Here is a 107,703-nt window from a genome sequence, read left to right on the forward strand (position 1 = left end):
ATTTTCAAATAACAATGCACCACTGGGCACTGAAAGCTTTTAATTCACAATCATCACCACTTAAATATACATTCCTTATTAATCTTAAAAGTGGTAATATAATTTTAATATAAAAATCCATAATTTTATTTTGCTGTTACCAAAAAATTTGGTTATCCACACAAGACCTTTGAAACTCAAATGCAATGTGTTTTTTTACCCCCTTTGCCCATTTAATGATAAAAAAAATCATTTTATATGGTCTCTTCAATCAACCCTGAAAAGCACACTCTAAATAATGTGGCCCTAGTGCTAAATTTGAGCTGCTGAGCTTGCACATGGTACACAGAGTACACCACTTCTGCTTGAGGGAAAGTGAAATAGTACAAGGGTTTTCGGAAATCATTCTATCTGATATATAGCAGAATGCATCAGGACAAAGCCATGATGTTCGGTTTTGCTTTATCTCTTACATGCCTCTTGTGTTGCCCACAAGAGATGATGAAAATCCAAACAGCAAAGAGTAGCATGAACATCTTCAATGGGCCTGTGAATTTTCTTTTGAGCAGCACATCAAAGATATGGCACTAAAAGAATATGCAGTATAGCCTGCAAGCACTTTATACAGTATACTAAATTATTTGGCTGATATGTTTTATCCAAGCAACTTACATTGGCACCACTTTATGCAGCTGGGTATTTCACTGGAGCAATTCAGGCGAAAGCACCTTGCTCACCTGGGATTTGAGCCCACAACCTTCAAGTTTAGAAATCCAGATGCCTGACTGCCGACCTGGAGTGTAAAGTGTAAATCCAGTTTGTAATGCTCCCTGGAATTTCTGAAATTTGCAAAACCACCCACCTTAACCTACAGTATGAAAACTCTAGCACCAGAATGATAAATGGCTCATTATTGTAGGAAATGAGCTGGGTGGGGATGCTGTGCAACCACTGTTACTGGGCACTCATCACCCCTCTTTACACATTAAGCGTGAGTTGAACATGGTGCCGCCCCCGTGTTAAGACAACACAGTGGTAGCTGGTCAAGATACCAAAACAGCGAGGAAAAAAAAACAAGGAAGGACTCAAATGACAGATATTAATGTTTGTATATTTTTCTATTAATCTTTATCATAAAAGAACACTTTTTTTATACAGCTGTGTAGGCTTACAATCGTACAGCATCTATAGCAATACATATACAGAAATGTATACAAATGTATACTTCACTATTTTCTAGTAGAGGGTCCCCCTTGTTCTTCTGAAGTGGTATCAACTATTTTCTTTTCACTCAGAGCAAAGCGACACCCAAAAGGTGAGGCCTGCCACAACAAACAGGGGTCCCCCCGCCCCATAACAAAAACAAAACATAAAACCTCAAATGTGTGATATCGTGCATGCATATCTCCCATGCTGAAAGCAATAGAACAAAAAAAAATCCCAGTTCTGAAATGAATGCTCTAAACTCCTGATCTCAAAAGAGCTGACAAGACACAAGTGCTGGTTGCCACTCATAGGATGAACAATCTCCCTGTCTCTGGTTTGAGCAGCAGCAAGAATGTGTCCCATCAGCATGTAAAATCAGATCCTTGTCCTGATTCATTTCCCAGACTTGTGCATTGCCTTTTTCCATTTGCCACAACCCTGGCTTTTCAACACTGGTTTGGATTACCCTACTTTCCTCTAAAAAACTGTCTATGATTTTTTTTAAATCTCAACATGTTGTCTGGAAGAAGCAGTGAAGCAAGTCTGAAATCGTCCCGCATGTATTCGTAGCAAATCAGCTCTCAAAGAAGGCAGAATGTGAAGATGTCAGATTTAGTCTAATGAGATTAAAGGAGTCTCATTAAGGCAGCCTGCTATTCTGATTTCAACCTAAGCATTTGATTCCATTTCCCTTCTGTGCACAGACATACAGTATTTATAATCACAGGCTATATTCAATGGGTCAGTTAGGACTTGACACAAACCACAATAATTAAAATAGGTGACTAGGCAGCCTGGACACTGCAAAACACAATTTGCCATGGCAAGAAGTCTAAGTAAAAATGAGACTAGAGACCACTCACAAGAAAGCTTACAAACAAAAGGAGACCTTTCCAGTTTCAAGCCTGTTTAACAATTAGTAGCTTGTTGCTCAAAGGAGCTCATTATTCAGTTGTTGTATTAATGAAGGCATAATATCTGCTTGAACAATATGGCTGGGGCTGCTTTATCCAGACTCCAAAAATGCGTTGCCTAAAGTTGTCTCTCCTGTTCTAGGTGCACTTCCACTTAGTTTCCACCTGTGTCCTCTGGTTCGTGACTGGCAATCTGAGTCCCTGGGTGCTGTCTATCAGACCTGGAGAATACTTAAGCTGTCAATCGGGGAAGCTCAACAGACTGTGCCCCTTTGTCAAAACACACTCACAAGTTCTCACACACCCCCACAAGATAATGTTTTTTCAGTAAATGCTGAGAAAGTTAGGAAAACCACAACAAAATGCTTTTTTTTCTGAAAGTTCTAATGATACTGGATTCTACTTCCTGGACCACATCAATTTATGGATTTAATTGATCCCCCCACTCCTCACGCAAGATTTTTAATCTTGATTTTATTACATGATATGTCATTGTGATAGTAAGATGTGTCTGAAGGGTGAACTGAGGGCAATTCACAAACTGACCAGCGTCCAAACCAGATTTAATCAAATCTTTAATTCACCAGGCAGAGGAACTTTGTATTACCCCAAACTGAGCTTGTAATTTTGCATTTGGCTAATAGATACGGGTCTGGATTTAATTTGTCCCCAGATACATGACATCAATGCAATTTGAACATAAAACCAGTTACGACCAAAAGAATTTACTGATCCAAGAATTCCATCCATGCTTTTCTTGAAGGACCCCAGGGGACCTGCTTCAGCAACATGGCTGGGAGGTTTGTTCAAGACCTCTACAACCCTTTGTGTAATGTACCTTTTATGCACATTGGGCTGGTTTTTATATGCAGCATATAAGGAACCCAGAAACATGTGCTGTGAAGTAAACGCCTTTTTTCCTTTCAAATTGTACATACACAACGAGGAACTGACAGAGCACACAAGTCACTGACACGTTTAAGGCATTTTTTATCTTGGTGAAGTCTGTGTGCCATGGCAGTTTCATCACTGTATAGATTTGCCTTTTTTTTACTCAACAGAGAACAGCAGGTCCAGAGGGCCTCTCTTAATGAGTGATGGCCTGCATGCAAGCAAGGCTATCCTTGTGGTTTCAGAAGAGTGGCTCTTCACCAGAAGGTTCATGATTCAGGCCCCGGCTCTGAAACAGACTTAGAGTGCAGAACCCCTCAGCGAACTACTCAGCCTCACTTTCCTGTGACCTGCTCTGCTCTTCGAGTGAGATGTAAAACCAATGTCCTATCGTTTGCTCTGATTAAAAAATGAAGTCAGCTAAAGGACAAACATTATCATCACACATTTCTGCACTACCTTTAGAGCAGTACACCACTGTACACTGTACACCATAGCTAATTGTGAGCCAGGAAACACAAGCGAACACTGGAAAACATTCCTTAACATCTGTGAGTCGGTCCCAATATTTAGAGGAAAATGGTTCGGGTTTTGAGATTTGGTGGAATCCAGCTTTAAGCTCTGAAACATTTTCAGAAAGAAAATGTGCTGAACCTCTTTAAATAGTTAAAGGGAACAGACGTTTGATACTGTTGTTTATGTTTAATTAAATCCAATTTTAGGTGGGTGTAAAATTCATGCAGCCAAGCAAAGGTTTTTAACACAGTGGTGTAATAGGAGGGGGGTTATTTTCTTCCTGCTTTCTTTAACAAATTCAATCTTTTAGATTCTACTGGCAGAGGAACTTACAAATAAGGACAGGCATTACAGTAGAAAGTCAGTTATTATAAATGGAACAAAAACACCCTGTCCCCAATTACATCTTGCCAGTGTCTGAGGGGACCTACAGCGGAGCTGCAGGTTTCAGACTCCTGCCGGCAATCAGTAATGCCAAAGTGAGAAGAATTACCTACGAAATCTACATGGTTTCTCGTTGAGAAAATAGATGCCCACTTTCAAAGGAAGACTGGCTTCTAATTTAAGCAGACAACACCATGGCAGTGTTCAGTATGTTGCAAGTCTGCCCTTAGAAAACAAGTGACAGTTTTTTTTAATTACTGCATTTTATTCTTGCATGTCACTACTATGCCCTTTTTTTAATTCTCCTGAAATTATTCTTTATAGATTTGACATTCCAGCAATTAAGCTTTTACCTAAAAAGGTTTAAATCCATTTCACTTTTATATCCTCTCTCGCACTGTATTTCATTACAGGGGCTGCCACGTGTGCCGACTGTGTGCCCTTTGACCTCTTCCAGCAGAATGATGATAGGCTCTGGATACGTTAAGGGAAGAGATGGCACATTACAAAGCCATTTCAACACACTGGCCCCTACCGACATGTGGCTCAGCAATCTGCGATTTTCCACCATCATCCTGTGTTCATTTGAAAGTGGGATTCAATATATTCACAAGACTGCACAGTCAAAATGCACATTATTGATCGTGCATTTCTGCTTTGCAATCATCTGTCTCTATTTAATGCACTTTTCCTGCTGTTACACAGCAGTTAATCTGCATATACTGTAGATGTTTTTATACAAATATATATGAGGATTATTGCTCTAAACGGGACCACAGGGGCTGGACATAAATAGAAGGTACAGTAGAAAAGACAACACAATATTCACAAATAGTTCACTTCCCAGGAATTTTCTTAATACAGACTCGGTTATGCAAGGTAAAATGAACTAAGCAGGTTCAATGTGGGTTCCCAGGTTTGCCTTTGCTAGTGGCTTTGTACAGTACATCCAACACCATCTGCTGGTGTTCAGTTCTAATACCTCATGCTTCCTGATCCCATGGGTCTTTGTGGGTTGCTTTCTGTTATTTCCCTTATCTCGTCAACATGTGATGTTTAGAGTGGGCACAACGCCCCCAACCAGCCCCACAATTCCCTCCCACTGTGAAGGCAAACATGGAAACACCTCTATGACTGAAGACCCTACATAGGTCTAGATTGGCCATTTTCCTCATTGCTTTGCAACGGCAATCAGTTCTAGCGGCTGTTCAAAAAAGCTTGAACTCGTGGGGAATTTAAAGAACTTCCCGTAGGCTTGGTTTTGTTTGTTTAACGTTAATGCCATAGGTACTCTCGAAAACATTTCAAAACTCTGAAAAAAACACCTTGTTGGCTACAGTTCGCGGAGGTGCCTCTAAATCACCTGGTTGCTTCACTCCAGTCACAGGTGTCAGGGAGGGTGGGGGAAGAGGCGAGACACTGGAGACGTTTGTGGAATGCGAGTCTGTAGAACATCCGTTTCCTTTTCCTTCTGTTTGCTGTAGGGCAGTCTGGAGCAAGGAGGCAGTTTATTTCTCTTTGTCGTGCGTGCCGTTCTTTCTCTCGTCCCCTGGGGACACTGTGGAGTCCGTTTTGGCTCCTCCTGTAGAAGCAAGTGCACAAACGTTTTATTTATTAGTAGTAACTGTGGTCAAAAGCAGCTTGAATAAGCCGTCCTGTGGTTTTGAGGACCAGTGATTGCACTCTCTGTGATAGGAATGACAGGAAGGGCAGATGATGAACGTGCACAAAAATCTTCTACACACCTGTGGTTCTCAGGTGCAACAACCACTACGAGACAAAATACCAGACTTGGGCGATGTAGGACGTTTATCCAATGCGTCATGATGGAAAAGACTAATGTCAGAAAAAGTCAGAAGAAACATGTCACAGTTGACCGTACTGAAAAACTGCAGTTGTAGAGAGACACTGTATGATAATATCTTCTGATACATTTGCCAGACCAGCATAACACTTGTAGTATAAAACAGACCCATATTTATCCTTCCAAATACAACACAGTTTAATCCAATAGGTCTGATATATATGAGAGATGACAAATGAGTTAGTAAGGTGCATTCTAACTGAGTAAGTAAGTACTTTTCATCCCGATTAAAGATCCCAAACCACGTCACTGCAGGGCCCCTAATGAACTGACAGCCTCTCGCAGGAATGCACTTGTGACTCCTGAGCTGTAAACATCTGCTCCGGCACAACAACAGCACCTAGATCGCAAGGTTCAACTCGGAGCCAAGCAGAAACAAGTTAAGACGCTGATTGTCCTGTTGTCCATATTTAACCCACCGTGATGAAAGAAACTGAATGCCTGGCTTGATGTTTACCCTTTTGCGAACAACATCTTGAAAATGCAGCGAGTTTATATTTTTTTGTCTTAAAACAACACATCTTAATTCAACATTTGTCACACAGGGGCTATAGAAATAACAGCTTTGGCTTTTCATTGTTTTAATTTAAGAGCAGAGGGTCAGAAATCCCTGGCTGCTTCTCTAATTCAGTATTTTAATACGGTGTTAAGAGCGTTACTGATCTGTTATTCTCACTATGGTATTACAGCCAAGATGGGACTTGCCACATCCTAACGGAGCCATGAAAAACCAAGGCAGGCAGCCCATGTGCTGCCAAGCTCTTTGCACTCTGTGCACATACAGTATGCCATTAATAACACCCTCAGAGGCATGTTTTACATTGACATCCCTGGTGCCATGTGCACACTGTGTCAGGACAGGCTGCACAGCTCTGTTAATGGCAGTTATCTGGAACTGACCAGACGTTCTTCATTTAGGTTGGATAAAGCGCTACAGTGCTCTGCATCAGCCGTTACCTTTAAGTAACAGGAGAGCAAAATGTCAGTTTCCTTGAAGAGCACAGCATTGTGTTTTGTGGCTTTACTCATTTTTTTATTTGTGGTTTATTATTGAAATGTTGTGGTTTATTATGGATGGAGAATAGAATTCTTTGCTACAAGCATTTTTTTAAAATTTTTTGCAAAGGATTTTGAGGAATTTGTCCAGGATCCATCAACACGTAGGACAAGTTTATTAAGGTTAGTAAGAACTAATTAATAGATATTGAAGGATTTTCTTTCCTTTCAGACTCCAGTCTTGTCTTGCCAGTAAGATGCCAGCTTTAGATGAAAACGATTCCCCTATTGATCAGTCCCTGACTACATAAAGAAATCAACACCTTCATAGAACATTAGGTGCAGTGGGGCAGATCAATCCTTAGGTGGCCTCAGAAACATCGGCAATGTTGGTAAGTGAGATGTTGTAATGAGGCAGGCATCGTCTGGAGGGAAAGTTCTGGGAAACAGAGAGAGTTTACCTGCTTCTGTCTGTTGTGATCCCATGGCGACGCTAGAAGTACTTCCTTCCTCCTCTGGAGACTTGCATGATGGGAGCTCCTCCCCCCCGCTGGCCTCTGATTGGCTGTGTATCACTGTATGAAAGCAATGGGAAAGGTTAACAAGGCCTGAGTGTGGATTTTATCCTGCTCTTCAACAGGACGTTTCCAACCTTTCTCCCCCCTCAGAAAGCAAGCCTCTTTCTTCCTGGTTTGGAGCTGATGATCCCAGAAACACAAGCTTGCCTTGTTCTAGCTGGCTTTTCAAACATCTGTTGCCATACCAAGCCAAGAGCAAAGATTTCAAACAAAGAACTGGAGAGATTCTTCTTGGCGTCTTCCCACTAAATGCGCAGTTTGCATTCCAGTGTGAAATCAGGCAGTCAGAAACAAGCCCGAGCTGTCCAGCTGGCCCTGTGCTCCCAGGATGCCCAGAGAAAAGGTCAGCCTTATGAAACTACTTTCTAAACATGCATGATTGAGTGCTGCCTCGGTGAATCTTCACCACGTTAACGATCCAACTCCCTCACTTCTACCGTTGAAATATGCCAATAAACGTTGATCCCTGTTTTTAAATATCACACGTGTCGAGACTGGAGTTTGCTGCTGCCATGCAGTAAATGCTTTCAACAAAACTCCATTCAGTATAGCTGGAAATGAGTCCTTCCTGTCCTGAGATTCTTTTTGATAATGCTGGACTCCATTGACATTGCCCAATTGTACAATTTAGCTAAGCTCTGTTCCTGTTGGCCACATTTCTCTCACATCTACTAGTTCTGAATGTCAAATTAATCCTTTAATTGAAGCGGAGCCTAGAAAAGACAATGCAGACTTAAGACAGAAAGCACTTCAGCATTCAGCAGCACCATCGCCAACTTTTAGCCTGATCTCATTCGATCTCAGAAGCTACGCAAAGGCTGGGCTTGTACAGTGCTGGGCTGGCAGACCTCCGTGGAAAATCAGGTTGCTTTTGAAACGGGTGTTGATGGACCAGGAGGTGGTCTCTTCCTTTCGCACAAGAATTTTAGCACTCCTATGTCAAGGCGGAATTCGTCTTTGTGCTTGCACAATCTCTCTCTTCACATCTGCAAGTTGTTATTATTATTGTTGTTGTAGGCCTGTATTAAGCCAAAATTTCTATACAGCCACTATCTGTAAATTGACCTAGTGCTCAATCAGTTCTCGATGGCAATGTTTTAGGAGCTTTCTGATCGTTCATAACCATCAATTTTAATTGTTTAATTTGCAAAAATAAGGTGAATTGAGGCACAGTATAGGCACAATTCTCTAAACCCATTAGTAAGAATGGATGCAAAGAAATTAAAACAGACCACTGCCATCATGAGAAATGCCAAGCCTTACTAGTCTCAGAACACTTTAAACACATTTAATTAAAGCAAAACTGTTAAAAGGATATTCAACAGAGCCACTACGTCTTTAGAATTAATGTAATGCATTTTAGTTAATAGCTGTTCTCTCCCCAGCAGCACTCTGACCCAGAAAGCTGGTCTGTCTCCCAGATGGAATGGCTACAATCAGTCAATACATCTTGGCATTTAGCTGGGGGCTATTCGTTTGCAAGGAATTTCTGTGAAGAAACAGGCTGTTGGCAACCAGAACCTGAACTTTAAACAACACAGCAGCTGAGTGGAAAACTGCATCAGCTGTCACCTTCAGAACCGGTGATCGTGCACAGGTCCTTAGGTGCCCAGGAGAAAAGATGGCACTTCTTCACCTAAAGGCTTGTGAATGTATGGAATAAGCTGACCCCAGCCACACTGTTGAACCCAATATTATAGGCTTAGTTTGAGAAGCATCTAGAGGAGGTCAGTTAGCTACTGACTACAAAAAGGCTTAATGGTCTAAATGACTTCCTGCTCACATTTTCACTCTGGCTTTTCACATTGTGCGACTGCTTTGGCGCCTTTTCTGAATCTCATCTAATCACTTTTCCTTTTGTTTTTTGCAAAGACACAGCCACGGGCTCCTCTCACCTTCCATCTGCCTGCGCAGTTTTTCGAAGCCCTCCGGGCTGATCTTGTCCTCTGCGTCCCAGCCCGCCTCGTCCTCGGGGAGCTCCGCGCTGCCCTGGCCGCAGTCCGGGCTGGGACGGTCCGACAGGCAGCTCTCGGAGGAACACTCGTCCCCTCCGCCCCCCTGCTGCTGCTGCTGCTGGCGGTATAGATGATGCTCCACCAGGAACTGCAGCTCTGGCCAGAGAGAGAGAGAGAGATGAGAGGAAGGCTAAGGCAGGCTGAGCAATTGCTTCCCACTCTCAAAGGAGCTGTCCGGTGCTGAACTGATAGTGTAACATCTAAATCCATTGCTTGTAATTGAATAGCCCAGGATTTCAGCTACCTAGGCTTCTCATGCTGCAGGCATGCTGTTTTTTTATTAGTCACTGACAACATCCAATGAGCTCCTGTGTGCTGCAACGTTTTCATGCCACTTAAGTCATGGACAAATGTGTCTCCTCTTTTTCTGCCTCCGAAGAAGCACCAGCTAGTTTTTCAAAACTATGTTTGTGTGCAACGGCTGTTCATTTCATTTCACTTTTCCACATCTGTATTGTCATTTTTGTAAGATTTGCACCTTTAAACATTAACAGCTTTATTTGCTGGAAGCCAGAAGGAAACGTTAGCTTTCTTGCAATAAAAGCTTTGAAAATAAGCAGCTGTGCTTGGCTTTTGCTACAGTTCAGTGATCAAGACGCAGAGTTTGATGGAAGAAAAAACTTTTTGTCTGTCTTGTGTTGGAGTTTTCAGACTTCACAGAGGTACGGAATATAGATAAAAGGATAAAATAAAGCTAGATTTTAAATCACCATCATTGCGAAAGGGATCACAATCTCTGTAATCCTTCAGACGTTACCTTGGCTGTTTTATTTGTAATCTGGAATTGCCCATTATACCATCGATATACAGTACCATCCCAAACAACTGGGCTGATCGGCAGTGCCCAGGGTGGGGGAACAAGACAGTGAATTTTCTCCAGAAGACCAGCCAATCTCCCCACTGCAAGAGTCAGACTCACAGGCAACACTGTCAGCCCACTGGGGTCGCCATTGCGAGCCAACTTAGGCCAAACCACTCCTGTCCATAAATCCATCCATTTTCTATCCGCCTTTCCCAATTCTGGATTGTGGGGGATCCCGGGAAGCAATGGGTACAGACCCCGACAGGATGCCAGACCATCACAGGGCACACACAAACACACAACAGGTCAGATTTTCCCCAAACCTTCCAGTATGTCTTTGGACTGTGGTAACCCACGCAAACATGAGAAGAACATACAAACTCCATGCAAATAGCACCTCAAGGGTGGAACTGAACCCAGGGCCCCAGGGTTGTAGTGCGACACCGTGCCATCCCCAGTCCATCCTCAACATTTGGAAATCCCATTCACAGTTGACTTGGCCTGTGCTCAGAGCACTGACACCTTGCCTGTACGTACAGTATGTAAGCTGGATGTGTCAGATACACTGAGAGCTGCTCAGAAGAAAAGTGCTTTTTTTTCTTTCTTCATAGAAACTAGAATAACTTCTAGACCCTTTATTGATATGTGCAGAAAAGCTGTAGCCTATGCAATCCTACTGGCTGTGAATGGACCAGAGTTAAGAGAAGCATGTGTCACGTCATGTGTCATGTGTCACAGGGACTCCAGAGGGGGGGGGGATCTCCTGCCGTTTCCATGGCGATGTCGTACCTTTCATGGTGGGGGTGCCGCGAGCGCCCTTCCGCCGCTGCCGGGGAGAGTTCATCAAGGCGGCCTGAAAGACAGGAAGTGGGTGAGACTCGCGAGACCTCCTCTGCACAGCAGTCTTTCCATGTACACATCGCCCTGACAAAGCCGGAGATTTCATTTCACAAGCGGGTCAGTGGCGTGATGGGTAGCGCTGCTGACTCTCAGCTCCTGGGTCCTGGGTTTGATTCTGGCTCTTTAGTACCTTCTGTGTGGAGCATGCATGTTCCCCCGTGTGGCCAGACGAGGATGCGCCAGTTGCTTAGGTTTCCTTCCGCCATCCAAAGACATGTCTTCTTGTCAAAAATGCTTTAACACTGCCCCCATATCAGTGTGTACTTGTACCCTGAGATAAAGTGGCACCTCACCCAGGGTGTGCCCTGCCTTGTGCCCACAGTCTGCAGGGTTGGGCTCCAGATCACTGTGACCCTGCACTGGGCTGACAGGCTACTGAATATGGAATGAATGCATAGCTGTTTAATTTTTAAATTAATATTTAATATAAGGTAACAAGTTTGGAAACTGTGGATGTAAGCCCACAATAGATCTTTGAGCACGTTTTTACTTTTTTGTCATGTCCAGAATTACCAGTTTTATTTCTCTTTCTGTTCAAAACAGCAAAATGCTTATTCAGACCTTGAACTGTCCGTTGTGGGAGACACACTTGGTTCTCCTCTGCAACACCTGCGGCAGCACAACTAGGATTCAGACCCTGATGAGATTTTTAAACAGCAGGCGAGGGCTGGGGTGGGGGTTGACTTCCTGAAAGGCAGCAAGGACACCGCTTACCTTGTAGAGCTGGTTGGGGATTCTGTCTTCATCGATTTCTGCAAGAGAGCACAGTGGAAGGTCATCGCGAGAACGCAGGCCAGCAGGAACCCTGCACGGAGAGCAGAGGGCTGATCCACACAGGCTCGGAGCGCTTGGCAGAAAAGCTGGGCATCTCCGCAGGCTCTCCTGGTGCTACAGACAGATGAGCGCATCTTCCGCGAGCAAAAACCGTTCAGATAGGTGTGAACAGGGATCGTATCTGGGGTGGAAAGGTGACCTTGCAGCAGCCCAGATGGTGACAGTATCCAACGAGCTGCTTTCGTCACAGGGTGGGGGGAGTGGGAGTGAGGAGGCGGGGGAGCGTAAAACCAGACAGCGACAAGAAAGGTTCCTGACGCCGGGAGCAGTTTATCTCCTTAAAGCCCGACGTGGCAGTGAGATCAGGTCCCTGTTTGCGCTCGCTCGTGTGCAAGCTCCTCCAGTTGCGGGCCTTTAAACTTTTCTAGGACACCACCTTGTTGCCAAGCAACCTAAACATCCCCTGACACCCAAGTGCTGTGTGGGTACGTGCGTCTGCGTGTGTGAGCGCGTCTGCTGCACGATTAACCCCTGCATCTGCACCAAGAGACAGCAGACGGAGAACTGAAGGGCACACAGGCTGATTGCTCATACACTGCAATTACACAGTTGCGCCAGTGTGAACTGTAAGGTGACCTACAGGCAGTCCAGCACTAACACTGAGAGGCGGAGAAAGGCACTGCTGTCGCGCACATAATGGAACTGCCGTGGATTTGGTAGCAAGCGCATCTGATTCAATTATGACAGTCTGGCATGGGAACAGTCAAAATGGGGCCAGATTTATCATTCTGCTGTTTCTTTCTTTGGTTCGGATTTCAGATGAAAGGAAATTATTTTTAGAAATCATACGTAACTTGTATCCTAAAAAGGAGTAAGAACGCAAATGATGGCTGCAGCTCCTTTGCAGAGATTATGAGCAAGATGAAGGAGTAAACAAGGAGCATTAACCCCTGAAGTGCCTGATTCGGGGACAACAGGTGTCATAATACTCTATCAATTAGCTCTTGTCCAGTCACAACACTACAGGAGATTCAAAATCAAAAAGACACAATGAGATGGATATAACAGTATAACTTTAATATAACAAATCTATAGCTCTTAACACACACCAGCCTGGGATGGGGTTCCAGGTCAATAAGACTTATATTCTTATTCTTAGTATTCTTAGTATTCTTAGTATTTCAGTATTCTTATATACTGAAATATGTACTGTATATGGATATGAGGATCCTTCAGGATGCAGGCTGCTACATATATGCAAGACATTATTATTATTAGTAGTAGTAGTAGTAGTAGTACATAATTCATATATTATTTATAGAATTATTATAATCTGACTGGGGAGAGTGACAATCAGAAAAACCTGCCTGGCTATCTTTAAAGCAAGCTCAGAGGCCCAGGAACTGAACAGTAATGCAGTAGTTTCAAGGTAGCTACTGTAAACACCTCCAGCTGTGATGCACTACAGTGACCTTGACAAAGCGTTAACTGCTGCCATTACTGCCCGTTAACAACAGGGGGAGGCGTTTCATCACTTCCAGCTCTGTCTATCCTCAGGTGAATAAGACATTATGGAAATGTGTCAAATACTGCTGTATTACATGGTTTGACCATCTAGTCTATTTTTGAGCTGCAAACAGAAAATGCACTTCAGTTCGGAGAATCGTGGTTATTGCTGCTGAATCCGAGTACCTGTATGTTTCGCTATACAGTATATATTTGAACTTGAAACTTGAACTTAAGAGGTACAGAAATACATGGCTGCAGAAAACAAAAGGAAAAGATCTGTATAATGCGGTTAGCACAATTTACATGGGAGACATCCTGCCTGCCGAGCTCAGAGTGTTTTTCTCCTTCTCCTTCTTCCTTAGGTGTTTTGTGTGTCGTGTGCTGGACGTACTGCAGACTGCTGGAGCTCTGAGGCGTGTGCTAAGACTACAGCAGTGACAGAGCCTCTCTGGGTCACCCTGGTGAGACCTCCACAACAACTGGCAACCCAGGCCGAGCACCCACGAGTCCCTGACCCCCCAGGTCAGAAGAGCTGCTGGGCACGGGAAGAGGGAGAGACCTTGCAGTTATTTCCAGACTCATTTGCATTTTTTCACCGATTAAGGTTGTTTCTAAGGTTCTGAAACTGGTCGTTTGTGATGCGTTTTTCTCACGGACAATTTTTGCTGAACAAGTAACAAAAAAACACAACCAAAACACGACACATTTAATATACCGATAACTAGCAAAAAAATCAAGTCTTTAACAATTAAAATTCTCACACGTACCATAGATTACAGGGTGAATTGACAACAATTACAGCAGTAGGCACCTGGCAGCCCTTCTTGATAAATTCTGTTTAACCACTGGATTAAACAATGGTACTGGAAGAGCCAAACATAAGTTTTTGGATATCACCCATGAACTGCTTGTTTCTAACAATCGGTGGTATTGACCACTGATTGTTAGAAACATTTGTGGGTTTGGCTCTAAATGCAGAGAGAAAAGCTCATTGCTTGTTCTACAGTCTCAGTTTCAGTGACTGAATTTGGCTTAATGTCTACTGTGGATCACTTGAGGAGAGAAAACGAGTAAATAAAGAAGTTAAACATGCAAAACAGCAAGCAAACATGATCTACAGTAGAAAAACAAAGTTGAGGAGAAATTTAAGCAAGGCAATCTCTACAGTGCCTGGCAGCACATTAAAACTATGGTCGTAGTCAATATCAATGAGGGCCACAAATTCATCCTGGTGGATGGAATTAGTAGACAGACCCTACCTGATGAGTAAAATATTTTTTTTACTCGTTTCAAAAAGTGTAATTTCTTTGCTCAACTCAGTGGTGCTCAACAGCTACCAGGGGAAACACCGCAAATGTCACCTTGTACTGAATTGTTTGCTCTATGGACAGAGACGGCGGCACACAGATGCTCACAGACCATGCATGGGGGATGAAGGAAGAGAGAAGAGAAAGGCTGCCCCCCCCCCAACACTGGGTCTTGCTGTGGCGCAGGAGTGACACTCCAGCGTTGGGTAAGAGCCACCTCTTCCATACTGGTGCTGGAATGATCTCAGCAGAAGCTGAGCAAGGCTGGGCCTGGTTATTACTGGGACAGGAGACCTCCAGAATAAACCAGGAGGCTGCTGCAAGTAGCAATGGTGGACCAGTGGGTGGCGCTCTGCCAGCTGGATCAGAATTTCCAAAACTGGGGGCGCTGTGCCCTTGCTGGGGCCGTCCTTTGGACCAGATGTTAAAATAGAGGCCCTGCCTATTTGGTCATTAAAGTTCCCATGGCTGGTCAAAAAAGTGGCAGCGCTGGACTGAGCGACCCGGCCATATGTTGACTCTGGGCTTGCACAGTCTAGATCACCTCAAGATCTTCTAAAGCACTTTTCCACCTGGTGGCTGCAGGCGCCTCGAGGCTTCTGAGGAGGAACCTGCACTTCAGTACTGCACAGAGTTAAGTAGTCTAGAGTTCGATATGTCCGAGCATTAGCTCCTAAGCTGTGTAGCGTGTTTGTGAATTAGGCCAGATCGTACAGCGGGGAGATGATTTTAGTCCAGAGGGAACATAAAGGAAAATTCTGGTGGGGTCTTGGGAATGGAAGCGGAGCCCCTGACATTTTATGAAACTAAAATCCCCTGACTTGGCGTTTTGCAGGGTACAAGATCCTTGCCTGCCATGGAGTGCTGTGTTAGTAATTTGCTATTGGCAAGTGGACCAGAGATTTGATTTAACTTGTGCTCTAAAGTGAAGCTAAGCAAAGCAGCAGTTTCTTGGCATGCATTGCACAAGTATAAATCTACTGCGTGTCACCACTCATGTGTACATTATCTCCGATCATGAGAGAAGACATTTTCAATTACCAGGAGCCTGGGAACAGACAGAGGTGCACACGTTCTTGCTGAAGCATGTTCACATGAGAGAGACGTACCTGGAGAGGACTGATCACTGGACACCACCAGAGTGGCGGGTGTGGGTCTTCTCCTTCTGATCTGGAGCGAGAAGGAGAGAGAAGGACAGAGCATCAGTGAGAGCGGATAGATGATAGAGAGCTACTGACCAGATGGACAGGAGAGCGAGACAGAGAAAAGAGGGGCTGAGATAATGAAAGATGGAGTGGAAGAGTGTCTAAGAGTCCTTCTGCAGATGCAAGAAACCTCACCAAGTGCAGTGGGCTCCTGCAAGCTGTACTCTCTTTGTTCTAACAGCAGAGCAGCCTGCAGCAAGGATTTAACTGCAACCAGGAAAGCAGATGTGACTCATTCATTAACTAGAGAACAGAATAAACAATCTATGCATCCTTTAACAGAAGGCTTCTTATGTCTGATAAGGACCCCGGGACTCTGAGCCTGTCAGAAGCATAGGAAACAGATTTCCAGGACATAGTAGGACTACACTTAATCTATCACAGGGGCAATTTAGAAATGCTAATTAACTTCACCGGCATGTCTTTGGGAAGTGGGAGGGAACAGAGGAACCAACAGTGCACTGCCAGTGTTATTTTAGGTAAAGTATTCCACATCCTTTGGATCTCAAAAGCATTGCAGATTTCCCAGGTTTTCCCAGTGTGTTCCTTGGTCTTGATCCAGGCCAAGTAAGGACCTTGAATGCCAGATCTGACCCCATTGCACCACCTACAGTGCACCAGTGGAATGACAGGCAGAGTCTGCTGTCTGGGTCAGTGCCACTGGGATTAAGCAACTTCTGTCACTTCAACAAGCTTGGTCTGCATAATGCACCAGCCTGAGTGACAACAGCAAGGCTAAAACTGCCAGAAAAAAATGTAGTAACACATGAACTTGACAAAAACCTCCAGGAGCAGGCATCCACATTTCACAAAAGAAAGCTCAGGTCGGACTCACATGAAAGACATATGGTACATTATTAACATGTCATGTAAGGAACACCTGTCAGGGTTATGCCGTCTTTTTCAGAGCACATCGCCGTTTTGAATTATGGGACTGCATTTAATGAGCTTTCACTGATGCTGGGAGGCAGACCTGTACATTCTTTCATTAAGTACATACAGATCTGAAAATATACTGTGCATGAGATAATGCATTACAAAGGAGTTTTAATAAAAACACATTCAGTGGTATATCTAGATCACAAAAGACTACTCTGGCAAATGTTTTGTTTTTGAACAGGGGGAAACTATGGCGAACTATACTGAAAGCTGAAAACAGGAGGGACTTATTTTACACAAGGATTCATGAGAGTATGGACATGGCCCAAGCACACGTGTACACACACACTCTCACACACACACCCATGCAAATTCATGCACACACAACTGTGCACACTCGTACACACATGCACACACATGCACTCGTGCACACTCTCATGTCTCCACACACTGGTACACACCTGCACACTTGTGTACATATGCACTCACACATTTGTACACACATGCACTCGTGCACACTCTCATGCCTCCACACACTGGTAGAAAAATGCACACGCCTGCACATTCGTGTACACACACTTGTACACACATGCACTCGTGCACACACTCTCATGCCTCCACACACCGGTGCACACATGCACATGCCTGCACACTCGTACACACATCCAGAGCCTTTTCTTCCGAAGAACCAGGTCACAGACATAGCGCTTGGGTCTGGGCTCCAGTGAGAGGCACCTAGCTCCGCCTGCCTCTCAGAGTTACAGTGCTCAGGGAACAGATTGATATTCAGTTCGCTCTCCGATAAGATTACTGGAGCTTCCCGAGTCCAGGCTGGCTAATTTCCCAACTACACACAATGAAAGAATAGAAAGAATAAGAATGAAAACCGTTTCATTGTTGCCCCTAGTGAGGCACAACAAAAAGAAAAAGTCTAGGTAACAAAAGTTGTAAGTGGGTCATGAGAAAAGGGATTTGCTAACTGAGGCTGGTCTCTGTTTCAAGGAAATACAGTCAATAACAAAGAGTAGCACACCTGACAATGCAAGCACATCTGACATGCCATCAAAACTCCAGCACTTTAAAGACAAGGCCACCACTTTAACAAAATACCTGCTGCTGTGTGGAGGCAGAATGGAGCAGCCAGATGAACTGTCAGGAGTAAAGGAATGTCCTTCCCTCACAGGCTAAAATCACAAAATCTCTGTGTTCTTTATAGACCAAACCGAAGACTATAAGGAGATATGAGGAACTCTAATGGAAAATCCATTTAAAAGATGCACAAAGGATTCCCATTTCACAGCACATGTATCCCTGCCATGTTTCACAATAAGTAAGGCCATGATGAAGCAGAAAGTCAAACCCAGATGTAACAAACATGATTCCACCATTCTATGTATTTTTGCATTTAATAAGCTAAGAGACATGAAACAGCCTGGTTGGGTTTTATACACAAGGTACTAGCAGCCCAAAGCTCAAAGCATGCTGGAATGTGGACACCTTTTTGCAGGCCTGAGTTTAAATTCAGTTTCATTAGTCAAATCTTGTTCAATCGCAATACAACAGGACACATGGGCTGGCAGCTCTACCAGACAGCCCAAAGAAAACAACAAAACTAGCAATGTCACTTTAAGACTAAACCAGGCTTTTCTATTGACTTCTGACAAAAACACCCTTTTCCTGCCTATTAAACCTGTCCAGCATTAATATTGGCCAGTGCAACCAAGCATGGTAACCTTAACCCTACCAGCACCAGAAACCGTCAGCTGTAGAATACAATGGGATCAGCAGTAAAAAGCTCATTAAAGTCGCGCAAACACATGCTCTCCTACTGTGCGTCCCCCAGGGAGAGCTTCGTGCACAAAGAAAATATGGGCTTCTTTTGAACTGCCTCAAATGTAATTTGGACTTATTTATTTAACAACAGAAAAGGGCTGTGCAGTACCAAGGGAGTTTTAGGGAAGAAAATAGACAGGAAGGATTTTCTTTATTGCTCTGCTGTGCTAAATTTAAACATGAGAGCGAGAATGAAGCACAGTAGCAGACAGAAATAGCACAGGGTTATCATCAGAGATACAGCATGCAGCGCTCGCAAATAAACACTATTAGGGCTCTTCCTACGTCAGCAAAACATGTCAGCCACACCTCATTTTCATTCGGGGCCACCCCGTACGCTCCATTCATCCCTGCTTCCCCGAACCTGCTTCCTCCCAGATGTCCGCAGCATCACGGCATGTCTGCAGGAAGACAGCCAGCACCTGACCAGGTACGACTCACCAGATCGCAAGAAGTGGAATAGGCACAGCTGCTGCTGCCCCCCACCTCCCCACCAGTTTACACCTTACACCCCCCCTATGAGCCCCCCAGAATTCTCCTCACTGCGTAGCATTCATCCGTTCATCAATTCATCCTTCCATCCATCTATTTTCTAACCGCTTTATCCAGTACAGAGCTGCAGGGGAGAGGAAGCCCATCCAGGCAAGCAACTGCCGCAAAGCACAGTGCACCCTGGATAGGACACCGGTACACACACACACTCACACCTGGGCCAGTTTTCTCAGAAGCCTATTGACCTACCAGTATGTTTTTGGAGTGGGAGGAAACGGGAGCACCTAGAGGAAACCTATGCGAATATAGGTAGAACATGCAAACTCCACACAGACAGCATCCCAGGTTCACAAGGTTGAGCCCAGGGCCCCTGATAGGCCATTCTAACCACTGTGCCACTATGCTGCACTTCAATGCATAAAACCAGAGCAATTCCAGGTGTCACACACAGCGGGATTCTACATATACTGTATACTGTAGGTCCCAAACCAAAAGATAGGATAAGATCACTTCATTGGCCATATACAATTTCTTGTATGAGGAATTTGTCTTTTCGCATACGCCAGCTTGCTCTCCATGAGACACACGGACAGACAGATGGGGAGAGAGAAGACTGGGGTCAGAGCACAGGGCCATTCATACGGCGTCCCTGGAGCAGCTGGGGCTAAGGACCTTGCTCAAGGTCCCAGTGGAGGAGGATTCCTCTGCAGGCCACGGGATACGAACCGTTAATCTTCCAGCCACAGGAGCACATCCTTAGCCAGAGAACCACCACACTGCCCCAATTCATTTGCTCCTCTATGGACAGCATGTTTACTCCATTGTACTTTTTGGACAATCAGTCTGTATAAACCTATGCACATTTTGCACATATTTTATTGTTTTTACAGTGACTATGATCAGCACATTTTGCACACACCTATGTACTTATTTATTTTTATTTATCTTGTTTGTCTTTTGTTTTATAACTATTCTGATGTCTGTTTTGCTTGTCTTGGGCTGGACTGCTGTAACACATCAATTTCCCTACGGGATTAATAAAGTATTATCTATCTATCTAATATCTGGAAAGCCCATCGTGGGACAAAAGCTGGATGCTTCATGAATGTTTAGTCTGCACAGGCAGATGTAAAACCCAATGTGGACCAAACTGCTATCCAATGGGAGTCTCATTTCCTTACCTGTGTTAGAACGACTTTGACTTTAACTGCACAGAGGAAGACCACACACCAGCTATATCAGTGGGGAGGAGAATAGAGGGATGAAGCCAGTTCATAGACGGGGATCCTTCCAGTCTCAACTGCTGCCACAGAACCCTGACTACACGCCCATGCTCGGTCAGCTGTGCAGAGGGCTCAAGATGACGAAGCTGACACTGTGCTCTTGTCTGGAAAACTCTGAACAAAGTGCCTGAGTGTAGAAAAAGAGCTTGAAACAAACTGGCCAGCTCTGTTGCTGGAGCATCATCTCTGGGCTTTACTAATCAATTAGGATGCAAGGCCCAAGTGAGAGAGACAAGCCTCCTGGCTTTGGCAGGATTTCTAAAAGACGCTCTTGTTTTTTAACTTTAGATTCTAAAACTCCACTCTAAAACAAACACTGATTTTCCAAACAGTGTTGATCAAACTTGTATGCTGTGTTAATTACCGAAGACAGCTCAATTAATTGGTTTAGGTTTTCCTTCTTGCAGTTTGACGTAAACAAAGAGGATGATTAAAAGAAGAATAAGGGTACAATTACCCAACTATCCTGTTACTAAATTACATTTTCCCGAGAGAAGGGAACACAGAAGACCAGAGAGGCATGAGACAACAACATGAGTCAGGAATTCATTAAGTCCTGTATTATTACACTATCAATAATACGTTTCTCTCTTTGCTCTGACACGTAATCTTCACTGACATATAATTATTATAACCACCGGAAATCATGAATTACCGAGGGCTCCTCAAAATCATGGCCCATTACCAGTTGCTTTCTTATAATGCAGAACATTGCAGGTATTAAATAGGACGTCATTGTTCGAAACAGTGAGTCACTCTTTTTCTTCACTGTCTCAGAGGAGCCCCCACCACCCAGTTACAATTCCATAGGCTGAGAAAAATCGTTTGGCAGAGCTGCGCCGGACACACAGAAGGAGTCTGCACAGGGCCAAAGCAGCAGTTTCAAAAGCACTGCATCGCAGTTTTTACACTGCAGCCTTGCAGGAGCACTGAAGCTGGCTGATTTGAGCTCCAGTACCCATTTATCAGCACAATACTAACTTTGGAAACCCCACTTTAAACACTGCAGAGTACAACTGGAGCTGTGCAATAGGTGGTTGGCGTTTAACTAAACCTGACAAATCTTTAATGGATCCGTAATTCTACTCCGGCTCTGTAGCTCTTCAGTGCAAGACAGAAACCATTTTTGATAATGCTGCAGCAGTTCCATGTCACTGCTGTAACATGCAAAGAACATCAGTAGATCTGGCCAATCAGCACACGAGTCCCACGCTTTTCTGCTTTACTTTGCAGTGCATAGCTCCACTAATCCCTTTCTCCTGCACCCTGCGGTAACAGCAGAAAAATAAGATCTAATTAAAAAAGGGGGAGTCAGAGGCAGTTTCATCAAGTCTAGTTTCTACTACAGTCCCACGCTAAGACTGCCTTGCAGCAAACCTGCAACACAAGGGCACAGTTTCCCACAGAGAACAGTGCTTTCATATGTAAAGCAGGCTGGAAAAAAGGCAGAGTGTGTCACATCAGCTTCTAAGAGATAGTTCCATGTGCGTCTGCTGATGTTTCACTCCAGCCTGTGTGCACTGCAAAAAGCCCTGCCATTTCAAAATGAGACACAAAACTGTCACCATCCTTCAAGAACTACACTCAAAAACATGTGCAGGGTCTCATGCCAACAGCAAAAAGCTTATATACATGTACACTTAGTACATGGACATGGAAGAACCCTTAGGGAAAACAGATAATTCGGCTCTCATATTTTTATACTAGAAGGTTCATGGCAAAAGGTGCAGGAAAAAGTGGACCTACAGTGGGCTTCAGTACACTGCGCAACCTTTATTTGCTTCCCCCACATACAGTGTACTGTCAGCTTTGATTCATTTTATCAACTGTGTTTAGCTCTGAAAATAATCTCAGCAAGAACTGTGGAGGATCACAGGACACATGCAAAACGAGCCTGAAGAGACGCAGGCTGCCTCCTCACGCTTCTGTTCCTGACTTTGACTATGTCTGTATTGGTTTTGAACACACACAGACAGACATAAGCCTTGTGCAGAATAACACGTTCACACTGTTTGTGTTCAAAAAAGAAATACTGCTCACATGTTACTCTGCTTTGAAATTGGAACCATTCCTTCTTATTGCTGTTTTTGGTGTGCCACCTGATAATCTTCTTTTATCAGATATACAATCTGACAGCCCGGCTTTTGCACCTTATCCTGTTTAACTGTCCCACCCACACGTTCAATGGGTCAGAGATATGATAAGATTTCTTTAATGAGAAATTAGATACACACTTAGTTGCCACCAGTAAGCTCGGCAACCCTTTCTGAACTACTGTACACTGAGCCTTTGATCCTGCTTCTGCACCCTACGGTAGACCTCAATCTGTCATCCACTGGCTATTCAGATGAAACCTGATAGGACTGGGCCTCCAACTTTTTCTTGCTTCTCAGAGACTGTTTACCAAAGTTTGTATTTTGCTATCTAGTGTCTTGTGTCTGTCTCCTAAGTATCTTGTGTCTGTCTCCCTTTCCTTTAGTTTTGCTCTTTTTTTGTGAGAGACGATTTGGAAAGGTCGTGAAAAATAGAGTGCATTTTTCCTATTCGCAAATTACTCGCTGCTGAAACATTGTACCAACAATTTACATGTTATGTAACATTAAGATGTATATTATGCTTCATGTATTTTTGTTGGTGTAAAAAGCAAACCTCTAAATGTTATGCATTTAATAATCTATTAACCTTAGGCTATTCAACCTGTGGCCCCTACAATCTGCTCAATTTATATTTATTGACATAACCAGCTCCTTTGTAGCTACAGTATATTGATCCTCCTAACTATCAATTAAATAATTAAGGAGCTGGTTGCAGCAAAACAGTGCAACGGAGTGGAGGGGGTCAACATTTAAAATGTTATAATGGAGTTTCCAATGACAGTTCAGAGAGGATTTCCCAAAAGCCATTAAAACCACGGACAGTCCCCCTCTCTTCCTGGTTCCTCCTCTTCCTCCCTCCTCCACCTGTGCAGCTGCCCCTTCAATCACTCCTCATGCTGGGGTCCTGACCTCTGGCCAGGGGGCAAGCACTCTGTCAAGGAGGTGGAGCAAAATCTTATCCCTCGTCTGAACCCTCAAAAACCTTCCTAAATTCACACGATTCTGAATAAGATGTCCACATTCATTGTGAAGTGACTCTTAGCAGACCTAGAGATTTACACAGCACGTTTCTGCTTCACTGTGTTTTTATCCTACAGGATGACAGTTTCAACAGTTTCCTGTTTATTAATAAGTCTCTGAGTGCGAGAAGGCCAAAGCTAGTGTCATTTTAATCAGCCACTGTTGGGAATGGCTGAACAGGGCACCTAAAACTACTTTAACCTCCATTCGTATAGGAATATCTGCCTCTCAAGATTACATTGCTAATTTGAAGTTTGAGCTCCTAAAGAGCTACAATGCCTTTTATTTTTTCTGAGATTAAAGCAATATTTCACTTATTTCAAGAATCAAAAAGTTTGGGATCAAACCTAAAAGGCCCAGTCTATTTGGTGCCACGCAATCACGATTATTTCATGAAAGTGCAGATTCAGCGGCCCTAAAGCAGAACAATTCAGCAAACAGACAGAAGGAAAGGCTACAACTGAGCCCACAGCAATAACTGCTCCATAAAGAAACCTCAGTGCAGAAAATGCTTTCGTCAAGAGGCGTGCAAACCCTAAAAAGTCAGAGCTCTATGAAGAGCAGGAATGGATTAATCAAGCGGCTCTGCACAGATCTTGTCTTTCATTTCCACAATAAAATTTTGAAATGAAACACAAGAGGCAGGTGAGCACAGCAGGCTTTGCAAACTGAACAAAATCTGCTTGTCAGACTAGGGACACATCAAGCTCGCTCACAGCAGATTTCCTTACCAGCCACAGCGGGGATCCGCTGAAACGTGGGACACATCCCTTAAAGAGCGAGAAGGGAAATTCCCAGAAAAACACGGATGATGCAATTCTCCAGTTCATGACTGCAGCTGTTTCAGGAGCACACATGTAAATTCTCTTTTTCTGCAGCGGACGATCGGACTTCGGAACAATAGAAGACAGAAGCCTATGTCCCTCAACTCCCAGAATTTTCCTTGTGGACTATCATGTCAGGATGGGGGGCATCCTGAAATCCCCCAGGCATGCCTGCCTGAACAGGTACCACAGTAACGACCCACAGCAGGAACACCAGCATGTGTAAATCAGAGTGACAGACTGTAGCATTTTCCTGGAAAAAATAAGGCAGCACACAGGAAAAAATCTGCTTCTTGCTACTCGCTCTTAATTCTAAGTTTTGTAATTAATTATTAAAAAAAGCTTTTCCGGGCCGGTTTGATCCCCTTAAGTCTTGATATTATTCTGCACCAGTGCAGCGCTCCGCCTGCACTCATCTGTCAACCCACACATGCTCCATCGCACGGCTCTTCAATTTTTAAAGATGGAGCAGAAGGCAATTTGGGCTTGTAGTGCTTCTCCACCATTCGCTGCTCCATCCTGACAGATCCACACACTACTCGCTGGAAACTACCACCTGTTAGACCTGCAGGGATGAAATGTGTCCGGTTCGAACACTACGTGGCTTTCGGGAATAGGCTTTTCTTTTCTCAGGTAGAGAAACATACTCACTCTTGAGCACACATCCCTTTTTAAAACACAGCCTACCGCTAGCCTCCACAGTGCCGTAAGGACCCCACTGCTCTGAGAGGAGGAACCCTAAAGATGCTGGGACCCTGAAGTCCTGCTTTAATAAGCCAGGTCTCTTTAGTACAGAACTACATGCCTACAGGGAAATGTGACAGAGACATCAGAAACACAGGACTGCTTCAGTCAAATGCCTTGACCAGGTAAAAAACATTGATTCAGCAGCCAAATCACACGGGCCAAAATTCACAACTGAAGGCACCTTTCCTTGGAACGGAAGACAGGGTTGACAAACTGGAAGCCCAGACCAGGTGAAAAATGCTTGGAAACTACAAGTGGCTCCCAGTGTGTCACCATGGCTAAGCTGTTACCTCTAGTTACCTGTCTGATCCCCCATAAAAATCAAGTCACCTGTCTGATCAACCACAAGAGATTTGACTATTTCTTTTCAATCCCAAAACACATCTATTCTTAAACAGGTAATAGAAGGCAAAAACAGCAAACAAGACTCCAGCTGCAGAGCAGCTTGATCCATTTCAGGATTTATGAGTTGTCAGCACAGAAGGGCGGCTTGAGCTGAGCACTTTCTTATTTATTAACCGAAATACTGGTTAAAATATTTTAAAGGCAGACAAGCAAATCGCACATGACCGGTACCAGGTAAGGTTACCGAAGCAAAGGTGACAATGCCAGAGCACATAGCATATAGCAAATCACAGGGATCAGTGTGGGCCAGCACTCTCAACCCAGGGCACAGTGACCTCACCCCACACAGTGTTGAAATCAGCGCTGTGTTTGAACAGAATCTGCTGCTTCAGAGAGATGATAGTGTTCCAGGAAATCAATGCTGGCAACAGGACACAGCGTCTCTGCTTTAAACAATCAGTTCACGGGCCATCACGAATGCACAAGTGAGTAAACAACAGCGCTCGGTAATGTACTCACTGTCCTGCTTTCAAAGGCAAAGCTCTCTGTTCCCTGTCATTTGTGAGAGAACAGCAAATTGCTGATAAAAATACACTGAGTCACTTTAGAAACAGACATGCTAAAAGAGACTTATAGGAAATAAAGGGAAAAAAATGAAACCGAGGATGTTCACCGATTTTGGGCGTCATGACTGCGTCAGAATATTTTTGTCTACAGTGTTATACTGTATGTCTTGATAGATTTTATAAAAATTGAATGAATAAAAAATAATTTTGCTGTACTGTACATACAGTAAAATGCACTCCCATTGTAAAGGTAATGGCTTCACTCAAGTCGACTTTGCTACCTGCTAATTGTTCAGGGAGCCTCTCTGTTCAAAGCCATAATTGCAATTAATTATCTGTTTATTTTGTGAGCGTGTGTCTGTGGATTAGTAGCAGCATGAAAGCTGCTTCGTATCCCTGAGTTTCGGCACACTGGGAGAGTCGTGTCTGTTCAGCACATGGAGAGACAGGAGGTTACCCAACACTGGCAGGGGGGTACACTAGTACTGTATGTTCCTTAAATGTACCTGATTTGCAAGTCTGTTAGACAGCGGTGATACTCGTTTTTTAAGGGCAGAACACACTTCTTCGACCTGTTCTACTGGTTCAATTAAGCCCAACCGCCTTAGACTAAGAGGACTGTATTTTATTATGGTATTATGTGAAAAGCACACATCCTGCCAAGCCTACCTATACCCAGTCCTTTAACTCGGTACTACTGCGAGCATGAACTACCCTCCCTCTTCCAAAGTGTGCAGCAGATATGAATTTGGCCAGCTGAGCTGTGGCAGTGCAGTAGGCAGTGGTATTCTAAGTGTCTGCTGATAAATGCTTTCCTCTCCTGGTTCAAAAGATTAGGTTTTGCTACCCCCTGTAAAAACACAGCTGGCACGTCTCTGTTTTTCTCTGTCGCTGCAATCTAGCTGCAGTTTTGAAGGGTTAATAATTGTGTGAGCGATAGCTCAAGACATATTCTCATTGTGCTGCTGAATGAGTGGGATCTCTAGGACACAAGACGCAGAATCTCTAGACACACTTCCACTCTGATCTCCACTGCCCCACAGAGGGACAGAGATGGGACCCGCAGAAGAAAGAATCGAGACTGAGGTTTGATTTGTTTGACCCTGGCATTTTTGAATCCAACTCCTTTCAAACACTGCAGAGCAATTACTAGCCGTCCACTTCAAGCCTTCAGACATTCTTATGAGCTATATCCTGGTCATCCTTCTTCCCATGGCACAGTGGCTACAACAAGTATCATAACAGCTCTCTCTGGACCCTCTGCAGACACTGAATTTTCAAGCATCAGAGCTGCAAGTCTTAATCCTAAACAGGGAATAGTATACTGTAGGTAGCTCCTGTGTGCTTGTGAGTAAGGATCTCACCGTGGTTGCACATACAGTAGCCTTTGTACAATTTTTAAAAAATATTATGTGCGTCCTGAAATAATATCTATGTACCCAATAACAGAGACACAACAGACTGAAGATATACCAATCTCCCTCGACATTTCTGGGTGGTGTAACCTGGCAGGGCTACTCGTACTGTGCCCTGCAGTAACCAGGAGACTTCAAGATCTTTTCTTTCTCCCTAAACAAACCCTCTTTTCACTGCTGCTGAACACAGAACCAGAGGATCCTTCCTGAATCTTAACGCAGGCTGTCCATGTGCAATCAGTATCTGTTTACTGTACTAAAATGGGAAGCAATGTCCCAGTCTCATCAACATCAAAATGTGGGGGAATTGTAGCTAAAACAAACTAGTTGCAAGAAGTAGATCCAATGCAAGATGGAAATCTGTCAGTATTTGAAGCTACCATTCTATTACACTTTCATGAATGAGAGTGAAACAGCTAATTAACATGCCTATAATACATCAGCAGCTCCACACTGTCTTTCGCTATAGTACGCCAGACTCCCCCACCCTCACCTGCTCAGCAGCCTCTGGGTCCAGATGGGAGTCCAGCAGGGGCATAGTGAACTGGATCTTGCGCGGGCTGCCAGTCTCCATTGTGGTCGAGCCCAGGAGGCAGAAAAGGGGCAGAGGGGGCTGGCTGGTGCTGTCCTGGGCTGTCTCTCTGTCTCGGTCTACCTCTCCTTTGTTCTGATGCCTGAGCCTCTTCAGTCAGCTGGAGTCACTTCATTGCCAGACATCCACACTGCTCTCTTCAGTTAATGCAGAGTCTATGACACTATTCCACTGAACACCTCTGTCTCTCTCGCTCTGCTCACTGTCTGCCCTCCTCCCCCTCCCTCTCCTCCTCCCTCTCCCCCTCCCTCTCTCTCCCTCTCTCTCCCTCTCTCCCCATTGGTTGCCAGAGTCCAGGAATATCTATTAGTGCAAACCCAGCACAAAAACACATTAACGCTTCCTTGGCAGGGCATTATTTTACGCAGGTTGGCACGGGCTTTTATCATTAAAACAGCGCTGCGTAGCACTGGAATGCAGAGGAAATGAATATGGTTCTGTTTGTCTTTAAAAAGTTGTCATTGATAGATGCTTAGAAAAAAACATCTGCCAGGTTCTGATTTAATCCATTGATATGCAGCTAATCTGAGAACCGTATCGTGTTCCATTCCAATAAAACGCGGCTATCTATACAAATCTATACGAAAATAAGCCTGTTTTTTTACTAAAGCAAAACTCTCTTTTTAGGACAAGATGTGAAATGTTCGTAATTATTTTTCCACAATTCTTTACAAAAACTGTAACCAGCATCAGTCTTTTTTCTCCTCTGAATGTAGAATGAGATAAAAAATGTTTTTGCCATTGCTGGGTGGTGCTCAAGTGAAACAAAATGAAATTTCTACATAATTTCTCATCATGAGGTTTCTCACCATCATTAATACATCTCAGCAGCCACAGATACAACCACAACAGATTTATTTCTCAACCTTGATCAATAAAAGCTTTGATTAGTATTAGAAACTGATAAAGTCATATCACTGTAGGCAGATGTGTAAATGAAAGCCATCATATGGCCTGTTGTAAACTCCTTGCCCTGCCTTACTACAGACGCAATTCGGCCCACTCTGCTGACTCTGGCACTAGACTGACTGTCGAGCAGGGCAGTGCGTGCGACGATAGGAGAGATGTGATTCTGTACAGCCTCTCCAAAAATGCTTGTGCAGTAACAAGCAAAATCTCTGAATCATTTCACAGCAACTTGTCACCGGCTCTCAGTATTATGGGGGATTCTCTTAATTTACAGTATCCCATCTGCAAATATCCCCCAGTGTTTAACCTGCGACTGTTAGTCAATGGATAGAGCTGTGCTGACCAGCACTGGCGTGGACATAAAAAGATGACACCATCACCTGGCATTCAGGCTGTAAGACCCACTGTACCCACAGGGGAGGTGGCACAGATTAGAAGTCATGTGGCTCCTGCCAACTTTACCACAACTTCACAGGTGTCCCACGGGTCACAGGCGTCACTGCTGTGGAGAGAGCGAGCTCAACTACCCCAGTGGAGCTCAACCAAATTTGCCCCGCTTGCTGTGCTCAGAGTCGGCCAAGGACACGAGCCCAGACTTGAGCTGACCGTGGGCGAACTACAAGAGCAGGGCTCCCCCACCCCCAGTGCTAGGGGGACGCCTGTGTCTGCTGCTCCCGCTGAGCTCTGCGTCAAAACCGAAATCCATGAGCTTGGTCCTGGTTTAGACTCCTAAAATAATGAATGGGATATGTAACTGGCATCTCCCTGTATCAGGTTTTGGGACTGCCTTCATTCAGGTGTGCTTGCAGGAATTACCAGCGTAATGTAACCTGCAGAAGGAATAAAACACTTTGACTGTGATTCAGTTATTCCTCCCGCTTTCTGTTCACCATAAATTGATCACCTACAGAGAGAGTGTTCAAATCTATTTAACACACGATTTCTTCTCAGGGTAAGTTTTTGTACAGTTCTTCTGGACTTTTACGCATGTCCCTGTTCGTGACCCTTTTCCCATGATCGATTCTCCCAGGAATGGATCATACCCGCCTGCTGTTTCGTCCAGTTTAGTTTTCATATTTACCGACACTTCCGATCCAGGAAGCAGGCTTACATGAGCCCACAGCTGCTCGAAGTCCAAAGCCTGCTCTCCAGCTCGGCCTGCAGGTCTGCCTGCTGCACACTGGCACACTGCTGTGGGCTGCCAGCCCTGCACCCTGAGCATGAATCCCCGATTTGACAGGGCAGACTGAGGGCATGTGAGGTGGTTAGCAGTTATCATTGCTGCCTCGCAGAGCTGGGGCCCTGGGTTCAATTACAGACCTGGGGCGCTGTCTGTGTGGAGTTAGTATGTTCTCCTTGTGCTTGAATGGGTTTCCTCCAGCTGCTCCAGTTTCCTCCCATAAACCAATAATCCCAATATATGTACCATATATACAATATTTTCCAATATAGTACATATTGGTGAATTACTTGGCGTCTGGGAAAATGTGCTCTGGTGTGTGTGTGTGTGTGTGTGTGTGTGTACGTGTATGCCCTGTGAAGGACTGATGTCCTGTCCAGGGTGTAACCTGCCTTCCATCCATTGCTTACTGGGATAGGCTCCAGCTACCCGAGACCCTGACTACGATGGAGAGGGTAGAGAATGGATGGATGGATATTTAGAGCTCATGTTGTTCTTTTCAGGTTTGGGAAACAAGTCCAATCTATATCTATCTCAAATTTCTGCCAGAATGGGACCTTTACAATGTAACACACTTCTCCAGCATCCTCATCCCAAGGGAGTAGGTGTCCTGAACGGACTGGCCCAGAGCATGACAGGACGACTCGAGGAGGAGATCGTTTGAGTCGAGCCAGAGGGTCTAGCAGTACCCCAGCTCACCCATTCCTTTCAGATAAGAGAGAGAGCCAGGAGTTTAACCGCATGAAACACAAAACGTTGTGACAAGTCTGAGAGAGAGAGACAGGAGGCCTTCCCGACAACACGGAAGGAGTAGCAGTAATCCCGCGAGGAACACCGCCGCGAGGCTGATGGGTACAAGCCGTTCTGTTATGGGCCTGTGAAGAGATCTGAGAAGAGAGAGGGAAGAGGAGAAAAAGGGCAGAGAACAGCCCCCTGACACACGAGCCCTCCACCTCCTCCCCCTCTCCCTGCCGCAAAGATGAAATCATCAATTATTGATCCCACTTCACATCCCTCTGCAGCTGCACGCCTGGCAGGAAACACGCTGGAGAGGGGACAACAGAAGCCGTGTCTTAAAGGCAAAGGCGCTCCTTTTGAAAGCAGAGATGCGCGCACAATCACTGCTCCCTCCACAGCGGAGCCCACGATCGGCGCTCACAGGAACACTCTGACAAACACCTTCAGCTCAAGCTGAAGACAGTGTCTCAGGAACCGGGCTGGCAGCGGGGGAGACAGCAGAGAGCACCCCTGAACGCAGCAGTTAAAACAGGCCACCGGCTCCACAGCTCGACGCCAAATTAGCCTGCTGGATCCAGGCAGCTTTTAGCTCATTACAGACACTTGATAACCATCATCACTGATTTACTACCATTAGAAAAAGCCTGCCAACAAATTCTAATTATGTAAAAAGTGGCAGTGGGTTCCCAATTTTGGGAAGGGTAGCCCTGCACTATGAACCTTTGAAAATGTCCGCTACAAAGCTCCTTGACATCTTGATGCACTTTGCTTTCCAGGTGATAAAACACAAGTCCTGGTGAGGGACAGAGGCAGAGCCACTGTAGAAGCGGTGCTGAGGTGTGTGGCCACCCCTTCATCTGGGGCGGCCCAGATGAAGGGGCGGAGCGGTGGCTCTGTGGCTCAGGATCTGCGCCTGTGACTGGAAGGTTGCCGGTTCAAACCCTGCAGCCGGCAGAGGAATCCTACTCTGTTGGGCCCCTGAGCAAGGACTTAACCCCAACTGCTCCAGGGGCGCTGTACAATGGCTGACCCTGCGCTCTGACCCCAAGCTTCTCTCCCTGTCTGTGTCTCCATGGGGAAAAGCTGGGGTATGTGAAAAGATGAATTCCTAATGCAAGAAATTGTATAGGGCTAATAAAGAAACATTATTATCATTATCTACGCATGGCCCTACATTTAAACTGCAATATGATGCTAAACATGTTAAAGTGTCTTATAGACAGTTATTCTAATACACTTGCTATAATTCAGTTGTACTTACACCACTAACATTGGTAGTCTGTCTCCCTCACGGGACTTTCTAAACATTCTCTCCTCTTTAGCTTGTTGATACACTTCTCCATGAAAGAGAGTCCATCCAGCTCAGGCCAGGGCTATCCCTGAGGTGGGGCGTACACATATGAAATATAATTGAAACGCATTTCCTTAACTGATTTCATTAATGGGACTTAAATGAGAGGCAGTGCAAACGAGTGTGGGAAATATATTTCTTGTGGTACATTAATATGCAAACTACAGAACGATTTCTGGGAAAAGGGGGAAATGAATTAGGAAGTTTGTGATCATTTTTAAAATTATCCGCAGGTCATCGCCATAGTGACAGCCAGGCTATGTCACCTATGCCACAAAGGCTTAAGAGTGGTCATTTCAGAAATAAAAAATCAAAAGAGAGTTGGTTGATGGGGGAGCCAAACTGACTAAAATTGAGATGTTTTTCTTGGCTGCAGCCACGATCAAGGTTGAGCATGAAGCCAACATGAACTCAAGCTCCCTGGAGCCAACAGGAGCTTGAGGTTCGTACCACCAGCTGCAAAGAACGTCCTCAAGATGACCGTATCACCTACCTATACAGGGAGGCTTTGATTTCATCTGTCAACTGCTTGCCAAGTGGCTGCAGCTCACAGGGCAGAGTTATTTTTCCCTCTTCTTCACCAGTGAAAGTGTGAGCTTTATTTGGCACAGATAAGATCAGCTTCTCTGCCCAGAGAAAGGCATTTGTTTTTAACAGTTCCTTTTTGTCTCCTCATTGGAACGGAGTCGGACTCTAACAGAGGGGCTCGTGAAAGTAAAATCGTGATGTCCCCCCCCACCCATCCCTTTTCTCCCTTTTATTGAGAAAATACCCCGCCCTGCTCAGGGTGAAAAGAAGAGAAGCAGACTTAATCACAGGCTTTATCTGCTCTGCCTTGGCACAGCTGAGGCGCTGACAGCAATCAGGGCCTACAGCTGCAAGAAGCTGATCTCTGAGGACGACTCCCTCCATGACATACCCCATCGCCAGGAACATGTTAAGGACATCCCGGAAATCTAACATCGCACAGCCAATCCACTGCAGGCTTTGAACGCTGTGGGCATTGATGTTTTTAAAACAGTATTACATATCAAGAGTAAACAGAGACTAGAATGAATGTCAAGAAACAGGTGTCCTAACACATGTTTAGAACCCACATTGACAAGAATTCCCAGGAGATGTTGGGGCCTGCAGGACAGAAGCAGGGAGAGAATAGTGCTGTAACACCAAGGCACATGAAGAGAAAGACAATATACTGTACACTGCAGTGACATGGTAGCACCATGTTTAGAATTGGTGCCTTGCAGTTACTGGTGCCCTGGCCTCAATTCCTGGGCTGCTGTCTGTGTGGAGCTTGCATGTTCACATTGGTTTCCTTCGGGTGCTCCAGTTTACAGGTAGGTCAATTGGCATCTGGAAAATTGGCCCTGGTGTGTTGTGTGCGTGTGCGTGTACGTGTCTATGTGTGCCCTGTGATAGATTGGCGTCTCATCCAGTGTGTGCCCAGGATAGGCTCTGGGCCGCCGTGACCCTGAATTGGATAAACGGTCATCTCTCCCTGCTGCAGTCCAGAGATTAATTTATTATTAAAAACCATCCTGTTAGGAATCACTAAATGTCTAAGACTGCACTTATGCCTATGACCCCTCCTGTACAGTACAGCGAGAAGACAGAACACAGAGGTACAGAGTACAGGGAGAGATACTGTACACCCTCCATCCCTCCAATAAGTAACAGAAATCGCTGACTTAAATAAATCAGAAAATTAATTCTGTATCTGCTGTATATCTAAGCCTCTGGGCATTGGATTTTGAAATGTTCCCCAAACATAAAGGTATGAGTGGGAAACAATCAAGACTGTTGATCAAAGCTCTTGAAATTAAATAAGATTCAATAATGCTTGGTGACAACTTTTGATCCAACCGACTCAGTTTTGGGATATACCTACCACACGGTGCACCATGCCACCCAGGATCCAGACAGTTTCTGAAAAACAAAATTTCAGATAGGACTACAAAACCACCCATCCTAAACCTCACTTGGGCCCCAAAATCCAGCGCTGAGCTTAAAAATTGTCTAAATAGTGTGTGAATGCTAACCCTAACCCTACCTGGGGTGTCAAGTGAGCATTTCCACGACCTACAGTACATTGATTGCATAATTGCAGCTATTCTTGTGTTTTTTTTTCCAAAAATATTGCAGAAGGTATGTCTATGCACTTTTCTGAATTTGCTAGGGTGATCACTGCAAGTTGAACAACCTGCTCAGTAATTGCAGTAATTAATTTCTCCTAATTACACTAATTTACCCTGCTTCTTACACAGTAGACAGGGACGCTGTATAATTGCATAATAAGCACATCTTTTTGATTGTAGCACAGCCTCCAAGTTACACTAACAATCTAAACAGTTTTTTTTTCTCGCTTGTTACTTTTAGGCACAATGATGACTGTGAATTTGACCACACTATACAAGAACTGGCCCTGTGAAGGGCTGGCATCCAGCACAGGTGTATCCTGCCTCGTACCCATTGTCTGCTCTGGCTCATTATTGAAAATGACAGAAACATAAAAAAAACAAATGGCACAATCCTCTCTCTGTTCAAAAGCTGTTCTCTTACTACAGTACATGGTCTGATGAATGATGAAGAGCGTTCTCTTCTTCTCTTATTTTATTATAATACATTTTATTTAGACATTCTACAGGCTTGACTTGACCAATGTTTCTGGGCGGGCTCTTGTTGCACGAGGTTTCCAAACTAAGACAGCAGCCAATCATGGGAAGAACTATATCGTTTGATAAAATGCTGTGTTCCGAGGCCTGTTATGTCATCACCTGCTTTGGTGCAACAGAAAACACTGATATTCCGTTGCAAGAATCGGCATCAAAAATGGAAAAATCCCAAAGCCTCATATGTGACTCATGATTATTCCCACTCCCAGGGGGCTGCTGTGTTGTGTCTTGGGCCCCTGATGAAAGTCGAGGTCCAGAAGAGGAGAAGGATGGGATGATCTGTTCTGATCAGAGCTGAGCAGGACCCTTGCTGTCAGATGATTATTTGTCACCCCACTGCTCCAATTCATCATCAAACTTTCCTCCCGGGGGCGATTACATCTGTAGCTCAGCGTGACCATGGGAAAACAGGGTACAGCTGGCATCTGCTGTTGTCACAGTGCACCAACACATACCTCCTGCCAGAGGAGGTTCAGGACAAGTGCCCGGCTTTGCCAATCGCTCGTGTTGCAAGACGGAGAATTGGAAGCTGAAGCCAGCGAGAGAAAAACTGCTTTCGGATTCACCCCGGGCCGCTCCAGTCTCTGCAGTGGCTACAGTTAAAATGCAGACATCCCTCTCCCTGCCATTCCCAGCGGCTCATGAAATTCACATGAGCGGCACAGCACTTCAACTCCAGCTGTGCTGATCGGGGGGAGGTGGGGATTCCTGCCAGTCCGTGTGCAGAGGAGCTAGGCGATCCCCTACTCTTTCAGCAGCAGCTTGCACTTACACACTCCTGTAAAAGCACACGCAGAACTTGGTTTGTTTTACTTTCATAAACTTATGAGGAATTGTCTTTTTTACATGGATTTCTGCATACAAACTCAAATTAAACCCCAGACAGAATGCCTAATAAACATGTAAACACGAAGACAGAAAAGCTTCTAAATGCTGAAATTCTGCCAATTCTCTTATTTAATTGACTTCAGTGTCAAGAACACTGCCTGTTACCAATTTTGGTTCCATAAAGGACGTTTTCAAGACGGGCTGCCAGGAAACAAATGAGCTCTGCGCAGTTCTGCAGAGGCGGAACGATACAAACCGTTCTGTGATTCTTTCATAGATCGCTCTGCTCTTTTTGAGCCACCGAAACCCCACAGAATATTAGCCCACTGAAAGCGCCCAATCCCACTCACACACAAGCGACAGGGCACTTACAAGCCATCCGGCTTCAACAAGACACCCACCGAAGCGCACAGCGGAGTCAGGCTCCTGAACAAGAGCACGGCTCCAGCCTGACCTTCCGAGCAAGCCGAGAAATTCAAGAGCGAAAGAGAGGAGGTCACTTGGCTCACTGAAATTCAGGCAGATAACAGATCCCAGGATCTCATCCCGCTGTTTCCTGAAAGAAACCAGGGTACGGGAATCAGCCAAGGCTTGTATTTAGGTTCGCCCAACAGAAACCTTTTTGTGCCTAAAAGTCACTGAAAACAACACCATGAGAGACTATTTAGCAAAACCAACAAAGTACAAAAGCAAATGACAACTCACTACCACTACATGAGTCACTACACATTGAGTAGGAATGAACTGAAAATAAAAGTCAGAACACGCTGTGCATTAAACACCCAGCAGAGATCCAAAAAAGATGATTACTAGCAATACTATGGCCTATCAGGGCATAGGGATATCGATTCCTAATAGGTTCACCACACACCTGCTTCCCCCTTCCAATCACCTCTAATTACATGTGGAGAAGTGCAATTAGGACCGAAATACTTTCTCTCGACCCACCCCACATGCCACTCTCCTGCCCCATAAGCCACTCCCACCCACCCCATTGGTCACTCCATGTCCCACAAGGCACTCCCATACCCCATAAGCCACTCCCCAAACTCCATAGGCCACTCCCTGTCCCACAAGGCACTCCCCAAACTCCATATGTCACTCTCTGTCCCACAAGCCACTCCCCAAACTCCATAGGCCACTCCCTGTCCCACAAGGTACTCCCCACACCCCACAGGCCACTTTACCTGTGACACTGCCAGTACCTCAGCTCCTCATGGGACAGCACATTTCCCCCTGCTGCTGCACTGCTCAATGAGGTGTTCAGGAGTAAAGAGCCTTTTTAAGTCCTGCCCTGTGGAGTATGGCTGGCTGGTTTTGGGCCAGGGGTAAAAAGAAGACCCCAGTAGTAACTAGAGAGAAGACGGAAAAACACACTTGAGTGTACACACTTTTTCCCTGTACTGTCTTGTGAAGACATGTTCTGAAACCTGGTCTTCTTCTACACAGTGAGACCACCCCCTCCCACATTCATCTCTCCCCACAATCGCCTCAACCAGGCCCCCCTGGAATGAGTCTGCTTCGTTAGTGGTATATATATTAAAATACAGGGTCATTCTGACAATCCCACATAGCAGGCTAAGTTTGGGAAAACCTTCAAATTCCAATCAGACCTCAGAGCCTGAGAGGAAAGGGGGTCTTGTGTCAAGATCCCTCACTTGAGAGGAGAATGGGGGGGTAACAGCACCCTTTTCCACAACAGACGTTCTCCAAAATCCAATTAAACCCCTCCTTAGAACGAGGGTTAGATTGTGTCAGGTGCCCCCTGAGAGCAGCCCAGGTGGACCCAGGTGATCGATAGCAGGGGTAATTAAAGTCTGAGTGGGCCTCAACCTCTAGAGTGACAGCAGCAATAAATAAAATGAGCGACTACATTTCCTCTTGCTCCTCTCTGAGTCACCCCTCGCTGCCCCCCCCCACCACCACCACCCGGGCGAGGAGCGCTGCATCAGCTGTCTCCATGGCAACCAATAGCAGCAGGAAAAACTCCCTCACCAAACCCACTCCAGAGCTCTCCCATTTTCTTCTCCGACCAGCTCCCTGTTTTCTCCTGGATGTCAAGGGCAGTTTAACTACAGTTCATTGTACAATTTGCCAACTTCCGGATGGAGGTTGAGACCCCCCCCCCCGTGTGCCGTCACACTGCTGCTGGTGTCTCGTCATCCACGGCTCTGAGCACAGAACATCACAGACCGCCGGGGTCACCGAGCTACCAGCTGTCAGGCCACCTTCTCTCCTCTGTCGCCTTTCGTACGCTCCCAGGAAAGTTTGGAATGAACCGATACGCTTTAAAGACAACAATCACAGGCTTTCAGCATGTTGCGTCTTAAGCAAGAGAATGGTGCTGTAAACTCTCTTCACGGTAAAGCAGGGTTTATTTTTTTAATTTAGAAACATGGCCCTCTTCCACAGACACTACCTGTGAATATCCAGCCAGGTGGGATCACCTTTTCACAGAAACCTGCCTTCGTCTTTCTGTTTGTTTGGTCAAAAAGGGACTAAATGTAGTACACTCCACACTCGGCCAGAACACAGCATCAGATCAGTCCCCTCATACCCCTGGTTCCCCCAGTGAAAGAGCTACTGTTACAGTTGTCTGTAACTGGAAGAAATCTACACGTACAGGCAAAAGCGGCATTTATTTTTCTGTGAAATAAGTTAATACCTCCATTTAGATTATTTTAATGTTTTAGTGCTCTAGCAAGAGGTCTCATCATTAGCTGGGAATGCGTGCGATAGAGAAAAGGACACCGTCAATGCATGCTAAGCATCGAGCTGTGAGAAAGGTCACAGGAGAAGGGTTACAGAAGACCGGAACAATCTACCCCGCCATGTTGTCAAAGCCGATATCCTGGCTTCTTTCAAGAAGCGGATGGATGAAGTCCTCGGATCAATTAGCTCCTAGCAACCAAACAAGCCTGATGATGGTCATGTCCAACCCTTGTGTGCTATTCCTGTTTTCTGGTTGCAACAGGCGGGTCAGTTCCCTTTTGTACTCACTGCGATAATTCATCAATTTATTTCTCGCACCGACGCCTGCCAATCCAGGCGTCCCCACCCCGGGAAAGTCGCGGGTCGGCCAGCACCCGGAATGGAATCACCAAGAGTCCCAGGCACTGCGATGGTGTCTGTACGGTCTTTTTTTTTTAATATTGTAGAACGTGTTAAAGAGGCGAGCTCATTAAATGACTCTATCAATTGAAATGACATACGGTAGGTTTATTGCCTCGGGAAGAGGGCCAGAGATATTGTGTGCGCGGCTCAGTTTTCCGCGGACTCCCAGGAGCCCGGAGTCTCTATTAATTGTGCCCTCTTTATCCCCGCGTTCACCTCCTCCCACTCCGCATCACTAACTGATAACGCTGCGAGAGCCGAGCTCCTACAATAACTACATCGCTCCCCACCGGGAGCAGCGGACAAGTGAAATTATGACAGCTTAATCCATTTTTTTCTTAACTGCGAGTCTCGTTCACAAGACGATTGGCTTCATTATCTAAATCGTTTTTAAATAAAAAACAACAACAAATCAATAGCTGTTAATTAGGCATAACCAAAACCACACGTGCAATTCTGGAATTACGAATTCCCTTCTAAGGGCAAAATGGAGACTTGGTGAAACAGTATATTTTAAAAACTCAAAGTATGTACAGTAGCCCTAAATGTGGTTTGTGTGTTTTAGATGTGGTTTTGGAAGGATCTTACTGAATAACGTTTTAACTAATTGGTCATTAAAGATCCCCTGGCACTGTTTTCAAGACTAGGGAAATGAACCACATTGTCCTCACTACACACTCTGAAATTGTGCCGTCTGGCCTTCAATGACTTCCCAATTAATCGGCCTCGAGCAGCTGTTCCTCTCTCCTCCCTCTGATCTGCTGTGCCTAGACAGGCCAGGCTACATGTCCGTAGTTAATTAAGTGGGTTCTCTCTTATATAAGTGCTTTTGGATCCTTAAGGATGTGATGTACTGTTTAAATGCACAACCTGCAAATCCATCAATTATGAATAAAGGGGGCTTTGGACAGGGAAGAGTACAGTAGGATCCTTAAGGATGAGATGTACTGTGTAAATGCACACTAATGTACACCTAATAAACACGTCTCTTAAAAAATGTGAGACTGTGAATGTGCCATAGTGAGATGGGTTTGAGTGCTAAATTGGAAAACCCCACATTTACTAGAGTCTGTACTTATATTGCAGAGATGTGGACAACACAATTCTGTTTTTAAAGCTTTTTATTGGAGAATCCTATGGTGGAGGTGAGAGTGGGGACTGAAATGTGAGAAGTCCATTGCACATTATGTTACCCCTTACAGTCTCTCTGGAGGCCTCCCTCCTCCCGTGGCAGTCCAATCAGGTAACAGGGGGAGGGGCTATCAGGTGCAGTCAAAGGAGGCTAATTGGTTACAGCGAGTGTTGGGGGAGGAGTAGGGGGTGGGGCCAGGAGAAGGTGGGCGGGAGTGGGGCGGGGTCTCTTCCTGGGGTCCTGCTGACTGACTGCTGTACCGTCACTTCTTCTTGCCGAATCTCTGCGGCACCGCCATGCTCCAGAACTGTGGCGGCATGGTCTCCCAGTCCCGGGACTGTATCCTGCCCTCGAAGCCGAGGCCTCCTCTGGTCTCCCGGCCAAACCTGGACACAGAGAGAGGGGCAAAATCAGAAGCTGTTTTTCTCCAGAGAGCCAAGGCCATACTGAACCTATAGATATTTAGGTGACATGGCACATTAAAACATCTGTGACCAGGAACTGTGCCTTGTGGAGCAATAGCATTTGATTTCTAATTATACAATTGAGAACTATTTTGGTTGACTAATTTTTTTTTATTCCACACAACTCTGCGGTTCCATTTTTTGTTACTGGAAAAATCCAGGTGAGGTTCCTCGTTCAGGGACAAAACAGCAGTGTCTGCCCCGGGATTCGAACTTGCAAACCCCCTGCATTCTGCACAGACCGAGAACCTGAAACCAGCTAATACTGGAGGTCTCAAAGGCAGGGATTCCTACTCCTGGCCCTGGTGACCCCACACACCAGACAGCTTTTGTTCCAGCCAAGTTGTCAGTCACACCACTGAATTTCTAATCAACGGAATAACAGGATCAATCTGAACTGTGTGAGCGTTTTTCAAATTTTAAACCTATCCGAGGCGGCCTCTTGACCAGTGCGTTTCCGAATGAAAATCAAATCCCACGCTCTTGAGTCTGAAACGTACTTGCAAATGTTCCGATCAAGCAGCGTATTCATTCAGTTAAGGCTTCAATGAAGTAATGAAGCTCAGCTGGAAACGAGAAGCAAGCAGGTGTGTGGGCGTCCAGGACCACTACTGGCAACCCTAGGGGACTCCCTTGATGTTGGGGTTCACTATGCGTGGCTGCCGTCCATGAAAATGAGGAGTGAAGAACAAAAACCCAGCTTCAGAATAGGATAACAGAATTAAAATTTCCCCGGAAACATGTCCCTACTAACACAACCCTGCCAGAATTCCTCCTTTATGCAGTGGAGACCCGGGTGGGCAGGGACTCACCTCTGGGGCTGGAAGAGGAAGGAGGGGCTCCGGCCGTATCTCTGGGAGGCGTGAAGGAGGGGGCGCAGCAGGGCGCTGAGCAGGCGCTCGTCTGTCCGGACCCCCGCGTCCTCGCCGTCCTGGGGCGTGAGAGCAGAGCACAGCGTCAGAGCGCGCGGGGCGGTAGCTCCCTGGGGGGGAGTGTCTTCTTCTCCTTCCAAATCCTCACAACCGACCAGCTTACTGGTTCTCCTTCCCTCCTTTACTACGGCAGCCTGCTGTTTTACAGTGGATGGCTTCGAACACACACTTGATCCAGGCTCCAGGAGATGAAAACCCCTCTCAGACGTTAAATCACGAGACGTGTTTGGTAAGCGAGTGAGGGGCTTGTGTTCACTGCTTAGCCCAGGACGGGACGACAACTCTGCAGGCTTTCATTCCGAACCAGCTGGAGAGGTTTCCCAGCTGCTCCAAGCGTCTGGCTCGGAGCGTCTCGCAAACCCACAGACGCACTGGCCCCTCTGGGCCGGGGTCGGACCACGCAGCCAGCAGCCGTTCGGGACACTCCTGCCCCGGTCCAGTCTGCATCCTCCCTTCTCACACGAAGCCCCAGCAGCAGGTGCCCCCTGCTTGCAGAACCCAGAGCTGCACCTGGGGGAGTCACACATGCTGCCTGCTGAGTACAGCGCAGGGCTGGGGGGGGGGGGCATTTATCAGCTCCCCTTCCATTTTGGTGTGGGTGGAAGAGAGCCTGAAACACTCTTCCAGATAGAATCATGATTTCAATCTGCACCTCCATTCACAGAGCAACTCTATTCATTAACTCAACAGCTCAATAGCGCTGGATCGCTACTGAGAGGTGTGTGAGATGCTGGGCTTGAACCTGAGCTCCAGCTGTTACTATCATTGCTACTAATCAAATTGCGCAATCAAAGACTTAGGGCCAAGAGGAGGGTGGATTAGATCCTCACATAAATTACCAATTAGCAAAAGAGCCAGATGAGCCACAGAGCCTGCCAACATTCGTAACCATTCTTATGTTCTCATGAGCACTGGGTTAAGTAATATACTGTATATATATATAGTATTTACTGGCTACGCAGGACCAGAGCTGAGAAAAGCTCAGTTAGAATTGAAAGCGATTTTCAGACACTCTCAAGAGCGAATGAATGGATCAAGAGCATCCTGTACTTCACTCAATATCCTCTTGTCCTTGATTGCTCTCACTGTAATTTACTCGAGACTCAAATAAAAGACTTTCTCATTAATGTAGTTCTCAAGCTCCCTTTAAAGTCTATTCTCTTTTCCTGCCACACCTGGCTCCTGGCTTCAAGACCACGTCACAGATGGGACCCAGAAGGAAAAGGGAGAGATGCTAATGTTCTCAAAGACAGGAGGAGAACTGGTGTCCCAGACAGGGATCCTTCAGACAAGCTGCACTGAAGGGCGAGAATCACGCAGAGGAGAACAGCCAGTTTAGTGTAAAACTCATATGATTGATTCATTACACACTGGGCTTTGAGCTACAAAAAGTACAGTGGTTGTTCTAAAATGTATTCATCTCACTTTCAGAGAAGAACAGCCTGATGAAACTGTTTCAAACCTGTGCAAGCTGAGTACACGTTTTGCCTTTTAATGTGCCGGATGGCTGAGATGAGCCAAGAAAAAATTCAACACAGAAAAAGCACATGGATATTGGTCTGCTTAAGGACCAGGCAGCGAAGGACTGCGGTTCTCCTAAACCTGCCTTTCTAGAGTGTCGAAAGAAATTCTTTTTGAAACCATAAGTTGACGTCATTCAAAGCATATTGACTCTCGTGCAATATTAACTGCACACCTGCTGATCTGCCAAGTTCACAGTATGTCAACACTTACATCAGCCGCTCGAACTTCATAGTTCACATGTGATTTCAGAATGAACAGCGTCTCTGGGAGGTCCAGGCGTCTGTAGCACTGGAACCTTGCAACGTATTCACTACAGCATGTCTACCACTTGTGATCGGACAAATGAGCAGGCTAAATGCTTAGGCACGGTGCATTTTATAAGGCAAACTTTATCACACTTCTTAAACTTGTCAACAGTCTTGCTTAGGATTCAGGGTGGAATACCTGCATGTGCACAACCTCAGCAGTCGGAGTAAGTAGCTGTCGAAGTAAAGTCGTTACTGATCAGTCAAGTCGGTCAGTCTAGTAACTGAAGACTAAGAAATCTGTTTAAAGCAGATGACCCTTGTGTCGCTTTGGAGTCACACTGTAAGACAGGAATCTGCAGCCCTGATCCTAGAGAGCCACTGTCCAGCAGGGCTTAGAGGAAATTATTCATTGCAATAATCAGAGACTTGGAAAACAGGCATGACTCATACAGTACCCAAGCAAATCACGGCTTCAGGTAAGTCGCTCCAAGCTCCTCTGGAAAGGAAGAGCAAGAGCCAGCCCCGGCTCTCCAGGAGCCTGATCGCAACCCAGTCACCCAGCCCCAACACCCCTCCCCGCCCCGCCAGCGCCGACCCTTACCAAGACCCCCGTCAGCCTCGCGGTCAGGCTCTGCCCCTCCTGGCGCTGCAGGTTTTCCGCCGACTCCAGGCCTTCCTCCTTCAGCGCGCCGCCCACGCCGGCCGCGGCCAGCACCAGCCCCAGAAGGGTCACCCAGGCTGCCGTGTCCATCCCGGAAGAACGAGCCCTGCGGATCGGTGCTGCGCGGGTGCGACGCTCTTGCCTCGTGCCGGCTGGGCTGCTCCAGTGCTCCCGACGAGCCCACGCGCTCCTTATATGCACGCGCCTCTCTCGTGGGACCCCCGAGCAGGATTAGAGTAATGTTCGCCGAACAAAAAAGACATCGGGAGCTCCTCTCCCCCCCCACCCCCACCCCCGCCTTCCCCCATCCCACACCTCAGCTTAAGCCCTTTCAGTGGCCATTTGCTGGGGCCCGGGGGGCCGGCGAGGCTGGGGGGCGGCGTCCATCAGCCCTGACTGGGAGTCCCCAGAGCTCCCGGGAAGCGGCACTTTTAGGATTATTAAACAGATAAATCCTGCGAAATGGACCGAAAATCTTCCAGCACGCAGGCAAAAAGCCCGTCCCGGTAATTAAGTGCCGTTCGTCACTCACTTCCGACACAGGGCGCCCCCCCAGCGCGGGCACATTCACATTCGTCACCCTCTCACCCCCCCCCCACCCAGCCAGCATCCCTCACTCGGCGGAAATCAGCCTCCTCTCAGCTGATGCTTCATCGCGCTCCGGCTCTGGCGGGTGGGAGTCACCGCCCTGTCTGGCCCTCCCCCCCCCCCCAGGACTGAGAAACTCCAGACTAACCCCCCTTCTCTCTCGGGGGGCTTTGTAGGAGTCACTGGACCTTGGCGTCTCGGGGTGCCAGAGTGCCGACAGGCCCCGTGCTGAGCTGAACGCTCGGGAACGGTCCTGCGGTTTTTGAGCACTTCACCTCCTCCGTGTCTGCGTGGAGGACGAGGCCCGGCCTGCTCATCGGGCAGATGTGGGTGCCCAGGTGGCCCCGACAGACGGAAGACTGAGCAGACTGGATCCCCTGTACCCCAGCATGACTGGAGACCCCTCCCAGCACGGGGCACAGTGGCTCACATGGCAGGACCTGTTGTGGGATACAGGTTGGCTGGGATGTGCCAAATCCCTGTCCACCGTCACCCACCGGGCATGTGGGCGTGATTTCCAACAGAGCGAGGATGCGGGTGCGGTGCCTACGCCCAATTCAATATTGAGGCACTTTGCCACGCCAGCCTGTGCAAATGAGCTCACGCACCTGACCTGGGTGAGCCCCCTGGAAGAGACTCCAGCTGCCGCACAGCCACATCTGAAACTGGGGAGTCTGAGCTGCTGAGATCCATTAACTCATCACCCTCTCCATCACAGACAGGTTCAGCCCAGGGCTCTGCAGGGGTACTGGCCAAAAGGGAACCCTTGTGCTCATTTAGTATCAGACTCGAGTCCAATGGATCCAATGCTTTCATCGACAAAAAAACAACACAATTCCATGAAGACAGCTACACCTGTCCCTTTAAAGATGGCACCCGATTTCCTTCAAGCTCTCCCTGTCATGGTCGCGGGTGTGGCCAGCAGTCTCTGCCAGGTGACAAGTGGTGCGCATCGGGTAGAATCAAGCACCAGCCCTGCCAGGGTTTCTCCCAGGCGGCTGTAAAGTGCTTCGACTCCAGTCAAGGCTGCTCATGTGGCTCCCTCGCTCAGTCCATTACTTGCCATGGCAACTCAACACAGTGCCCTGTGGGAGGGAGACAGAAGAGACAGAGGAAGATGCTCTGCTTTACTCCCACCCCCACTGAGAGTCCAGCAGAGTTTTTCTTCCTATCAAAATAAACTTTATTTCACACATAAAAAACATTTCACTGTAAGTGCACACTCTCACAAATGAGCAAGTAAGAACTTTCTCAATCAGGTGATTGTCCTTTATCAATCATTGCAAGTGGCTGACGGGGGCAGATTTGCACAATGAAGGAGTCCCTCCAAGCCCTACCGCTTGCTTTTGGCCATTTCCCTGGTCCCTGTACAGGGCCCACAGTCCCTTCCTGCGCTCCCTGTCCATTGAGAAGCTCCAACTGGGGACGTCGCACTTCACCCTCCCTCTGAGGTCCATAAGGATCCTCTCCTCCAGCTCCCTCACTCCCCACTCTGTGCTCTGCCGGATGAGAGTGTCCCTCGTGTTGCACGGTCCTTGGTTTGTGAGGGACACCAGTAGCTGAAGAAAGTGTCCCCTTGTCCGATCCGGTCGGTGCCAGTCCCAGCAGGAGGCACCAGTATACTTTACTCCACTTGCTGGTGCATTTGGTTCTGTAGCGATGGCGACGCACCTAAGCACGGCAGCGCGACGGGTTCAAGAACAGCTTCCGACTGGTACAAGCCAGCGTGGCGCGGCGTGGAATTGGCCACAGGTGTATTGCGGAAGCGTCGCTTTGAATGCGATCGTTCTCTCTTCTTTATAGAGGCTGCGGCTTCGGAGTCCGTTTTCTTTTTCTCTGCGGTGATTTCTTTTAAAAGAAGGACGGGGTGAATTTCACACACACACACACACACCACATTCAGGTGAGCTCGATTACGAGCTGTGTCCCTCTAGGGCTGTCACGCCATTCAGCAGTGCCGCTGGCTTACTAGTCTTTCTGGCAGTTGAGTAACGGTGGAAAGTTAGAAGTGTTCAAGAACAGAAGAAAAGTTACGAACGAGAGGAGGCCGGTCGGTCCGTAGGACCTGTGTGCTAGTCAGCAGTTAATTGATCCTGAATCTCATCCCGCCGTTTCCTGAAGGAAGATAGGGTGTCGGCTTCAACGGCAAGACGGGGTGGCATGTTGTTCCACACTCCCCGAAATTCACCTCTCAACTGTAACTAAACAGGGAACAGTTGAGAATGTAAAACTGGTGTCGAGTATTGTGTGGGAATGTGCTATTCAACTCATTTCATAATACGTTATTCATCCCCAGGGGGGATAATTTAAAGCAACTGCTCCCACCGCACTCCCAAATGGAAAAATGAAAATAATTTCAACTTTCAAATCAAATGATGCAGCTAAGATTTCCGCCCGCGCCCCTCCTCAGAGCCAGACCGTTGAAGACAAGCCGATACCTCTTCAAGAGGTACTCAAGACTTAAGCCCGGCCGTTTTTCCGATAACACGTGGAAGTTTACTGTTAAATTGTATTGTTAAGGTTCATCTTACTATAATCCAAACGCTGTTTTTTTTTAATCGAAAGCATCATACATTAAAAAAATCAACGACACTTGAACACCCAGAAGCTCACCTCGATCGATTTCTCGTGCGGAGACCAGCTCTGCGCAGCGCTACGGCTCCACCTAGCGGTGGAGGAACAGTAGGATAAGACGCGGGCGCATTATTTTCCGACAGCTGAAGTCTCGCCAACCACCGCTTACCGGGGCGCACACAGTAATAACACCACAAAATAAACAAACAGTCCTAACACTTACATAGCGCTTCCCTGTCAGTTCTCAAAACGCTAACAGATAATGAAGACAGCAGCCAAAGTGCACCAATATGCTCACCAGGACCTACAAGAGAAGGGGGGGCAGCAGAGCCATTTGGCCCGGGCCTCACCTCAGCCCAGGGTGCATGGTCCTCCACTTACCATATACTGTGTGATTCTCGTCTAAAGTCCACAGCACTGAAATAAATGAACCTACCATTCTTTAGGAGTTTCAAAATGCCCGCCTTATTCTTCCCATCATGCCATTCTTAACGTTAAAATATGTTTTACCCCTCTTCCCAAACAATGTGTTGGCCTCAAAATGTGAAATGGCCCAGGCCTCATCTGAGCTCTCGGAGACCCTGATGCTCACCATCTGTGAACATAATGGATGACTAGTGCTCACGTTAAATTTTTATAACGATCTGCCCTTAGGCTTCAACATGACTGATATGCAGGTCCGAACTCAAGAGGTTTCCAAGTAAAACGGGGTGTAACGGCGCTTTCAAAGCGGGATAGTGCGGGAGGCGTTAAACGTGGCGTCATTGTGCCGCCTTGTGGCGACTTGTGAAAATGCAGCCAAACTTTCACGATACAGTGTGAGTCTGTGCCGTCACCAGAGACGCAAAGCGCGCCGACTTTTATATTTCGTCTTTATTAGTTTTTTTTTGCTCATTCTGGATCAATTGCAGTGACCTAAAAACAGCGTAATAACCCCGGTTAGCACGCAGCTCCGTGCTAAGCTAGTGCGCTAACTTCAGACAAATTGCAACGCACTTTGCGGCTGAAATTAGTCCATAGCTCCGTACGAAACCTGTTCTCAAATGCAACAGGAGAACAGAATAATAAAGCCACATGGTTATTAGGAGGCCGTGATTACTAAAGGCTAGGGAGGGAAATTTGGTTAGGACGCCGGGGTTACACCCCTACTCTTTTCGAGAAACGCCCTGGTATTTTTCATGACCACAGAGAGCCAAGACCTCGGTTTTATGTCTCATCCGAAGGACAGCGACTGTTTACAGTATAGTGTCCCCGTCACTATCCTGGGGCATTAGAACCCACACAGACCACAGGGTGAGCGCCCCCTGCTGGCCCCACTAACACCTCTTCCAGCAGCAACCTTCCCAGGAGGTCTCCCATCTAGGTACAGTACTGACCAGGCTCACACCTGCTAATCTTCAGTGGGCTGCCAGTCATTAGTTGCAAGCTGATAGAATGGCTTCTTTTCTGCACCTAAAGATTTGCACATTCTCGACGTTAAAAGGTACTGTCAATGGATAAGGTCTACACAGATACTCATGATTGTTCTTACATTCACACAGGGCGACACCAAGCCACGCAACCCCCGTCACACAAAAACAGCTGTGCATGCCCAGATGTGCAGACAGACGTTCGCATTCCTGATTCAACAGACAAACACAAACGTTACACAGCACAGACAAACCCACACATCAGACTCCCTACCCCCCATTTGATGCAGGTCAAAAAATAAATGAGATATATTAACAGAAATATGGGATTTCTAGATTGTTTTTAATCATTAATTCGGTATAATTAAATACATTTATAAATATAAAGCACAAAATGATGTACAGTTTTAACAGTACCAGAATGACCAGTTTAAAAACAAACAATAAAAAAAATCAAGTGAAAATTTAATTTGAAGAACATGAATGGATCTGAACACACACCTCATGTGCATCAGGCTAGTCCTGTTCCAAGTTGCTGGGCGAGCTGGAGTTGATTATGAAGGTCAACAGCATAAGAGTGAAAACTCTATTGGGCCAACTTGCCCGATTAAATGAAGAAGATGCCAGGTAGGAGGAAATGTGATACTGGGGGATTGAGACTTTTGAAGTCTGAAACAAGCTACAGTATTGACTGCAGTTAATTTGCCTCACGCCTGAAGAAGGCTTCACAGCTGAAACGTTGTGTTTTCTCTCTTCTCTTTTCAGCATGGAATAAACCTATTACTTGTTCCTCTGCAGACTACGCATGCTGACGCAGCTACCCACCTGCATTAATTTGCACTGTTTGGCTGTCAACTAGGTTTCAGCCCTCGTGATCATTTAATCACCTAATCAATTGGGTTAGTTACTGTATTGATCACAATTTCAGATGTATAGGTCTTTAGCCCATTGAAGATTTCAAGAACCACTTAAAACTGGAGGATTACAGATCTCCTGGACTAGCATAAGCTCTCAATAGTCTATTAAGTGCTTTTTTGACTCACCTCCTTCAAGGGGCACAGAGTAACATGGGCAGTGGACACAATAAATCTAATTATAAGGATAACAGCATCTAAAACACACTGATTGCATTTTTAATGGATGTAATTAGTGCCTACAGTAATATCTGACCTTTTCCATTAGCAATAGGCCCCTTCCCTGCCATTACTGAAAAGTTGAGCCCTGTACTTTGTGCTGTCTGTGTTTGAGCACTGATCTGGCACAAGAATATGCACAACAGTCAGGGTGCACCAACACACTCACTCTCAGGCCCTTGCTCTTGTTGCCTGAAGACTTTATTTTTCTTGTTGTGTTTTTACAAGGGGACGGTCAGAATAAATAAAATGGTTTCAACATTACAAGCAGGTGTATAAAACCTTCATGCAACAAAGATTGTCCAGCAATACCAATGAGGATTAGACTGTGAACATGCATGTGAGTGTGTGTGTGTCCACCCACCTTCTCCCTGGTTTATTCACACATGAAAGAACACATACCCCTCCCCGCAACTCTGGACTGGCCAGGTTCAACCCTGCAAAGTCCTTACAAGTTCCTCTACACCTCAGGTCACTCGCTCACTGCGGATGATGCACAAGTGCCTTTAAAGCATCTGTTTTTGCTTCCTGTGGATCCTCGTCCTGTCACGCCCAGTACACCTCGAGGGTGCTCTGCTTCTCTCCTGTTCCTAGTTCCCTGTGATTATTCATGTCTTTCTGGTGGGTCTTGTTGTGTAGCCTATTTACTTCCTGTGTCTGCTCTGCTCCTGGCTCAGTATTGAGGTTCGGATGTCCTGAGACCCGCCTAGCACCAGGTCACTCCTGTCCATGGCCTGAGGGCACAGGTTTCTATACGGCATTTCCTGAACAGCTAAGCCCGGGCTAACCCCGGTCTCGCCGCTACGCATAGGGTCTATTTTCACTCTCCTGCCATTCCAGGGTTCGTCCTTTCCGACATCCGTGACAAGTCCGGGCATTAACTAACTGTTATTCTGTGTTACAGCTCAGGTTGTGCACTTTGTTAATTATTCCTGCAAAAACAAATGACCCCCCACCCCCACACCCCCCAAAAAAAAACAGGTTCTCAACAAGAGCTCACAACCTGATTGTTAGAAAGTAGGGTAGACACTTCCGTTCCTTTGAAGCCAACTTCACTTCTGATTGTTCATGTGTTTTGGCCTTCTAGTGTAAATGACCGAATCCAGAAGAACAGAGCTGTGACTGGAGGTCAAGCGCCCCCTGTAATTTTACACAGTTGAGTGATGTGATGATGAGTTTAATCTATAGAACTGCCTGGCATTGGGAAGCAGAGTGGGACATGTTCAGCATTTTTAAAGTGGCTATAAAATAAGTAACCCTCAAGAATGTGGTCATTTTTCAAAGCTTTTAACTTCTCTCTGTCCTCATTTCAGAACCTACAAGTTGTTTATTGGGACACTTACAGTTGCAAATACTGGCACTATTAAAATTGCCTGAATGGACTTATTTTGTCAGCTATGGCTCTTAAAAAGGTTTTTAAATGCAACTGAGAGTGAATCAGTGTCCTCGAGGTTGTATACATAAGTCCAGTTCATCACAATACAAGCAAAAACATGAAAAAGAGATGAAAGAGAATGCACAATGAGCAAGGCAGAATATCGAAAGGAAATGCAAACCGTATGACCATCTTTCAGATTTAAGACAAGTAAGGAACTTGAAAGGAAGCAATTTTCAGGTGTTAAATTGGCCAGTCCAACAATAAGGCACTTATAAGTAAAAAGGAAAAAAAGAATGATGTCTTTTATACTATGTTCCCACAATCCTGACCTCTTCCGTACTGTGAAATTACTTTCTAAATGATCAAGTATTTACAAAACCGTCACAGTGTTTCCTTCCGCCTTACCTAAAAGCTATGTGAGGAACTTGCTGATGCTATTTTAATTATCTGCTATAATACAACAGAGTCTTAGTTTTTCTTTCAAAGTAACCAGTCTGTACACCAGCATCACCCACTGCAAAACATCTAAAGATGCACTCAGATACAGATGTTTCTGAGCTCCCAAGAGTCCAGTGTAACCCATGCACAGTGTTGTACAATACTATATAGTCTTCTACTCTTGACAGCTCTCAGAGGACAGACAGAGGTTGCCACAGCAAGGCCCTAATAATGACTAAGTTCTAAAGGTAGTGAACAATTTCATTTTGACAGGTAAAGAGCTCAACAAACTGAGTAACTATATTGTACAAGTTGAAAAAGGTAGTTTTAAGAGATGGATTCCCAAACCCAGTCCTGTCTTTTCAATGAAGTATAATGTTTAACGCTCTAACCAAACTAATTTTTGACTCAACTGGAGCAATGCAACAGCTTTTCCACAGGGGCAATTAAAGAAGATCTAGAAAACCTGCAGGAATGCAGCCCTTCGGGACTGGAGCTGAGAGCTTTAAGATATACAGTACACAAGCTATCACATAAAAATGAATTGTTGATGGTTCCCTTAAAGCTGTCTTTCAGAACCTGTCTCTAAGCTTAATAATAGCAATCTGCTTTTAGGAGGTCAAATAAGATACACATCCAAGTTTAAACACTGGACAGGTGTTTATCCTGCTCTACGTGTCTCAGAAATAACTATCCATGTCCCTCATTGAAATCTGGCAGAGCTGCTCTGGTTCACCGGAGAATTTGCACATCATGCTGAAGGTTAATATTTTCAGAGCACATGTTGTTCAGATCAAAGGTGACCAGGAGTGTTACAGTAACAGGCTGAATTAAGTTTTGCACGAGCTGATTTGACTTGCTCTATTGTGCAGAGTTTGCTAACATGCACAGGGATTCTGCTGGCATTCATGTTCTGCAGGATTCTACGTCTTAGCCACTGCCTTACAGCAGTGATCTGTGACAAGAAAGGTCTTTACTTTTATAAGTATAGGTCTAGGAGGCTGACTTAACTTGTCCTGCAATGCCTGCGTGCTGGTCCTGTGATATGGATAGACACATTCAACACCAATACAACTGATCAGTCTATCGCAAACTAAGGACTCTGCCCCTTCAGTTCCAGCAGGGCTGACTGTAGACCTGTGTCATTCTGCAAATCAGCTATGTTGCCAGTGCGGTGAGGTTAAAAAGGAATTTCTTCGTGTACAGTTCAGGCAGCTTTGCACCTCTAGCTCCAGCGTGTAAGGTGTGTGTAGGTCCGAGATTGTCGTGGTTTTGCCGATCACCCCAGAGCGCTGCTTGTATGGGCACTCTGATCGGACCCAGGCACCCTGGCAGGGTTCGGCTGTCCAGGACTCGGCCTCTGCAGCGCATCGGAGCTGCTTGTGTGTGTAAGCATCCTTATCGCAGGGGTTGCAGAGGGGTTTTAGAAGAGTTTGCATTTCAGTCTGTTTTCTCTGTCGTCGGCTCTGCGGGCGCCAGCGTTTGCAGTCTGGGTGGGCAAGGGCGAATCGGAGTGCGTGAGCGTGGCGCGTTGTAGAGGGGGCAGAGCTCTCTGTCGTCTTCTCTCCCACTCTCCGCACTGTGATGGGCCCGTGTGGCCAGTCCGTCTGAGTGTATAGTGGAGGGTGCGTGTTTGCAGGGGGTGCACGGGGGATGGGGTGGGGGGGTAGTGTTGCAGTCGGGGGGTTCAGGAGGTCCCGTCGCTCCAGTGTGTGGTCCACTCTTTCTTTTGCAAGGTGCCGGTCTTCCCGTCTTTGAACTGCGGCCGGTCCTCTCTCGGGATCTTCACTGCGTGGTACTGCGGCACCGTGTCTTTGTACTGAGCCCGCCTGAAGAACCCACACTGCGGAACAGAGCAAAGCACAGGGGTCACACACACACATCCACGGACACATCCAAGGCCCAGACAGAGACCGGAAGCACCGAGACAGACGGTACTGGATCAGGGACACTGGGAGACCAGGAGCGGTGAGATAATAATAATTGCTTACACTTATATAGCGCTTTTCTGGACACTCCACTCAAAGCGCTTTACAGGTAATGGGGATCCCCTCCACCCCCACCAGTGTGCAGCCCCACCTGGATGATGCGACAGCAGCCACAGTGCATCAGTGTGCTCCCCACACACCAGCTCTCAGCAGGGAGGAGAACAGAGGGATGAAGCCAGTATAATGATGGGGATTAATAGGAAGCCGTGATTGGTAAAGGCCAGAGGGGAATATGGCCAGGATACAGGGAAACTCCCTTATTGTTTGAAACAGATGAAACTGGACTACTGAAACACCTCTCAATAACATTTGCACTCATCTGCTGCTTAATTTTAAACCGCTGAAGGGTGACCAGAATCATTGACACAGTTGCCATTTTCACAACTTCATCTCACAGCATATCCTTCTTTTTTTACACAAAAGCAAATGTGTTTGAAGGACTCTGGACAAGAAGCTTCTCACTCTGCCTCTTCTCATTTTTGCACCGTAGACAGATTTCATGGAAGAAAAAGGAAACAACCATGTTAAAAACAACTGAGAATCATGCAGTTTCCACCATCTGCTGACAATATATAACTACAGTCTATCTAGATGTGGTGCAGCACTGCAAACAAACACAAAAGCTTTATAAACAGCAGCTAACCAAAGCAAGACATCGCTAATCAAGCACAAACTACCTCCCACATCATACACAACATGCAGGCTGGGAATGTCTCATATACAAAAACTCCTTTGAGCTGACCCTGAAAGACTGAGAATGAGTGGATGCCAGTCTGACCTTCTGAACCACTCTGGCCCATGTGTTTTAGCCTCGCATACCGAGGGTATCAAACCCAGAGCTACAGGGAACAGCCAGCACATTCATATGATGTGGGTCAGGACATGTACTGTATGAAGGACTAGGCTACTGATGCAGCGACATAATACGGCAGTAAAAAACCTTCCACACTGTTAAAAGACAGCTAAAATTAAGACTAAAGACTAAAAGTCCTTTCTTTTTCATGCAGTAGAGTTTGACAGTATAAATACAGACTCCCATTGCTTGTTATCTGCCTGTGTCTCACACAACAGGACCAAAAGCTAACTAGGCCATGACAGCATGTCTGATAAAATGTACCGTCGGACTGTCTCGGGATGTCCTTGGACCAGCATGTTTCTTATGGGGAATGAACGAGTTTTGTTCAATGGCACAGTTTTAAAAAAGTGACACACACACAAGCCCAGCAGTGATTTCATGAAACACACACAATGTCTTCTAGAAAAGTTCACTCTGGCCAGGCTTTGTGCAGCATTTCACCCGGTATGTTCTGAAGTTGGTCAAACCTAGCCTGACGTTGCTACTCCGTGCCTGCTGGTGCATGTGCTCAGAGACTCAGAGTGCAACTCTTCTCTCTGTCCTCTCGCTTGTGCACCACCATAGTGATTTCTAATGGGTTTTGGGGTTCCAGCTGGCAGTGAACAGCCTGGACTGTGTCTAATCAATTACAGCTCTTGTTCTACATGTAAAGTGGATGATTTTGCTGCAGGTCTGCGGTAACTGCACTGTACCAGGGTGAACTGTTCTAACAGGGCACGCAGCCCAGCGGATCACAGCACAACAAGCTGCCCCAGGGCACAGGCTGGATTACCGCAACGGGGAAGAGCTTGGGGGGGGTCTAGTGCAGGTCTGCCGCCTGTTTCTCTGCCTCGGAGGGCTGCACCTGCAGGTGGGCGCGGTAATACTCTGTCTCATACTGAGGGCGCCGCTCTGAGCGCTGGAAGAACCCACACTGTGGAGAGGGGGGATGGGAGGGGTTAAGGAGGGGAGGTTCAGCATCAGAGATTCATCAGCAACGGGAGGAACAGCAACACAGCCACCCCAGAATGGCACAGGTCTGTCTCCTACTGGAGGGGGAAAGGATCTTGTCTTCTCTTTCCTCTGATTTCAGTCCTTACTTTTTTTTTTCCTGCTGTGCACAGACATACACAGAGAAGGAACTACAGTCAATATCTTCAGTCTTGAATAAAAGAGATAGAGAGGATCCGACCATATGAATTTCCTAAGGGTACAGACAGGGTCAACCGGGAGCCAGGGTTGCAACAGGATTCAGGATGAAGGATCGAAAGTGCTTCCTTACAGAAAGAGTAGAGGTCTTCCCAACCAGGTTGTCAGGGCCCAAGTTCTGGGTTCAGTTTTAGGCTTTCTAAACAACCAGAGGTGCAGGATGAACTGAAAGGCATCCTCTTGTTCATAACCATTCTTAAGTTTCGTACAGCTCACCCAAAATACTTTATAATGATTACAGCCTGAAACTCTCCTTCCTAAAAAAAACAATGGAAACATTTGGTTTCCCATTTATACAATACATAGCTAAAGAGCATCCTTCTGCATGACCATTTGTGTTACTGTAGGTCCTGCAAAGATTCACAAGGCCCAGGCCATCAGATGCAGGGTATTTTGATGCAGAATCAAAGTTCTTAAAAAAAGACATCCTCGGGTAGAACATGCATCTTGATATGGTTATCTGAAAGTGAAATTGGCTAATGATGGAATAGATGTCTTCACCATACCTGAATGCGCTCTACAGAAGATTATGTTCAAGCAGACACACACACACCTGAGCTGTGCCTTAACACTGGGGTATTCTTGGTAAGAACACATGTGTGCTCCAGAGATCACCAAGAGAAATCCGCCTCTCTCAGATTTGTAGTTCTGCATTATTCATGTATGCCACATTTTTCCAACTCGTTCTGCTTTAGCATGCTTACCTTCCACAGCAGACACACCAGCAGAGCCAAGACCAGGATCCCGGCCAGAACTGCTATCAGAATGATCCACCAAGGGATCCCGTACTGATCCGAAATCCCGTGCTCTGGGTAGATCCTCAATGGAATCTGTTCACAAAGGTTTTCAAAGTGAAAATGCAGAATAAAATGAAGTGATAACTTTCTACAAACCAAGGCAATAAATGACCCGTGGAGTGACCAAATGACTTTGTTATTCAGTATACATGTAATAATTCACTGTAAAATATCTCAGAGAAGGTGTAATGCTAAATTTACACATCTCCATCTTTCAAGTGAAGGTCAGTTTGATTATCCTGTCGAATCTCAAAGTGCCTCAAATGAGTCAAAAGACCACCCTTCTGATCATTCAGGATTGGGTAACAGTTGAACAAGTTCCCAAAACCTAGTGAGAGAGTAAAATTCCATTCATGCATTTTCTAATCACTTCATCTAATTGAGGGTCACGGGGAGCTGGAGCCTATCCCAGCAGGAAATGGCAGGGTACGATCTGGATGGGGTGTCAGTCTATTGCAGGGCACACACAGATAGACACACACACACACACACACACACACACACACACACACACACACACACACACACACACACACACACACACACACACACACACACACACACACACACATCAGGGCCAGTTTCCCAAGAAGCCAATTAACCTACCAGCATGCCTTTGATCTGTGGGAGGAAACTGGAGCACCCGGAAGAAACCCCGCTTGAACATGGGAAGAACATACAAATGTCATGCGGGCTGCACCCCAGGGTCCCAAGTGTATGAGGCAGAAATGCTAATCACTGCACCACCCAGGAGAAAACTTGAACTGAATTAATCAATTATTTGCACATTTTTCTGTGAGAAAAACAGCACACCAGGCTCTGAGAGGAGCACCACAGGCATGTCCAGCAGCAGCGCTGTCCTTTGCCAGGCCCGGCAGGGAGAAGGAGTGACACAGAGGGGTGAGGCCTACCTCGGAGGCAGCGTCCCTCAGCATCAGATGCTTGATGGTGGACTTGACCGTGATATTCGCTCTGACCAGCAACTCCAGATCACTGACTGAAGGGAACTCCTGACAAAGAGAGTCAAAGTCAAAAACAGGCATAGAGACATTAAACAGAGAATATGGGAATTGTGATGAGAGGAGCTTGAAAGGGGGAGGAGAAGAGAGGATTGCAAAATACTTTCAATTTTCTCACTGCTGTTTCATTTAAATGCTGTTTGATTTGGAACACATACACAATACAGCCACATGACCCTCAGAAAACATTTCTGCTTGAAATTAGTCTTCCAGAATTGAACAGACATAGCAATTCCTGTCAGTTTATTGCTCAGTTTGCAAATAACATCCTACGCCTTCTTCATGAGGCCTGCCATGAACACAGTGTACAGAGTTGCATGGCTGTAGCAAAGTTTGTGATTCAAAAGCTTATTGATTCTGTTTGTTCAATGGTTGGAGATACCACTTGCAGTTATCAGAGAAACACTTGTGTTTCTGACACACTTAAATGTATCAAATAATTCTGAATGCACAGTAAGGAATTCACTCCAAGGAAATGGTAAATCTCCAGATTGATAACTACTGTCAGTGTTTGATTTGTACTCAGATGAGATCTCTGTCAGTCTATGGCCTGGTTAATTGACAGGATGGACACTCAGGATAGGATGGGAGGGACAGTGTAAAACCCGGTACCTCTAGGAAGGTGCTGTTCCAAAGACGGGCCTGGACCTTCAATGTGGCTGAGCCAGCGAAGCTGTGCAGGGGGCACTGGATGAGCATGCAGCGGGCTGAGCCTAGCAGGCAGTCCTAATGTCAGAGTAGAAGACATTGCCAGAATGTCAGAGCATTAACATTGACTGCATTGACAAATACTGCTCCTTGACCCTTATGTGCAAGTCACTGCATTGGCCTTGATATTTTACCACAGATGATCAACCAGTCACAGCACTGGAAAAGCTTTAGAGTCCAGTTGTCACGAGGCTGGTTGCGGGCTGTGCTATTAGCATTGACTTGGGCTCCTCAAGTGGCAGAGCACTAGTGGTTTGGAGGCCAAGAGTGGCCCACGGATTCGTAGTGCCATCAGTGGGAAGTGCATCCATTCTCCAGTTGGTGTTAACTCCAGGGCAAGACACAACAGAGCTCTGTGTCACACAGCTCTGATGGGCAAAGTCAGAGGGATTACAGGGATTGGAATGGAGAGCCAAGTCCATTACTCAGTTCAAACTGGAAAAGTTTTTAAAATTCTGAAATAAAAAAATTGTTATTTTTGGATGACTAGCATCCCATGCAGGGTGTAATTTCACGATCGTCATCCCTCTTCTAGAGGGCTCTCCTACCCTTTTGTATTTTAGTTTCGTTATTACGTGCACCTGCATGGTTTAGTTCTGGAGCATCATTGACATCGTTTAACAATCGGCTATATTATTCAAACACACTATACATGCTGTATGTACTCTCTATTTGAGCATAATTAACTTTGGTATTGTGGGTATGATCAATGGAGGTCAACACAGCCACTAAGACGTAGGCCCTACTGATGTGAATCACTCACCAGCGTCAGTGACTTCTTCCTCTCTGAAGCAGCTACGGCTGGCGTTGTCCTACCCAAGATGCTCTGCGTGAGTATCCTGTCTTGCTCCTCTGGATGGGACCTCCCCTTCCTGCTGTGAGAGCTCTGTTGGGTGGGAGACATCTTCCATTTAAGAGCTACACAGCACAGAATACAAAGGTGTGTTCAACAGAGACCTGCGTATTAGCATCCAAATGTTTAAGCCTGTAATCAATGGTTATCCACATTCAAATATTTGAATTATAGTTTGTAACAATTGAGCTTCAATGTAGGCAAACACTGGCTGAAATGAAAGCCAATAAACAAATTGAGCATGAAATGGAAGTCTCATCGAAATGCACATAACTACACAAAAACATTATTCCAAAACCACACAGCATCCGAAACAGCAAGTCAGGCTGAATGAGAAAGAACGGCTTCCTCTCACCTCTTTTTCCATGTTACTGTTTTTAAGGAACGAAGGAAACTGGGTGATTTAACTCTGCTACTGTAGAAGTAATTCAATACAGCATGGATGTCCTGTGTGCAGTAACAGAGCTACATAAATGTGGCCAATAACTGTACTACACAGATACCCTCGGCCACCTCTGCTCCCGTCTGTTCCCTGAGTGCAGGCCCTCACCGTGTGTTGTGCAGCCTGGGAGTGGGAGTTACGGTTCAGCCCCAGGACGTCAAGGGGTTCAGAAGCAGTGCAGCGAGTGTTGGGGTGTCCCTTGAACTGCATGCTAGTGGGATACAGCAGCCACTTCCCATTGGCCAGCTCGTGAGGCCACATGACATTCAGGAAAGCAGAGCCGAGTGTCTGTAAGGACTGCCCTGGGTTGGTCACCTGAGACACAGACACAAGGTTCAGAGAACACCATCAGGAAAAACCCAACTTTTCACCTACAAATGAAGGTTCAATAGGCAAATCGAAACACTGAAGACAGGAATCAATATTCCATTGTTGGGACATAAAGAGTCAAAATTCAGACATTTAAATTAATTATCTGGATTCATGACTGAGACATAGAAGAGAGACGTGGAAATTAGAGATGGAGGATGTTCATACTTACTCATAAACGTTACTCTGACAACAATCCTGTGTCTAAAAACATTCCTACAGTACTGATTTATTTACTGTATATACAGAAAAGTAATTACTTTTCAATAATCTTACTATAATCAGAGCTGTAATTTACATTGTTTTATTTTTAAAAAGATACAGGAATCCAAACTATTAACTTAAAGGAATCATATATTCAAAACACTCAGGTAATCAAATCCTTGCTGCTTCCTATAAGGATCTAGGCGCGGGAGAGTTCGGAATTCAGGAGCCAGCGTGTTTGTAGCTGTCTAAGGGACTCTTGACTAGCTTTTGCGATGATTTGTGTGACAGTGCGCACTGAAGGAGTGCCAAGAAGGGAAGGACGAAGAGATAAAGACAGAGGTGTGGCTTGATGGATATGCATCCTTTACTCACTGTGAACTCGTACTCCACCGGGCTGCCCACGTCCTCAAGTGACGTCATCGCGCTCTCACCCCTCACCGCCCCGCTGAAGAAGAGCTGGTGGGGTCGGGCCACTCTGCAGAAACACCCCCCCACGGTCAGCGCCACACAGCAACGGCATTTGGGCTTTAATCTGTGGCGGTGACGTTACTCACAAAAACGGATTTTCCTTCGTCTGTCACCAAGAATAATTCATATTAAGGGAGACACAAGTACACCATTTCTGCTTAAACTAGTAACATAACACTAAGTTTTTTCATGCCTGGAGGGCATAAACCTAAGGAACAATGCTGATCACTTTGCAGCAGAATAATTAAACTACTTTTGACAAAAAGACATTTATTTTGTCAATATAAATACGAAGGCATGCTCTGCCCTTCATTCAAAGCACCCACGACAAGTAAAACCCAGGAGTCTATGATTGCAGCTGAACCATGCTCTACATGAGAACTGTGTGCTCTATTTCTCGGGCCACAGTGCAGTGGATTAGCAAGCGAGCTCTGTTTTGCTGGGGCAAAGGGTTTATGCCTTGACAACTTGAAGAACTGCTGTGATGTCTGTACTGTACATTAGCCAGGGGCTTGTAGAAACAACTCACTTACCCAGTGACTGACAGGGGGAGCTCTATCACTACTTTTGCTCGGGCCTTCATAGGTTTCAGGTCAGGCTGCTCGCTTATACTGGAGGAGGAAACACAGAGTGACACACTACACGGGAGGGCACAGTCAGCACATCCCCAAAAACAACAGACCGAAGAAGACAGTCACATAATGACAATTGTACTACAATGCACACGGTAATATCCACAAGTCCTTTTGACATAGTAATTGCCACTGAGCAAACCTCTATTGGTGCGAAGTGGAAATCACACATTGAGCTACAACTACAACTAGAATTACAATACAACAAGTAACAACCAGACCAGAACAGCAATATCTGTGGGCAGACGTGATGAGCCCACTTCCAGCAAAATCAAATCCCAGTGGAATTAAAAAGCAACACGTTGACCCGCACCCACACAGAGAGGACTGTGAACCCTGAACCCAGCTCTCTTTGCTGTGCACCAGTGCACTAGACGCACTTTGACCCCCGGACGCACTTTGACCCAGGACTGCAGTGACACGGGCAGCAGCACTCACGTGGCCAGCTGTAGCGTGACGGACAGGTCGGTGGTTTCTATGGTGATGCCTGACGTGCTCAGGATCAGGTAGAAGGTCAGCTGGGAGGCGCAGAGAGAGATATGTCAATTCTGTGTTAGGGTGTGGGAAGAGATACAGGCTTACGAAAAGGGAGAGGAAAAAAACATCAGAAGAGCCACGGTGGACAGGGGCTCATTTTTTCCATTTCTCTCTAGTCACACACCCAAGACCAAACCTCCCACGTAATCATTCTCGTCGTCTTCATGTTGCACTACAATTAACACACAACGTGGATTGTCACTCGGAGCTTGTCTGCTCTGGAGGAATAGGTGTATTTCTGTAGACTGCTAAGGCATCTTGGGAGAGCACCTGGAAAAAATGTCTAACTCCACCCCCCCCCAACAAAAAAAAGACTTTTTGTTCCAAATGAAACAAGACTAAAAATCCCACAACTGTGCTTCGGTGGGGGGAAAAACGTCTTGTACGCCCACAACATCTCCTCTTGCTGCATACAGTATGTTGATTGAAATTCTTTCAACCACTTTTCTGATAATCCTCCCTATTAATAAACAGACTCTTAAAGCCGGGACACGATGCAGCTCCGTTCCAGAAAGCTCCTCCAGTGAGATGGCCTGGCAGTGCTGTGTCGTTCACACCGCGGGTGGCGCTGTTAGGGTGACTGGTTTACCTCCGCCCCTCTCTTCAGTGGGTTCCCCAGCTCGCACTCTGCCTGGGAGCCGTTCTGATTGGCTTGGCACACCAGCTGCTTGTCCTGCACAGAGGGAAAACACTGCCGATCAAAACTACTGTGAACCGGATTTGGGTCTAACTGACGCTGTCGTCGGCAGCCGGGGAACGCGTGCGCGTGACGGCGGGCACCTGCGGGCCGCGGAACCCAGAATAGGACAGCGTGTCGGGCAGCGCCACCAGCAGCTGGGCAGCGTGGGCGTCGTCTCCGTCGTCCTGGGGGCGGCGGGGGTCAGAGGGCAGGTTGGTGACTTTGACTTCCAAAGCCACGGCCTTCTGGTTCGACAGTGAGAAGACTTGCATGCCGTCGTCATCCCTGTTCATACGGAAGGAGAAGCAAAGGTGAGCACCCGCCCACAAACGGCGCCTTGAAAATGAAAAATAATTTTTCTTGAACTTGAAATTTACAATTTCCCCCCCCCCCAATTATTAATCAGTTCTGCTGCCCTCTGAAATTCTTTAAGGGATCAGGCCTGTGCACACTGCCTGAAAGCTGTGCTCTCTGCCCCACATGTATCAGATGCATGGCAAACAGAGGGCATTCCAGCTGCCCCAGGTTCACCCAGCCCTGGTGTTTTGAGCCAGGTGTGGCATCCTGGAATGACGGAGCCCAGCTGGCAATGTCTATCCTGCACATGAATGAGCAAGCTGCAAATCCTGCAGCTGACCAGGATTTCAGCAGGGGCTTTGGCTAACTTATTTCGTCCCAGCCCCTATGGGGAATCCCTGTCTCAGACACGACCCTATCACGCCCCACACTCTCCCTCGCAAACAGCATGCATTCCCAAAACCACAGTTTCACAATCTCATTCCTAATTGAACCCATCACATTCCCACATGCACTAGATTCCACAAATTCTCCTTTCAGTATTGAAACTTCACTCACACACCTACCCATGCTCACTATTGAGAAGCCTCCAGTAGTATTCTCTTGCGCGCGTTTCTAAGCCTTTTGACTGATCTCCTGGTACCTAATCTTTGCTCCTGCCTTTTGACCACGCCTTTTGGATTTCTCTCGTTACCGGACTCTTTGCCTCCCTAATCGACCTAGCCCCTGGATTTCGTCTTTTGGTCCCTGTGCTACTCCGCATTCTGTGGGATTCACGGTTACGCATTAGGATCCTCCTGTTCTATCGCTTGGTTTCCTGACAGACCCAGGCTTAAGCGCACCAGTGCGGTCCTGCAGTGTCTTGACTGCAGTGATACGGCACTCACCGAGGCAGAGGGGTGAAGGGGTCCGCCGGGGCCGGCCGAGTCCCGAACCGATATGAGAGCTGCAGGTTGCTTTGGCAGATCTTGTCCTCCCCACAGCCCTCTCGCAGGAAATTCACCTGCAGCCGGAAGGAAAGAGACGCGTGGGCAGAAAGGCTGTGTTACAGACGAGGGGGAAATCTCCCAAATCTAAAGTACAGAAATTCCCTTTGGTACTTGTTTTGCTAAAAATCCTGAAACAAGGATAAGGGTTAGGGTCAGGCAAACAAGGATTTTTAATGAAACCCAAATGAAAACACAGCAAAAACTGGGCAAAAACATCTACCCATCCAAGGATGAGATCATCATCTTTTCTTGCTTCATATCTTGCAGTGTGTTCTTTGTGATTTTCCCTTTGTACGGTCTTCGGCTAAGGCTGTGATCCCCCATTTTATTTAATAGTGACTAAAAAAGCACCTTAGTGCATGCTGTTCATTGTTCAATGTGAGACGTATCTGGGTACGTGACAGTGAGATAAGTCTGGCACTGATGACAGAGGGGAAAGGGAAGCCCTCCTGGTGAGGCATGGAGAGAGCACTGACCTCTGTCTGCAGGGTGTTGGACATGGCGGTACTCAGCACTGGCAGCAGTGGCCCCAGCTGGCCAGAGGGCACGTTGGAGAGCCTCGCCCGCTTGATGGAGTGAGTGACGGAAATGGAGATGGGCCGCAGCTTGTCTCGCAAGGTGTCCTGCCGGATGGGAAAAGACACAGGGTAAGAAGGGGCGGAGGGGGGCTGTGATGGCCAGTGATGGAGATTGAGAGATGTCATTCCTTTAAGGAGCTCAGGAAAAGAACATTACAGTGTATTTTAGCTAGCAGCCATATCACCTGTAACTCACAACGGGTGTGAGCCTGGTCAGTACCTGGATTAGAGACCTCCTGGGAAAAACGAAGGTTGCTGCTGGAAGAGGTGTCAGTGGGACCAGCAGGGGGCGCTCACCTTGCAGTCTGTGTGGGTCTTAATGCCCCATTATAGTTAAGGGGAGGCCCTATACTGTAAAAAGGCGCCGTCCTTCGGATGAGACATTAAACCAAGGAACTGACTCTCTGTGGTCATTAAAAATCCCAGGGCATTTTTCGAAAAGAGTAGAAGTGTTACCCTGGCTTCCTGGCCAAATTTCCCCCTGGCCTTTACCAGTCATGGCCCCCTAATATACCCCCTTTAATGAACTGGCTTCATCACTCTTTTCTCCTCCCCACTGATAGCTGGTGTGTGGTTAGTGTTCTGGCGCACTATGGCTTCCGTCGCATCATCCAGGTGGGGCTGCACACTGGTGGTGGTGGAGGGAATCCCCATTACCTGTAAAGCGCTTTGAGTGGAGTGTCCAGAAAAGCGCTATATAAGTGTAAGGATCATTATTATTTGTCTAAATGATATCCAGAACAGTGGACCCTGTGGCGCAGGAGTTGATTTCAGATCTTACTGGATTGCTGAGCGAGTGACACCGGTGAGTGGCAGGTGGCACAGGTGTGCCCTCCTACCTGCAGCTGGAAGGTGGCCATCTGGCAGGAGGTGCGAAGCTGCCCCCGGAGATCCACCTCCACAGAGTGCTGGTACTCGGGTTCTGCCCCCGTGCGCTCCAGGAAGTTGACGCGGTGAGGGAGCCCCAGCTTCCTGCGTTCCGTGTCTGCCTCAAATAGCACTCCCAGAGCTGAGCAGGAAGAGAGAGAGAGGGAGCATCAGAGTGTCAGGACAAGAGAGGTAGAGAGAGAGCATCCGAGAACAAGGACAGGAGAGGGACAGAGAGAGCATCCAAGAGTCAGGACAGGAGAGGGACAGAGAGAGCATCCGAGAGTCAGGACAGGGAAGGGGAAAGAAAATCCAAGAGACAGGACAGGAAATGAGAGAGAGCATCTGACAATCAAGACAGGGAAGAGAGAGAGAGCATCTAACAATCAGGACAGGGAAGAGAGAGAGAGTATCTGAGAGTCTGGACAGGGAAGAAGAGAGAGATGATGATGAAGCAAAAGGGAGAGGAGGAGAGAGAAGGAAGAAGGACAGAAGCCAAGAGATAGCGTGACAGAGGAATGTAACAGAGCAGAATTGACACCTAACTCCAAAAAGAACAGCACAGAACAGCTTTTTTTCCATCACACTAAAGATGTTGCAGAAAGCCCAAAATCCACAGATACTTGATAATACCCAGGGTACGACATGGAGAGGATGAGGAGGGTACTCACTGATGTGTGGACTGTATGTTCGAGGATGTGCCCTATACTCAAAGCAAGCCTCTACCACCACGCTGTGAAAACACAAGCACATCCGAAAAACAGCTCAATACAAATTCAGCAATGATACCAGTTACTCAAAGCGCTGAAGTTCTGTTAACAGACAAAGGTGTTACAGAGGTTTTCCTAGCCACAAAACATTCAATTCGAATATGGCAATTCCTTCTGTGTAAGGGGATTACTGCTGTTACTTGTCATAGAGGAACATCCTTCCTTTGTTCTTAGTCCTCAGGACTGCTTGAAAACCATGCACAACTACAATAAGACACTGGGAAGTTATTTATGACACTAAGAGCAGAACAAGGTTGAAGAAACCAAGCATTCCTGCAAATACACACCTGTGAGACTGTCAGCACTGAACTGGCATTGCACCTTCTCTTGCTAGAGCAAAAACGACCAGACGGTTTTAAGACATGCAAACAAACCGGCAGCTTGTTTGAATTGCTATGGGAGGCTCTCTGCTGAAACAGACTGCAAAACAACCACTTTGCCATCAACTGGTCTGTGTGGCAAGGGCCTGCACTCACTCACCACACCCCATCTCTGCCCTTGCAGTTGCTCTGCTCCAGGTCGATGTTCTGGGGCTTGATGGTAACCTGCCGGGCCACATGGATCACGGGGCGAGACCTGGGGGTGGTAGGGATGGGTTGAAGGTTTAAAGAATGGAAATGGAAACTTGGTGGCTTCTTAGGGAGTGAGTGGGGGGCGGAGGGTGAGCTCCCAATGAGACAGACCACTGAAGGGATCTCACCTGTAGAGGACAACCTGATCCCCAAGGGAGCCCACCGCTAGGTCAGGGTAAGAGTTCCCATCAATGTCCAGACCCCCCGAAATTGAGTATCCGAAACGCCTGACCCCTACGCCCACACCGTCCAGCACCTGGGCCCAGACAGAGAGAGAGGTGTGTGAGAGAGACCGCGAATGAGGAAACGCAACAACCTATTTAGCAAAAACATCCATCTTTTGTGGTAGAACTGTCAACCTCACCATTTAAAGCAATTAAGCAATATTTTCCTGCGGGAAAAAAATAATTCTTATATCTAAAGAAACAGGTCTCCTTTTCTGGTTGTGAATGCTGCAGGCTGAAAGTTGCTATTGCTGATCAAGGTCCTGTAAGGCACCGCAACCGTTCTAAGTAGATCATGAGGTCACACAGTTTCAGCTCCCACTGACCTGGGCAGGTGAGGTGATGATGCCAGAGGAGCTCCCACGGTAGATGAACACTTTGCCATCGCCATCAAATGGGGCTCCAACTGCAATATCTGGATAGAGACAGAACTTTCTTTAAATGAGTGGTGCCATCAGTGATCCCTACCAGCCACATACAGCGTACCATATTGCACCTTTTAGGGGGATTCTTACTTAGAGATGTTCAGTCATGATCCCTCAGATGGCAGAGTCGCTCAAAGGTACCACATGTCTGAAGCTGCGGCTCCTCTCTTACTGAGCAGGATCGCTACTATAGGGTAAAATGAACCTGTCTCGTGGCTGTCTAAACCCAGCTCACGTTCCCTATGAAACACTGGTGAACCATCCAACACTTCGTAGATTCGGCTGCGCAGTGTGAGGAAGATCCGACATCACATGATCGGAAAGTGGCGGCGCTACGAATGCTTGGCCGCCACAAACTAGTTATTCCTGCGGTAGCGTTTTTGACTCTGCTTACATCCCCAAAAGCCAGAAGGATCAGTGTAACCCACTGTCAGCACAAACTGACAGCTGTTTTATAGCAGAGGGCCTCTGTCTCCACTGCAGACACAAGGAATTGTAAGACTCCCATGGCAGTCTGACCTCCATAGCCATCTTGGTCCAGATCGCCCACGCTGCTGACGGTCAGACCGAACATGGAGTTGTAGGTCCCGTTGAGCCGCGTTGGCCTGGCCCATTCCCAGCGCCCAGCAGGGTTGAGGTACACGTACACTGCGCCCCCGATTTCTGCCTTCCGGTCAAAGTAGTTGGGGGCCCCCACTATCAGGTCCACCCATCTGGGGAGGAGAGTGGGAAAGGGAAGGTGGCTAAGTGTGGCCAGTTGTTACCCCTGGAACTAAGGGAACATCAAACTGTCACACCGATCAAGGTTTTTCAGTTATTGGAGACGCCGTCTTAGGTGGGCATCCTCCATGATCAAGCTGCAGATGCCTATGACAGAATAAGGCTTTTTGTTCATGGTTGACATCTCAGCGCTACAGTCCTCTTTCCTAAAATTGTCATTACGGTTGTTTCTGATCCCAGCTTTGGATACACAAACCCTCCTTAGTTTTATTACAAGAAATGGGAAAACACCACCGAAAAGACTGATGAAGCCCAGGCGGCTTCTCTCTTACTGAGCACAATCACTACTCTTATGACCCTTACACATGCCTCCGTTATGAACTAAAGATTGTCCTTGCAGACTACCAGTGACTGAACTCGAGTCTGACAGTGCTGTGTGTGCAGGATCTTGAACAGCTGTGCTCCTAATTCCAGATATGCCAATACGGATGAAGAACAGTCTCTCAAAATGAGCTCACAATTGCAGTTAAATCACCAAAGCTCATTTCCAGTTACCGATTTTTCCTATCTTCAGGAATTATTTGTGTCTCAACCGAGAGGGGTAAAACATATGTAAAGGACACTCAGCTCTTTTTACGTGGCCGATCATACAAAATCATATTTTGTTCCCTGTACGTCCTCTACAAACTGTCTTTGCTTTCACAATGAACTTACATGACGTCACCTGGGCTGTGATCCTAGGGCAACACAGAGGTACTGGTAATGATAGTTTTTGTACAAATTGAAACTCTTGGCAGCCCTGAGGAGTAGAGAGCCTCACCCGTCACTGTTCAGGTCGGCCACGGCAACAGAGTACCCGAAGGAGGATGCCAGCTCCTCGCCCCACAGGATGTGCACGGGCACGAGCCGGTAGACATTGTCCTTGAGCAGCAGCACCACGGCGCCTGTGTGGTTGGCACGGGGCGCCCCTGCCACAAAGGTCAGCTCTGACTTGCTGGTGATGCCCTTGGAGGAGTCTACTGAGAACCCTGTGGGGTGAAGGGGTGAGGTGACATCGTCAGGACCAGGAGATGCATGTGTGCTTCACACCAGGTAACCTGGCACAGACAGGCTATTCCTACCACTTGCTCTTCACACCTACCTTGTTCCTCGGTGCCAGCTGTCTTGTGTTGCTCATGCACGTTTGTATGAGTTTATTATATAAGTATACAGACGCAGAAATAGATAATGTGTTGCACTTCTTCGTATCTCAACCAGCAGCCAGCACCATACAATGTTCTCTCTGAGCAAATCATCTGAATGACTTGTGCCACCCACAGAAAGCTTAGGGCGATCAACCTAGAGCACAGCATTGGTGACCTCGGGGCGGGAATCAGATGCTCAAAATGAAATCTGAAAATCTGAGCCAGTGTAGGTGGACAGACGTGACTTTGAGCGCAACATTACCTTCAGACCATATCCAGGTTTCAATTGATTCCTCACTTTGGAATACGTGATAGAATTTAAAAACTGAGGAGGATTTTCAGTATTGGTTGCCAGGGAGTTAGCCAGTGTGTGAACGAAGCGTGGAAAGGCAGTCTTTCAATGCTGTGTGCGAATTTCGGTGTGTTTTGGTACATGCACATACACTTGCAGCTATACCGCCTTAAAGCCTGACCTCGTCAAATCTCTGTCATATCTCGGAGGCTTGAACAAAGCTGGGTCTCAGCAAAGGAAAGCCGGGTGTGTGTGTTTGAATTCGGTGGCACTAGTGACAGGGCATGGGTTAGGGCACCTTGCTGAGGATGTTTCCATTTATCAGAGGAAAGATTAAACCGAGGTCCTAGTGAGACTGAGGAATGAAAGATCCCACAGAACTGCAGAGAAAGGGGAGGGTCTTAACCTCTTTGTTACAGCCAAATATAAAGGTCACACATGGCAGACTGCAGTCACTTCCACTGAAGGAATTTTAGCCCCATTAATACCCGTCGGCCATGTGCTAATGGTACTGTATCACCACGAAAGGGGAATTCAGGCCACTTCTTATTAGCAATAACCATTTGGAAGATTCATAGTGCTCTTTGGACAGAGTGTTATTGTAAACACAGAAGCCCTATTGTTTGTATTTCTGTTTTATCTGAGATAAAAGACGACTTCTATGCTTAGACCTCTGTGTGAAAATGCTTGCTCTCTTAAGCATAAGGCTCAACAATCAGAGCTAACAATCTGAGGGATAAATGATTAGTTCCCTGTTTTAGCCACCAGGGGACTCCGGCTGCATGTGTCCATATGTGTGAGCCTCTGAAAAGTACTGTATGTGGTTGAGGTCAGGCGAATAGCTGCTGTAAAGTTCGAGTCTGGTGACTGGATTCAGGCAGCTGTGAAAACAATGATTTATTAGTTTATTTGTTCATAATGAGCAAACCAATCATGCAAATTAAATATCCACCAAAGAACAACCAGCATGCAGGTAGATGCCAGGGCAACGGGAGAGGGAGGGCAGGCTACAGCAGCTTGAGCTGTCATGCATAAGCGACACAGGAACAGATGGACACATGGAAGGATGCATATTGAGCTGATCCAGGGTGGCAGGTGTGGGACTCAAGGCTGGATAACAGCTGTCCGCAGCAGACCTATAGAACAGTAGGAAATGTCAGCCATCGGCTTGACCTTCTGTGTCAGTCCCTACTGGAATCAAGCTAGACCAAGCTAACAGCCATGGATATGTTAGGGTGTACTCTGATTTGTGCTCAGTTTTATACTGAAGTGAGTCAAACCTCTTCCTTTCAATTTGTAAAAGCCCTGTAATACAGTAGAATGTATAACAATAACTCCCTTTCTGAATTTAACTGGTTTTGAATTGTTTTAGCATATTTAAACATTAATTATACACGCCTTGCTGAGTTTCCGGTCATGTCACACTACACAGTCAATTAGTCTCACAGCCATTGTAAAGCACTCCTCAGGATGTTTCATCTTTAATACTGAAGTGCCCCAACCCTGACTAAAGAAACATTTTCCACCCCTGGTCCTAAATATTTGTTCTAACTGTTCTGCACAAGCTTACACCCACCTTTTCCACATTTTGAATTTTCATGTGTACACACTAACCGATTCGTCAAAGGGCAAGCTTTTATTGTGCAGAACATGTAATCGCTGTTCAAGTGCGATCTTGGTGTGTTCTGTGAGCTACTTAGTTTTCTACAACAGTTCAGCATTGCACCCTCTGTTTGGTGACAACAGGACTGAGTGAACAACCACTGACTTTTAAATCAGAAGAATAAAGCGTCTTCGGTATTAAACACCCAGGACAGGGACAGACGGTGATCTCAATGGAAATGGATCGATGCCATCACGTGAACGCATACCATATAAACTGTGCATTGGTGTCACCATCAATGGAAACATGCGAGTTAAAGAGCACTGGAGGTGAAGGCCGAGTGGCCGAATTTGGGCTAGGAAGAGCATTCCGAGAGCACATCCAAATGCAACATCTTCAAGGCTGTTAAGCTGCTGCAGTGAATGATGGGGACTCAGTTATCTTATTAACAAGCCTGTTACAGCATAGGGGAGTCTACACACAACTGGGTAACTTCACTGATGCAAAGAATCTAAGACAATTTCAAGCCAGCTTTCTAGGTTTGACATGGTACAGTATATATCACTATGAGCAGCGGCAGCAAGCCTAGTGTGACTCTGGGAAAATCAGGAAGATACGGTCACATTTGAATACAATGTCTCAAACAGAGGAAGCCGCAGCCACCCACGTAATGCAAGACGCACGTTTCTTTTCATCTTTTCATCTTTCGCAAATCGAAACGTAAAGAGCAGCTTCCGCTGCCGACGGACAAGCGGAGTCGCATCCTGGCACATCCTGGACACAGACGACGGGGGAAGTTTAAGAGGATGGAGTCTGTCCCTTTCCTGCCTTTGAGGGCAGTTAGAGTTGTCCCGGTAGCAAAGCCGTTCTCAGTCTTGATCCTGCCACCGAGGAACCTCCTGGCGACGCAGACACCCCGACACACACATGCAAGCCACCGACCGACAAGACGGAGACCCAGACAGACCGCCGCTCTACCGCAGACTACAACACGGATGCCCAGCTCTAACTCTCTGGCAGAGCTCTCACCACCATTGCAACGTCCTGCCGGCACTGCCTTCATGCCGCGGAGCAGCACAAAAATCACAGCACTGTTGCCTGCAAAGGTGTTAGAAGTCTTGACGTCCCACTTGGAAGGCATGGCAACTCACCACAAAGGATGGTGTTGCTGGGAGACATAAGTTATCTGATAATAAATCTATTTATAGTCTTTCTAGAATCTGTTGTATCATCCTAGATCCTTTTCCCACCTTCTTGAATCGTGTTTAGCTTTATTTTAAGATTCTACAGTTTTATTCATGTGGGGAGGCTTTCACTGGTCGTTTCAAATGTCCTTCCCCTGCTGAGAACTATAGTGGCATTAAAAGTGAAATAATCTTCAACCGTTGTTAGGCAACATGCATTTCGTCAAAGATAACCTGTCTCAAGTTTTAACAAAAGATCAAAATTACAGTATACTGTGACAAAGCCATGTGTCATGCAATAGAACTCTTATTGTGGGTGTGGACAACACTGTCTCATCTTGTTTGGTTAGTTTTTGGCAAAGATGCTGTCCAGCAAAACACACTGTTCTCCCAATAAATACAGTCCAGAATTACATATCAGTTTTTGCCACAGTGGGCAACAGCTCTAAGATCAGGAACTATTCTGATGGTTGTAGAAACTCCCACTGACACTGAGTGGCTTCTTTCAGTTCCCTAAGGAGACATGTGCTGCAATGGTGGTGGGCTCCTGAGAATGAGTTAGAAAGAGCCTCTGTTCTAAACAGACACTGGTAGAGCACAGGGGAGGGGAGGGAGGGTGGATGGGTAGGGTAGGGGAATAGTCTAGTATAGGGGACCTGTTCTGACAAGGCCTCCTCCTCCTACAGACCTAAGTAGCTATTCTGAGCTACGTCCTCAAAGGTGGTGGCACGCCCTGACGGCTCCAGGGTTTTGTAAACCAGCGTTTCCTCGACTGGGCTGGTCATAAACAGGAGCCCTGGGCCCCGGCGAGAGACAGCAACAGAGAGAGAGAGAAAGACAGAGAGAGAAAGGGAGAGGGAGAGGGGGTGCATGTGAGAAAAACTCCTCTAGGATTGTGACTTCAAGCGGGCATCAGGGTGGGTACTTACGCCAACCTCTGGTGCACCCAAGGGGGCTGAGAGCTGTCACCCGGGGTCCTGATAAGCTACTTGAACCCAAGGCCACAACATATAACTACAATACAACCTTCTGACTATAAAAGGAGACAGGCCCTTGATGGCGTTTGAGTCTCCTGACTCTTTTAGGTTTTTGTTTCTGATGGATAGCCATGTTTTCTGGAACTAAGAAGGAATCCCATCCTGGAGAATATTAGGGAGTCCCAGCCACAGGTGTGAGTCCCAGAACAGCTCTCAGTCCCCTGGCTGCCCTCTCAACAGTCTGGTGCCCGGTGCCAATGGCAGGCAAGCCCGTACCCAGGTAGCTGTTATAGGGCACTGGGATCAGACTTTCGTCTTGTTTTTTCTCATCTGCCACCTCGTAAGGCCCATCGTCAAAGAAATCCAGATAGAGCATGGACTGGTTGAGGAGCTGAACCCGCAGCTCACCTGAAACACAAAGGAATGAGAAAACAGCACACAGACACCCACACTCTACACAGACACCCACACACGTTCTCTACACACAGCACTCTAACACACAGTCCTCTACATACAGCATGTTAACACATAGTCCTCTACACACAGCACACTAACACACACATTCCCTACACACAGCACACAGACACCCACACTACACACAGCACACACACATTCTCTACACACAGCACGCTAACACACACTATCCTGCACACACACATTCTCTACACACAGCACGCTAACACACACTATCCTGCACACACACATTCTCTACACACAGCACGCTAACACACACTATCCTGCACACACACACATTCTCTACACACAGCACGCTAACACACACTATCCTCTACACACAGCACACAGACACCTAAATTCTAAACACAGCATGCACACATTTTATATACACAGCACGCTTACACACAGCACTCTAACACAGTCCTCTACATACAGCATGTTAACATACAGTCCTCTACACACAGCACACTAACACACACATTCTCTACACACAGCATGCTAACACACAGCACACTAACACACACATTCTCTACACACAGCACGCCAACACACACTGTCCTCTACACACAGCAGGAACACACATTCTCTACACACAGCACGCCAACACACATAGTCCTCTACACACAGCATGCACACACATTCTCTACACACAGCACGCCAACACACACAGTCCTCTACACACATTCTCTACACACAGCACGCCAACAGACACAGTTCTCTACACACAGCACGCCAACACACACAGTCCTCTACACACAGCACACTAACACACACATTCTCTACACACAGCACGCCAACAGACAAAGTGCTCTACACACAGCACGCCAACACACACAGTCCTCTACACACAGCACACTAACACACACAGTCCTCTACACACAGCAGGAACACACACAGTCCTCTACACAGAGCAGGAACACACACTCATTCAGCTACACACATGGCACAGTGTTACACGCGACTCAGCCATCAAGCAGTTGAAATCACTGCGGATGGGAGAGGCTGGAGTGGCTGGTATTTTTCATTATGGGTATTTCCACACTCTCCAGTGATTAATGTCATTGTTTTGCAGCCCCTTCAGTCTCTCTCAACTGCACTTCCAATGTCATATATGCAAACACACTAACCCACTGAAAGGAAATGGTAAAAAAAGCCTTTTGGTTGTTCTAGTTAAGCTCTTAATTTGGACAATATTACTGCCTCAAGACAACAGAGCATTCATGCTTGGCAGTGCCTGATGTGAAATTAAACTGTGAGGCTGATGATACAGTGAATTATGAGACCATAAACGCTTTCACTATAATGCTTTTGCCTCAGTCACGAAAGCATGCTGAGATGTGACTGGATGGCTAGGCTCATCAAGCGATCTAGCCTGCCACTGTCCAGCAGGTGTCCCTGTAACCCCAGAAGATCCATCTGGAAAACAGCAGATGGAACGGCTGCAGCTGCACACAACCTCAGGATGCTGCTGCTCAGGCTTGGTGCCTTAGTTTAGGATTCTGGAACCTCACCTGAAAGCCTCATTAAGACCAAAAAATCCACATTTCTCTACAGTGGCAGGTGAATGAAAAACACTACAAAGTGGGAAACAAAAGCTCGCATATCAGGGCCTTTCACGACTTAACGTGACGTTACAAACCTGTTTCTCCTTACAAGGATCTATTCACCTACAGTAAATAGACGTCTGACCTGGGCATGAAGAATGCAGAAGAGAAGCAAGTAGGACACCAGCTAGTCTGATGGCTGTGGAATTGTGCAAGCAAGCATCAGCACGTTTATTCAAGAGCTCTGCACTTCCGGGGTCGCAGAACGGCAGTCGTGCGCCCTGCTCGCGGGCTTTACCTTTCCAGTTGTAGGTGCCCGGTGCCCCGAACAGGATGTAGTTCCTATCCGGGGTGAAGCTGGCGGACATGCCCTGCTGGCAGAAGCCGAACTGCTCGTGGCCCTGGGGCCGCCCCTCGCAGAACTTCCACTCCCCGCCGTCCAGGTCGTCCTGCTCCGTGAGGTCCTCACTCAGCATGTAGCAGCGACCGATGGGGTCCCGCGTCTCCTGCTGCCGCCGCACCCACTGCCGCAGCTCGTACAGGTGGGCGCAGGTCTGGCCGGGAGGAGACACCCTTTTAAATCCCGAAAATACGGTGTCGTGTGGCAACAGGGTCCTGGCTGCCCTGGGGCAAAAGGGTTCATCTCTGGAGCTGCGGGAAGGCCTCACACAAACAGGGTAAAGGAAGTGGATCTCCACAGTGCTGCAGAGATCTGGTTCCTTTCAATAAAGGAGATGACGAAGGTGACGAAGGTGGCGTTTAAAAAGGCAACCCAGGGCTACTTTAGGACCAACTGCAGAATAGGACCCCAATGGCAAAGGTGGAAGTTAAGCAGAAGAACATTGAACACGGGCATCAGGAAATGTGTCTTTACACAAAGGGAGGTGGATGTTGGGAGCAAGCAAGCTTGCCAAATTTTTTAAATCCCCTGGGATCCTTCACAAATTGAGATCCTAGGATGGAGAAGCCACAAACAATCACAGGGACAAGGTGAGCCGAACGGCCCCTTCCCATTTGCAATCCAGGTTTTACGTTGCGATAGATGGGAATGTACAGAAGGACTGACTGAGCTCACCACCACTTTCCCGCCTATCCCCTGGCTCTTCACGGTCACGCCCAGCCACTGGTTCGCCTTGCTCTCGTGATCCGGACTCACTGGGGGCGACAGGAGCGGGTACACACGGCTCCGATTAACAAAAACAAGTATTCATCGCGGCACCTAAACAGGCCGACAAAACGTGAGGATAGACGGCAAGCGTTGTTAACACTCGCTCCTCTCGATTGTAACTGGATTGTAAAAGAGATACAGACAGATGAGCCGCCCGACTCATTTCATTCTAACTCGGCCTCACCTCCTTTATCGATGTCCACTCGCACGCAGTCCCACTCCTCGGCTGTGATCGGGCACTGGTAAAGTGCCCCTGTTCGAACGTCATGCTGGGGCTGGAACCCGCGGGCCTGTGGTGCCCCCACCAGGATCCTGGAGAAACAGCATCCACACTGGGGTTAAAGGTCGAACTCTGGGGGGGGGTTAACTTCCTCTCTGCACACATAAACCCAGGCTCTGATTAACTGCTTGTGTATTGTTAACATTTCTTCTTATGTTACGTGAGCCTTTATAAATCAACCTCTACTTAATTTCCTGCTCGACATGCTATTCCAACAAACAGCCTTTTGGCCTGGACTTCTCAGTCAGTGTCATGCTGAAACACTTCTTCCCATTTCCTCCGATTCTGCCAGATTCACCGGTGCAGCAGGGCACGTAGCACGTGGAAAACCCCTGACGTTCTGGCTTCTGTCGAGAAATGGCTGGATGAGATCCTTGCAATCAATTAGTGACTACAAATAAATCGAGCTTGGACAGTCCAAAACGGCCTCCACTTGTTATTATGTTTTTGAAACTTATAATCGGAGGAAAAGGGTTGCTCTGAATGGATATTGGATACTTGCATCCCCATTTCCGTTTTACAAGAAATGTCTGTACAAAATTGCAGAGTCAGTCTATGTCAGTAATTCATTTAGTACCCAATACTCCATCAGTCAGCTGCAAGTGAACGGAACTGAGATAACTTAGGCTTGAGACAAAGTGGGATAAATGGTACTCCTGGTACTGCTGATAAACAGCTTTCCATCTCTGATACCTTTTTGGGGCACTGTATTGCAGCCCTGCAGGGGTTAAGAGCAGAGGTGCTGGGGGTTAGAGTGGATTCCACTCTGACACACACACACAGCAGTCTATTGTCACCCAGAGCTGGTATTTCAGCTAGCAGCCCTGCGATCTGCCTTATTTGGACTGGCTGGCTCTTCATGGGGGCTATTTAAAAACAGCAAGGAGAGCCACATTCCAGTCAGCCTTCTCAGCCATGACAGAGCCCAGGAAAAAAAAGAGTGAGGAGGGAGGGCTGCATCTTAAAGAGGAATCCAGAGCTAGCAGCTTTATCACCGTCAACCACTTTCCTGCCTCGCCCATACTGTACCTGGAGATGCTGAACTGTTTGCTTTTGTTGGAATTGATAAAGTGTGGCTTTCAATAGAACTGGAAGTTTGCTCTCATTATTTGTACTCCTTGTAATGACACTTGTATTGTAGGTATTGTCAATAACTGTTAACACACAATCGTTTGAACAATTTAAACACTTGAGGCCTTTTGACCCAACCAGCCCATTTGGCAGCTGGTTGTTAACTAATTAAAGGACCACCTATAGGAGGCTAGATGGGTCAAATGGCTCCCTCTGTAACAATTCTTGTGATCATCAGCAGACTTGCCAAGAGAATGTATATTTATCACTGATGTCTTCCTTTATAAAGACATTTTTTGTAAAGCTAGATTATTTCCTTATTGTGTGACCCTATGAGTCCTCTCCCTGGATGTCAGTCACCCTGTGTAACACTGCGTTATGTCCACCATGTCTGAGTTCTGACTGCATCATAATTATTTCTTAGTGTCTTGACGGTACAGCAGAAGTAGAGCAGCTTCATGCACACTGATGAGCAAACCAGCAGCCCAGGAAGACGTAAAACAATATCCCTGCCTGTTTCCTTTCCTGAATATGGTCAGCAGTTTTGACAGCATAAAAATCAGACAAAATTCTAATAGACAAGTTGTGGGATTTGTCTTTGTTCTCACACTGGGCTTTGGTACACAGAGGACAAGAGGGAGAGACAAGTCATTCATTTCAAAGTCTCAGGGACCTTTCAGGCTTCACTGAGGTTATGACCCTAAATCAGTGAACAGTGTATTAATACAGAGGTCCACAATACTGAACCTAGCTTCACCCTCTATTTAAGTCTCACTAACAAGCTGCAAAGAGGGTGATCTGTTTGTTAAGAATATAAATAGATGGGAAGCAAGAATGTAAAACACAACTTCTAATGTACTGACAGAGAATGAATAACTTGGAACTATGGGCTCAGTATCAGACTATTTTTGTGATGTGTCACCAAAATTAAAATACAGCCTTATCAAGTTGGAACTTTATTGTGCAGGGATGGTTGCTGCATTAAAAGCCTTAAATCTTCTTTTTTTTTTGTTTAATTCCTAATTCATTGATTGCTTTAAAACAGTGCATTGGCATTAAACGTAAACACTGCATTTAACGCAGCCCGCCGCTAAGTTTGAAGAGAAAAACCGAACGACAACCGCAAACCATGAGCGTTTTTCTTCTGTGAGCCTTTGCATTTCCTAACCCATCTCTGCGGCCTCTCTCTGCCAAAGGCTTGAAGGCCTTCAGGGACGTCCGGAGATGTCGTGCAGGGAAAGGGATGGAGGGCGTGGAGGGGAGAGCAGGCCAAAGCCCAGCTGGAAGATGGAAGGGGTTCCCAGGCGCCCGAGAAGGGCTGTGCCAGACGGCGTGTCCGGTAGGTAATCGGTGGTCTTCACCCCGACGCCGCGTTCAGACAACCTGCCCGCAGCTGCCGGCTCCTCTTGTTGTAGCTGTGCGGTTTGCCAGGTTATGCGTCAGTGAAGTGGGGAACTGGTGTGGGGCTGGGGTGGGGGAGAGACAGCTGTCGACTTGCCCCCCTTTCCCCTCACCCCATCAAAGACGAACGCCAGATCTTAACAGCTGTTCCTTTAAGAGCCTCTCTTTCCCTCTCGATCGCTGTCCATTCCCACCTCCTCTCTCAGTGGCGTCATGTATAACCAATGTATTATTCACATGGGAACGAACTACCGAAGCCCTGTACAATACCACAGACTTACTGCCCACTGTACTTTACAGAACTACAAATGATCGCGATCCATCTTGACCTGAACGTTCCTGCAACCTTTTCCAATTAAAATTGTCCATATTAAAAATGTGCATCAAGAGTGGTGATGATAGAGTACGCTTTGCAAAAGAGCTGTTCAGCTGGATGGACATCACAGGAGACGACAAGCGCACGCATTTAACATCAAAAGCCTTGCAACGTTTCTAGGGACTGGAGTAGAAGCTCCTGACATGTTAGCCAGGAGAATCAATCACTGCAGGTTTCGAGAAGGTGGTGTACACAGGCTTTTAGGTGTGCAGTATTGGTGGAGAAAACGAAAGCTTGAAGGATCTTGAGTAATCCTGTACAGCTCGAGGGGGGAGTCTGGGTGGGCTCCAAGTGTGACATTAACTCACCCTGCTCTCTGCTTGCCACCCCCTCCTCCCCACACACACTAGAGGGCAGGTGGTGTGCAGCTTGCGCTGGGCTGCTGAGCTGGTATGTATCAGGACTATGTGGGCATGCCGGTAGCGGGCCCACTAACCCAAATGAGTTATTCAAAACACTCATCCAGGCGTGCCTCAAAACAATTAAATAGTCTGCCCACATTCCCAAAGCAATCACCTGGCCCTACAGCCCCAGGGAACTTAAGTATAGCTAAACTTTACTGATACTATAGGAAGACCTGAATAAAAAGACACGATTAGTACTACTTGCTTGCTGACCATTTTTGAGCTTGGAATTTTCTGTGGTTTGATGTTGACATCACTGATTCTAATTTTCTGTTTTAAAGTGCAGTAAAGCATTGAAATGCAGTGGTTTCTTCCTATTCCCACCCAGTAAAAGCCTCGATTAGTTATTTATTAGTTCTGATTGCAAAGAGCACAGTGAGAGAAATTGACTACTGAATCATACTTATTTCAATGAATAATACATAAAACAGTACCTGAAGTATTAAATAAGGACCATTTCCCCTAACCTTGGCTCCTGATCTCAGTGCAGTTTTAAACTTAATAGCCATTAAAATCTGAACACTATGGTGAAACTGAACCTATTTAGCGTCTCAAAGCACATGCACTCTCCTTTAATGGTGAATTTTTCAGAACTGTGTCTAAGAAAGAACTCCAGTCAAGCTTCCCCCACAGTTCCAGACTGGTCAGAAAAGCCCCCCCCCCCCACTTCCACCACCACCACCCACTATTTGAGAGGCCGGAATAGTGAGACAGCAGTGCGCTGAGTGTGAGGGTGACAGGCCCCAGAGGAATGCCCAGCCCATGCCAACCGGTGGCACTCCTGGCAGCTCAGGGCAGTGCGAAGGAGTTCACACCGCAGGACAGCGAACACAGCCAGAGGACCGACTCGCATGTCATCAGCGGAGATCACTCCACTCCGCAGGAAGTTAAGGCTGCTAAGGTTTCCTCTTTGGTTTGCGCTCACATTTTTCACAACTCACGTCCTGGCCACCCAGCTAATAATTTATTTTAAACTCTCCGCTGCTCTGAAACACGTGGGACCTAAAACGACTGCGGAAATTATTTGTTGCCCACTCTCCTGCATGCCAAGAAGGTTTTATCACCTGGAATGGACTCTCACACAAGCCATGGGTATCTAAATGACACTTGGACCAAGCTAACACAAGCAGGATTGTAAAAGGTGGAATAACCTTTGGGAAAACCTAAAATATATTCATTTTCATTTCTCAGATAAAAAAAATAAGTAAATGAAAGATGCTATTCTAAGAATCTAAGATAAGAAGCACATTGTCTTTTATTCATGAGAATGCCATCATGGCAATAGCTCAACAGATTGCCATTCCTGGTGTATACATTATATGTTCTATATCCATCCAATGTCCCCAAAAATTTAAAAAATAAACTGGGGCTACAGAAAATAAACTGGCCTTGTGTCTCATTTACTTTGCACAGAGTCCACGTATTTCACTAATTGGGGAATCAGGGGAGACAAGTGCAATCTATGTGGATGTTCATTAAAAACTAAGAAAAGGTGACACTTTACCCAAAGGTTTGTGGGAGTATGGAACAAGGTATGCAGTCGTGATATCCAAGGCAATACCCTGGCTTACATGTACTATACATTTATTCATTTGGCAGACGACTTTACCCATTTACCCATGAAAGTGACTTACAAAACCTGACCAAGATGCAAAGGGTGCATATAACAGCAGCTGCTTTCAAGAAAGGGCTGGATGAGACAGATGGATCAATTAGCTACTGACTGCCAAAACAAGGTGTTAAAGGGGCTCCTCTCGCCAGTGACCTTTTTTAATTCTTACAACCAGATTCAACAAGGCTGTATGTAAGCATACAAATAAGACTGAGCATTTCTTTAATTTTTACAGAACGAAAATGACAGTACTCAGCAGCCCTTTATTGTAGAGAAGAGGATAGAAAATGGAGGAATAGAAATCAATAGTAAAGGAAAATAGAATGTTTAGTTATTCAGTCACTCCCTCCTGCTTTGAGATACACGCTGGATTTTTAACAATACGCTGGCTTCAGGTCACCAGATAACAACCCTGAACAATCCGGCTCAGTGGAATGGTAGCAATCTGTCACCTGGGGAGAGTTAGGTCCTTCTGTCACAGTTAGGTCCTTTCGCTCACCTGGTAAGACCCACGTCACATGGAGACAAGGGCCTTGGGCCTCTTCGGGCAAGGTCTGGCTCAACTGGACTTGCACACGGATCACCAAAGGTCACCCGCCCTGCCTCCATCAAAGTGACATCTGTCTCCCCCCTAGTGCCATCCAGGCACATTTACTTTTGCAGTCTCATTTACTACCATTTAGCATTAGCATACTACCTCCAAGTGAGAGGGGTAGTATAAAGTAAGCGCTTTACAGGTAATGGGGACTCCCCTCCACCACCACCAATGTGCAGCCCCACCTGGATGATGTGACAGCAGCCAGAGTGCTCCAGGACTCTCACCACACACCAGCTCTCAGTGGGGAGGTGAACAAAGTGATGAAGCCAGTTCAGAGATGGGGATTATTAGGAGGCCATGATTGGTAAAGGTCAGGGGGGAATTTGGCCAGGACACCAGGCTAACACCCCTATCTTTTGGAGAATTCTGGGATTTTTAATGACCATGGAGAGTCAGGACTTCAGCTGTACATCTCATCTGTAGAACAGCACCTTTTCTTTTACAGTATTTTGTCTGTCCCCATCACTGTACTGGGGCATTAAGACCCACACAGACTGCAGGGTGAGTGCCCGCTACTGGTCCCACTAACCTCTTCCAGCAGAAACCTTAGCTTTTCCAGGAGGACTTCCAGCCAGGTGCTGACCAGGCTCACACCTGCTGAGCTCAGTGGGCTTCCAGCTGTGAGCTGCAGGGTGACATCTGGCAGGGGTCCATTGAGAGGCTTCCACCATTATTTCCATCAACCCAAATTCTCCTTCTCATCATTCTCTTCAGGTGCCAGCTGGAGAGTTTGTTGTTGTCTCAGCATCTGTCTCGGGAGATCCTGCCCTTATCTCACCTCTCAACCCGACGCCATTCGTGTCTTACAGAAGACATGCTTCTGGCTTAAGTTACTTCTGTTATGGCTACCGTTGGACCAATGAAATCGGATGTTTGCACTAAGAGCTTTCCCCTTCATGCTATCTGTAGCTCCCCGAAACAGAAACTCCAGTAAAGCCCATACTCAGTTGTTTTTCTTCTTTTTGTTTTCAACAGAAAGTCATGCTGTGATTGCTGCTGAAACCCTACACTGCCCACCTCCAGGGGTGGGACTTTTAATTTTAAGTGGTGACAATGGGAGAAGGAAAGTAGAGATTTGAGAATATTTTAATGCTGTATTTTTACACTGCAGTTCTAGTTAACGTGCAGTTAATTTGCAGTTCACTAACTCTACCTAAATGGGGAGCAAGCCTGAACAGGTGATATATCACGTTATATTTCACCTACTATGTTCCACAACCCGAGAGTTTTGCTTCAAAAAGACGGAAACCAGTTACATCAAGTAAGGAATGTATTTTTTAATCAGTCATGGATAGGGCATCTACTCCTGAAGCAATATTTCTATCTCAGTAATCTCATTTTACAAAGTTCTGCAGTGGAATGCTAATAGATGATAATAAAAATGCTTGCTCATATCTCAATTAAGCAATTGAGTCCATTAAGCGAATGGCCTGGACTCACTTTGTGTTTCATCAATATTAATCAGTCTGTGGCTTTACCATGAAGACAAGCAAACAAAGCCCATGTTGTACAGTCCAATGTCATTGGCAATTAGAGCATCCCCATTCTAAATTTATATTCCATTTTAAAAAAATCCACCACCCCCAAAAGATATCATTCTAGCTACAGAAAATCAGACAAACAAATTGATCCGGAAAATGGGACCTTCAAACTCTACCCAGGAGGCTGTGCATGTAAAGTACAGCTAAGGCACAAAGGAAAAATGTCAGTGCTTGATTATCACTGCTGTTGGCCTGTTTCTGGTGAACAAGCATTCGTCAGATGGATTTATAATATCAAGACGCCTAAGGTAGATTAGGCTGGACTGTTTGAGGAGAACAGGCCGGAGATGTCTGGGCCAAGGGTCACAAAGGTTTGTAACTGTCCGTACGGATTCCTGAAAGCAGCTGGTACCAGATTTGTCACAACGCTTCAAATAAAAATGCAGTGAAGCGTTTCTATCTCAAGCTCTAAGAAGACATACATCATGAGATGTCAAACCCTTTCTGATTCACATTAATCACAAAGAACGTCACTTTCTGTTTATGTAGCCATTCAGGACCTTCTTCACAGACTAACCAGCCAGGCATACAAGGTGGAAATGATCTACTCCTATTGTCTTTTTGGGGATAGAGGACCCTGGCAAAAACAGTGAAAAGGTTGTGGTGGTTTTGAGATACTCCTGAGTAACTATTACATTCAAGGAAAATAATCACAGGCGTTCTACAACAATGAAGGAATACTACAGAATGTCTTGTAGAAAATGTCTACAACAGCATGTTATAGGGATACTGCTTCTCTTTAAAATTACTGTAGGTACAAAGTATCATACAAACATTCTAAAATGTCCTGTGGAAACCTACTGAACTTGATATGAAAGGAACTGCTGTTCCCAAGCTAAACCCAAGTAATCACTGACTACAAGTTCCATGGCAGAAACTTATAAGTTATAAACCTGACCTACAGTAACTATAGCCTATCCTATTGTTTAATGTAATAGTAGGTATACCAGTGCAAATACGACTGTACACCTGTGGTTTTTAGGGGAAAAAAACGTCCTTTCTTCTCTTTTCAGCATGGAATAAACCTTTACTTGTTTAACCCAGTGTGCCTGAATTATTACTCTTTTCAACAAAACTATGCCAAAGAGCAAAGAACTCACAAACCATACCTACCACACTGTCATATTATAAAATTAAATCTTGGGGTTATGATTATCTAATTTACATGTTTATTAATCTGCTTGGTCATTGCCTGATATTTCTCTATTTTTGTAATCCTCTGTTTTTAATAATAGGGGATATCTGTGACAGTACAATCCCAGGAATGATCCCCTGTTTTAATGGGGGATATTCAAGTCTGAAAATGACCTCAAAATTAATTGGGCATCATCCAGTTCTATAGCCAGGAAGCATCAGGCCTTAACATGAAATTGGAGCTGCATATTTCCTAATAAAATGGTCCCTGTAATTAAGCATATCTAGGAGGACATCAGCACGTAAGAGTGTAAGAATGAACAGCCATGTTAAATCACCGCAGTGTTTTAAAAAGTACTAGATTATAACCAAACAGAGAGTCCTATTTTGTGTGATAAACAGGGAACACAGTGAGACCTTGATTGGAAATGCTGCTGTGGCAGCATCTGGCATGAAAAAACCTAACAACAGTTTGGCAACTATCTGACAACATGTGGGATGAACTGGGCGCCTGGCCATAAATTATTCATTGTTGGATCATTGCTTTTTTTTAAAAAAAAAATGTAGTTTGGTGAAGAGGTGGTTGAATTTCCAAGCTTGTGGAAGTCAATTCATTTTCATGTTGTGTTGCAGTCATGCTAAGAGCTATGTGTCGACACAGCCCGTTTTCGTAATGTGTGCAGAGTAGGTGCATGGCGACACCTCAACAGCATGTCTCCAGCAGACACTGTTAAAGATCCCATCACAGCTCTGCTTTGGGGTTAACGAATTTTTATTTTGACCGAGAGGCAGAGCTGGAAGGTGGAGAAAATCAGTACCATCAGACCAAAAAAACATTAGCAGTTGCTTCCAATCTAATCTAAATTCATGAGCCGGCAGCTGTTGGAGATCAATTCTATCTGCCCCCCTGACTCCCAGCTCTTTCTCTGTCTAGCATCTCGCCCCCTCCCTTATCTCTTTCCTCCCTTGTCTGCCCTGGAGTAATGAATCTCTTCTCTTCTCTCTCACAGGGTTAACTTGTTGGTGTTGCTCCTCCATGATCCCAGGAGGGTTTGCTGTGGGCAGACTAGCTCTTGTGTGAGGTGTGAAGGAGTCCTGAATATTGCAGTCTGGGGTAAAACACTCATCACAGCACCCTGGGTCTGTACTGTATCCTTCTGGGGAAAGAGCACGCAACATTGGCATCACAGAGTGAAAGTGCTGCCAAAGGCATTGACATACTTCTGCAGAAAAGGTAATATATAAAAACGGGAATTTTAAAGGCCAGGTGGCCATTCAGAACAAATGAGAACTTTCAACCTATGTTAGGAGGTCTAGCTTTGTAAAAGTAATCTGTCAACATTTAAAATTCTTTGATTTGATTTAGATTTATTTATAAAAAACATGAAAGTTCAGAGAGTGGAAAATGCATTCTGTTCCTTGCTACTTTATGACTTGTCATCTGATGCAGAAAGATGCTCAGCACAGTCTTGTGAGTCAGCTGGAGCACATTAAAGCCTGGGCTGGCCAGCACCAGCAGCCTCACTTGGCACCTCATCTCCAAGCCTTGCCTGAAATTCGAGTGTCACAGAAAAGCACTCGAGGTCAATGGCCAGGTCTCACAGCCAGGTTTCCTTTCCAAAGGCTCACTTCCCTTCTTTCCAGTACACACACAGAGGAAATGTGCAGGTCTGAAACTTGTCCAAGCAATTCCATAGCCTTTCCAAAGGCACCTCAGTCCTCTTGGGCGAGAGACATGCAAAGCAGCCTTTTTCGGTACTGTGGCCACTTGGAACAGGCCTGCAGGCCAGCGACCTCCCCAGGCTTCCTGTCTCTGTCCAGGCTGAGGAGTGATAATAGAATCAGTTCTCCAGCTGACATGAATCTTGCCTACTCCCCCTGACACTCTCTGCGCTGTGTCACAGGCCACTGATAAATACATTCGCACCAGCTAATAACTAGCACTCCCACAGCTGCTCAAATTAGCTCCGACAGAACCCCCCCAAGCACACAGGCATTTTCAGTCTTTTTTTCTCTTTTCTTTTCAATGAGAACTACAATATGGGAATGCGACCCACTGAGAGTTACAGCACAGGGCTGTGTACTGCAGATCTTCATCGTTCTCCCCAGGCAAAGTAGTCATTTAAAAAAAAAAGACAGAAGAGAGTGAACTTCAAAATACTGTCAATAATAAGGAAAGGAATTAGTCTCACTTCACAGCCCATTTGAAGTTGTAGACACATTAGTAGAGACAACCACAGACTCTCTAAGCAAGGTGTTACTGGAGTTTTTGAAGCAGGTGAAGGGTTTATTAAGAGTAAGCACAGCACACACTGTTCCCATCAGAAATGACCAGATAACTGAGGCCAAATGTTTAACAGCACGGACAAGGCAAAGATAGGCAAGACAATCTGAAAGGAACACGAGGAGGCATTTGGCTCATCTGATTACCAAAAATAAGTCTGCTTAAGCTGCTCTTTTGCATCATAAGAGAAAGCCTTCTACATGTTTTTTCCAAAATTATCCTCTGTAAAGTACTGTGCAAATCTTGTACACCAGAGGCCTGAATCCCAGAGGGCCCGGTTCATTCGAGCTTTTGTTCTGGGCTCTCTGTAACAAAGTTGGTGTAATTATTTAAGAAAAATCCTATATGTGTCTCACTAAGAATATAATTAGGATAACTGGCTAATGAGATAAAGGACACACGGTGCTCCAGGATCTAAGTTTGAGGCCCTTTAGTATACTCTTGGTAAAGGTTGTGCGGGTTTCTTTGACGTGCCATTTATGTTGTGTTCTTCAATTAAACACAAAAGAACAAGACAGCACAATCAGGTTTTGATCCTCTGCCAGTTATTCTCTGCCTGTCTCTTCCCGTTTTCTGGTGGCTGTGAGAAGGACAGTGGATGAAACTCCTCCAAAGCAAAGAAAAATCCTCAGGCTTCGCTACTCCATCTGTTTCAGCAGCAACTCTGTCCTGATCCGGACAGGCATGGCCATGGATGAAGAGACAGCTGCTTCCAATTTCCATGTAAAAGCTCCGTAACAGGGCTTAAGTTCATAATTGGAGCTGCTATCACATGAATGTGCAGTACAGAAAATATTTGCTTTGTCCAAGCAGTACACTATCCACTGTGCAAGACCCTTCTTACTCGTAAGAACGACCCTGTGTATCTCCCTGGTGGTGCCTAGTCCCTAGGAGTATAGACATCCTCTGATGCAGTTTTTTTATTTCTCCTCATGTCTTTGCTTTTAATTCTCAGTGTATAGAAAAATCTAATTCTCGATGCCTTTAAATAAAAAGGCACGGGATCTACTAATTCCTACCCTGACCTCTGAATAAAAGACAGACAAATACATCCGATAGCCTGTGCCTGTACTCATCCTCTGGATTTCCAAATGCTTGAGATGTAGAATTGGCCTGTGGATGGGCACAGATCAGGTGTGTCAGCACTGCTTACAGCTCTCCTGCCCCGCCTCGACCACGACACAGAGCCCAGACAGGAACACCAGCAAACCTCAAATGAGTCTGGAGAAGCTCTGGGCTTTGTCCGCTCAATCTCTCCCCGATGAATTGAAAAAGCAGCACGGCTGGTATTATAACAGCTCTAGTTTGCTCAGTAGAATGTGATCCTCTCTAATTAGGCGTCAGCACACACTGGAGGCTATATTATTGTGCTTTCACATTTGGGGCATTGCAGAATAAATTGATGTACAGTACAAGATGAATCCATCTGTGGCCAGTTTTCTTCCTTAACTGGCTTGTTACAGCAATGCAGGGGAAAAGGACAGTGTTGAGCAGGTTCTGATGACCAGCACTGTGCTTTTAATAGTCAGCTGGGGGAAAGACTGTCCTTCATTTCCAATAGGAACAAAATCACTGAGTCTCCCTTAGTGGTTAGCCGGCTTAAAGACATTTATGTTTGTTTAAAATGGCAGCGTTCCTCAATCATGGTCAATTTTAGACAATTTTCCCAAGATCAATACTTGCAGGCTCTTGGGACCAGGATATTAAAAGAGCAGACCCTAGTGTTTTTAATAGACATTGCCTATTAAGGAAAGATAAAATATTTATTTGCCTGTATAATTAATTCCTTACAGTTGATGTATATATATATAATATACATAATGTTACAATTTGGTACCAAGGATTATATCAATTTATACACAGAGAATTAATAGAATAAATAATGGAAACAGGGGGATACATCAGAAAGGCCTTTTAGTACAAATTATTCATATGCAAGCTTCATTGTTTAGTCTCTTTCAATAAGCCATAGTGTCTACAGTATATCCCCACTTTGATCACCCATTAGTGACATAATGATCTCCAGATCTGCAGTTCTATATCAGACATTCTCAGTGCACAGAAACTCTGTGCCTTTAAAGAATAAAACACAGGAGCCACAAATTCCTATACCCGACCTCCCAATAAAGGACAGGAAAGTTAAGGAACAGATTTTAGTCCGGCCCAAAGTCATCAAGATAGGGAAAAGCACAGGCACTACTGCTGTATGGAAACATCATAAACCTAGACATAGATGGCAAGCAACCAACCCAACAGAATGTACAAAATGGAGGATTGGTCATTCAGGCTCCGATCTTTAGACCATTTACTGTATACGGTCAGCATTTCACAACCTACTCCTCATCAGTCACAGAAAAAGTCCGCACTTAAGCATTTTCAATCATGCCATGAATCAGAATATAACTGCAGCAAAAGAATGAAAAGACCAAAAGTGACTTGATGGATAATAAAAGTCTAGATCTTGGTCGGATTTAACACAGATCCGAGAACACTGGAAAGGCATTTTCATATTTTAGACACTGAGATGTATTCAGCTGTTTATGTACGATCTGCAGTGACTTCATTGCCCAGCTGTTAAAGCGCTGTTATGTCCAAGGCATTCCTCAGGTTCCCTTAAACTGCGTGACAACTTAAAGGTTACTCACAGCACAGAAAAGGAGCCCCAGTTTATATGTCTGACCTTAACTCTAGTCTATTCATACTCATGCACTTTGTGTATTTTTAAACATACTGATGCACATATCCACATTTCTATTTGCTGTGTTTTCAGGCCTTCCTGAAGCCACGCAGTGTCTGAAACCACTCATCATCTCAGTAGCAGTAAAATAATAATAGCTGCACACAAAAGCCGGACTGGGTGCCGGTGTCATCTTCTCACCTCCCTTTTTTAAAACAAAAGGAAAGGGACACATGGGAACAGATGGTGTTGTTACACCCCCCACCCCCCACCCAATTAAACACATATGCCCAAACTTACACACACGCACATTGACCAGAACCCTTTAGAGATAAACAGGTTTTCAAACCTATCAGCCTGCTGAGCAACCGAAAAATATATTTTCTGCGTCTTCGTTCATATTATGTCCCTGACACTATACGGCCCCATGACGGACACACTCTCGGAGTTGCGTTAACTGATCACACTCTGCACAAGAGGCTCACCTCACACAGCCTCCAGACGAACCCACACTCACACATGTGCAGAGGTCTCTGAGGAGCAGCACATGGCTTCCTGAAATAATTGCTTTATCTGTAGCCAGCACACACACAGAGCAGTTCACCTTTCATCCCAATTATAGCAAACCTCGGCTCTTTTTTTGAAATCAGTTTAAAAATCTGATACAAAGAACACTAAGTGTTCACATTATTTTTGCTTTCCTTTCTTCATTTTAAATCCAGCTTAGACAAAAAGAGTCCTACACTTAGATGACATTGTGAAATCAAAAGCCAAGATCAAGAGCACACAATCACATATATTGCGTCAAGAAGGACAAGGAAAGTAATACCCCTATCTAAAACTGTGAATACTTACATTACACGCATTACATTAGAATACACACATTTCGGTGCATGTGTGGGCCATGGAAACACTGCTCACCCTATTTAACACTTACAGGACAGACAGACGCCACTGTTTAGAGCTTAGTCAGAGTCAAGAGAAATTCAGAAGAGCAATGTAAGTAGTTAGAAAAGTGGTAATCAACCTCACTGATACGAAGCTTTGTTGATCTGAACACCCTGAAAACCAGTATGCATTAAAAGAAGCTGAGAAGGGGCAGTTCTGCAGAGACAGGGCATGTTGCACAGTGGCACAGGTGACTAATGCAGAATTTCAGAGCCCCATTAAAGGACACTGCAGCAATCTCAGCAGGCGACTGAGCTACATTTCGATAATCAGCATACAGAACACTTGAGGGTGCAAGGAGCAAGTCCACGTTTTTTATAATTTATAAGATGTGTGCGCAAAGAACCTGCCTGTGGCAAACAGCCCAATAATCCCCGAATAATTGCCTGCACTGGCAGGTTTTCGCTCATTCCGAGAGAGAGTGATGAAATTGTCTCTTCATCAAGGCAGGGGGCCCTGCTATGTTTTATTTATTTAACAGGAGGCTGGGTGAGATATGCAGTGATTTGCACAGCAGGGTGTTAAAAAGTGCAAATAGATCTGGACTCATTTCTCACATTACATCATACCTGAGACTTTGACTGGTGAAAGACAGCGCGCCAGATCTCATTCTGATTTAAATGTAAATGGTCAGAATGGGCAGGCTTAGCAAAAGAGCCAAAGTAGACGTGACATCGGGCAACTAAGGGAAAGCCACAATCACAGAAGAGCCTGAGAAGACTGACACACAAATCCATGTTTGTGTGTCTACAGGTGTGTCCATGTGTGATGTTGCACAGCTTTCTCCGCAGTTCAAAGTGTTCTGCAGTTGTGCGGTGCACATGCCGGCATCAGTGTCCGTGATCTTGTGTGCAGCTCTCTCACAATCGTGTGTGCATATCCCTTCAGTGTGTAGGCCATTGGCTAAATGCACATGCTGTATACTGTGTGACACACATGACCTATAAAGAGGGTGACATCATCGAAACATCAGTTCAGTGCTAATCAATGCCTGCCAGCTCTCTCAACGAGACACCACTCATGTTCCAGTCAGAGGGCCGCCACCCTCCACTCTCGGCAGCGGCTTCCAGCCATGTCACATGCTTTCCTTCCTCGACATGGCAAAGGCCCAGATAATATTTCCTAGTGACTTATACCCAGTGCACACCTCCATAAATAACAGTAAGCAGACAGTTTCAGCATAGTTACACTGGCCTGGCCCTGCCACCAAAGAAGCTTTCCAAGAGATCTGCTTGTTTTCTTCTTCCAAAATGGAATGCCCCTCTTTGAGCTTTCTTTCTACTCCTCGACGCATCTTTGGACACAGGACTGACCTTGACCACACACCATGAAGGTTTCATCGTGGCTTGCCTGTGACCTTCACAGAGCCTTGCCATATTAAAATAAAATAATCACTTTCACGTGTCCACTACAATACAATGTTGGTTTTCTGCCTTAGCATCTGTGTAAGGCACATCTGTCAGACACTGCGGTGTTAGTGTTGACTCTATGTTGTGCCTGGTATTGCATATTTTGTATGCAGATATTTGTCTGTGTCAAGGGGGCTCTGTAATAAACATCTTCACCAAAGGGTTGGACACTCATTCCAAAGGCTCTTGTCTAATGCTGATATTTGGAGAAGGAAGAGAGAATGCAAATATGTGACTCATCAAAGATGCAGTTTTGGTCATCTAATGGTTAAGTGTCAAGATCAGATCCTGCATTCATTGCGTGTCTTTTAGCCCATCGTGGAGTCAATGCTGTATTAAGATGCAGTTCTTCAGCGTTTTCCTGACTCGGCATATTGTCTCTGCATTGTGGTGCAATATTAATGAGTCTCCGGGGTCCCTGCAGGGCTTTTATCAGAGAAACTGGAGAATTAAAAAAAGGCGGCTGCAGTGTGACAGTCTGCGCTGTGTGCAATTCCCTTCCAAAACACAGCCATTAAAACGCTAAGTGGCGGACATGTACAGAGAATGAGGTTGAAAGGTGCAGCCTCCCCACCCCCCCCACCCCCCACCACACACATTCTCTCCACCCATGTGATTAATGGCGAAGTTAAAAACAGCAGAAATGAGAGAAACAGCCAGTTTCACGTCTTTTATGGTGAATGTCAAGCAGGCTTCAGTGGAGACTCTGCCATTTAAATGCAAATAAGCCAAAAGAATTGCTTCACGCAACTGAAGGGCTTGTTATTCTTCTTCAGGACAAATCCCAAACATGCATGGATATGCAGTGAGAATGACCAAACTTGAGAATATCTTATACCTGTCTGGTACAGGTATCTACAGCAAATGCCCATGCAAAACCCATTTATACATATGATGGGTACAGTACCTTTGAAATTCACTTTCACCGCAGAGAGGGAGTAAAAGCAACAGGCAAATGAGTGTACATGCAAACAGGCTAAGCTCGGTTTCCAAGGAGCTGAAGAATCACAGCCTGATGAGCTGCAGGCAAGCAGCCTGCGTGACAGGCACTGTTTATAAGAAAAATAAGAGGACAAATCACACCAGCATCAGGAGAATGGTCAAATATGGGCTTAATTCAGAGCAAGATGAAGTCAGCAATATAATTCTGCAGAAACTAACACAGGCTGCAAGGAAAACTGTGTGTCCTCATTCTAAGCCTCCAGAGGACAGGAAAAGCTGATCCCCCCCAGCACTTCTCTTTCCCTCTTGACTGGGTCCACTTGTCCTCACATTTTCCCTTCTGCTCGTGATTTTGTCACCAAGGAAGTGAGTAAAGGGCCTTTCAGGTGAGCATGTGATCACAAAAACTACCTGTTCTTGGTACGTAATGTTAACAAGGCATCTTATGATCATGTCGGCCCTTTTCAGGAAAACATAAATTTCAAGTGAAAATAAAACTGGGAAGAGTGGCATGTGACAGGGCAGTTAGTGCTGCTGCTTCCTAGGATTCAATTCTGGACAGGAAGAGTCCAAGGATGTTGTCCTGCCTTGCGCCCCATGCTCTCAGGAGGGGCTCCAGTTTGCCATGAGCCTCACAGGAATGAGCAGCTCCTTGGCACTGGGTGGATGAATAAAAATGGAAAAATGTGTAACAAAAGGGAAATTCTGATCTCTTGATTGGTACTGTTGCAAAGCAATCCAGAATGTACACTTTGCAGTACATAAACTGGAATGAGTAAAATATTGTGAATAAAGAGCATTGGGCCCTGATTTACAATGCTTAGTTTTTCAGGACCCCTTGTCTTACAGTTCAAAGCCTCTGTTAGCTCAGTGTGTCCTTTTTCACCAGCAATAGATTAAACTAATAAAGGCATTCTGCTATCAAAACGTTGATGCTGCACTTACACTTTTAACTCAATTTACTGTCAGTCAATAACCATCATGATACAGACACAGCAGCCCCCACACCCCTCCCCCAGCCCTCTCTACCACAATCACTTAATCAGATGCCTTTATTAACATCCTAGCTCTCTGTGGGACAACCCAGCGGCGCTTAAGGAAAGTTTGCTGGACAAATTAGACAGCAAATGAGCAGACCCTCCACCAGAGACCGTCAGGGACCCCCTCTGGATGCTCACTTCCATCGTGGGCTAAGAAGCTACTTCCTGCTCAGGTTCTTCCTGAAATTCAATTTAGCTTTTGATTGAAGTCCAGAGGACCTCATCCAACCAATATCAGACTTTATCCATCTGCATTGCTCTTGAAATGTAGCCATCAAGATGACACAGCTCTTGGGCTCTTGAGCAGATAAAAATGCAAACAGTATATCTGGGAGAAACAACATGGGCCTGTGAGCGCCTTCAGTTGTTTGTCCTAAATATTATGGTGCTGTGGATTTCGAAGTTTTGAATTGCATCTGCATGTCTGAACCAGATCCTAGATCCCTCTCAGAGAAACATCTCCTGTTGCTGTGAGCTGGAGCACACACGAATGCGATAAATAAATCATGTTTTGCTTAGAGGACCACAGGGACAGTTATCGTCTTGTAGCCGAACTTCCAGACACCAAGCGAGGAGACAGACTGAAATAGCCAGGCCAGTTTAAGAAAGGAAAACGAGCTCGGGGTCTAAAACTGAACCTCAGGCAACCCTATCTGCACCCCGGTGTCCTTGGAAGGGGGAGGGGATCCATTCTGGGCTACAGAAATCGATGGAGTACCACCCAAAACAGCTGCCCGACTGCGGGAAGCCAGGCTGGGGTATGTTAATAAAAGGGGTGCTGTGAAGACATGGATTACCATGTAATTGATTTTTGAATAATACACACTTGAGACAAGGGTATTCTTGTGAACAAATAACAGAACCTTCCCAAAGAGTGTTCTATTGGGCACGAGGATCATGATTATGTCCTTTTCTGGAGTTCAAAGGGACTTCAGGCAATTTGGAACTCTGCTCCAAGCTTGTGCAGGACCTGCACCGTGTACAGTGTCATGCCGAGGTGCTGTGGGAAAAGCATTAAGTCAGTGTGGAAGGCACTGGTCCTCCTGAGTCTCACCTCACTGATTCATTAGGTAATCACACAGCATGGGTTTCCCATTAAAGACTATGGGCTTCACTTACAAAGTATGAAATCATGAGCTGCATTAAGACACTTGCTTCATAGCCTTTCATTATTATTACCACGGGAAGTATGATATTCATCTGGGCTGCTTTTACAGAAGCCCAGAACACCATAAAATGATTGGAAAACCTAGGCTTATTAATGAGCAAGGTCCATGAAAAACATTTAGAAAATGTTTGAGTCAACAGAGTTTGAATAAGGTCAGTGCTTTGTCATTCTTTTTTTTTACTGGTCATTTGTCTTAAACGTACATTAAACACTGTCAGCTCTTCACTACTTTATTTACTACTTCTTCACTTCTTCACTACTCTATTTGGTTGTGTTGCTGGTCTGTACACAATCTGTCACAGAATTTATTGTCGGTGTTCCTTTTGACTTAGTTCCCCAAAACAGTAGCACAAAAGACAGCATGAAGTCATTTTCACTCTTAACCTCCTCTCCACAAGGCAAGACAGCTGAATTTAAGAAGTCTCTGACAGGGAGACCCTGTGATCTTAGAAGACAAGACACAGGGATTAGAACGCAAGACTGATTTACAAAAGACAATTACGCTATAGATTACAACAAGCTACATCCATTGTGTTCTTTATACAAGAAAACCCATAGAAATGTGTGTAATCTATAGACGTGTGAATCAGACTGGTAAAGTAACCAAGCTGGACCCTATTCCCACTAAAATAAATGTCTCATCCTATGCCTGAGCAGGTGATTCATGCCCCTGAGATCTTCATGAAGAGCTGTGTCTGATCCTTCAGAAGAAATTCATATGGGTCTGATTCCCTACAGGCCTACAGTATAGTGTAACGTTTTTACTTGGTCTCAGAAAACTAATGGGATTCTCATGAAATCCCCTGGATCAAATCGTGTATTGAAATAGCAAGATGGGGACAAACCTAACAGCTCACTGGCAGTCTTACAAAAGTCATTCACACTAAGAAGAATGCAGCTGCTTACAGGAATACGGAAATCAGGAATACCTGTTTTTCCATTTCACCAGGTTCTTCTGTGTCACAAACTGTATTTGTAACAAGCTGTTAGGAGCTGTTGAGATTTATTCCCGTGCAAGCAGAAAAATGCATAACCTTCCACTAAACCAGAACAATCCCACTTCACAGCACTCAGAAACATCACACTGGGTCACTGCTTTTTTCCAACAACATAATCAATACAGGCCAGTCCCCAATGTGTCTCGGAGGCCTTGTGATAATGCAGTCTCTGGGAGTGAAGCAAGGATTATATTCAGTCCAATAGTCAATGTACCTGAAAGGATCATTTTACTGCCTATTAGTCAGAGGAGAGCAATATGCCACATGAGACACTGGGCAGGGTTCACATTAAACTCTATTACGGAAAGAACAGTTGTAACCAGTGTGAGGCACCATCAGATATATCAGTACTTGCTTAATCAGGTCTTCCCCATCTGACTGAGAGTCAAGTTTTTGCTCCAACCAAAGTCTATTTATTTGAACCTTAAATTTAATAGATATTTTTAAATCAGGCCTTTTTGAATTGCTTTCAATTCTGGAGTAGTAATAGGTTTAATTAAATCTGCTCCTAAAATTACTTTTGTACAGGACAATTTCTGAGGTTTAATTAATCCAATTATCTCTCCATTGGCAGCTGAAGACCTGCCAATGGAGATGGATTCAAAACCAGTAAATATGGTGCTCATCAGCGATGCTCTCGCCAAAGTGTCTTTATCCCAGCAGGAGATGCTTTGGGATCAGAGGCACTAGAGCTGGCATTATTCAACAGGGGCAGCAACCCCTGTTGACCTGAATGGAAGCTGACATTTGGAAAGTGATTGCACCAGGTTTATAATCTAAACCACCGAGAAAACCCTACAGGCTGGGAGTTAAAGATAAATTAAAGGCATTGTAATCATCCTACAGTTGCATCACGCAGAGACTTGAAACAAGAAATTTTAAAGTAACCTGCTCCTAGCATGTACCTACAGTAAGACACCAGTGGCATTATTAAAATGATCTCATCCCACAAGGTGAAACATTCTCTCCCATACAGTTTATGCAGTGCGAGTTGCACAAAGTTGCATTGGATAAAAGCTTTAGCAAAATAAATCTAGTATGGTTTAGTAAAATCTAGGAAACCATCCTAGCTGAGTAAAGTCTCCTTTAGACAAAATACGTCAAGCTGAGCCAGATGCCACCATCAGAGATCTGCTGTATGTAGTTAATCCACTTTGTGCTAAGTGTTTTACACATAGCACAGAACAGATGTGTTCCCTCCAAATATAAGTTGCTCAATGTAATATGGCAGAGTCTGTTGTTTAAAACTCAGAACATAAAGCTACTATATTCTTTTTGCTCATAGTAGCATGTAAACATATTGTATGTAATTTCTGCATGTTATGAAATGTTCCAATGAGGTTTTTGAAGCATTATATTGATGCTACATTAATGACATTCCAATGAACATCCTACTAGCTAGTAACCCAAACCCTGTATTTAAATATGAAAAGCACCTGCTGTTTTCACATCATTAGGGTGTAATGGTTTCAGGTTGCTCAAGGGCTCTTCTGGGCTAAAGTGCGGAGGCGTCTTGGCAGCAGTTCTGTGATAAACCTCTTTCAAGATCAAAACCAAACTGTATACAATGTAGCCACACCTGCTCTTTAGTTTGCTCACCCTGCTATCTTCACTTGATTTTCCTTTGAGGTGCAATTTTATACTGAGACTTTTGTTGGTGGTGTCTGGTCTGCTGATCAGCTTCAAAACTATCAGGTGTTTCCATGAATGGCGATAATAAAAGTGAGTAATAAATGTATATGTGCAGATATTTAGTTTAGAATGTTTAAGGCAGTTTGAAGGCGCAGTGGTTTGCACTGCTGCCTCGCAGCACTGGCGCCCCGGGTTCAACTGCAGACCTGGGGTGCTGTCTGTGAGGAGTTTGTATGTTCCCCCTGTGTTAATGTGGGTTTCCTCCAGGTGCACCAGTTTTCTCCCGCAGTCCAAAGACATACTGGTAGGTTAATTGGCTTCCAGGGACATTTGGCCCTGGCATGAGTGTGTGTGTCTGTGTGTGCCCTGGAATGGACTGGCATCCCATCCTGGATGTACCCTGGTTTGCCCCCGTTGCTTGCTGGGATAGGCTCCAGCTCCCCTGCCACCTTGTATCTGAAGCAATGGTTAGAAAATGGATGGATTATAAACCAGAAACAATCACTTGTAATAGGAACACCCATCTGGTCTGCTGTGTGAGAGGTCACTCCCCGAGGTGCAAGGTTGAGATGACACAGATTATGGGGAGAAGAAACAGTCAAGCCAGGGGCCTGCTGGAGGAGGGTCTGAGGGTCCACTTCAAGCAACTCCAAACCACGGGCTGATTCAGTAGCTCTCATAGTCACACAGCAAGAACGGCTCAGCCAAGGCACGTTTAATTTGGACAGTTAGTGCGCGGCTCACTCACACTGCAGCGAAGAGACGAGCAGGCTGCAGAGCTGTAAGACGAGCTTGGACAAAGGCAACGGACTGATAAATATGGAACTCCGTAACAGGACGTACAGTAAATCATCAGCCTTTATAAAGCAATGAGCGATGCTATACTGGAATAGACTTGCTTTGCACGGCATTAGGGCCACAAGCCCTGTGACCACTGAAAGAAGTTTTCACAACAGTCTGAAATTGTGCATACTTTGCACACATTAACCAAGTGCAGTTATTAATGGTTATGGTTAATTTCACAGCACAAGATAAGCGAGACAAGAACGTGCATCTTGGGGTCACCTACTGTAACTTCAGAGTCACAGATAATTTAAAAAAGAAACCTCAAAACCTGCTACTTTAAAACACTGTTTACAGGGTTAGTTTCCTATCTCCTGGACATATCTTCACAGTTAATTGGTTACTCTGAATAAGAAAAAAACATTGCACATGGTGTATATACACTGTACTCCCTGGACAATATACAGCTTCACAGATGACAGAACAGAACAAGAAATAATAAATTACAAAATAAAAAAATGATCAAGTAAAGCCCCTATGAGCATTGTTCATATGCATGGCTTTGAAAGTTCGAAACAGCATATGTGAAGCTATGACTGCATTCCTGTGCACATAGCAAGGCTTAGCAAAGTCTCGTGGTGCAAGTATTGACAGTACCAACAGCACTCAGTCCAATTCTCTCATACAACAAATCTTACTCAACCAAAACAATTTGCATTCCAAAAAGATAACTTTTGAGCACCCTGGAAAGTAGAATAAATTATGGAGGATAAAGCATAAGGCTTGTATTGCTAGGAGATTAGGTCATTCTGTCCTAACCCAAACGTAAACACTCCTAGTACACTCCTAGTCTGTGAAACAGTGCCCTCACACCCATTCTGGCAGTGCCTAGGTGACTCACCAGCTCCGTGGTTCAGGTCTGAGCTGCTGATGGAGTGCCACAGAGAGCCCAAAAAAGCTGCCTGCTTCGCCCTCCTTTGTCAAGGTCTCCGTGGTGTCCAGGTTGAAAACGGAGCCCTGGCGCGGGCATGTCAGTAGCACCCCAAAGAAGAGAAACAGGCTGGCACGGGGCAAGGGCACGGTGGCACCCCCGAGGGTCCTGTAATGTGTCATGGCAAGTCCAAGATACCCCTCCAGAAGGCTTGAACTGGAGCAGACCCCAGTACAGATTTGTATTCCCTCCTGTTTTCGCCGCTGTGATCCAGTCTCCAGGGGCCTGTGTGTGTTCCAGCCTGATCTCACAATAATTCTTTTTTTCACACTTCGGCCCTCTCCCTCTCTCTTGTCCGCCCTCTCCCCCCTCTCTCCGTCTGCTGCCGCCTGTCTGAGCAGCCTGAGAAAAGCTCGCTGCGCGCAGAGCCGGCTCCTGTCTCTCGCTCTCTTTCTCACTGTGTGACTGAAAGGCATAGGACAAGTGCCTCGCATAGCCCACTCACTCCCTCCTCCCCCCTCCCCTCCCCGCTCCTCTCTCTCAGCTGACATCAACACTCAGGGGACCTCTGCCAAAATACCAGGCAACGCTGTCAAGATATTTGGAATCATCTGAAAGGAAAGAAGCAAAGGAGGAGGAGGCAGGCTACATTATCTGCTAAAGACACAGTAATTGTCTTGCCCCTCTTGGAAACAACAAGGATGTGAGTGCTAAGAGGACAGAGGGTAGGGCTTTGATTTGGTAGACCCTGCGAAGTTTTTTAGCTCTGGAAAGAACTGAGCCGGAATTCCACTGAAAAGACTGTGGTGTCCTGCAATTAACCTTCGTAACAATCATAGCCCCAGCTTTTCTGGCCAGAGAGAAATGGTTTGGACTGGTGCTTTAGTTCCCCAAGGTACACCAGCAAAGAATTAGTGTGGAGGGGAAAAGAGAAAAATGGGGAGCAAGGGACATTTGGGAGAGGAAATGACAGTGTGCATGATCCCATTTTTAATTTCTGGCAACAGTTTAATAAAAATTCAGCTCAGCACAAAACAGCCATACCCTGTACAACAGTGAATCAAGTTTGGGGGTGTGCTGAATACAACAAACATATTAAATATATATACAGTATATAAATGATATACATATGAATGTTTGTGTAGATGTATTGTATGCTGGTGACCAAAAGCTTCCCAAGCTATGGACCGAGTGTTCTAATTGTGGAAAATAATATTCTGAATCACACAACATACATGATCATAAAACATGTTTAAAGAAGTGTTCTCTCAGAACACAGAGAAACGAGGAGGCCTCTCTGAAAAACAGGCAGTTTTCAAAGTGTTTTATATACTGTAAAGAGATGACATCATACAATTTACAATGAAAAGCAAAAATCCCTTCCTTATATGGCACAAATCTATACCCAATTTTAAATCGTCTTGTCACTTACTAAGCTACCACTCCAATGTGATCTCAAAGAGGTCCAATGCGATCTCAAGAGCTGTGCCTCTCCGTTTATAGACACTCTGGATCTCTTCATTCTGCCCAAGAGCTAAAAGCAATTGGCCACTACAAACCAGAGAAGATGCCTTTGTGTGTGGCTGCAGTTCTCTTTGACAAATGATTTTCCTTGTTTTCAAAAAGCACTAGCTCACTTCCTCTCAAACTCACTTATAGACGGGCCAACAAGAGAAACTGTCTGATGCCTAATCTTAATTTAGCCTACATACAAAGACACGAAGACAAACTTCTGCAGAAACAATCCATGTTTACTTCTGCAACAGTATAAATGATTTTATAAAAGCAATCTGACACCACTTTACTAACGCATCGACACATTTCCAGTCCCTCAGGTCTGTACGAGTACAAGCAGAAAGGTGCAGCTGAGCCCATAACCTGCACACTGCTGTTCCCCAGCCCCTTTCTCCCCTGCTGTACTGACGGACATCCAAGTCCTCACAGCTTTCTGGTTTCCTGCTGAGCTCTTGATGACCAAACTGAATGGATTATTTGCCTAAATGAACAAACAGAACAGATGTTCTAGGTTTGAAATCGGGAGCCCCACCACTGTGCTCAATAAACATAAGGCTGATTCACCTGCCCCACCAACCTCCAGCCAAGCTCAGACTGCCCTGGCTGTTGTTCCTGATCCGAGCCATGGGCACAGCTCTCTGGGAGGTCACAGAAGTCTGTCGGTCACAGTGCTGTAAAGTAGGGTATTGTTATCACAAGATACTTGAATATTCCAACAGCAGACCATCAAGTTATTTCTATAGCTACATCAAATCCCACCTTTACTCCTGAATACAAACCGCACAGTTCTATATTAGCATGACTGTTCATGGTGTTAGGACACCAGGATAAGCATTCAGGACTTCAGGTTCAATAGTTCTGTGTTTCATCAAGCTGTTACAGTATTCCTTTTAAGTTTCTTAATTACACCTCAACGAACATTAACCAACAGATTTTTTAAAAGTAAGCTCAATGAAACAGGGGCATGTTTTATTCTTTAGAGTTGGCAGAGTGCTGAATATATGGTAAAGTGTTTAAAAACAAGCCCACTCAGGCTCTCCCAATCTGGGCGTGCGATACTAGGATGTTGTCTTAAGGATGCCACACCTGGTCCTTGACTCTCAGCTCAGGGATCTCTGAGGAGGTGGACCCCACACAGCCCGCTGTCCAAAATCACGCAAATGTCCCAGACAAGGCGTGTCAGACACTCCTGTGTTTCTGAGTCTGTAACTCATTAACTCTGCAGTACTGACTAAAATTAGCACTGCATTTCTCTGTCCAAATCCAAACCAATAAACTGCACTGGTCTCACATGATGCAGAAACCCCCCTTTTTTTACTATTGACATTAAGGAGGCCAGGTAACTAAAACTAGAGCAAAATTTTACAACTAAAAAATCCACAACTATGTATCCAAAATGAAGTCCTAAACAATAATAAAGCCCTGATCATACACTAATATTGGGATGTAGGAACCAACCTGGGGCAGATCAGATTTTGATGAGTCGCTCAGGAATTTTCTCTGGCACACCAGTTAACATGCACTGCTCTTGAGATGTAAAAATAGCTGCACCTGTTTTAAAGCAGGGGTAGAGGGAAGAAGGCCACCTGCTGGTCCACCACAATCACTTCAAGCAGCAGCCCAGTTTCCCTGCTGTCGGCACTTGGTTACGAGACTTGCAGCTGCCAGCCCAGACTTGACAACACAAACCCAGCGATTCCAAACGGGGATCGTCATTGTGCACCAAAATCATTGGAAAAACTTACGAGCCCCTTTCCTCCTCCTGTGCATCTCATTCATGCAGGCAGAAGCACTTCCCCACATTCGCAGAATGTCACACAGAGTGCCATACTTATTAGGCCTATTTTTCCATGTTTCAGCTGGGATCAAAATGAAATCTCTGGCCTGTATTCACAGCTTCAGTGCAATTGGATTATGAACTATGAAATAGTTTGGCGTTATTGTACCGCACACACCACTGACATTAGCTTTATAGTAGGTCAGTTGCCCCTGCGCTGAGCAAAGGCAGTGCCTCTCCCTCTACAGATATTCCAGCTCTGTTCTTTCTGCCCGAGAGCTAAACGTTATTGGCCCTTGCTACGCAGACAGGTTGCCTTTGTGTGTGGCTGCAGGTCTTTATGGCCAGCGAGAAGATGGGGTTGTTACAGCAGCTTCACACTGGCCAACAAACAACAAATTTGTGAGTTTGCATAGTGGCAGAAAAAGTATAAACAATTTGACTCCAACCTAAAAAAAAAGAAGAAAAGAAGGTCTTCTTTGTGCAGGGGGTAGAAGATATTTACTACTATGGAAAAACATACCATCGTTTAAGTCCTTATATTTTATCTCTGGTTCTAGTCTTTAGATCTTCTCTCTCCTTCCTTGCTTTACAAACCTTTCCCCACCCACCTCTCATCACACAGACAGGGGAAGGAAAGACTCTGTGACTCTGATAACACAAGTGTTTCCCAGCTCCCCGGCTTCCCACTCCTCGCTGAGCCTGCCAAGACTGCAAATGCCTTCCGATCCCCGCCCCACAGCCGGCAATCTCTGCTGTTTCAGTTCTGAGTCGGCTCTTTCTTCTTCTGCGTCTCGACTTTGAGAAGAACCGTTAGCTGGAGAGCAGTTTTGTGCTTATCACTAGGGGACAATGCTTGAACTTCTGACATAGTTTCACAGCTTAGTTCTTCACGTAAAGGACTTGTGACAACATGCATTTACATGGTGCTTTCCAGGCACAAGGGTCCAGGCTCCGTGATGACCCAGTTCAGAAAACGTTGTACAGAGTGACTAGAAAGATCCCTCCCTGTTGTTATTTTTCCCCCAGCAGTGTAATATAGCAGCTTAAGCACAGCTGATTGCTGATTGCTCCTAATCAGCAATCACAGTGATCACAGTGCCCAGAAGGTTAGACGATTGGAGTTAGTTAGTACAGCCCTTATCGCAGGAGAAGAACAATCCCAGTGCCAAGTCCTCATGAGAACGACTTCTGAACACGCAGACAGAGTTCAGTTCCTCTATAGTCAGGTGCTTAACTGCTTGTTCCTTCACAAATTAACACACAAGGGAGATGTTAGAGCTCTGGGACATGCCACAGAGCTTAGCGTGGAGCTAGGCGTGGAACTACACTGTACCCATCCTGTTTCGCGACATTAACGCCCTCAACAGATGGACCAGGGCAAGAGTAAAACACTGGCAGGATACCAGGATGAGATCTCTGCATGTATTTGAACTATGAGCTGCCGTTAACCCGAAGAACAGCCAAAGTGGTGCTTCTTCTTTAAAAACTCAACAGCAGCTCCATTTCACACCACTGCGCTAAATGTTGCGGGTTAACATGACAATAAAAAATGCTTTCCGATGAAAAGGAACACACACACAGAACTACCCCACAATATTTTGCAGCTGGCACTCAGTGTGAGCTGAAAACCAAATCTTAAAAAATCTTTCACAACTTCCTCATTTCATGGATCTCCTCGCGGGTTTCCAGCGCTCCAACGCTGCGTGCAGCGCAGAGGCACAATAAGAAAATAACAAAGCCCATCCTTCCCCAAGAATGGAATCTGATCCTCCCAGGCACTAAAGTAAAGAAAAAACAAGGAAAGTGATGGCCCTGAAATATCTTAATGGCAGCCTGGGCACCCTGCCCAGAATCCTGAAACAAAGCCAAACAGGAGGAAACAGACAAAGGAATAGCCGAAGCTTCATCATGTTCTGCAAAGTGGTGGGGACACCACTTGCGCCAAAACGCACAGCTCATTAGCAGGCAGGAAGGGTCTTCAAGGAGGAAGCTTATTTTTAGGACGCTGGCTTTTAAGACAAGGTTATCTCCTGCTCCCCCTTTTCTGTCCGCTCTAATATTGATTAGTTGATCTGATGAGCGTGAGCCTGTCTGAACAACGGTCAATCTGCACAACGTCAGCTGCCGAGGGGAGCATGTTTTTGTCGCTTTGCCTGAGAGGGAGGGGAGACTACGCTGTAGGCTTTGGCATTCCTCTAATACCTCAGGCACCGCGCTGTTAAAGTTCTCTGGTGCGGTGCGGGACGGGAAGTGGCACCGATTGGCATACTTTGCCATGGCTCTGCAAAGCACAGAGCTGTGCCCGTCCATGCACCATGAAAGGGCATCTGTCCTCGGAACAGGTTTATCTTGGTGCAAGCTTTGCGTCGTTAATTGGGAAAAAGAATCAGGGATTTGCATTTAGTTGCTCAAAATGGGACTGGGGAGACAGCAGACAATTGTTTCCACAGGGCTCTGCTGTTACAATTACAACACTGGTGTAACATTTTCAGATCCAATCCAGAGCAACAAATAACAATTGCTTTTCAAGAGTCCAGATTCCTCATGCTCAATTTTCCATTCATGGTTAAGAAGCCTGCATGCAACAGACTAAAGGGGTCTCCAGGTGTAAATGGCCAATACAGATCAAAAGCAAAGAAAGATATGAATTTATTCTCTAAAAGCAGACACTTCAAAAACCTCTCAATGTGCTATACAACTTCTACACATTGTTTAGGATCCATAGTTCCCCACTGGAAACAATGTTCCTTTTCTTGAGAAAGCAGATTTTGAAGTGCTTGTTTCACGCTGTACACCAATGTGTAATTTTCATTTCTGCCAGGAAAATGAGGAAAATAGTGCTCATTGTCTGCTAGGGTGATTTCTGTCAATAGAGCAACAGGACATTTCTGTTAAAAAAAGCTAAAAAGCAACTGTTAATAAAGTCTCTCACATAATGTGCCACAGAAAGCCACTTTCTTTTTGTGTAACATGACTGAAAACTGTAGACTTCACCACTGCACAGGTCTCCTAAAAGGCGAGGAGTCAAAAAGGTCACAAATACATTTAAATTCAGCTCACCCATTTTGTTTAATGCAGTTATTTCCAGGCACTGTGCCCTCTCCTGAATGCATCATACAGCAAGCCTGATTAATGAGCATGCCAGCATCCACTTATAATAACTAGTCTTGGGATCAGGTCCTGGTAAGTGCCAGTTTCCTTTGTGCTTCTTAAAATCAAAACCAATGCATGGATACTGATAGCTTCATAATGGTCATATTAGTGTGTGCCCCCCTCTTCCCCACGCCCATATAATTAAAATGACATTATTTACATCTGTTTCCCCATTGGCTTGTATAACCAGGCAAGCCTGTCATCTGGGCTACACTTGTGAAGGATAAATGAAGAGAAGCACTGACCAGAAACACAGTAGTTTCACAGAACAGAGAAACTGATGTACAACAGTGGGGAAAGGGGGTTATTGTACCAAACAACCAACACAAAAGTGCTACAATTTCACTTTAGTTTAGAACAGGAAAATTGTTAATGGGGGTGGAATGGGTGGTAAATGTCTCACAACGCCACAATGCTGCCCCATGTGATAAATCAGACAGGAGACAGGGTACAGCTAACCATGGTCCAGTACAGCCCAGCGAGGTGGAGGTGACAGAGAGGCACTAGAATGTTAATCTCCAGACCCAAGAGGAGAGGACTAGAGCGCTCCAGGGAGAGTGATGTCATTCGCTGTGAGTAAGAGGGGATCAGAGCAAAACTGCGCTGCACAGTGAATCATGGGGTTGGGAAGGGGTGAATCACAAGAATGGGGGGTTGAGGGGGGGGGGGGGGATCAGCGCTCCTGGTACAACACATTCCTCTTGTCCCAACATTCCAGCTGCCTCTGTGTGCACAGCTCACACCTGTTCCCATCCCTCCTGCAACACAATCCAGGCTAGCACCGGCTGGGTGCAGGCGGAGCACAGAGCTTCTAAACAAATGTCCCATTTAAAATCGCTCGCAAAATTTGAACAGTAGTGTTTTTTTTCCTTTTTTTCAAAAGATTAAAATGATTATGCACGGTGAAACAAGCCTTCCTATTCTCATCAATCTGGCAAGCCGGGGCCTATGGACCTACTCATTACCCTGCACTTCTTCCAGGGGCTGGAGTGATGACACACCAGTTCAATGCCGATTTTGGTTGACAGTGAACAAGAATCCCAGGTAATATATGTTGACTCCAAGTCATTCCCAGCAAAAAGAATCCGTTATGGAAAAAACTGGCCATTCTGTGAAATTCCAAAAGCCTAAAAAACAATGGGCCAGAATCAAAAGAATTCAATTAAAAGGCATGTTAGTCGTCACACATGCACAAAGCTCCCCATTGTATAAGGAACACAGTCATGGTTGCTCCTCAGTTCTGTTCAGAGGAAATTTCAAATGTATGTTCCAATACCAGATAAATATAATGATACTGCACTTGTAAAGGCGTAAACCAATCACTGGGTGAGGGCTAGCTGCACAGGTATCCTGGGACAGCAGGGTACAGGGCTCGCTAGTTGCTGGGCTAGGAACATGGGTTTCACGAGGTTCTGTGGTGGAGTGCAATAATGTATTTTTAACCCCCTCACATATTAATCCTGTAACACTCCTTCATCACAAATAGCATGCTTAGCCGTCTCTCTTAATATATAACGTATACTTGAAAGAAAAAGTGCAAAGCTGGACAAGTCTAGGATTTCGGTAAACCTGTGAACACCTGGGGGCCGCCCTGGGAAATCGGAGGTGATCAGCCGCATACAAAGATAGGAAAGACATTAAATACAAAGACGGGTTCAGGAAAGTGTGTGTGCAGTTCTGAATGCTCAGTAGCCTTTAATTCCCTCTAGGAAAAAGAAAAGAAAAACGTTTTTCACCAGAGTAGAAACTTAGTGAATCTGACCTCAGGGCAACATTTTCCACTGCAGGCAAAGTGCCCATCTAATTTAATTCATTTTCTACAGAGTGAGGCTGCTCGGCGACTATTTGGCAAGGGTGCAAGGGTGGAAATACAGAAATTCAAGTCTCTGGGAGTCCTGAGGGTTTCGATTGCGTATTTTAGTCATTTGTATTTATTTTGCTAGTAGCTCTGGTAGACAAAGACCTCAGACAGTTTCACACAAGAACTGCAAACCAATGTACAGCTATTGTCCCCATTGTTGCTCCTTTCAGACACACCAAACAAAATGCAGAAGGTACAACTTGGTAAAGATACAAAAACTAAAAAAAAAAAGAAGTCATGACATGTAAAACCATGTAAAACGTACAGGCATAAAAATCAATTTTTAGAAATCAGTCTACACACATCACATCATGTCCAAGGTCAAACACTATTACACAGTGTTGGAAACTGTCAAATAGTGAGTCAT

General features: G+C 45.8%; 3 protein-coding genes and 1 long non-coding RNA gene across 8 annotated transcripts; all 4 read right to left on the reverse strand.

The window, feature by feature from the left end:
• Nucleotides 1-2,938: 2,938 nt before the first annotated feature.
• On the reverse strand, nt 2,939-28,145 carry LOC148678558 (uncharacterized). The gene is made up of 7 exons (XM_088633978.1): nt 27,834-28,145; nt 15,745-15,805; nt 11,760-11,797; nt 10,935-10,998; nt 9,224-9,439; nt 7,212-7,325; nt 2,939-5,472 (listed from the first exon to the last, which is right to left on the reverse strand). The coding sequence occupies exons 1-7, from the start codon at nt 27,912-27,914 to the stop codon at nt 5,399-5,401; spliced, it is 648 nt and encodes a 215-aa protein (XP_088490104.1). The 5' UTR covers nt 27,915-28,145; the 3' UTR covers nt 2,939-5,398.
• Nucleotides 28,146-35,994: 7,849 nt separating this feature from the next.
• Nucleotides 35,995-38,983, reverse strand: LOC148678559 (uncharacterized). Its single transcript, XR_015925865.1, has 3 exons — nt 38,611-38,983; nt 36,798-36,962; nt 35,995-36,166 (listed from the first exon to the last, which is right to left on the reverse strand). It is a non-coding gene; the product is annotated as an uncharacterized LOC148678559 (long non-coding RNA).
• Nucleotides 38,984-39,827: 844 nt separating this feature from the next.
• Nucleotides 39,828-44,282, reverse strand: npffl (neuropeptide FF-amide peptide precursor like). The gene is made up of 3 exons (XM_088634032.1): nt 43,626-44,282; nt 41,133-41,251; nt 39,828-40,242 (listed from the first exon to the last, which is right to left on the reverse strand). Exons 1-3 carry the CDS (start codon nt 43,773-43,775, stop codon nt 40,119-40,121), a joined length of 393 nt encoding a protein of 130 aa, XP_088490158.1. The 5' UTR covers nt 43,776-44,282; the 3' UTR covers nt 39,828-40,118.
• A 4,298-nt stretch (nt 44,283-48,580) lies between these two features.
• itga7 (integrin, alpha 7) lies at nt 48,581-99,501 on the reverse strand. 5 transcript variants are annotated; one of them, XM_088634018.1, is made up of 26 exons: nt 98,998-99,500; nt 75,983-76,110; nt 75,706-75,785; nt 74,929-75,184; nt 72,907-73,038; nt 68,211-68,418; nt 67,190-67,383; nt 66,572-66,660; nt 66,150-66,277; nt 65,930-66,025; nt 65,351-65,412; nt 64,652-64,821; nt 63,711-63,860; nt 63,133-63,248; nt 62,050-62,233; nt 61,859-61,942; nt 61,171-61,250; nt 60,634-60,711; nt 60,005-60,107; nt 59,165-59,371; nt 58,525-58,647; nt 57,666-57,779; nt 56,946-57,044; nt 55,942-56,067; nt 54,822-54,962; nt 52,909-53,048 (listed from the first exon to the last, which is right to left on the reverse strand). In XM_088634018.1, the coding sequence occupies exons 1-25, from the start codon at nt 99,207-99,209 to the stop codon at nt 54,849-54,851; spliced, it is 3,333 nt and encodes a 1,110-aa protein (XP_088490144.1). In that variant the 5' UTR covers nt 99,210-99,500; the 3' UTR covers nt 52,909-53,048; nt 54,822-54,848. The 5 variants fall into 5 exon arrangements, with proteins under 5 accessions (XP_088490134.1, XP_088490117.1, XP_088490142.1 ...); XM_088634008.1 differs by lacking the exons at nt 54,822-54,962; nt 72,907-73,038 and adding an exon at nt 72,342-72,449 and having other exon boundaries at nt 48,581-53,048; nt 98,998-99,501; XM_088633991.1 differs by lacking the exon at nt 54,822-54,962 and having other exon boundaries at nt 48,581-53,048; nt 98,998-99,501.
• Nucleotides 99,502-107,703: the final 8,202 nt, after the last annotated feature.

The sequence above is a fragment of the Lepisosteus platostomus genome, chromosome 1 (genome assembly GCF_059453375.1).
Source record: "Lepisosteus platostomus isolate fLepPlt1 chromosome 1, fLepPlt1.hap1, whole genome shotgun sequence".
NCBI classification, from domain to species: domain Eukaryota; kingdom Metazoa; phylum Chordata; class Actinopteri; order Semionotiformes; family Lepisosteidae; genus Lepisosteus; species Lepisosteus platostomus.

Excerpts from the sequence above, each read along its gene's own strand:
- LOC148678558 (XM_088633978.1), bottom strand. The coding sequence starts at position 27,914 with ATGGAGACTGGCAGCCCGCGCAAGATCCAGTTCACTATGCCCCTGCTG. Across the intron at positions 15,806-27,833 it reads ACCCAGAGGCTGCTGAGCAG|ATCAGAAGGAGAAGACCCAC; the intron begins GTGAGGGTGGGG and ends TTCTCGCTCCAG. Across the intron at positions 10,999-11,759 it reads TCCCCAACCAGCTCTACAAG|GCCGCCTTGATGAACTCTCC; the intron begins GTAAGCGGTGTC and ends CCTGTCTTTCAG.
- itga7 (XM_088633991.1), bottom strand. The coding sequence starts at position 99,209 with ATGACACATTACAGGACCCTCGGGGGTGCCACCGTGCCCTTGCCCCGT. Across the intron at positions 61,251-61,858 it reads CACTGAAGAGAGGGGCGGAG|CTGACCTTCTACCTGATCCT; the intron begins GTAAACCAGTCA and ends TGCGCCTCCCAG. Across the intron at positions 57,045-57,665 it reads GGAACAGCACCTTCCTAGAG|GAGTTCCCTTCAGTCAGTGA; the intron begins GTACCGGGTTTT and ends TCTCTTTGTCAG.
- npffl (XM_088634032.1), bottom strand. The coding sequence starts at position 43,775 with ATGGACACGGCAGCCTGGGTGACCCTTCTGGGGCTGGTGCTGGCCGCG. Across the intron at positions 41,252-43,625 it reads CGAGGCTGACGGGGGTCTTG|GACGGCGAGGACGCGGGGGT; the intron begins GTAAGGGTCGGC and ends CTCACGCCCCAG. Across the intron at positions 40,243-41,132 it reads TTCCTCTTCCAGCCCCAGAG|GTTTGGCCGGGAGACCAGAG; the intron begins GTGAGTCCCTGC and ends CTCTGTGTCCAG.